Genomic DNA, 144,179 nt, shown 5'->3' on the forward strand with positions numbered 1-144,179 from the left:
TCAGAGCTCCTTTCTATTTGCTAATGGGAGGCTGCCCGATTCATGAATCATTGAATAAAGCCAAGTTGATCTTTAAATTTACTCAGTTGACTTTTGATTTTTTCACAATACCCTCTACTATCTATTTTGAAACTGCTTTTGGTTGCCTTTGTAAAGGAACCCTCTAAAGGCTAAGGTTCGTTAGGGGTAGTCTCATAATAGAAAATGATCAGATTTTCTCCAGGCAAGCAGCTCTTTTAATAAATATTCAATTGATTATGAGTACAAGCCCTGTTCCTTTTTCTTCATGAGAAGCTCCTGGTGAGATACTCTGCCATCCCCCCCTTTCCCTTTTTTGGGGGGCTGTGTTTTCCTCTTCTTCCAGGTCTCAGTTTAAATATCACCCTGGGAGATTAGAGCCCCTCCCTGCTATGCTTTATCACAGTACTGTGCTATTTCCTTTGTGGTAGGGTTTACAGTTACTAATTATTTTCATAATCATAAATTAATGTCCTCACTTCCACTCCCCACCAACACACATACTTTGTCAGTCTCCCCAGGCCCTAGGGAGGTGCCTGGAAACTGTCAGGGGTTCAACACATATTTACTGAATACTTACCTGAATGAAATACTTTCTCAATATTCTCAAAAATTTTAATGCCAATTACTTTGTAAAGCAATTTAGTAATGTGATTTGTTTGTCAATCTAGCTGTTCCTATAATTACTTTTTTCAATATGAGCGTTCTGATTTTTTATAAATGATGCCCTATTTTTTATTTTTTTGGCATTTCTGTTGAGCACCCACCGTCAGGAGATGCTTCTTTTATCTGGTGGTCATACAATGAGTTATAAGCAAATGTTGTGGGTGTGAAGTGTGGGCCATAATATAATCTCTTTCTAGAGGATTTTCAATCTGTGCTTCAATGAATCAACAAGGCATTATATCACATCTAAATCTAATTATGCATTTTAGTTAATTGGATATAATGTGTGAACATTTATAGAGATTTACTAAGTCATCGCTGTTGATTTCAGCAAAGATTTAATTGAACGCATGATTAAGATGATACTTATAAATTAAATTAAATGCATGAAAAAAGACATTCTGTATTTTTTCTAAGCACTTAGAGACAAATTCCCACAGTAAAACTCAACATCTTTTGGGGAAGAAATTCTTATTATTTTATCACGAACAATAATATGGCTAATATTTGCCCAAATGTGGGGAGTCCACTGAAATTCTTCAGAACAGACATTTATGCCATCCGTTTTTGTAACTGATCCACAACTCACCCAGTAAACTTTACATAGTAGGGATCTGAAAACAACAACAACATCACTGAATAAATACCAATCGAGAGAGTTGATTTCCTTCGTAGTTTATACATATTGTATTAGGCAGGTGATTGTTGTATCTGCCTAATTCAATAAGGAGTTTAAGATGCTACGTTTAAACAGAGAGAGAATAAGACCAACTGTGAAGTTATTTTTTTTTTCTTCTTCTTCTTTTAATCATCACACGAGAAAGACATAGAACAATAAAAGCAGTAGAGGTTGGTTTTTCAATCCACAGCGTGGTAATTCAGTGAACACAAAAATTGAAACCTGACATTGTTGACTTGTAAGATTACTGGTAGTCAGCTAGAGGGGAAAAAACAATATGTAACATGTTTCCCTACCTGACTTATGTTTCTAGCTCCTGTAAAATGTCAAATTGAAAGTGATGAGAAGCAAGCTTCCTACTTCAAAATGTAACAAGAAAAGGCTCAGCCATGTGACCTACAAAGACTTTGCAGAGAACATCATTTCTACTGACAGCAGAACAGACTTTTGTTTTGTGTTGTTTTCATAAATGCAAATCCAAATAAACCTATTGAATTTTTTTATTGCATTTATTTTCAAAAAGTCAAGCTTGCTGTTAATATCTTTTTGGGATATAGCTGTTATTCTGTATTAACATATATATGAGATATTTGCCTAGATAGAGGAACCCATCTACTACTGATTTAATAGACTGTAAGGAAACAGTCCAACTACTTCGACAAATAATTTTTTTCAAGGTGGTTTAGAACACATTCTTCCTAAACATATTTTTTTTTTACTTATTACTCCAGAAAAAAAGAGAGAAGAGTCACCTGCTATGTGTTAAGCTTTGCATAAATCTGTGGTAAAATATAATGTAATATGATGAAGTCCCTGACATTAAGAAGCTGTTTGTTTAAGGAGAAATGTTATCACAAGACAGAGTAATAAATTCTTAAACAGGGGCGATGTGAGCACTGAGGAAGGGCATTAACTTCCTCTGTGGAAGGGAAAAGCTTCCCACAGCAGGTGCTGCCAGATTCACAGAGTGACCTTGAGCTTTGCCAGCAGAGTACCCACCTAAACTTCCCCTGTGAGCTTAGACCTCCTTTTCGTTATTTTATGATTATTGAATGTGTATTAATTGTCTGCATTTGGAAACCGAATCATCTTTGCTATGAACTAGCAAAGGATTTGAAGGCCTCTGTCATACAATGATTTGAGGGATTGGCTTTTGGTTTTATTTAATTATACATATATGTATTAAATATATATTTATTAAATATATTGAAAGGTACTTTATTGGGTTGGAGAGCATATATATGTGTTTTTCCTTCTTCAAATAAATTAGACCTTTTTGACTTTACTTTTATTGAGTTGGAGAATACACACACACAATATATATATATATATATATATATATACACATATATATGTATATATAGTTTGGTATATATAGTTTGTATGCATAAATATATTATTTATAGATCACAAAATCTAATTTTACATTTAACTTATGGAATAGGGAAAGATAACCATAGAATGCATCAATTCTAAACCTATTTTTATTTTTTTAAATATTTTTTTCAGTTTATTTATTTGAGAGAGAGAGAGAGAGAGAGAGAGAGTGAGCTTGGGAGAGGCAGGGACAGAATCCCAAGACGGCTCTGCTCTATCAAGCAAGGAGCCAGGCACAGGGCTCAAACTGATGAACCGTGAGATCATGACCTGAGCCAAAATCAAGAGTTGGAGGCTTCACCAACAGAGCCCCCCCCACGCCCCCCTTATCCTACTTTTAGATGTAGAAGCAACGACTGGCATACTGGCATCCCTCCCCCTCTTGTGACACCTACAGAACCCTAGTAAACTGAATGTGAGTCACCTCCCTTCTAACAGGATCAGGTAGGATGATGATGTCATTCTGGACCTTATGTATTTCACCTTCAGGAGCCCCTTGAATGTGCACACATAGCAAAAGACACATCTCATCACATTTCCCTCTAGGACCTTGGAGTTTGCTCCTTATCCATATCCTAAACTTGATCTTTCACCTTGAGTTTTGGGGAGCTCACATTAGCACATTAATCTGAGGCATCTGTTGTCTCATTAGCATGATATCTCTTAAATTCAAGCCTGGATTCAATTTAAGAGCTGAGGGAAATTCTCAGGGTGGTCAAATTGATAGCAAGAATTTATCTAGATTTTTTGGGTTTAGTTTCTCAGTTCCAGTGGCTCCCTTTTATCACCATAGTAAACACAGTCCACGGCACTGAAAGCCTAAATACTAGTCAATGGCTAGGCACTGATGGTTTTACATTGGCATTTGTGTGACTCTGGGAAATTTTCCTGGGATGGTCAAAGTCTCGTTATAGCCCCAGGATTCATTTCAAAAACAGAAAACCAGTCTGAGACATTTTGTCGTAACTGGAGAAGAGATGGAAGGTTAGCGCCGTGGATTGCAGAAGGGGTTGGGCCATAAGGTGGCCTCATTTGCTGCCATCTTTCCCTAAGAAACGTCAAGCCTCTCTCTCATTTCTCTGTGGACTCAGCCAAAATTCTAATAATGTACTGGTTTGCCACCCGTAGAAGGTACAAGTTTCCATCCATTCTCCAAACTCAGCTATTTAACGTTTTGTTTGTTTCTGAAAGGAGTTGGCAGCTTTCTGCCTCCCAGGAAAACTCTCATTCCTGCTGTTTAAACAGGTAGACCAGGGTTCCTGGGGGGCTCAGTCGGTTAAGTGTCTGACTCTTGATTTCTGTTCAGGCCATGATCTCACAATTCCTGAGATCCAGTCCCACCTTGGGCTCCACACTGGTCGCTGGTCTTGGAACCTGCTTATGAGTCTCTCTCTCTCTCTGCCACTCTCCCCCATTCACTCTCTCACTCTATCCCCCCAAAATAAAATAAAATAGGAGGCCAGGTGACCTGTACACACAGTGGGGTGTATTACAGAGAGGGGATCCTGAATCTTTGGTAACAGGCATTAAACCTGACTGCTTTTTGTTCCAGAAAGAGACATTATATTTATGATACTGGTCAGTAAGCATGCCTACCCTTTGCTTCAGAAGATAACTACTTGTGTCTTTCATGACTGTCTCATTCCTATTAGTTCGGTATGGCATCGAGCGATGACTTTTTCTCGTTAATAATGATATAGTGCATCCCAGTATTCCCCATTTAAAGTAAACTGTCATACCTTACATTCTCTATAGAGGCTGGAGTTTTAGTTGGCCATGTTTTTTACCACTGGCCCTCATCTCTTGAAGTAACAAATTATAAGTTGATCTGGTTTCAGAATATTCGCCTAACATGGCGGTAACTATTAGCAAGTACTTCTTCTCATAAAAGGAGAAATAAGGAGAAAGTTTGAATCCATGAATAGTTAAAAAAGAAGAAGAAGAAAATACAAAAGAGTATGCAGATGAAACTGCTTAAAAATGTAAAGTTGAACAGACATCAAAATGGCTGCACTAACTTCATGGAAGACAGAGATCTTAAAGTAACCTTTTTCCTTTCTTGGGCAAAGCTCCCCTCCCGCCTTCCTTAGAGTCTTTTGTGTCAGGAACCGGCACCATCCTAAAGACATGACAAAGGAGGCTGGCAGCGAGTATAAAATTCCTGTCAAAGCTGGCTGGATCCTGTGTGTCCTCAGTGAGACACCCAAGTCCCTTCTTCCCTAGAGGCTTGCAGTTTTTGAAGGCTTCTGCCAGCTGGAGCCTCCTTTGTCTGACAAAGCAACAAAGCTATTGTTCCTCTTTATCCCAAATTCTGTCTCCAGGTTACATTGTTATATCTAGACTCCCAAACACAGAGGTGTGTTTTCAACATACATATGCTAAAGAACATATATGCCAAACAAATTTGTAAGTGCTGTGTGTGTGTGTGTGTGTGTGTGTGTGTTAGAGGGAACGAGAGGAAGGGAGGGGATAAGGGAAGGGGAAGAAAGAAGAAGAGAGGAGAGGCAAAGAGAGAAAATCTGCTGATACATGGGTGATACACAAAGATAATTCCAGAACAGTTAAGACTTTGGTTCCTGATTATCATAGATATTAGATTCTGTGAAGCTAGGTCTTTGGTGTTAGCTCATATTCCCTAACATTTTCTTTTCCTTAAATAATAAAATATTTAAATGACCTTCTATTATATGGGATTAATTAATAAATTACTATTTCGTACAGGAAAAAAAGAACCTCACATTGATAGATATCCTAGAATTACTTTGTTTTGCGTGATACTCTAGTTAAAATTGTTACTGCTGGCATTGAATGGGAATTGGGTGAATTTGTTCACATCACATACTTTATACAGCATACATGTACAAAAATCTCAGTTAAACACTAGTTTTTCCAAAGTCCCTTGTGCTCGCTTAGCCATCAAGGATTTTTTTTTTTCTTTTCCTGTTTTGTTTCCAATGTGGAGCGTTTTTTGTATATTCCTAACTCTGTCCTAGATTTTCCACTTAAATACTTCATGTTCTTATTTTTGATATTTAGGGCCACTCAGTTCTTACTCAGTTACTATCTTAATACTTGTTTAGTAGAACTCATTATGGGTACTCAGCCAGAGAAACGTGTTCCTAGATTTTTTTCAGAAGGCAGTTGTGTGGCCATTAGTATTTTATCAGTCTTGTGGCATCATACACATCCAGAGCATATTGTCACAGTATTTCTTTCAACACCATACAGTTTTCTTTCAAATAGGAATTTTTAGTATGAAGTTTTCTTTATTGCATTATTCATAAAGATACGTTTAATTTGAACTTTTAGTGAGATCATATAGTTTATATGTCAACGAATATAGCTTACATTTTATAAACCATATGGGTGATATGTTAGTTTATAGTTTATAGTTAATGTTTAAAAACAGTTTACATTTTATAGGGTTTATATTTTAATCTAAATTAAAATTGCCTATAGGTTATATTTAAAAAATCATTATATTTTAACATGTATTTTAATGAAAAATAAAATTGGAATATTTGCAGGGAGTATTTCAAAAGATAAACTCATTGTACTGAGCAGAATAAAAAATATTACCTCATCTGTTCTCTACATTTACAAGATAAAAATGAATACAGCTGAATAGCAGACCTTGGAAAATATATTGATGCTGAGACTATTTTACAAAGATGTATTTGAACTATGAGAGGAAACTAGAGAGTGGTGGGATCACTCCCCGGGGAGAAGTGTATGTTACCATGTTACAAAATAAGTATATAGGAAAAAAAAATGAATACAAAAGAAACTTATTTATTTAAATATTGTATAATCTACTTATGTCTTTCAATTGACTTAACAAATGAATACCAGATATGAAGAAGATAGGAAAACAGTCCCTTTGATTTGGGTGTGTGGACAGAAAGGAAGAGAAAGGATTATCATTACTGTCTTACCCCAATCTTTCTCCCTACATTTTACTGTAGAAAAATCTTACCATCTAGGCAAGCATACCTTCTTGGACAGAGCTTGACAGTTTGGGGCTTAATTTATTACTTGCCTGATTCTACTGAAGAGTACAGTTTGCTAAAAACAAACAAAACCAAAAATACTGGTCCTGCAAATTACTTACAGTAGCTGCCAGTTTCTTGAGTCTAGGCTAACTGCTGTGTTACTTTTGGTCTTCGGAGAAGTGGAAGCTAAGGAGGGAATAAATATAAGAGAGTTTTTTAGGGGGACTCTTGTGAAAGGTAAATTGTGGGAGGCAGAAAGTCAAAGAAGCCTCTTACCAACTGTCCCTGGACAGAGAGAGGGCAGGAAAAATTGGTTAGAAAGCTTCAGACCACAGCACGGTTCCTAGAAAGTTTTTGGCAGTTCTTTGGGGAGTACGTGAACAAGAGTTGCCTGTTGGCAGAGTCCCATGTTGGGATGGGGTGGGCCAGCTCTAGTACTCTTGCTGTCATCCATCAATGGCTGGGAAGGCCCCAGGTTTCAGCTTTTAGCTGAAGGCTCTGGATCAGTTATACTCTCAGGAGCAGGCTCCCTTGAAAGAGTTATGAGTGAATCACCTCCATGGCCATCACAACTCATGTCAAGATCTTTCTCTGCCCTGTCCTGTTTATTTTATTGGAACTAAGTCTCCATTATGTGATGTTCTGGCTTCCTCTGCTTCTTGATTTCTAAGACGTCCCTTTCTTGTCTCTATCTACAGTGATACATTATAAAGTTGATTAGTCCTTAATCAACTTCAGTATGAACTACTGTATGAACACAGCAAACATTTTGGGATTTTATAGACTTTACAGAAAGTACTTTTTAATGGTCTTGAAGAAGATTTCCCTCTCACAGCAATGCATAAGGGACCATCTGCCTGCCTGCCACATCTATTCCCTATTTCCCCCCTTTATCCTTTCCCTTCAGGTTGGAGCCATACATTCTCCTACCTTGATTACTTAGAAAACCATCTCCTCTCATTGGCACAAATCACAAAAGACTGAGTGATGTTCAAATTCAACCCAAAGCCATTATTGAATTATGCATCCCAGCAAACTTTTTTTTTTCCTTAGAGGCCTTCTGTCACAATTGCTCATATAATATACTATCATGCTCAACCAGAGACTTGTAACTTTAGAATTTTAATCACACTAATAATTTTCACTCTGTAAATTTTGTTCAATAGCATGGCTAAGTTGAATTCTTATTCAGAATTTAGGCAGTTTTGGGTCCTAGATGCACATGAAAGCAGAGATAAGCACACTTTTTGTTGCTCATTGCAGCCTTGAAATAATTATTTTACTAATTAAATTTTTATTTCCAACTGTAAGTCGTGTGACTCTGTTCCAAATCGCACACATTCTACTCCCTGATGTGGAATATCTGCTGCTCCGTTGCTGCCTGAAACGTACAACACACAGGAAATAATAAGAACAAAATTAAACAGTCCTGTTGGTGCATCATGGAGGAGAACAGCAGTTCACTCCAGCCATTGGAGATTTGTAAAAACGAAGTATCATTAGTTGCTTGGCAACCATCTTGATATTGAATGTCTGCATGTTATTCACATTGCAGTTGTCGTTTTCTCCGGAAGATCTCTTTCATGGATGGAGGTTGAAATTCCATACGTTTTAGTGCACGTGAATTAGGAAAGTCATGAAGAGAAGCAAAGCTTCTCACCTTTTCCTGTTTTTCTTCTACAGAAACTCAGGGCCATTTAGCTCCTTACCCTGCAAAGCTGAAGCCAGCAGTCAGCAGTTTACGGTTGGAATGGGAATATCACCAGCATGGCACTGTTGACGTGACTTCTCATTCTGGTGCACCGCGGTGAGTGTGAGGGCAGAACTGTGCCAGGCAGAGAAAGAGATGGTCCCGTGTTCCTTTGTTGTTCCCTGTTTCCTAGAGCCAAAGGTTCTTACTTTTAGGAGGGGAGAAAAATGTTGGATGATGGAAGAGACTTCTTCAGTCTAGAAAGAAATACAAACCTACTACACTGTCCTTGTACTATCTCAAAAGTAATAAAATAAGGAAGACAATATCTTGGAACATTTTATTCAACAATATACTTAACCTGGGGCGCATGGGTGTCTCAGTCGGTTAAATGTCCAACTGTGACACAGGTCATGATCTTGCTTCATGAGTTGGAGCCCCACATTGGGCGCTGTGCTGACAGCTCAGAGCCTGGAGCATGCCTTGGATTCTGTGTCTCCTTCTCTCTTTGCCCCTCCCCCACTCAGGCTCTGTCTCTCTCTCTCTCAAAAATAAAACATTAATAGAAATTGTTTTTAATAATATACTTAGCCAGTTAAAGGTTACGGTTAGCAGTATTTTAAAAATCCTTCTTCTATTCTAAAACTAACTATTATACAAGGGTCAATTTCTATATTCATGTTGATAACTTCCTCAAAATTCTGTTATTGTAACAGCAACTTTTCCTCCTATGGTGTCATTATTCATTTCTCATGTGAGCAATCTTACCATTTGCTTAAAAAGAAAGCTAAATATGATGAATAATTCTCTCAAAATTGAGGCCTACAAACACAGACTTGTTCTTATAGTTAATATACATCAATGCCTTCAGTATTTACTGGAGATTCACAGGTTTGAAATGGAAAATTGCTTTTAAAAACTTACTAAACATGATTGTGGCAAGTGAATTTCAGACACTGTATTATTTTCTACCTGTGACAATAAAAGATCTGGTGCCACCGTGGTTGAACCATATTTTTGTCATTTAGCTGATATTTGAATGTCTTCATACTGGAAGCAATCTTTTTCTAGATATAATTCCCCACTGGCTATGGTGTAAGGGCCAGAAAAACCATAGCCTGAAGATGTTTATTTCGTGGAGATGTGGATTTACTACGATGCATCTGACTGGATAGACTGAAATTTATAAATGTCTACTTCACAGACTATTCTTTAATTTAGAAAATGAAACAGAAAATCTTCATATATTATCCACTTGAAGAAAATGACATTTTCTAAAATCTGAGCTCACATCTTGTAAATACATTTTAAGTATACCCGTAAGACAGAGTGGAAATGTCCATGTCGGGCACTGGAGTACTGGGTTTGAGTGAGGAGGTAGATTTCAGGCAGCAAAGGAGGCATGAAATCGTGTGGGAAGCGTGATGCTCAGGACTTGAGGTGCTATGTTTGGGCAAGAATTACGTATCTCTGGATGGTATTTTCAGGCAAGAAGTAGCCTTCTAACTATCATGTGGTTCAATCATCCACTTGAGAGGTGAGGAAGTAGACACAGTCCAGAATTAAGTAATGAGTCCAAGGTCATTATAATTAGTTACTGACCAAAAAGGAATACAATCAGATTCCGTGGCTCCCACTGTAGGGCACAATTCTGAAAACAAATGTCTTTGTGCATGTGGAAAATTCATCTATGACCCGTTTTCCTGCACAATTATGATCAAAAATGGTTTAATTCTTGTCAATGCAACAGTACTCAGTGAATGACAAAATATATTATTTAGACTTCAAAAAGGGTGGACATTCTCAACATTTAGGAACTTGAAGCTGGTTTTAGAGTCACCACGTTGGAGTCTGGGTGGCAGAGCAGAGGCACAAGAGGAGGTAGAGTTTGCCATAAAGGAAACAAATGAGACAGTAGAAAAGAAGAAGGAATAGCACACCTTCCTGAAATTCCAGAATAGCAATGCCATCGAATTACGATAGATACCAGTGTAAGAGAGAGGGAAAGCATCCACAGGGATGAACTTGATGGAGGAAATAAAGACTTAAACTGAGTGCTTTTGCCAGACTATGTAACAGAATATTTAAAAAGTAATAATGGAAGCAATTACATACTGCTTTTAAGAAAACTATATAATAACTACAAAATGATAAAAGCGTTATTTCCACTAAGAACGAATGGCGTGTGTACATGTAGAAAATGCAATAAATCAGGATAACGCTGAAATACTGACGATAAATCATTGTTATTATCACATGATATAACTGTTTACTGGAAGATGAGAAATAATATAAAACTGTTAGAACTAGAGAGAGTTTAGCAATCAGTTATAAACAAGTACATAAATAAACAACCGAAAAGTCTCCCGATTCTTTAAAACTCAATAGGAAAACAAAACAAAACAAAACATTTTATTCATACAAGAAACAGCTATAAAAATCCCTAAAATAAACTTTATGGAGGCTTGAGGAAATGGGGAAAATATTTTATTGGATGATAAAATTTAATATAAAGGTACATAGGTTAGTCTCAAAATGATACATGTAGCAGTAAAGCAATTACAAGACAATTGTGAAAAATTTTAGGTAAAATGATGCCACCACACCCACTAGAATGGCCACAAACCAACAACACCAAATTCACAAGGATTTGGAGCAATAGGAATTGTCATTTCTTGGTAGTGGGAATGCAACATGGTACCGCCACTTTGGAAGACAGCTTGCGGTTTCTTGCCAACTAAATATACTCTTATCATACGATCGTCAGTCACACTTCTTGGTATTTATGCAAAAGACTTGTAAACTTATATCCACACAAAAATCTGTACACAGATGTTTATAGCAGTTTTATTCCTAGTCGCCAAAACTCGGAAGCAACCAAGATGTCCTTCAGTAGGTGACGGATAACTGGTGTTACATACAGACATAGAATACCATTCAGTTCTGAAAAGAAACAGGCTATCAACCCATGAAAAGATACAGAGGAAATTTAAATACATATTAAGAGGTCAAAGATGCCAATAGCTGCCATACAATGATAAGGGAAACATCATTAATTATAATTTATATTATGAAATATATTAATGAGGTGTGAGGAAAAGAATCAGTTCACCAGGATTATGTAAATTACTATGTCTTTTTTATAAAGTAAGATATCATGAAATACTAAACATTGTTCTGTTTGGGTAGAAATTTCACATGTGGAGTTTTCTATCATTCTGTTACTTGATCTGCGATTTTTCCCCCTTGATTCCAACAAGGGGGTTTTCTATCAGAAATTATGCATTTATAATTTAAAGTAGTTTTATTTAACTTCTTTTCTATCAGAAATTATGCATTTATAATTTAAAGGTAGTTTTATTTAACTTCTGTATTGAGAAACTTGAAGAGAAGCTTTAGGTACTCATAAGAGATCTAATATTAACCAAAAAGAAATATTCACGATCCAAACATGCATCTGGGTGTTCCAGGTGAGAAAACTTCAAAAAAATTTTTTAAAAAGTTGAATCAAGGGAGTTTGCCAAAGCAATAATATCAACAGGAAAAAAAATTCACCATTACTTCCGGTTTTAATGAGCACATCTCATCCATAAAATAGGTATATTAGGTATAACAGAATTATAAGGGACATAATATGCACAGTGAATATTATGTTACATAAGTAAGATAATAGTTGAAGAGAACTAATGGTTTGTATCTGAGCAATATCATAGATTTAGGTAAATACCATGTTAGAATATGGCCAAGAAACCAATACGTAGGTGGGAATTAAAGATATCATAAAGTGTTATTCAAGGGTACTTGGATTAGAAACAAACAAACAGCAGTGGAGTTCATGAAAATTGAGTTCTTGACACTCAAAGATAGACTTGCTACTTCATTTTATCACTGATGTTAATTAAGTGCTGATTACTCTGCTCATTCCCATTAAGCATAGGTTTCCTCAGTTACTGATTTACACCACCTGCAGCCTCAATCAAGCACTCCTCTGGCAGCTTGTTTTCTTTTTTAAATAAAATCAATTGTTTTTATACTGGAAATTGTTATTTACTATAGGGCCGGGAATAGAGCAAGACAAGTAATGCAGTCACCTTGGGCACAAAACTTTAGGGGTACCAAAAAACTGAGTACTCACCATAAAGGACATTTTAATTCAATTTTTTAAATGCTTCTTTATTTATTTTCAGAGAGAGAGAGAGAGAGCAGGAGAGGGCTAGAGGGGGAGAGAGAGAGAGAGAGAGAGAGAGAGAGAGAGAGAGAGAGAGAGAGAATCCCAAGCAGGCTCCGCACTGTCAGCGTAAAGCCTGACACGGGGCCTGATCCCAACCATGAGATCATACCTGAGCCAAAATCAAGAGTCGGACGCTTAACTGATTGAGCCAGCCAGGCACCCCTAATTCAGTTTTTTTTAAAAGATAAATCAATGCAAATTTCTATAATGAACAAAATATCAATGCTTTAAATAAACTATCAGCCATGTACATATAGTTCCGGATTTCTTCCCAGTTCCTTAAGGGAAACTGCTTTCACTCCTGTGGCTAAGGAAACATTGCCAAGAGAGGCACCCACTTATTTAGAAGAGCGTGTAGCAGAGGGTATGCGGGAACTTTAAAGTGCAAGCATATCTCCCCCGTGTGTGTACTTGGCCGTCTCTAAGGGGATTTCTGTCAGCATCACAGTTGCACAGATCTGTGTTCTATTTTTATTGCATAATCAGGCCAATGGCAGGCTTCACAATGTCCCCACCTATATGTTCTCTAGCAAACTGATAAGTATATCAAGAAAGAGAGGTCAAAGTCTACGGGCACATTTTGCCTGTTTGCATACTCATGGATTAATATTATGTCTAACAGGTTACAACAGCTTAGAAAAAATTAACAATGATCTCCTCGAAACATCAAATCCATCACATGAAGGAAGAGTAGTCATGAGAAGTGGTTTGCCATAACAAGGGTTAACTATAGCTAACCCCATGTGGTAACTCACGGGGAAAGTACCCTGAGCTTTATTATTAAAACTGACGTGACTCTAATTTTCAATCTAATTTTTACCCAATATCTAATTAATTGAAATCAATCTAATAAAATGTTTAGAAATGGGTACATTTTTTTAATATATGCATCAACATGATGCTATCAGTGGTAATTCTTAAATTACTTTCATGATCTATTATTTAAAATTAGTGATAATTCACTTTTTTGCCTTCTCTGGATGCCCAACTTGTCTAGGAGAGAGTTAAAATATTTAGTGTAACACATTCCAATGATTGAGCTTTTAAAGTATGAGAAAATACTCTGAAGACTAAGTTAAATCTCTCTTTACATTATCTGTATTTTTTTTTTAATTTTCTATTTCATGGGTGCTTCCATTATTTTGAGAAATATTTACGTGTTAAAAAAAACCTTTTGTTAAATAAGATAAATTTCAATCTTTCTCTCAATTTTTTCAATAGTCTCCAGAATCTCACTTTCAGGTTTCTGTCACTAATCGGATATAAAACAACAGTTAATTCTACCAAAAATTATTGATGGAGTAGTTGAAGATATGTTAAGTGACCTAATGGACACAGAAAAATGATATGCCTTTAAATTATTACATGATACTCAGTGGCTTTTTTCTTGGTAGAATCCCAAAGGTATTCTAAGACTTTTGAGAGGAAAACCTGTCATGAACGAAACAGGTGGGCAAATTGTATAACTTCATAATTCATGTGAAACCTAATTTTGTTAAACAAAAGTGTTATGACAAATGGTTCGGTTCAACCTGTGAGGAAATGCCAGGTAGAGCCTGTCTTGCTCTATCCCCTTAAATCATATTTTCATCTTACAAAGGTAATAGAACTGGACCTTGGTTATTTATATTTCCTACTTGTTCCTGCTTTTATATAAATCTCTATCTTGTTCTGTCTCTTGTTTGTGATTCTTCCCATAAACTGAAGGTGATACTTTTGAAATATTTCTTTCATTTCCTGGGAACTCGAGCATGAGTTCTCTTCTGGGATTCCCCAGTTTGGACAACTTCAGTGTGTGTGAACAACTCGGGTTCACACTTTGGCACAACAGTAGAAAGTCACTGAAGTAGTTATATTTGAAATCGCCTCAGTCAATGGGAGGTACAGGTCTTTTTGGTTTTGGGGTGATCCTTGCCTGTACCTATGGAACTGTATAGTTATACATATTCTTTTTGTTAATTTATTTAAAAAAAATTTTAATGCTTTGCTTTTTTTTTTTTTTTTTTTTTTGAGAGAGACACAGACAGAATGCGAGTGGGTTAGGGGCAGACAGAGAGGCAGACACAGAATCAGAAGCAGGCTCCAGACTCTGAGCTGTCAGCACAGAGCCCGATGCAGGGCTCGAACTCACGGACAGTGAGATCATGACCTGAGCCGAAGTCGGACGCTTAACCGACCGAGCCACCCAGGTGCCCCTATACGTGTTCTTTAAATGGCAATGAAAGTGTGGGAAATGTTAACTAATATTCAGTTTAAAAATCTTTACACCTCTGAAACACTAGAATCTAGGAGGGATACTCCTTCAGAAAGTTACCCTTGAGGTTTTCTTCATTGGTTTAGAAGTTGTGGAACTTTGGTAACTGTGTTGCTGGTAAGCGATTTAAGAATTCATGATCCTGGCCTAGGACTGGGAATGTTATGTCATTGTCTTCTTTCTCAGTGAAGTGGCTCTCTATAGTGTCTAAAGAAGTCTGGACACATGATGTTCCTCATGAAGTTGTAAACTTCAAGTCTATCAATCCCACTGAGTTCTGTCAGAAGACAAGTTTTCCTTCTCAGTTTCTCTGTCACACGGTGGAGACAAGAGATGGTGTCGAGGAAAATGACAACAGTTTTGGTGTCTTGGATGATGAGAAGATTGTCCAGTGGCTCCAATACTCCGGAGTGAGCACACTAGGTCAACTGGTCCGCAGTGCCCCACAGTGAAGGTAGCCTCTTTTGGGACTTTAAATTCTCCATTTTTTAGCAGAGCCACCAAGGGAAGGAGACTGTTGCAGGCTGGATGTGCCAGCAGGGCCCCACAGCTATGGAGCTCAGGTCCCAGGCTTGCCTGCTCTGGAAGGAGGCCTTGGGGCACACCATCGCAAGCTGGAGCAGCACATTCAGCATGCCTGAGCCATGGCCACCTGGGTTTGCGGACCCATTCTAGTGACAGTGTTCCCGCAGTGTGGAGAAAGGGGGTCAAGACATCGAGCTCTGAGCTGTTCATTAGCTGACCAACCCGGGCAGGATCCTGTACCAAATACTTGGCCAAAGGACTCATTGTAGCCATTGGTGAGGAAGGACAGGGACCAGCAGGTGTCCAAGAGAATGTTGCTGTCATGGTTGTGAAGGAGACGGAAGAGGACGGGCCACATTTGCTTTAGTGCATTTTCAAAAGGGTTTATGTTCTTACTTTGACACAGGGTGGACAAAACCTGTGTACTTTTCCACAGAAACATGACTGATGTGGTTGGTGAAACCAGGGTCAGCAAATGAGGGATGGCATTGCTTGAGATGATGTCTCTGAACTCTGGGTGGTTTCCTGCTGTGTAACCAAGAACCCACCCTGTGTGTTCACACACAGTCCTGTGGAAGGAAGACAGGAGCTCGATCAAAGATGAGACAGATAGGGTCCTTCCACAATGGCTCGGGTCTTCTCTGAAGTCCTTAAAGCAATGTTGGTCAGAGTCCAGATTACCTCTGCCTGCGAGCAGGGGTAAAGGGATGACTTCAGGAACTCGACCAGCCCAGGAAAGAGCTCTCCTTCAACAGTCTGTTTTAGAGGAGGTTCCTTGTCCCGGGACAGCATTTTCTTAGCTTCCTGAGTGGACTGGAAATGTAAGTCTGGATCTGAGGCATACACACAATTGATTACTTCATGCGGGATGAGGCTGACTGGCTTGGATGGCTCTTCAGAAGCTGGGTCAGGGGAGAGATTGTTGATGTTCCATCTGTTTAGAGCCTGTTCACCTTTCTCAGCCATCTTCAGGCTAACAGCCATTGGCTATTGCCATCTGATAGATGCATCTTCACTCCAGTACTTTAATTTTCTTGGCCTCTCTTCTGGAGCTTCTTTTTTAATTTTTTTATAGCTTATTTATTTTGAGAGCGAGAGAGAGAGGGCATGAGCAGGGGAAGAACAGAGATAGAGAGGGAGAGAGAGAGAGAGAGGGAATCCCAAACAGGTTCTGCATTGTCAGCATGGAGCCCGATGACTTGAACTCACAAACGGCGAGATCATGACCGAGCCTAAACCAAAATTCGATGCTTAACCAACTGAACCACCCATGCGCCTCTCTCCTGGAGCATTTAAACTCAGCGTATTGATAGGAAGAAGTAACCACCTGGCAGGAAGCCACTGTGATTGATGAAATAGAAAGAAAGCAATATTCAAAGCCCCAAACCCAAGTTCCAATTTGTGACTGAATAGAAGGTAGAATTCAATATCATCCACAGTGTTATTTAACTTTCCTAGTCAGTTCTTTCGCTGATAGATTAGTGGTATTACCTGACTCTCCCAAAGTTTAAGGCTATTTTTCAAGAAGGAAATTATTGATGCATTAAAAAACTTTAAAAATTCATAATTCCTATTAATATTCCTCAGGGAATGCAAGGCATTGTCATTGTTATGGCAGCAAAAATTCTTTCAACTAAGTATACTAAGGGTGAATCACTCTAGTTAAAAAAAGTATACTTTTATAGTGATATTTTTGAGTGTCTCAGAAGTCTGTCAAGGGCTGTACTTGGGGACTCAGTATTTACACTTGCACTTATGTATACACATTCTCTCGTCTCCCATAAAATATTGATTAAGCATTTATATTCATTGAGTAAAGTAATACATAATTCTAACACATAGTATTGATTTTCAAAAAGATCATAATTTACACATGAGATTGTATGGTCAGTCATTATGCAGCCAATGACATTTTTCTAAATTTAGTGCAACAAATATATGAATGATTGCTCAGCTACTCCAGTTAGTAATCTCTCCTCCCTGTTTTCTCCAAGAACATCCGTGTCTCATAATTCTAGAAGAGCTATGATTTTATGCTCTACTTGGTATTTGAGCATTTGATCAATACTAAGGATATTTCAGAGCATATGGGAAAAGCCAAACGGTAAAAAACATGCACAGAAAAGTCTTCTCAGCAGAAAAGTGGACAGTGAAGATAAAAAGCCAGAGGAGAATGAACAATGGCAGAAAGTTATTTAGTTTCATGTTGGGTTAAAGCTTGTTCACAAGAGAATGGACTATACGTAGATAATCAACAAAGTGGAATCTCCATAGACACAGAAAAGTGAGGGATGGATTCCTCTGCATCAGGAAAGGAAAGGAAACCGGTAGGTAAAAATGCCCATGTAAAGAATTGTTGACAGGAAAGAGAAGTCACCGTTGAGGTGATTTTCAGTGAGGTGGAGAATATCTGAAAAGAGCACACGTGTTTTAAATCCACCCAAAGGGAGAATGGGAGAGAGGCTGGCTAGAAAACATGGCAGGACTGGCAAAGCCCTAAAGGTTAACCTGAAATTGCTGCTTCTGTATGTATAGAGGGACTATGCTGTCTGGTTTGTGGTTTTTCTTCACTAAAACTCAGTGTCTACGAAGCTATTGCCTAGTGGTATTCACGCAAGGGCCATGCACACGGACATTAGGTCATGAGATTTGGTGTAGGCCATTCATTTAACCTTGGGAAGAAAGAATGGGATGTTCTGAGAGCCCCTGCTGGGAGGGCTCGAGGTGGCTGTGAAAGGTCTCTACCAGGACTGTCCTTTATGGAAAAGCAGGTTACCCTTGAAGACAACGGTACCAGAGGCAGAGGAGTCTGGAGAAGAGTGTAGAAGAAAAATTACGAAGCCTAAGCACTGCAGAGTTCAGGAATGTGCTATCACGTGAATGAACTATTTTTTTTTTTCTATTGTGCGTAAGGGGCATTTTTAATCACGTGTATGTATTCAAAGAAAAGATTAAACAGTTACCTTGAAAAAAATGACACAAACCCTAATCGTATTATTTATTAACTTTGCAAATATAGCTACTAAAGAGTTAATTAAGAAGAAAAAAGAAAACCTCACCAAGGTTACAAAGCAAGCAGTTATAATAGTAAACAGGAAATTAGTCTATTATCACTCTTTATTAACTGTAGGCTTTTATGCTGAACAGAAATTAAAAGTTTTTAAAATTATTTTTAGAGCAATTTTATCACTGGAAGTCTTTTGTTGACATTTAACTTATCCTTTCAAACCGTAAAATTATTTACAAACCCAAAGTTAAAGACATATTATGTAGTCAGAATTGTCCTTTTCCAATGTCACTCAGTTTTCACAATGAGCTGTGGAAGGAGATCTTGCTTTGTCTCAAAGGGATTTTTCTGACATTAAAAAAAAACTGGCATTTTTTATCAGTTTCAGTGTCGTTTTTCCATAACAGCTGTTTCAAGAAATATCAACTGAGTTCACATGAAGTATTTTGCCTTCTAGATTCCAAAACCACTAGGAGGCTCTTTCTCTATCAGGGTCCTTGACTGTGAAAATATGAACTGGGGCCAGTCCTCTAAGAAAATGAATGGTGCCCTAAGAATCAGAGCCAATATCTCATCCTGGTTCTATTATTGAGAAACAAACAAAGAAACAAACAACTACATCCAAGCCAGATAAAAGCATAACATTCCAAAGGCTAACAGTATTTTACCATACACACATAGCATACACAGCCTTACATAGCAATAGAAACACTATCCCCAGGTTCCTGGATTCTGATGGGGCCTGCCTTTGGGCATATGTTACCCCCTCCATTTGTTTTGAAATCCTAATCCTTGATGATCTTTTGCCAAGAAGTCTGCTTTTGAATCAACTCAAGCCGACCAGAAGAACAGTTTTCCAAAGTCCGTAAAGTACAAAGGAAGCATGTATTTACACAAGGAATGAGATTCAAAGATTCTAGTACGTCAATTGGAGAGAATTGCCCACCTCACTGAGGCACCCTGTCAATAATCAGTACAGTATAACATACCCAATTATGATCTAGATTCCCATAATCTGAGCACGGCCTTCACAGATACAAAATATTTTTTATCTGGTCAGAAACCCAAAAGCAAAACAAGTTAGGAAACTTGTTTCCAAGAATTCCAGAGCAAACATGCTTTCCAATTACAGAACTACAGTTTCTTTCTTTCTTTTTTCTTTAAAAATATAGTTGACATATTATATTAGTTTCAGGTGTACAACATAGGGTTTCGACAATTATATACATTACAAAATGCTCACCACGGTAATGTAGTTACCATTTGTTACCAGACAAAGCCATTACATTATTGTTGACTCTATGCTATACTTTTCATCCTCCCGACTTATTTATCCTATAAAAATATGACTTCTTAAGCTCTTCTTGATTACTCTTAAAGTGCGAATAAATCTAACAAGTGTTTAAAACGCTTCAGAAAATATAGCCACTCTTTTAATACCAGCAAAAACGCAAATAAAATATCTATTTTTATACAAAGGAAATAGTGACCCCAAGGTTCTCATATTGGTTGGATTTTTGTGATGTTGTCAGTTAAATGTATTAAGATGTCAGGGTAATTATAGGCCATCTAGGAGTGAGTCAATTCACTGCAATTTTATTTAGTCTTCACATTTTAAAACCCTTGAAATAAAATGCAAAATGTCTATTTTATATATGTCATCAATCAGGGAAATAAATACATAATGGACTAATTGACCTCTAATAATTTACCTTTTCTGATTACCTGATCCTCAAGATTCGGAGTGTTTGTTCTTCCAGAAGTGCATCTCCTGCTGGGACAGTAATTTACCACATTATACTCTAATTTATATAATGTCAAAAAGATTAGCTGCTACCAAATCTGTAACAATAACGCAGCAGAATTTTCGAAGCATCTCGTGGCAATGACTATTTTGGCAGAAATTTCCTACCAGTTGTGGAAGGAGAAGGCATTTGACTTTCATGGGGTCACTCTTGGTTTTCAAGGAAGATTTGCATTATTGATAAAGACACACAGAAACACATGTACACACACACTGAGCAAAATCAGTTGGAGAATGGTTGCTTCATTAGAAAACACTAAAGCCGTTTAATTTTGATTATGTTATTATTACCACTACAATTTGAGACAATCTGAGTGAACCAAACCTTCAGGCAGCATTAAGAGCCCACCTTACAGATATTAGTAACACCCACTTAAAAATGGGAAGGACACCTAACTGAAGGCTTGTGCAACATTATCTGCAGAGCTAAGAAGGGGTATGTTTAAAGTGTTTAATTCCCTCAAAGTGACCTTTTTGGAATTATCTTTCTGGAGAAGTGAGCAGTGGGTTGCCTTTTAAGTGTAAGTCGTGTAAATTGCACCAACCTTGACCACAGCTGCTTTTCAAGAATTGGAGAAATCTGCTCTGCTTACGTGCCCCTTGTCAGTCTCTGCTTAAAATAGGGTGCTGTCAGTATCGTTTCCAGAGGGAGGGGATTTTTTTTCAGGGTTTGAAATACATATAGCACATTTACATATATAGGAGTCTACATCTAGACTTTATTTTGTTTAAAAAACATTTGTTTATTTATTGAGATAGAGAGGGAGGGGGGGAGCGCCTAAGTGAGGGAGGGCCAGAGAGGAGGAGAGACAGAATCCCAAGAAGGTTTTGCACCATCAGCATGGAGCCTAGTGCAGGGCTTGAATTCACCAACCGCGAGATCATGACCTGAGCTGAGATCAAGAGTCGGACGTCCAACTGACTGAGCCACCCAGGCTCCCCTATACTATACTTTAATAAGTATTTTGACTGCCATTTCATCATACAGAAACCATAGACTTTCACATTTTCTCTAGTCTACATTCCCTGGGAGAGCTTGAGGTCTCTGCATTTCAGAGTTCAAAGGCACTGAAGGGCCTGGTGAATTCAATTCTAATGGTTTAGATCTTATTTCTACACACAAAGAGATGAGGTTTAATGTATATATTTGCTTCCATGGTATTAAGTATTACAAGACCATTGAGATTGCAAAAATCAAAATGAGAGTCTTATAAGAATGATTTTTGTCTAATCTTTCATATATATTTGAGGTCTTGAATCTTCTAAATATGCTATTAGTTCTCTGCCAATTTTCTTGCCAATACTACTTGCCTCTGGATTGCTCCACAAAGTTCTACTCATATTACTGACGTTCAATTATTACAGATGTATCCAGGAAGTCCGGTCAAAAACTGTGCAAGGGAATGTGAAATAAAATGTTGAGCCAAACAACCACCGTCCTTGCCCTCATGGAATAAACACTTCCCGTCCGTCATCCCAATTGCTTATGCTTGTCTTTCTTTTACTACATAGGTAGGCTAGTGAGTTTCTTCTTTTTTTAAAGATATACTATGTTCATATATCAGAAAAGTCAATGTTTTTAAGATGCCAATTATCCATAAATTAATCTGTGGTTTAAACACAATCTACATCAAATTCCAGGTGGATTTTTTTGCTAATAATTACAAGTTCTACCTAAGCTCCAAAAGTCTTAAAGAGTTCTAGACTCAACAAATGTGTGGGACACCTGATTTTCTCTCTCTCTCTCTCTCTCTCTCTCTCTCTCCCTCCATATATATATATTTTTTAATGAAATTTTTAATATTTAAATCCAGGTTAGTTAACATATAGTGTAATAATGATTTCAGGAATAGAATTTAGTGATTCATCACTTACATATAACCCCCAGTTCTCATCCCAACAAGTGACCTCCTTAATGCCCATCACCCATGTAGCCCATCCCTCTACCCAACATCCCACCAGCAACCCTCAATTTGTTCTCCGTACTGAAAAGTCTCTTATGGTTTGTCTCCCTCTCTGTTTTTATCTTATTTTTGCTTCCCTTCCCCTATGTTCAGCTGTTTTGTTTCTTAAATTCCACATATGAGTGAAATCATATGATATTTGTCTTTCTTTGACCGACTTATTTCACTTAGCATAACACACTCTAGTTCCATCCATGTTGTTGCAAAGGGTAAGATTTCATTCTTTTTGATCATCTAGTAATATTCCATTGTGTATGTATATGTATATACATACACAATGGAATGATTTTCTTCTTTCCTGAATCTTTCATAAGGATTCACATAATGATTTCCTTCTTCCCTGAATCTTTCATAAGGATTCTTGAGAATCGAAATATCCAAGAGTTTAGCATGAATCTTTTTTGAAGATGAATCTACAAAACTACCTACTTGTTGAACCATTCCGCCCTTCCAAATCTCAGACCTTTTCTCTGCATCTGGAAATCATATCATTTTGGCAGCCCAGCTTCCTTGTCTCCATGTACTTCAACAGGTTTGGCTATGTATGGCTTGGCTCCAAAATGGACAAAGGTTTGAGGACTTTACCAGGTCCTGTCCTAACAATCATGTAAATCAACTGAATTATATTTGCATCATTGTTATTAATGAAATAATGACAAATATACATTAATACACAGTAAGTTAATATTTCTGTTGTGATACTGTGAGTTTGCTTCTGTACCAACCAGAACGCATCTTCTAAGACTGTGAGAGCAAATGCCCAGCACTGTGTTACTGCAGATCTCTCACACTCACTGGAGAAGAGCTACATCAAAGATCATACAGCAGCTAGAAGTAAATGCCAAGAGAAGAGACAGGGAACTAGGGTTAGGATTCTCATTTACCACTCTGGCAACCAAGATGAAAGAGGAAAATGGGAGGAAGCAGGAAAACGGAAGTATTGCAGAAAAATTAAGAAAGTTAGTTATGCACACATCTTATTTTGTTCATAAGGATCGACTTTTCTTTCTCAGACCTAGAGAGACACAAAAGACAATTACACTTTTTTGTTTTGCATTTGGCTTCAGTAAACATCTTTCTAGAAGACCATCTCTGTTAACGTCTTCTGCACTGATGGATAAAACATTGCAAAAAGTGTGAATCACTTAAACTCAAGCTTGGCTAACTTTTATACTTACATTTTTTAATGGTACATGTGCTTCTCAAATAATATGCATCAAGGTGGCATGTTTCTTGTAACAATGGAAAAATCTATGGAGACAGGAAGAAAGATGGGGTAAAGAGATTAGATGTATAATTTTTTTAATTAGGCAAACTATAAAAAATCATAGTAAAATAATGACATTGAGAAATACGAAAATTGCTACAAATATGTTCTGAACACATTTCTTTGAAGGAATTGTTCTTAATACCCTAATACCAGATGATATTTGGAGTTTTTTTCTTAATAATTCTATGTCAATTACTTCTAGTACACACACATTTCAGAGGCTTCACATAGAAAGCTTCTTTACCTGTTACCCAGACTCACCCAGTAAGCAGAACTGACTCCTGAGGTTTTTTATATATGTATGTGTATATATATATATATATATATATATATATATATGCAGCACTGTGAAATCTTTGTCACAATTGAGTTAACTAACATATTCATTATCTCACATGATTAATATTTTAGCACATTTACAATATACAATATAGGATTAACTAGAGTCATATTGTCATACTTTAGATCTCTAGAAATTATTTATCCTGCATAACTGAAATACTGTAACTTTTGATGAACATCTCCCATTTCCCTCTTCCCCCAGCCTCTGGCAATGCCCTTCTACTTTCTACTACTATGAATTTGACTACTTTACAGTCCACACTTAAGTGAGATAACGCACAGTATGTGTCTTTCTTTGTCTGGCTCATTTCACTTAACATAATTTCCACTAGTTTCAACTATGCTGTTGCAAATGGTAAAATGTCTTTCTTTTTATGGCTGAGTAATATTCCATAATAATATATAATAGATCTCTCTCTCTCTCTCTCTCTATATATATATATATATAGAGAGAGAGAGAGAGAGATATGTATCTCACATTTCCTTCATCCATTCATCTGTCAGTGGATACTTAGGTTGTGTCCACGTTTTGTCTATTGTTAATAATGCTGTAATAAACATGGGGATGCATATATCTCTTCCAGATACTAATTTCACTGTCTTTGGGTATATACCCAGAAGCAGAATGGCTGGATCTTATGGTAATTCAATTCTAAACTTTTAAGGGAACCTCCGTATGGTTTTCCATAATGGCTATATCAATTCACATTACCACCAACAGTGCACCAACACTTAGCTTTTAACTTTTTGATAATAGTCATTTTAACAGGTGTGAGATGATAGCTCATTGTGGTTTTGATTTGCATTTCCCTGCTGATTAGTGATGTTGAGCACCTTTTCATGTACCAGATGGCCATTTGTGTGTCATCTTTTGAGAAATGTCTGTTCAAGTCCTTTGTACATTTTTAAAATTGGTGTTATTAGTTTTTAGCTATTGAGCTGTGTAGGTTCCTTATATATTTTGGATATTAACCCTTATAAGATGTACAACAGGCAAAGATTTCCTACTGTTCCATAGGTTACCTTTCACCCTGCTGGTTGTGTTCTTGCTGTGCAGAACCCCTTTTAATGGGATGCGATCCCATCTATCAATTTTTGTTTTGTTGCCTGTACTTTTCAGTTGCATCCTCACCAGACCAATGTCAAGAAGCTTTTGTCCTGTTTTCTTCTATAGATCTACGGTTTCAGCCTTATATTTAAGTCTTTAATTCATTTAGAACTAATTTTTGTATAGTGTGTGAGATTAAACCCATAAGTGTTTCTCCCGTGGTGATAGATTCACCTTTACTCTTCACTTTCTTTTGTCCTCATTTCCTTTTTTCCTCTCTTAAAGGCATCCATATAAGAATAAGTAAATGACTTTTTTGTTGAAATTTTTAGAGAAATGTTAGTTAACAATCATAGTTACTTGACATATAGTTATGAAAACTTGGATATTATTTTATCACTCCTGTCCAGTACTGTCCAAGATACTTACATCTTGGGGACAACGGTGGAGCTCTGATCAAACTTGGGGAATGACCTCAGGTTATGACTTATTTATTCCTCTTTTTTTTTTTTTTTTTTTTTTTTTTTTAGTAAGAATTGTTTTCCTAGTGACCCTGTGCAATCTCAGGTTTTCCTTCATTGTCTAGTATAACCTGTATAACCATCTAGTTTATAATTATGACTAATTGCTATTTCCTGAGATTTTAAAGGTTATATATATATATATATTTTTTTTTTTTAAATAGGCTCAAGACAGTTTGACCTTAATAATCACAGTATAGGTGGAATGAAATATCTACAGATTTGTTGGAAATATTTTTGGTCATTGGATAAGAGGGGTATAGCCCATAAGATATCATAAATATCCTTGTATCTTTCATGTTTTTCAAAAATAGTGGTGCAAGGCTTCCTGCTGTGAATGAGGTGGTAAGAATTAAGATAGGCACTTCAGAAATATAATAAGGTTTAGAATAATGTACTAAAAGCTGACCATAGATGAGTAAAATTGGTAAGGAAGAAGAAGTATAAGACAAAGAGTAAATAACACTCAAATAAAGAGAGGAGATGTATAAATGTTCATAGAAATTCTTTACATGCTAGTCACAAATAATATTCATATAGGAATATTTACATAAAAATATGTATTTGTTCTGTACTTTTAAAAATTGGGTTGTTTATAAAAGTTAACCATATATTAATAAAATATGTGAATTAGATATATATGATATATATGCATATACCTTTATACTATAAAGTATATTTATATAGTATATATATTATATAGTATATTTTGCATATATAGTATATATTACATTAGAGTATATAATATTTAACAAATTATATTAAATTTTCAAGTAAAAGTGAACATAATAAAGTGCATTAATATTTAGAAAGCAATTCCAAATATTTAAAAATTATTCAATTCTCACAATTGTTCTTTTATGGACACATATCCAGCTTGATGTAAGGATTATGTTTCTGGCACAAAATAAAAATACCCATCAGGTGCTAAAATACAGGATTCATGAGGTATTGCACAAATGAAAAAATCTTGAAAATCTTCAAAATGAGCTGCACATTACTAGTAAATGGTATTTTGGGGATGACTGAAACATAAAAGAGGGCCTGACCTCATAAACGTCCCAGTGCCTTGGAATTCTCCGATTCTTTAATTATCAGAATAAAACACTCTCTTTTCGTGGCCCCTTGGCTTTGCATCAATGTGTAAGTGTTAAAATCACTAATTCTATTATATGCCAGATGGTACTCAGGGGGTCATTTCCTAATTAACCTGACTCTTCCATGACATTCATTCATTTTTGGTTTTACTGACATTTTATCAGCTAAAACACACTTTATATTTAAATAGCTTATCAGCTGCCTTTTAGGCAAACTGGTACATCCGGCATAATCTTTCTAACTTATAATGAAGGACCAATACATTTTTTGTAGTTTCATTTCGACCCACATAATTGCGGCAATGGGAAGATGAACATTCTACATGTCTCAAGGTTTTATAGCCTCAAATCTAGAGGACTTAGGTCACTAGTTCTGAATATTTTATATGTAAAACAAATTAAAATTATCGAGTGTTGAAATTATAACTTTTATAATCACAAGTATAGTTTAATTCCAGAGAAATCTAACAGTGAATAAGGGATACGAATCTGTCAAAAAGAAATCAACTCCTTCCTAGAAGACAGTATGGTATATGTGATCATAGCCTTCACGTACTGTATGGCCTGGATCAAGTTACAAAGACTCCTTAAATCTTAAGGTTTTTGGTGTTGTGTTTTGTTTGGTTTGTGTTTTGTTTTGTTTTGCCTCAGCAAAAGGAAAGAGTATAATCATAGTACTTAGTACCTCATCCCACTGCTGAGAGTATTACTGAACATAATGCAGTTAAAACATTTAGTACAGTGTTGGATACAACAGCAATTACTTAATAAACATTACCTGTTAAATGTCCCAATAAAACAATATAGAATCTTGCCTTTGGTCTAGTTCTAAAGACAGGATTGTCCTCAAGTAGTGGTACGAAGCTAGATCACCCCTAAGGTGGCTTATTTGGAAATCGGCCATCAGAACCTCCCCAGTGTGTGCCATACTCTGACAGAGATGACCTTGAAAGATTGCGAGAGAGCAGAAGTGAGTGTTTCTTCATCACTAGGAGGAAGATTTGCCACCAGGCGCCTACCAGCTCTGAAGCTAGCTCCCACCTCCCTGAATATTTTCTTAGAACCACACAAGACCGCTTTGACCGTACGCAGGAATTTTTGGCATTGTCCTCTGTAATACCTACTGTCTGAAAGTATAGCTCCCCATGAGGAACATCAGGAGAATGATGTGTGGCCATTGCACGTGAATGTTTACTAAGGGGGAAGAGAAGGGATTTTGAAGTCACATCTGAAGCTCCCATTAAAGACTTAGGTACCTATTTAAGGATTGTGGACTCTGTGGGCCTAACTACAGAATTTTAGAAAAAAATATTAATTAGAGATTTATACCCATGTAGGATATCTGTTTCAAGCAAATCTCACACTGTATTTCCTTAAAAATGTCATGCTTACAGAGTGCCATTTATAACAAAGAAATGTATATTCGACTGGGAGTTTGAAATCAGTTATTAAAGGTTATAATTAACAATCTACAAAGAACTAACTCTCCTTTCTGCACTGTGAGAACAGACAGATGATGTATTAGAAATTCCCAGGCTTATAGATTCACCTGAACTCATTTATTTCAGAGTGGTGCCATTTCTCTAAATATAGTTCAGTTTCACATCTGCACGTCGACATTGTAATTTAGCAGCCATCAAAGTATTATAAATGCAAGGGTTTTTTCATTTGATTTAGAAATGATTTTAGGTTATTTTTAGGGAATGTAGACAAAGGAAAAGTGAGCCATGTACGAACCATGGAACATTCATAGGGATGTTACAGAAGCTCTGTTGAACTTTGACTAAAATATTAGCTCATTCACTGCCAAATATTGATCAATCGATTAAATTAGTTATTACTCAGTGAGAAATACAAAATAGATATTTTTTGTAAAAAAAGAAATGTTCTAGTTTATGAATGAAATTCAACACGCTTCTATGAATATGAGCTATTATGCTAGCACTGTCCGTATGAATATGAACGAGACATAGACCCATCACCGTGGTACGGTGTAGAGGGTAGAGACTTCAAAGTCAGGGAAAAAAAATTGATTAGTTACTCTATTCTGTGGTCTAGAGGTTTAATCTATTTATGTTGAATTTCTCAGTCTGTAAAACACAGAAAATTATTGTAATACACTGCAATAATAGTCCAGGTGCCCAAGATATTATGAGCTCCCTTAGTAATATGAGAGAAAGAAGAATTCGAACCTGAGCCACAGGCCCACGCGTATTGAGAATCCAGTCGGCACAATATATATGGCCCCGGAAGACAAATCCTTTGCGAACCAATGCCTTTCATTTACACGACGCCATTCATCCATACAGCTCGCTCACCTTCCCACTCCGTCTGTGTCCCTCCCGTGTGCAGGTGCACATGCGCCACTTTTTCTGACCTTTCAGAACAGCGTATCTCAAACATCACTCACGCATGCATCAATGTATAACGCGTACATCTCTTCTCAGTCTTGTCACCATCGCTCTGTCTTCTTTTGCGCTAAACTCACCATCAGACCATAAAGGCAGAAATTCTAGCAAAAGCCTTGGCACTTGCTAACCTCTTGATAGAAGGTGGAAAGGGGACAGCTGAAAAGAAGCAGGCTGAGTCACGATATGTTTCAGAGTTCAGATTTCAGGCCTTGCCGACAGATTGGCTTTAAGGAGTAAAGAAAAGAGAAAGTTTAGGAAGACTCTGGTTTTGGTTTCAGAACTGTGTGGATGGTGGCGTCATTTAACTGAGCTGGGAAGAGTAGGAGATAACAGGTCTGGACGACAGGGTAGAATTATGAATTGTAGTTTACACAGACTAAGTTTCACATGCCTCCTGGATACCAAACTGAGAGAATGTATTTGGCAGCAAGATTTACGGAAGAAGCCAACATTCTTTAGGATTCAGCCTGAAGAACGTTCCTAATGAAATATTAGTCTTAGGAAAGAAAGATATCCTGCCATTTGCAGGTGGATGAACCTGGAAGGTATTATGTTAAGTGAAAGAAGACAGAGAAAGATGAATACTGGGTGGTATCACTTAGAGGTGAAATGCAAGAAAGATAAAAGCCAAACTTATAGAAACAAGGCTAAAGGGTGACTTCCAGGGGCTGGCTAATGTGAGAAATGGGGAGACATTTGTAAAAGGTTCCAAACTTTCAGTTATAAGATCAATAAAATCTCAGGATCTCTTGTTGGGTGACTATAGTTAATACTGTAGTCTATAACTGAAATTTTCTAAGACAGTAGATTTTAAGCCTCCTTGCCCCTTCCAAAAGGTAAATGTGTGAGCTGATGAATGTGTTAATTAGCTTGATTGTGGATCACAGTGTATACTTTAAACACATTACAATTTTACTTGTCACTTATACCTCAGTAAAGCTGAAAACAATTCTGTCACCAATAATAAGTGCACCTCACATGTTTTTTGTTTTGTTTAGATTTGCACCTTTGTGAAACATTCTTAACCTTAGTTATTATGAACCTAATATTTGTGATCTTAGATGAATTCTTTTTTTTTTTCTCTACTGTCTTTGAAAAATCTGCTCAGCAAAATACATGGCTGTTGTTTACTTAAAAACAAGTTAATCAAGATTCGTTAACAGTTTGTGCTAAAGATATGATGTTCTTTTAAAATTATCGTATTAGCCAGGGGCGCGTGGGTGGCTCAGTCAGTTAAGTGTCTGACTTCGGCCCGGGTCAGGATCTCATGGTTTGTGGGTTCACACCCCGCATTGGGCTCTGTGCTGACAGCTCAGAGCCTGGAGCCTGCTTCGGATTCTGTGTCTCCCTCTCTCTCTGCCCCTCTCCTCTTCATGCTTTGTCTTTCTCTGTCTCTCAAAAAAAAAAAAAAAAAACGTTGAAAAAAAATTTTTAAATAAAATTATTGTATTAGCCAGGAAATAAAAATAATAATAATAAATAATAAAATAATAATTAAGCATTATTAGAAACTCAGTCCTAAAACAGTGCAATTGAACTTAACTATAGAGTCCATTATTTAGCAATCTTGTTTTGGACATGAATATTCCATTCAGACTTAATGGAATATTTTCCAGTCTGTACACACTGATGTAGGTAATTGTTTTCTCCATTAGAAACGGCACAATATTCAAGCATTGTTGTTCCTATCATTCTTCCTGATGTGAGTTTTAATTTAATAGTATATCATTTATTAAACAAAATCGATGGTAATGTGAAATATATAGATTTCCTTCAGTCTTACCATTTGGTTTCGTTAATGACGACAATAAGAAAGACTATAAACTAATGAGGGTGGGATAACCAGAAGAGGGTATATGAGGACAAGAATCCTAAAATCTGTGCCTGCAGGAGATTGTTTCCCAACATTTTCTCAATTGATTGACCATTAGATCAGCACACTTTTAAGTGTAGACACTGATACACAAGAGGTACTTTGGGGGAATGTTTCATGTTGCATTATGATAACTCACAAAATGTGCTTAGTACAATCAGGAAAATCAGAAGTGTGGGATGATTAAGTGGCAGACCCAAGAGTTGCTACTGATGGAAATATGTTAAAGCAAGTGTGTCAAAGCCATGAGAAAGCTTAATGGTTAAAACTACAGGCTTTTGAACCAGATGGCCTGGGTTTGGATCTTTGCTAGTAAGGTGATCTTGGACAACTTAATTAATGTCTCAGTTTACTAATCTCTAAAACAGGGGTAATAATTGTACCAATTTTGTAAAGTTGTTAAGAAGGTTAAAATGTTTCAATATATGTTTGAAAAAGTAAGAACTATGTTTAGTAAGTGCTATCATGTTTCAAGTAATCCTATCATTAACCAGAAAGTCCCTTCAGTCCATCTACTTAAAAAGCTCTATTTCTTTAATCTGAATTTTCTCAGACAGTGTCTGTGTGATGAATTCTACTTATTTTGTTGCCTCGATGAGTTTTGTTAATGAGAAGGATGATTTATTCCAGTATACTACTAGTGTGCTGAATAATTATAGTGATGGTGGATATCATAATTATTCTTGATTTTAATGGAATTTTTTCCAACCTTTCATCATTAAGTATTTTGTTTACAGCAATTTCTGGTAGATAATTTTCAGCAAGTCAAGAAAATATCTTTCCATTTATAGAAAATTAAGAGTTCTTTCCTTGTTTAATCAGAAATGAATACTCAATTTTAACAATATCCTATTAGTGGGTCCAGCTTTGAGTCTCTTAAATGAAGATGGCATTCTATTTTTATATGGCTGATTTACATATTTCAGACACTATTTACTTCTAACGTAGATACACTTTATACTTTCCTCTTCTTCTTACCACACAAATAAACAAAACAATGTCAGAACCATTCCAGCTGGGTCGACAATTGGGACTGCAATTCAGGGAGTATGGCTTAATAGGTCTGAATTTGTGTGGTAAGACCAAAAATAGCCAGGGAGATTCAAGGCAATCTCTCTGTAAGCACAGTGACAGAATTTCCTTTATAATATGCATTCAAAATTTTTATCCAACCTAAGTTGTTGAAATTGTGAATCGGGTAATTCCGCTCCTGTCCCACTTTGTCTTCTCCACGCTGCACATCAGAGCTTAACCTCCTTCTTACTGACAACACCTGCCACATCTCCTCAACTCGTCTTAAGGGACTGCACAGTTTTTAAAAAAGCAGAGGGGCACCTGGATGGCTCAGTTCGTTGAGTGTCTGACTCTTGGTTTCCGCTCAAGTCGTGGTCCCAGGGTTGTGGGATCGAGCCCCACTGAGCGTGGAGTCTGCTTGGGATTCTCTTTCCCTCTTTCTCTCCCCACCCCCCTCACGTGCTCTCTCTTTCTAAGATAAAATCAAATAAAGCGCAAAGAAATAACGAAAAACAATTCTCAATTTTACTTTTTACATCCTATCTTTATCACATTGTGATCCTGGTAGCACCACTACCCAATCTAATTATTCAGTCAAAACCTTGAAAGTCAAAACTGAACCCCTTTTACCTCAAATCTTTGCACACCTTTATCTCCGCTGTAGCACATCGAGAACCATGGTGCTATAACTCCAAAATTTGTTCTGAACCTGATCACCTACTTCTCCCTACACTATGGCTTCCCCCATACCCTCTGATACCTTCTCCCCCACCTCCACCTGGACTCCTGCGATGGACCCACGCTGCCCTCTCTGGTGCCTTTCCATCCAGTCTACAGAGCAACGAGGTCCTCAACTTGAACTATGAATCAGCCGATGTCTCTAGTCTGCTTAAGACTTTTTTCATGGTGTGCCCAGCCCAGCACAGCCTGGTCTCTACGTAAGTTTTCACCTTCATCTCTTACCTCTTTCATTCATTTTGATCACAGTTCTCATTTATAACAAATCAGACTCTTTGCTGTATGCCTGTCACCACTTAAACACTTATTATATTTTATTTTCTGTTTCTTGCCGCCATTACTTGTAGTGATTCTGTTTGACACTCCCCACACACATCCCCCTTATGTATTATACTCTGCACTGGTTTGACTTTTTTTTTTTTTACTTGACACTTTATTTTTGAAATCTGCTCATATTTTATTGGAGTATTGATTTGGTTACTTTTTAAACTCTGTAATATTTTATCATTTGTATATGGCAAATATTCTATGAAATATTCTCCTTGATCGGGTCATATTCTTTCCTGAATCAGGCCCTTTATGGTTGCCTTGTCTCTTCCTGGAATCTAGCCTGTTCAGAGAGAGTAATCTTAAGAGAAATATAGTCAAGGCAGTGAGCTCTACCATTAATTCCAATCAGAAAAACTGTCAGAGAATCATCCTAAAAAGGTTAAAAATATAGTCCTAATGCAAGTACTTAATGAACCATGCCAAAATTTCAACTTAGATATTACATTAGATGGTTCACACTAGATACTGCATTTTTAGTGGTTTCTACTATGCATATATGTATTTGTATATTTCAAAACCAAGAAAATCGTCTTCACCCAGTCTTGCTTACAGAAACTTTAATGTGGGTAACTTATTCTCTCTTGCATTTCCCCAAATCTGCTAAAGCTTCTGTTGTGCCAGAAAGTGACTTTTCTTACTTTGAATGCTTCAAGCCCCAGAAGAGATACTATATCAGTTTCCTCAAAGGGCCTGATAGGCACTGGTCCCACAAAGGATTTACAATAATATGCATCATCAGCTTTTCAAAAGAGGTGTATTTTCAAATAGAATCCTTTGTTGTATAATTGATTTGTCTAGCTATAACCTGGCCAAAAAGGGACAGATTCTTACTGAATGCATGGAAATTACTACATTACTTTGAAAAACAAAGTCACTTAGTAGAAGTATTTTTGTGGAGTCAGTGAGAACAAGATATAAATCAAGCAATGCTTCACTTCAGTTTATACAAGCAGAGTCTACTGAAGTTATAAAAAGGTCAGGAAGAATGTAAACAATGTCTTCGTATGCCTTTCAGAATATATACAGTAGCACAATAACAATAATATTCAAAAACAGATAACCACAATTATATTCTCCCTCTCTTACTATTATTACTGTCCATGTGATTATTTTTCAGTAAGATCTTGGATTCACAATCAGCTTTCATTAGGTCTTCTATTTTGAAATTGAAAACGAATCATGGAAATTCTCACTCAACCCCCTAAAGTCTTCTGACCATGTACTGAAATGATGTCAGTTCACACTGAAAAGTTTGCATCTGTGAGCCCATTCCTTGTAGTATGATAATGACAAGTACTTTGTTATAGTCCTTTATGCTGGTCTCTGAGATTGTCCTTTCTCATTTGGGAGAAAACAGATGTCATGTGTTGATGAAAAGTTAGATGTGCTAGTTAACTTATTAGAGTAATTAACAATATCTGAATGGAATATAGTAAAATTTCTGTATAAACAGGATAGAACTGAAGATGATGAAATAAATAAAGACTAGAAAACATGCTTGAGGAATTTTGCTGTGAATGAGGGTAAAAGGTCTGAAGGTAACATTGGGAAGGTGAGGGTTAAAGAAAGGGGTTTGGATGCTCTGCTGCTTTTTTTCTCCTTGGCTGCAGCAAGTTTAATAACAGGTGGGAAAGAACTACTTGAAAGGCTTAAACTATATAAGAGATAAGGGATATACTTTGGGTAAGGTCTATGAAAGAGAGAGAGATACAAGTTTCTGAGCAAAGGGATTAGTCTTTGATAGGAAGAAAAACTCCATTACTTTATCAGGTGAAAAGGAAAATAGGTTTCTATATTTGGTATCATAAAGTGAGAGCACTCCTGTCTGGGTCATCCATTTTACTCTATGCAATGAGAAATGAGGTCATGTTCTGTGAAAAATAGATGAGAAGGTTTAGAACTTTGAGGAGAGTAGGTAAGGCTCAAAATCATCGGTGTAGACGTTTGGTGAATGAACTAAAAAGCACATATTAGAGAAATAGAGGCTAGTATGGGAACTCATGTGAGTTTCAGACCTATGAAATTTCAAACGCAGATAGAATATTCACATATGCCTTTCACAAATAAAGTGTAAGCTATAAAAACAATTCTCAGTATATTTAAATACATTAATATCATTTAGAGTAAGGTCATTGACCAAATGGAATTCAATTAGAAATAAATAACAAAATGGTATGTAGAAAGTAACCAAATACTTAGATATTAAGTAATATAACATTATATAACACATGAATAAAAGGGGGATTCACTCAGTAATTTACAAATATTTTATTCGAGTGGGAATAAAAACATAATACACCCAAATCCATAGGATGCATCCAAAGCAGTGGTTGAGGACAATTGGCTTATCTGATACTTAAATAAGAAAGTAAGAATTCTCAAAATTTGTTATCTAAATTTTGACTTTAAGATGCTAGGTCAACAAGAAAAAAATAAACCCAAAGTATAAAGTAGAAAATAGTAAATAAAGGGGTAGAAATCAATAAAATAGAAAAGATGAAAAATAGACCTAATAAACTGAAAAGTTGTTTCTAGGGAAAGATCAATAAATATGATAAATAACTTGATGGAGGAATTTGTTTTTATCTAGGATAATGTTGGTATCAGGAAAGAGAAGAGAAAATCAGTAAACATTTTATAATTATTAAAGTTATAATAAAATAAAATTATGAACAGCCTTATGACAATAAATGCAACAACTTAGAGGGCAAAAGAAAATTAAAAGTCAGAAATTTTAAACTGACACAAGAAGAAATAGAAACTCTGTATATCTTTACATCTTTGTTTTTTAAGTTTATTACTTATTTTGAGAGAGAGAGAGAGCATGCGACCAGGAGAGTGAAGAAACAGAGGGAGACAGAGCAAAGCCCAAGCAGCTTCTGCACTATCAGCATGGAGTCTGACTCAGGGCTCGAACTCACAAACCGAGCCGTGAGATCATGACCTGAGCTGAAATCAAGAGTCGGATGCTTTACTGACTGAGCCACCCAGGGGCCCCTGTAGATCTTTATATCTTAAAGACATTGCATTTCTATTAAAAACCTTTTCACTGAGAAAATTACAGGGCACAATAACTTCACTAGTGAATTATGTAAAATATTTTTAAAATATACAATATGAAGCTTACATAAATGAATCAAAAATAAGAAATTGAATCTTTAAGAAACCTATTTCCAAATAAGATCACATTAGGAGGTACTATAGGTTGGGGCTTTGATATATCTTTTAGAAGGGCACAATTATTCAACCCATGACAGGAAGCTCCACTGTTAGCATGCTATAGAAAACCATTAAAATTTGAAAGATAAAATACAATGTTCCATCTTTTTAAAAGAATGCAGAGTGCTCAGACAAACTCTAACTGGAGATATAAAATGAAATATAAGCCAGCTGCTCTGGGAAGTCTCGATTGATCTTTCCTGGGCATATTCAAGTACTTGCAGTCAGTTGACAGAGTGTCTGGGACAACATAATCTAAGGTGGCCTCACTCTCCTGTGTGGTACCTGGTCACTGTCCATCATGCTGGCCAGCCTGGCTCCTTCCAATAGCAGTAAGCTTCCAAGAGAAAGCAAGATCCAAAGAGCATTGTTTCAAGCCTCTTCTTGAATCACATCTGCTGTTATTCCAATGGCCAAAGCAAGTAAACACAACGGAGGCCAGAATCAACCCAAAGGAGTAAATAAAGAGGTGAAAACAAATAAGGGGCTTGAGGCAGACACACCCTGCAGTGAAACCCAATGGATCCCACCCTAGGCAAGCCACCATTTGAAGACGTGTGGCTTCTAACCAATAGAACCTGGAAAGGGTGATAGAATGCCATTTCCTTGATACTTCACCACAGATGACAAGTTTGATGGGATATCACTGCCATGACTGACTGTCTTCTCTGACCAGAAAGGAACATCTTCCTGCTATTCTGGAAGAATCAGACAGCCGTGTTGTGAACTACCTATGAAGAAGGCCACAGAGCAGGGGACAGTAGATGACTTCGGGACCTGAAGCTGGCATCAAACTAAGAAGGCTAAGACTCCCAGACGTACAACTGGAAGGAAATGGAACATTTCTAACAACCTGAGTGAGCCTGGAAGTACATTCTTCTCTATGTAGAGACTCCAGATGGGCACACAGCCTTGCTAACACCTTGACTGCAGTCTTGTGAGAGCAGAGCAGGGTGCGGCGCAGGGGGTGGGGGAGGGTGCATAGGTAAAACATGCCTAGATTTCTAACAGAAACCTCGAGCTAATAAACTGTGTTGCTTTATGTCACTAAATGTATGGTGACTTGCTTCCCAACAGTAGAAAACTAATACAAGAAGATTAGTAAAAACTGTCTACCACAGTCAGTTATCAGCGCGAGTCCCTATCCTTCCCTGCACCTGTATTCCTACGGTAGACTTCACCGTCTCTTTCTCACTGGGGTCATCAAAACATCAGCTCACCTTACAGCATCTCCAGGGAGGGCTGTTTTCTCTCCCGCACACTCATTAGGTTCCGCACACAGAAGCCAGGGCAAAGCTACAATTCATTACTCCTCTCCTGCACATGCAGCTGGAAACACACACACACACACACACACACACACACACACACAAATCTTACTAATTGCGATCATAATTAATTCATGAACGTCAACAGCCAGAGGGCTCTGAAAGAAGCCCGGCGATGCTACGTTTCTATCGTCCATTCACGCCTCTGCTCTCTCAGGTTAACTATTTTATACCTTCTCTGTTTTTCAGATGTCCAAAACCCTTGCCCTCATCTTCCCTCTCTACTGATGACCTTGTGATCTATATCATTGAGAAAACAGAGCAAGTGAAAGTTCTCTTAAGAGAATCTGTGCATACACACCCTACTTCAGAGACACCAGTAACCCACAGTGTCTCTGTGTGATTCAGAATCTCCCTTTAAAAAAAAGTTTTTCTGGTTTTTGTTGTTAAATTAGGCATATTGTTCGTTGTGAACCAGAGCAATCACAGTAAACACAAAGTCTTTACGTTTACATTTTTTGAATTAAGTTCTTAATTAAAAACAGAAATCTAAAAATTCCACCAGCATTTTGATCTTAATGTTTGATTTGGAAATTCAAAGTCATTAGGGTCGTTGTTAATTTTTTTACAAAATGCATTTATGGATGTTGAATTGTTTATATGTTCTTAGAAAAAGGTAATAAAAGAGACCGTGGCTCAGGAACAGCAAACTAAAATTATTTTTCTTTTCTATAATTTCAGCTTATGCTAGACCTAGTAGTTACTTTTTATTGTTTGCAGCAACTTTTTCATGCTACAGTAGAGGGACATTTGCAAAGATATCAAGAGCGGTGTGAGTATTTGATATCTCGGAGGCCTGGTCTGAAACCTTTTTGGTGGAAAATTCATTAGCAGTTGCTTAGCAACCGAGGTATTTGGATGTACTATGAATCACTTGACATGTTTTCAGTGGAAAATATTGCCACAGGGAGTAAAAAATTGAGATTTGGGATTTAACTGTGAAATTTGGAAAAGCATTAATTGTTCCTTATTAGTAAAATATTGTATTTGAAAGACATTTTGGAAGGAAGATATTTAAGATTGAGTCGTATTGGATACACACACACACACACACACACACAACCAAAGAAAAAAATTGTCAAGTAAAAAGAAAAACACATATTTCCTTATGAACCCTTGAATCTATATATAATATCAGGTTATTTTTAGAGAAAATAGTGTCTTAAGATTCACCATATAATAGGGAAGAGTTACAGATTCACAGAAAATCAATGGCCACTTAAGGGGTGGAATCTCTCTGTAGATAATTACAAAGAAAGAAACCCTATTGACAGGAAATATCAGATCTTGATCGATCTATGTATCTATGTATCTATCTCACTTAGAACAAAAGCAATCACCATGGAAGATGAGTTTGAGGAGAATAGGAATGTAGAATTAAAACCCCCAACTTGGAAAAAATGCTGAAAAATAGAGAGGTTCTTAAAAATGTATCTGATTTCCTTACATAGCTGTGCTAATGAAACATAGATACTATTCTAAAGCGTGTTTGTCCTTAACTTCTAACTTGCCACAGTATTTGCAGAGTCAGAAGACAGAAAACAAGCAAGTTCAAATTGCCTGCTAGGAGAAAAAATAAGCATCCACTTCCAGCAGGGCTCTCACTTGATCTCCGACTGGAGGCTTGTGCAGAGTGTAGGGGAAACCCGGATAACCTGAACAAAAGAAGAAAAGAACAGAGGTGCTGTGATTTAACCAAAATCATCTTCAGAAAGAGAAAGTCCATCTAAGCGTGAAAATATCAGAAATAGTTGTGGTAGATCCAATCACCAACAAGAAAGCGTTTAACAGTACAGAGAATCAAAGAGGCAGTCATGCACAGGCATCAGTTGTCAGACAGTAAAGGCTAAATGGAAATATGAAAAAAGAGAGAAAAAGCAAGGAAGAAGGTACGACGTCCTTGCCACCTTTCATGAAATGGCTCTGATCAAGAAAATTAAGTATTGCTGCAGCACTAGAAGAGAATATTCTCAAATGAGGAAATCTTGTACTACCGATTCCTATCCACAGCATGCAGTCACAGAAATACGGACACACAGTCTTTACTTAGCCAAAGCTCCTATTCGACTAAAACGGAAAATGAAAATCAAAGCACTTGAGACAGTAAAATTACCTTTTCCCTGCCACCAAAAAAGAAAAAAAATAAGAAAAGTGTAACAAAACACAACAATTTGATTACATATCTTAAATAAACAGTTGGAGGTGTGAAAGAAACCCGGAACCAGAATTTCCAAATTGAAAATAGAAATGCAAAACAAAGGAGAAAAATTAAAGGAGATTAAATTATTTAAGGAACTATGAGGCAGAAAAGATCAACATAATTAAAAAATTGAAGATAATGTACAAGGTGCCCAAAGGAGAGTAGAATTAACTGCATATTTAATCAGGGATAATGAAGAAAGCCAGGAAGGGAAAACAGAAAGCAAGGATGTAAAAATGAAGAAAATAAAGAATTAAAATATTTGAGAGGAAAGTAGTTAAAATGGAAGGCAAATAAAAGGATACTCTAAATGGAGTATTCAAAGGAATTGAAATCATTTAACTATTAATATTTATAATTATAATTAATTAAATTTTCAGAGATAAAGGACATCTGAATCTACATTTTGAGAGGATTACTGGAAACCATTCTTCAGACCATCCTGTTTTTTCAAAGATATGTATATAGCATACAGTTTGGAAGCTAGATATGGTGTCTGTTTACAGAGCAAGTCAGATATGCTTACTGCTCATTATACAATATTTTCTCAGCTTCCTCTACCGTAACAGAACCCACTGAAATGTGCAGGTGCCATCTGGCCTCTGTCTGTCTCACCCCGTAGGAGCTGTGGCTGTGGGAACCAGTGTCAAAATTTTGATACTCTGTGTACTGCTATTCCTGTGAATAAGGAATTGCCCTTCTTATGTGACCAGGAATCTTGTCTTGTGCTAGCATCCAAGAAACTGGCAGGCTAATTCATTAGCAAGCAAATAGCATGATATGCCAGAACATTTAGGGTTTTTGATATAATAATGGTAAAACAATTAGACTTTAAAGAGGAGGGGTGTTATTTCTATACCTTAAAAGATGAAACGAATTCCAGATATGCAAAGTTGATTTAATTTAGGAAATCTAATATAAATTATCATATTAATAAACCTAAGAATCCACAGATTCTTAATCCGAACTATCCACAGAATCCACTTAATCCTAAGTATCCACATGAAGAATGTCCTAACACCAGCATTTTTCTTCATGGAAATACAGTAGATTTATATCCTCCAAGATGAGAAGCCTCCTACACTACAATCGAATATGTAAGGGGGAGGGTTATTAGGTGATGGAATTTGGAAAGATTAATCAATTAGTATGAAATCACCACCTTTTTTGGATTTGTTTGTTTGGAATATATTGAGCTGGCAAGATATAAATTAATGTATAAAAACTGACAGTCTTCATATACATAAATAGTAACCAATTAGAGAATATAATGATAGAAAAACCCCATTTCCAACAGCAACAAGGAATGTTAACATTGAGGAATAAATTTGAGGAGAAATGTTCACAAACCCACAGGAAGAAAGTATTAAAACACTACTGACAGATGGAAAGTAGCAATGAAAAATCAGAATGACATAACTGGTTCTTCAACAGGGTGGCTCTACATGCTAAATAGATTAATTTTCCCAAGCTTATTTAGAAATTTCATATAATCTCAATAATTTATACCAACCAGGTTTACTAGGTAGCAGGAGACAGTGAGAGAGGAATGTGAATCCCAGCCTGCTCTTGTGAGTCTGAACTCACATAGGTCCTGGTTTGTCTTTTTCCTACTTCAGAACTTTCTCAGAACCTTCTCTTTTTCACTGCCTGCCCAGCTGACCTCGTTCCCCATCACCCGATGCAGAAGTAACCATCTAAGAAATACTGTTTTATCAGTTCCCACAATTGCATAAATTCTAGTGATTTCATAAAACCCTTTTTACTTATCATATCATGATTCTGTTTCTCTGATCACACCCTGACTGATACAGCCATAGTTGTAGAACCTTGAAAATATTCTTAATCATGAAATGACCAGGTCAAAATTGCTCTCAATATTTATAAGGTATGCTGATTACTGCAGGAAGTGTTTGAGAAATCCACAAGAGTCCTCTTCTCCTTGTGAATTTCTAATTTTCAAGTATATGCATTTTATGGTGCAAGTGGTGATAATTTTTTTCCATATGACTTAATTTCATTCATATATCAAATGTAACTTTTGTCTAAGTTTCATGTGTTTATATTTTTCATTGAACCTGATAGTTTCCAGTCTTTCTTAAATAACAATTTCTGAAATAATAAAAAAATTACTTATTTCATCATTACTTAACAATTACAGATTCTAGGACAAGAGTTCTTAGAAATAAAGCTGAGCAGAAAGATAGTGCCAGAGTAGGAGGGGCTTAGGCTTGTCTAGTCCCACAAAAACAAGTAGATAATTATCAAATATTTTTAAATACCCAAGAAATCAACCTGAAGACTTTCAGAACAAACTCCACAACTAAAGGGAGAGAAGAGGCCACATCAAAGAAGGCAGGAAGTGATGAGCCATGGTTCAGGAGAGAAATGTATCATGGGTGCAGCAGAGGGGTTGGAGTTGTGGTTATAGAGAAGAGCAAAAGACAGAGGAATACACAGGGGAATGCACAAAGCCATTGGCTTGGTAAATGAGAGGGGATTTTTTTTGTGAGTACTTGCAACCAGTGGGGGCTTAAAGCCTGGAGTTTTAAAGTTCACAGACTTGGCCAGAATTGAGCCCTGAGGGCACTGCACTAGTCCTGAAAAGAAAGCTTGCAAGCAACCCTGGGGGGCAGACAACCTGTAAACAGCAATCAGAGAGCACCTGGAGCACACAATGGGGAAATTATTCGGTCTTTTTGAAGTGCGTCCCTGAGAGAAACTTCTCCAGGAACAAAGGAGCTGGCCACCACCATTTCCCTCCCCTGCCCCTCAGCATAAATACAAAGACACCTGTGGGAAGCAGCACAATGTGGACACTGGTTGCCTAACTTGCTTAAACTAAGTCCCAGTCCCCTGCAACCAGGTGAATCTGCCCTTCTTGGTCATGCTTGCCTCAGTCCCAGTGCACAAGAACCCTCCCCAGAAGACCAGCAAAAACCCCAGCCCAGACCATGTCTCCCAAACAGAGTTTTTCAGGGCCTCAGTTCTAGTGGAAGTGGTGACAGATCTCATTTCACAAGCAGACCACAGCACGCCTAGTTAAAATTCACCACATTCAGGCTAGGGACCAAACACTGCCCACAGCAGGCAAGGAGAGCTTCTGCAGATTACTGGCCTGAAGGATAGAGCAACCAGAACACAATAATAGAGCACATGCAGACACACCAGAAACACTCTCTGAAGCAGTAGGCATTGGGCACTGCATGACCTCTTCTTCATAAGGATACCAATTTCAAGAACAGGAGACATAACTGGCTTTTCTAACACAGAGAAGGAAGAGACTTAGACAAAATTCAAAAACAGAGGAACATATCCCAAATGGAAGAACAAGATAGGCCATAGCCAGAGACCTAAACAAAACAGACATAAGTAACGTGCCTGCTGGAGAATGTAAAGAAATGATCATAAGGATACTCACTGGGTTTGAGAAAAGAGTAGAAGACATCACTGAGATCCTTACCACAGAGATGAAAGAGTTAAAAAATAATCAGAGATGAACATTATGATAAGTGAGATTGGAAACTTGCTTGATGCAATCACCAGTAAACTGGAAGAAGCAGAGGAATAAATTAGTGACATAGAAGAGAAACTAATGGAAAGTAATAAAACTGAAGAAAACAGAGAAAAAATAATTATGCAAAATGAGAATACACTTAGGGAACTCAGTAACTCCATCAAAAGTAATAACATTTATACTATAGAAGTTCCAGAAGAAGAAGAGAGAGAAAAGGGAGCAGAAAATTTATTTGAAGAAATAATAGCTGAACACTTCCCTAATCTGGGAAAGGAAACAGACATTCATATCCTGGAGGCACAGAGAACTCCCATCAAAATCAACAACAATAGGCCAACAATAAAATATATTGAATTAAAGTTGCAAAGTATAGTGATAAAGAAAAAAATAGTAAAAGCAGCAAGACGAAAGAAGTCCTTAATTTACAAAGGAAAATCCATAAAGCTAGCTAGAAATTTTTCAGCAGAAACTTGGCAAGTCAGAAGGGAATAGCAAGGATATATTCGAAGTGCTGCATGGGAAAAATCTGCAGCCAGGAATACTCTATCCAACAAAAGCTATCATTCAGAATAGAAGGAGAGATAAAGAGTTTCCCAGACAAAAAAATAAAGGGATTTGTGATCACCAAACTAGTCTTGCAAGAAATATTAAAGGGGACATTTTGAGTGGAAAGGAGAGACCAAAAGTGAGTAAAAAGACAGAAACAAAAAGCTATACAAATATATATTTGCATCAAAAAGCTCACACACACACAAAGGATATAATATAGTAATTGTGGGGAGGAGAGGGGAAAAGAATGGGTTCAAACTTGATTGAACATCAATTTAATGTAGATTGCTACTTACAGGAGAGGTTATATACGAACCTAGTGGTAACCATATATCAAAAACCACTAATAAACATGCAAAGGATAAAGAGAAAGGAAAAAAAAAAATACTGTGAAAGAAAATCAGCAAACCATGAAAAAGGGGAAGACAAGAAAGAATCAGAGAAAATGTCCAGAAACAACCACAATACATGTAATAAAATGGCAATAAATACATGTCTATCAACAATTACTTTGAGTGTAAATGGACTAAATGCCCCAATGAAAAGACACAGGGTGTCAGAATAGATTAAAAGAAAAAAAGACCCATCTATACATTGCCAACAAGAGACTCATTTCAGACCTAAAAACACCTGCAGATTGAAAGTGAAGGGATGGAGAAACATTTATCATGCAAATGGATGTCAAAAGAAAGCTGGGGTAGCCATACTTGTATTGGACAAAATAGACTTCAAAACAAAGACTGTAACAAGAAACAAAGACGGGGAAATACAAGAAGATATAATAATTGTAAACATTCATATACCCAACATTGAGACATCCAAATATATAAAACAAATAATAATAAACATAAAGGAACTAGTCAATAATAATACAATATTAGGGGACTTTAACACCTCAGTCACATCAAGGGACAGATCATCTAAACAGAAAATAAGCAAGGAAACAATGGCATTGAATGGTACATTGGGCCAGATAGACTTAACAGATATATCAGAACATTCCATCCCAAAACAGCAGAATACACATTCTTTTCAAGTTCACCTGGGATATTCTGCAGAATAGACCACATATTAGATCACAAATCAGGATTCAACAAACATGAAAAGACTGAAGTCATGCCATGCACCTTCTCTGACCATGATGCTAGAAAACTAGAAATTACCTACAAGAAAAAAATCTGGAAAGACCACAAATATATGGAGGTTAAATAACAAGCTTGTAAACAATAAATGGGTCAACCAGAAAATAAAGAAGTAAAACAAACAAACAAACAAACATGAAAACAAATGAAAATCAAAACACACGAGTCCAAAACATTTGGGATGCAGCAAAAGCAGTTCTAAGAGGGAAGTATATAGCAAGACAGACTTACATCAAGAAACATGAAAAATCACAAGCACACAACCTAACCTTACACCTAAAGGTGCTAAAAGAAGAACAATAAATGAAGCCTAAGCCAGCAGAAGGAAGGAAATAATAAAGATTAGAATATAAATAAATAATATAGAAACAAAAAAAAAAAGAGTAATTGAACAGATCAATGAAACCACTACTTGGTTCTTTGAAAAAATTAATAAAATTGATAAACCTCTAAGCAGACTTATCAAAAAGAAAAGAGAAAAGACCAAAATAAATAAAATTACAAATGAGAGAGGAGACATAACAACCAACACCACAGAAGTACAATTATAAGAGAGTATTATGAAAAAATGCCAACAAATTGGACAACCAAAAAGAAATGAGTAAATTCCTAGAAACATATAAACTACCAAAACTGAAGCAAGGAAAGAAGTAGAAAACGGAGAAAGACCAATAACCAACAAATAAATTGAATTAGTAATCAAAAAACCTCCTAACAGACAAAAGCCCAGGGTCAGATGTCTTCCCAGGCAAATTCTACCAAACATTTAAAGAATAGTGTGTACCTATTCTTCTCAAACTATTCAAAAAATAGAAAAGAAGTAAAACTTCCAAATGAATTCTATGATTCTGAGGCCAGCATCACCCTGCTACCAAAATCAGATAAAGACAACATCAACAAGGAGAACTGTAGGACAATATTTCTGATGAACATAGATGCAAAAATTCTCAATAACATACTATTAAACCATCATTCACCACAATCAAATGGAATTTATTCCTAAGTTGCAAGGGTAGTTCAATATTCACAAATCAATCAATGTGATACATCGCATCAATAAAAGAAAGGATAAGAAACATATTATCGTTTCAATAGATGCAGAAAAGGATTTGACCAAGAAAAACATCCATTCATGATAAAAACAAAAACAAAAACAAAAAACCTACAGCTAATATTATCCTAAATGGGGAAAAACTGAGATCTTTTCTTCTATGGTCAGGAACAAGACAGGGATGTCCACTCTCCCCACTGTTATTCAACATAGTACTGGAAATCCTAGTCTCAGCAATCTGACAGCAAGTAGAAATACAAGCATCCAAATTGGCAAGGAAGAAGTCAAACTTCCACTATTTTTAGATGACATGATACTATATATGAAAAACCCAAAAGTACCTACCAAAAACTGCTAGAACTGATAAATTAATTCAGTAAATTGTTAGGAGACAAAATCAATGTACAGAAATCTGTTGCATTTCTGTACATTAATAATGAAACAGCAGAACAAGCAATTAAGGAATCTAGCCCGTTGAAAATTGCACCCAAACAATAAGATACCTAGGAATAAACCTTACCAAAGAAATGAAGAAGACCCACACTAAAAGACTGATGAAAGAAATTGAAGATGACACAAAGAAATGGAAAGACATTCCACGCTCATGGACTGGAAGAACGAATCCTGTTAAAATGTTTATTCTACACAAGGCAATCTACACATTTAATGCAAACTCTATAAAAATATCAACAGCGTTTGTCACCGAGCTAGAACGAACAATCCTAAAATTGGTATGGAACCAAGTCAAAGCAGCCCTGAAAAAGAAAAGCAAAGCTGGGGGATCACAATTCCCAGACTTCAAGTTATATTACAAAGCTGTTGTGATCAACACAGTATGCCACTGGCACAAAAACAGACACATCGGCCAATGGAACAAAATAGAAGACCCAGAAATAAACTCACAACTGTAATTTCAACTAATCTTTGACAAAGCAGGAAAGAATATCCAGTTGGAAAAAGAATGTCTCTTCAACAAAAGGTGTTAGGAAAACTGGACAGCAACATGAAGATAAATACAACTAGACCACGTTCTTACAACATACACAAAAATAAATTCAGTATGGATTAAAGACTCAAATGTAAGACCTGAAACCACAAAAATCCTAGAAGAGAACACAGGCAGTAACTACTTTGACATCAGCCATAGCAACTTCTTTCTAGATATGTCTCCTGAGGTAAGGGAAACAAAATCAAAAATAAACTATTGAGACTACATCACAATGAAAAGTTTCTGCACATCCAAGGAAACAATCAACAAAACTAAAAGGCAGCCTACAGAATGGGTGAAGATATTTGCAAATGACATATCTGATAAAGGGTTAGTATCCAAAATAAAGAACTTATACCAAAAAAAAACAAAGAATACCCAAAAAACAAATAATCTGATTAAAATGGGCAGAAGACACGAACAGCCCTTTTTCCAAAACAGACATACGGTTTGCCAACAAACACATGAAAAGATTCTCAACATCATTCATCATCAGGGAAACGCAAATCAAAACTACAATATCCTCTCATACCTGTCTGAGTGGCTAAAATCAACAACCAAAGTAACAAGAGGTGTTAGTGAGGACTTGGAGAAAGGGGAGCCCTCCTGCACTGTTGGAAGGAATGCAAACCAGTGCAGCCATTCTGGAAAATAGTATGAAAGTTCCTCAAAAAGTTAGAAATAGAACTACCCTAAGATCCAGCAATCACACTACTAGGTATCCAAAGAATACAAAAATACTAATTCAAAGGGATACATATCCTGATGTTTATAGCAGCATTACCCACAATAGCCAAATTTTGGAAACAGCCCAAGTGTCCATTGACTGATGAATTGATAAAGTATATGTGATGTATATGTATCACATATGTATTGTGATATTACAATGTAATATACTTAGAGGTAAAAAAAGAACGAAATCTTACCACTTGCAACAACATGGATGGAGCTAGAGAGTATTATGCTAAACGAAATAAGTCAGGGAAAGAAATATGCTAGGAATCCACTTATATGTGGAATTAAAAAAAAAAGAACCAGCAAAAGGAAAAAGAGAGAGAGAGAGAGAGAGAGAGAGAGAGGCAAATAAAGAAACAGGCTGTAACTCTAGAGAACAAACTGATGTTTACCAGAAGGGGTGGGTGTAGAGATGGGTTAAATAGGTGACGGGATTAAAGAGTGCACTTTTGATTTGTATGGAAGTGTTGAAGCACTATATTGTAGACCTGAATCTAATATTACACTGTCTGTTAACTAAATGGAATTTGAATAAAATCTTTTAAAACTTTAAAAAAAAGAATTCTTAGAAATACATAACACTTGTTTTTGTTTTTACGATTTTTTTTCTTTCCGAGGACTAATCTTTCCTCAATATTTTACAGTAGGTCATCTAATGTTTTATTTTTCATATTTTCATTAACTAATAATAACCATGGAGCTATAAATTATAAATAACGATGGGGGTTATAGATACCGGAATTCAAATAATCCCTCAATTGATGTATAATTATTAGTGCATGATCTATTAGTGAAAGAGAATAACAAGATTTCCTGCATACCAAACGCTCCTCTGACTTATCTCGGTATCTCACCTCACGTCATCCACACATCTCCTCAAGTGGACATTGTTATCAGTGCTATTCTGATTGAACTGAAGCTTGGAGAGATTAGTAAATTGCCCAAGATGAGACAGCCAGTGTGTTGTAGGTTTGACATTTGGCCCAAGGTCTATCTGACTCTAAAAGGTTATGCTCTTAGCCTCTTCAACATAAAGCCTTCCGGAAAATAGACTCCAATCCTAACACCGGTATATAATTCCTTTGAGTCTCCTTAAGTAGTTTCAGTAACGTCTCTCTCCTGGCCAACACCAATTGTTAGAAAACACTTTCACATAACGTATGCTTTGCTATAACTTCTTCCTGAGTTTCCTCTGACTGCCCTCTGAAGCATCACAGAACATCCCCTCTGCCTACGCACATGTGAGCATTCCAAAGGCTGTGGGTGAGCTCCACTGCACTTTCTCTTTTGGAAACAATTATCCTCACTTTTTCGGATGCTCCTTTCTATTCTCTACTCTCTATGATCCTTGCCATCAAAACCATAGCTTGCCATTGCACCTCCTTCTCGAAGTGGATTGAACAAGTCTTCCGACGAATTTGTCATGAAAGTGAAAATAAACAGAAACAGCACTAATTTAATGTTCACCCGTTGCCCTTTAGGATGGCAATTGCCACTGTTTAACACTGAATCAGCCTTGCTTATGGACATTACTGTCACAACTCCATGTGACTATTGGTGAGGCATGGTGCTCCCCAATGCCCAGCTGAGAACATGAATCATAGTCAACACATATTCATTAGCGTTAGATTCATGACTACACATTAAGTGAAAATAATTTTCAAAGAAAACTTTTATGAAGAGCTGTATCCAATAGAGTTTATTTCCTATAGTTTGGAAATCTCTCTTGTACGTCCCTTGTGTCTGGCCTGGAATTATTACTCAGCTTGAAAGCAGTGCTCTCTTCAGTAAAGTATGACATTGTCTTTCAATTGGCTCAGGATATTACCTCAGGCACCGTCACCCTTCCTCCATTTCAACCATTTTTAAAATATTTTTTAAAGTTTATTTATTTATTTTGAGAGAGAGGGGGAGAGACAGAGGAGCAGGAAGAGAGGGACAAAGAGAGAATCCCAAGCAGTCTTTGCACTGTCAGTGTGGAGCCAGACACGGGGCTCGAACCCACGCACTGTGAGATCGTGGCCTGAGTGGAAATCAAGAGTTGGACGCCTAACGGACTGAGCCACCCAGGTGTGCCCTCCATGTCAACCATTTTAACTCTAGTGTGCTGCATGTGGTTTTGACACAATTGTTTCGCAAGGGAGTTTCAGTATTAACTTTTTTTTTTCCTCATAACTCTAGAAATTGGACCTGATAAATGCAGCAAAGCTTAGGAGTCCTACGAACCCAACATGTGCATTTATCTCGGACATCTGGCCAGTTGAGCTCGGTCATGTGTGCGTGATTCCTATTGTCTATAAGACTGAGTCTAACATGTTACATTGTCAGGCTTCAGTGTTCTGCATGCCTCTTTCCATGCTTCCATGCTTTCCATGGTTCTCCAGGATTCACAACTTCCTGGAAGCAGTATCCTTCTCCACTTTATTTACCAGACTTGTATTATCACCTTATTCCTGAAAGAATACGGATCAGGGGAAAGAGAGTCACTCTTAGAAAGTTATCATAGTTTTTTTGTAAGAACCTCAGAACCTTCTTAGCTTAGAAATTTCCTTTCAGAGACAGACTCGGGCAGAATCATGTAATTGCTGTCATCAGAAACCTGATGCTTTTGTACTTCCCTCAATCCTGTGTCACATAGTCACTGTACTCTTCTTGGCTGCGCAAGAACCCCTACAAAAGTCTTATGCCTGGCACGTAGTTAATGTTTTAAATTCCAGACACCCTCTTGAAAATGTGTTTCTCTTCTATTCGGTTTTCTCATGACACTGTTTCCCCTGAAAAGATTTAGCTTTGCATATAGCTAATATATTGCTTTAAAATAAAATCCTTGAAATAATTATTTTACTAAAGTCATATCATCATATTATCTTAATTTAACTGATTGAAAAGTGACGTTGAAAGTGTAGGTCTCACAGGGAAAAAGTGGAGTCACCCTGGATGCCAGGGTCTTGCCACATTCCTCATGGTATTCTCTACGGCTGTTGAACATCACCTTTAGACCTACTTGATCTGTATTGATGTTGTTATCCCAAATGAGTATTGATCCCAATAGTTTAACAGTCCATAATTACTCTTTCCTACATACGCTCCATATGTCCATACACTCATGTGTCCTCTTATTTTAAAATAAAATCAATCACTTGAGTGTATTATATGTCTGTGTGTGTGTGTGTGTGTGTGTCTGTGTGTGCATACATATATTAATTTAAATATCTCTTCTATATGCCTTTCATCTTGTACAGGAGAATTTGAGGATTAAAGACTCTGCCGCCAAGTTATATCCATCCATGTGAGGAGCAGTGGTCAGATTTTATAATGATGTTCTTTGCCTCTAATTGCTTGTTGTTCCATACACTAATCACCCTCTGCCCGAGGACATTTTTCATGAACTCCCTTGGTGTACTCTCTTTTCTTAGCTTTAGCTTCAGTTCATGGCCTCTTATTTTTCAGTCCATTACCTCCTCAAATAATTTGTGGCTTACTGTTTTATATGTCCTTCAAAATTTTATTCAACTCAAATAACATTTTTCTCATTTTATATTCATTTGCTTTAAGGTTCTCTTATTTTCTCTGTGTAGTTCTTATCTATAGGTAAGGCATTAACTTTCATATTTTATTCACCCTCATGACTTATATGTTTAAGAGCCTATATAACACCACGATTATGTACTGGTTCTCTGTCTGACATGCATTCAATAGGGATGTGAACAAGAATTAAATACTGCCAATGAACGAATCTAAGTGATTTCCAGTGTAGAAAGCTATGAACCATCTATTATACTTTTGTTTTGTTTTAGGAGGTTGGAAAATAGGTTTGTGATAAAGACAAACAACCTCTAGGAAGGTAGTTAGGTGGGGGAAAAGTCTGATGAGAATATTTTGTCACGGTAAGGGATTTGGTTTTGTTTTGTTGATAATGTAGGCAGGATCTACTTTACTCATAGAATCACAGCTGCATATCAGGGTTAGGGTTTCTTTTCCTGTTAGATCTTGGCAAAACATATAGAAAGTAAAAACTAGACAAGTTCAGGAAGTCATATGATAAAATGAATTCAATTAATTAATCATCCAATGACCCAAATTATGTCTTAAGGTTAAGACAAGAAACTGGGTGTTGACATATAGGTAGTAAATACACCAGAGAAACTGCACATTTTCACCACTTAGCTTAAACAGTTTTCACTTATTTTCGTCAACAGGCAACATGGCAATTGTGAGCAAGCAAGCTAGTGAGGAGAGTGGAAGATCCAGGCTACCTTCAAGGGATTGACTAAGATCAGCCAATCTCTCACACTCACTCAGCCACCACTCGTTCTTGGCTAGCTTGCTCAATGGTCTCCACTTAAAGATGTCTTAAGGGACTGGATTCCACAGGATCACCCTGTAGTGGCCTGCAAAGCAGCTCAGCACATTCCTGAAAGATGCACAGAGTCAATACTTGATGTTATCCAGGCCAGACCTTTCTACTAATTGAAGCAACTTTAGTATTCTTGGTGTGCTTCAAATGTTGATTGGTTCACAGTTGGTTCAACCATAATCTGATGATACATTCACACGCACATGTGTATGTATGTATGTGTGTATGCAGGTATGGTGTTCATTTCACATCATTCTTTATCAATATATTCTAGAGTTTTTCAGTACTGTCCAAACTTATTGCCTACTACTTTATAGTGGTATTTTACTCTATTCGACCATGTGGTCATATGCTTAAGGGAAAAATAAAGGTTTATAGCTACACTCGAAGAAAACATGTCTAGAAGCAAAGAAACATTTTGCAGCGGGAAAACTTGGCTGCGTTCAAGTTCACATTAAAATTCACCCCTATTCAAATCCACATAATTCACTTCACAATCATAATATATATTACTTGTCGGATTTTGGTAATAAGATTTTTAAAGGGTCAATTCTAAAAATGATAAATTAACCAAACATTTTAGCATTGCCATTTCAAAACACGTCTCTCCTGTTATCTAGTGAATTAAAATATCTTTATAAAAATATTTCTTTTGAAACCCAAAGCTCTCCCACCACAAACAAAGGTCTAACTCTAACGCTTAGGCAATTTTTTTTTTCTCCTGGAAGAGAAAAAATTTTAGATCAAAACAAAAATTCTCAAAATGATTGGTATCCAAATGATTTGCATCTGAGGCCAGCAAGAGCTACTGGTTGCTTACAGTGGAGGAAGTTAGGGGAAATAAAAGCTTACAAAGCAGTATTAAGGGACTTTCAGTAAAACCGAATGGAAAGCGGTATCAAATTTCACAGAAAACCCTTCTGAAATTAGGAAATTTCTTATGGAAGTTGCAACATTCTTCTCAATAAAATACCATAATTGCATTCTGCTTTCCCCTCCCCCATCTTGTCATTATCCTCTCAGTTTAGATACTTTTCATGGTGAGCAGGAATCTCAGTTTTACATTTATGGAAAGAAAAATCAAAGGAAATTGCAATTGCCTCGTAGCCAAAAATAAAATATAAATAAAAAAAAAACGCCCTTTTTTGGGATGTGCCATAAAATGTTATTAGTAAGGATCATAAATAAAGTTTAATTTTCAGCTGCCTAAAACCATTATCAAAGGTTGGCTCATTATAAAAGAATGATTCCCTAAATCAGAAAATAATTAGGTACAGAATAAAAAATGAGAAGGTATGTATTTCTGGAGGTCATGTCCTACCCAAAATAGCCCAAAATAAAATTGGCCCTTATGCGGAATTGAGAATTATGTTTCCAAAGACCTCTAGTATATAAAAAAACTATAACTGAATTTTCTTTGTGAAGTTGAAGTAAAATAGAAATGCCTCTATGGTAATCCGTAGTTTGAAAGATGACTAAATGGAGGCAGAACAAAGGCTGAGCCAAAATAATACAAAAATCTCTGGTTAGGCTAATCACCATGCCTTCTCAAAACACTTTTGCTGTAGAATCATAAAGTTTAGAAAATGTTTTGATCTAATAGAAACTCCTGATCATTTTTGTAATGGTGAAAACTGCCTGAGAGGAGAAGTGGCCTTTTTCATGTCAAATCAACTTTGGCACTAATAAACTGCACTAAAAGTAGCTTTAAGAAGCTTCCTCTAGACGTGTCACATGCCATTAACCTGAGCAGGTCAAAATAGAAAGCCCTCCATGTGGCGAGAGGAGCATAATCCTCCTAAAGGCGAGGCAATCTGGCACGCTCTGTCTTGTTCCTTCTTGATTCCCTTCGATTTGCCACACCTAACTTCCACTGCCTTCTGATGATGCACAGAAAAGGTAATTTTTTTCAGAACTTTTGAACTTAAAAATATCTTTATTCTATTCTGACATATCAGTAGTGATTCGGGTATATAATGTGAAAGTGGATAATTTTTTATCAGAATATGAGAGAATTATTCCTATAGTCCCATGCTTCCACTGGCATTATTGACTATAACCAAATGGTGTCATTTGCAATTATTTATGATGGGCTGTATAGTCATTTAGCTTTTAAGATTTACTCTTCACTTCAGGTCTGTTGCAAGTTTAAACCAATGTATTTTCTATGGGTCCTTTTTCAATTCTTGTTTAGGGTATGGGCTTGACCAGTTCATTGGAGAATCCCAAATACCTATTACTGATAGGTCTTTTCTCTCAGGCTGCCGATTTTTCATAGACAGAATATTCCAATCTTCTATCAGGGTTTTTGGAGCTAAAGGAGGCATTGAGAGTGGAGAGGCTCATCGTTCAATGTGTTGACTTTAACTTTACATCCTTGATGTCTGTTTTTAATATTTCATCTCTATCTGGTCTTTACTGTGAATTTTGAGTCTCATGGCTTTCTCCTCTCTACAAAATAATCCTGCAATCTTTCAAGCAGGGTTAAAATAGCTGTGGTTGCATGACTCTTGTTCACTGTGTGTGTGCGTGGAGCAGGGGAGAAGTTCTAGTGGTTTTATATGTATTTGTATTTGTTTCTTATACAGACTTTCAACCAGTCCTTTGAGTTAAGCCCCATCATATTCCACAAGGTCAAAAGTTTTTATTTCGTCTGACTTCTAAATATGTGACGGTATGCAAGAAAATCCACGTTATACATTATAATTAGTATTGGAGTTGTGAAACATCAGGAATAAATAATTTAAACATGAGGATTTGGAGAAATTCAAAAGCTACCTCTTGTTCTTTAGTAGATGGGGGTAAGATACAGTCCAGTAGAAGAGATAACATCCAGGATATCAGTAAATAAAAATGGGATAATCTATGGCGGAAAAAGTATTGAGGAAATTTCAAAGATAACCACAAGGGATAATCTTCCAGTGGCTGAGAAAAGTTGTACCAGTATTGAAGAGAAAACTGTACAAACACTGTCTTCACTTATGGGAAGAATTCTACTAGTAATAGAAAATCACTGTTCATTGTCAAGAATTGAGTTTTCTCTCTCCATTTCTTTGTGTCCTCTTTGATTCCTTTTGTCTGTGTTTTATAATTCTCAAAGTGTAGGTCTTTTACCTCTTTGGTTAGGATGATTTCATTCATATCTGGAATTTAATAAATAAAACAAATGAGCAAATGGGAGAAAAAAAAAGAGACAGAGAGAATAATAAAGAAACAGATTCTTAGCTCTAGAGAACAAACTGATGGTTACCAGAGGGGTGGAGGGTGAGGGGTGGGTTAAATAGTTGACAGGGATTAAGGAGTACACTTGTGATGATGTATGGAAATGTAGAGTCACTATATTGTAAACCTGAAACTAATATTACATCATATGTTACGTAATCTAAATAAGGAAAAAAAAATTGAAGTTTCACATTGTAAATGATAGCTACAGAAAATAAGGTACCGAAACCAAAACAAAACAAGCAAAACACAAAGAAATAGTTTCTGTCCAGTAAACACTGAAACAGAATTTTCAAAACATATGAAAAAGTTTTGGGGTTCCTGGGTGGCTCAGTTGGTTGAGCATCTGACTTTGGCTCAGGTCATGATCTCACGGTTTGTGAGTTCAAATCCTGTGTCGGGCTCTGTGCTGCCGTCTCAGAGCCCGGAGCCTTCCCTTCTCTCTCTGTCCTTCCCCTGCTCATGCTCTGTCTCTGTCTTTTTCTCTCCCTCTCTCTCAAAAATAGATAAATATTTATTTATTTTTTTTAAATATGAAAAGTTTTATTGAAGACTTATTCTTCAAATTTCTTTTCAGATTATTTCTGCTGTCAGTTACCCTCATGTTAACTGATTTGGTCACATCATAACCATTATTCACTTTGAACATTGATATGTAATGTTCTGCCTTTCAGTGAAATAGAACTTTTGTTATATCATAGGTATGTTTGATTCACAGACAGGAAATACATTAGATAGCAAACTGATTTTAGAAATAGAATTCCTAACAGCAAAACTTTTATTTGTGTCAGTTATGTTCAATCTGAAGACAAGGAATTCTTTGCCACTCTTTTCTGATCTGATGTAGGAGCTTTGTCCTGTGGTTTACTTCACATTCAGCAGTATATTTCGCCTTCAGCTCCCCCTAAAACCATACTGTGTGAGTTTTCAGGGGTTTTCACGCTGTCTTCGGTTTCACATAGCTATGAGTAAGCTTCCTGTAACAAATTCTTATTCATAAGAATGGAAAGGAAAAAAAATACATTGCAAATCATCTTCAGGAGACTCATCATTCCTTTTTCCAACTTTCATGTTCTGGTCCAAGTACTTCCAAATATCCCCATCTCCTGAATTCTCGGTTTCGAAATTTATTGTCTGCTTCCTCTAAGTGGTGTCATATAAATTATATGAAATTGCCCTACTGCAGGATGGAAGAAACATTTTATCCCTCGGGAGAATAAAACCCTGACCACACTTTCATAAACACGGTGAAAGGTTTACTCTTTGAACAACTTGTTTCTGGTGATTTCTGTGCCACGGGAACCCCAACTACCACTCCAGTTTTCAGGTATAAAATATTTTTGCGCTCCACAGATGCCATGCATCACTCAGGCCATGGGCTGTGCATTCTTCTGCAAGGATTCGGAAACTCTCCAATTAACATGGTAAACGAGAATTGCATTGTGACCTAAATGAGTCAGGGTGGAATATTTCATCATTTTCCAAACCGAGTGACCTCGCCAGCTTTCAGACGGTTTCTATGACTCACGCTTTGGACAGACACACAGAGGTGGGGCTCTGCATCGGAGAGTAAGCCTGAGTGCCCAGTCAGGTCTCAATATCCAGAACTGGCTGTGGGCTTTCCCTTCCGAGATACCGTTTGTGAAGTTAAAGAGAGATTCTGTCTCTGTCTCTGTGTGTGTCTCTTTCTCTCTGCCCCTCCCCCTCTCATGCTTTTTCTCTCTCAAAAATAGATATTTAAAAATGTAAAAAAAAAAAATGATACTTAGAAAACTGATGAACAAGAACAAGAGAGTAAGCAAGTGCTTGTGTGTAACCCAAGGGTAACAATGGATAACAGCAGCAATGGCAGAATGATACATTTTTATGAAATCCACAAAACGCTTCTTCAACACATTTTAAATTGTTTTTAACGTTTATTTATTATTGAGAGACAGAGAGACACAGAGGGTGAGCAGGGGAGGGGTAGAGAGAGGGGAGACACAGAATCTGAAGCAGGCTTCAGGCTCCGAGCTGTCGGCACAGAGCCCGACGTGGGGCTCGAACCCACAAACCGTGAGATCATGACCTGAGCCGAAGTCGGTTGCCCAACCGACTGAGCCACCCAGGCGCCCCTTCAACACATTTTAATGTAACGACATAAGTCAAATATTATTTCTAAAGCATCATTCCTGGATTTATTACAGCAAAACAAACTAGATATAGAAGAAATGACAATTCCCATACTAAATACTTGTTGCTACTGGGCATGAAGAAGAGGTCTTAGGGGAACAGGACTGTATTCAGAGAAAACAATGTGTTAATAACGTTAGACTCTTTAGATTGTCTTTGAGCACAAACTCGCTACAAAGGAAAAAATCATACAGAATTAAAAAAAAATTACAATGTCTATTTATTTTTGAGACAGAGACAGAGCGTGAGCAGGAGAGGAGAAGAGAGAGAGGGGGACACAGAATCCCAACCAGGCTCCAGGCTCCAGGCTGTCAGCACAGAGCCCCATGCGGGGCTAGAACTCATGAACCATGAGATCATGACCTGAGTCGAAGTCAGACGCTTAACTGACTGAGCCACTCAGGCGCCCCCAGATTTTTTTATTTGAGTCCAGAGTAGGTGAATTTGTATTGACTGTAGTCTGACAGATGTCTGAGGAACAAAATTCCTGATTAGATCCAGTTGGTATAAGGAAATGAAAACACAGTTGGATCAAATAGATTTTTCCCTGTAACATACTACACAGACTTTATTTAGCTTAAAAAACACACATGTTACGGAGAGGTTACAGAATGCTTGAGCTCTATCTCTACTAATTTAGGAACCCTCTTTGGTAAACAAGAGAACCCTCTGCAAGATCAGGCTAAATCAATAAAGATGGACCTTCCTGCAAAAACCCTACTTGAAGTTAAAAGATCATTTGTAGCCTTGGAAGGATAGGAAACTATTCAGAAGGAAAAATGCAGTCCCGTCTAAGCGGTTTGCTCAGTTAAGGGAAAAGCTTGATTAGGTTTCTACAAAGTATAATTAACACAGATAGCAGTGAATGAGACATAGTGAATAATATCTCACAAGCAGCAGGATATTCTAATAGCAGTTATTCAGTATGCTCTCAATAACAAAATAGCCCTCCAGAAACTCATCTCATTTCTAAGTATTATTAAATGTATATCCAGAAAGATTTTAAATACTTTTTGTAACACATAAATACTGATTTTTGAAAATCTTAATTTCTGTTAGCATTTTCAACGATCTAATGAGTAGTAGTCATTAAAACATGGATGCTTTGCAATTAATATAACTAACTTTTATAAGCCTTTGGTTAGACTATCTCCATTTAGAAGAGAATGGGATAATTACACTACCCTTCTACATAAGTCTGAGAAGAATCCATACAAGATGTAAATATCATCCAAAAAGATTTCCTCAGCGTGATTACCTGGAGCTTAGAATCCCTCTTAAGCAAAATTAATATTGTATCTATATAAAATATAATATTAAATATATATAAATATAAATATTAAAATATTATATAACAGTTAATATTATATAAAACCTATACTATATCATGTATTTCTAAGACTTTTGATTAGTAAGAGTATAAAAAATAGAGTATGAGTTAATTTGTTGTTTTGCTACTTAGTAAAATAGTAACTCTAACTCAAAATTGTATTCAGTGTATAAAATTCAATATACAAAGGGAAAAATTTTGTTTTCAGTTAAATGATTTCCTGAGCTGTCTACTACAATTTCACTCCCTAAATTAACTCTGACCCAAAATTCAAAATGCAGTTAATTAAATGTCATATATGTTTAAATCCACAAACCACAAAGTTATCATGATACCTTATATCTAAAACTTTCATACATTGAGACTACTTATTAAAATATAGTAATGGTTCCCCAAATATAATGAATTTGATATTCCCTATATTTAACCTCAAAAATACCTCAGTGTATGTTCACATGTATGTATATGGATAGAGGACAGATAGATATGATAGGTAGATAGATGATAGATAGATAGATGATAGATAGGTGTCTTTTTAATAGAAGAATAATAAGTAGAAAATAATTGAAAATCAAAGACTTGCTAATATTTTGAAAATTAGAACTCTAGGTAAAGAAGCAGCACGTTCTATGTCATTCAATAAAGTAATGTAGGACTGTTCTTTCAACAAAATATAGAAGGGAATGTATAACATCCACCAGAAGACTAATATCATTCACTGAATGATTAAAAAAAAGTATGGTGTAATTCAGTTTAATTCACGAAAGAAAATAATTTCCTTCTGATTTTTAATACTGAAATCGATGTGTAAAGTTTGATTAATCTTATTTAAACATTATTCTTTTCTTTTTTAAAAACTATTTATTTATTTTGGGGCGCCTGGGTGGCTCAGTCGGTTGAGCGTCTGACTTCAGCTCAGGTCATGATCTCGCGGTCTGTGGGTTCGAGCCCCGCGTCAGGCTCTGTGCTGTCAGCACAGAGCCTGGAGCCTGTTTTGGATTCTGTGTCTCCCTCTTCCTCTGACCCTCCCCTGTTCATGCTCTCTCTCTCTCTGTCTCAAAAATAAATAAATGTTAAAAAAATTAAAAAAAAAACCTATTTATTTATTTTGAGAGAGAGAAAGAGTGTGAGCAGGGGGCGGGGAGAGAGAGGGAGAGAGAAAACTCCAAGCAGGCTCCACGCTGTCAGCACAGAGCCTGATGCGGGGCTCGAACCCACAAACTGTTGAGATCGTGCCTGAGCCGAAATCAAGAGGTGGATGCTCAGCTGACTGAGTCAGCAGGTGCCCCTAAACATTGTTCTTTTAAAAGTTATTATTTTTATAAAATCTTTCTTTTTTTAACTTTTAACATTCTCTACATTCCTTAACTTATTAAAATACGTGGTTTTTTCATTCCTGTTTGTAGTTTTAGGTTTTCATAGGATTTTAAAAGTGTTTTATTTTTTAAATGTTTACTTATTTATTTTGAAGGGGAGGGAAAGGAAGGAGCAGAGAGAGGGAGGAAGATAATCCCAAGCAGGCTCCACACAGAGCGAAGCCGAATGCAGAGATGCATCTTATGAACCGTGAGATTATGACCTGAGCTGAAATCAAGAGTTGGTCGCTTAGCCCACTAAACCACCCAAATGCCCCAGGCTTTCATAGGATTTTAAAAAGTTGATTAAAATTTAAACAAATGCCCATACATTTTTTTTATAGCTGTACTTTCAGAAAAACTAATTACTTGTGTTGGAAAATATAGACTGAACAAACTGCTACCTAATACAACAGAATATCGTGTCATCGATGTTAAATATTTTACATTAACCAGGAATTGTGATAGCTTCTACCTTTAGCCTCCACATATTAGAATAATAATGTAAGGGGATATCATGTTCCACTCCTCTTTTATATCTATTTGAGGTAGTACCTGTGCATGTGGCTAAAAGAAAAATAAAAATGTAATGAAATTACATGATAGATGTAGAATTTTGAAAAATATTCGACAAGATTACACTCCAGAATATCTTTGCCTGTATTCATCTGTCTATCGTCTTCTTCCTCCTCCTTCTCATCATCTATCATTCCATCCAGGTAAGTGTGTTTATCACACAAACACAAAATATGGGTGTGTTTATCAAGGATTACTTTGGAAGCTGGGGCACCTGCGTGGCTCAGTCGGTTAAGCATCTGACTTCGGCTCAGGTCATGATCTCATGGTTCATGGGTTTGAGCCCCGTGTTGGGCTCTGTGCTGACAGCTCAGAGCCTGGAGCCTGCTTCGGATTCTGTGTCTCCCTCTCTCTGCCCCTTCCTTGTTTGTGCTTTGTCTCTCTTTCTCTCAAAAATAAACACTAACAACAAAAACAGCAACAATTTTTTTAAAAATAATTACACTGGAAGCAAAGCAGAACATATATATTTCCCTTCATTAACCCTTATACTTTATTATCCGAATCACATCCTACTCACTAAATTTCCTGAGCAGAAGTCTTTGAAAGAAAAGCAATTCATAAGAACATAAATTTGGGCTTTGTATCTGTAAAGTGAGTAGTTGAGTTCATAACTTACGAGATAGAAATTAAGAGTTAGTAGAGGGACTGGAATCCTGTATAATGTAGAATGCATAACTGTACAATGAAGAATTTCTTTAAGATTCTATAAATCACATCAAAATGAAGATAAACCATTTAAAATAGTGACTGTTATGTGTAGTACAAACAGAGAAACTTGAACTGCATTAGCATGGAACAATTCATGGATTTTATTATATCAAAAGAGGAAAATGAATAAAATGATAAATTATAGAGAAGTTTAAACCACTTCATGAATAAAAAGTTACATAGTGAGTACATGATAGAAATTAGGGTGTTTTAAGTGTGTGTACTCATGTTCAAAGTTGATACAAACACACAACAGCATCACTAATTTTAGTAGTTCAAATTCTATCTTGTTATGAACTATCTCAGCTATGGTTCATAAAAAAATTAAAATTAGGACATGAACAGTTACACGTGTTCACATGCTAACTGCTAAATAAATGATTTCCAAGGACCAGTAGAAAAAAATGAAAAAAAAAAAAAAGATTGCTTGCCAAATAGATAAAAACATTTTTATTTTCTTTTATTATTCTATTATTTACCGTTATTTCTAGGTAGAAATACAAAAATGATTATAGTTAAGCAATAATAAATATCTGTGTAATGTTCAATTTGATGGAATACTATGTGAAAAATAGTTATATTAACATATGTATTATTTGTGGGTTAATACACTTCCATTGATAAACCATAATGGAAAAATAAATTGATAGTTATGCATGTATTGGTTGGTTTAACTTTCTTGTGTCACCCTTTTCTATGTATCTTTTAATCTTTACAATTTTAGCTTTATTTTATAGTTATGTAAAAGTAACTTAAATATAGTTACATTAGTACTCTGGGGGACTCATTTTGGAACTGCTTCAAGAAAAAAAATTACAATAATGTGACCATATTAAAGAAATTTAATGAGTATTTTTATATCACATTAATTAAATTTAAGTCTTATAAAATATTGATTTATCATTGCAATTTTTTAGAATCATCATTTTAGCTGGCATCATCAAGTAAATAACTGTTAAACAGTGTTATAATTGTTTAAGTTGATACTAATTTAAAAAAAAATCAGGGGCACCTGGGTGGCTCATTTGGTTAGACTTCAGCTCAGGTCATGATCTCTCGGTCTGTAAGTTTGAGCCCTGTGTCAGGCTCTGGGCTGACAGCTCATAGTCTGGAACGTGCTTCGGATCCTGTGTCTCCCTTTCTCTCTGCACCACCCCTACTCATGCTCTGTCTCTCTTCGTCTTTCAAAATTGGATAAATGTTAAATGTTTTTTTTTTAAATCATAAAACAGTCATCTAAGTCACAGGGTGAAAGAATTATGTGACTGCTGTTTATCTACACAGAGTGGAAAAATACTGGTCCAAGCTTTATTCTAAGTCATTATTTCATTTGATTTTCTTATGTCCAGTAACTAAACTTCAATACATATTTTTTTGCATAGGTTTTAGTTGGTTTAGTTAAAATGTAGAATATTTTTAGTGCATGAAATATTTTTGATGTATGGAATATTAAATTTTCTTCTCTCTATACATTGTTGAAAAATAAATGTGTTATAATTTTGAATTATATGCTCACATTGATTCCTGGGGACAAAACTCACTACTGTAATGATTGCTTCAATAATCAAATCTTGTTGAATAATATTTTAGACAGCAGCATACAAACAAACATTAAAAAAAAAAAAAACAAAGATAGGGGCGCCTGGGTGGCTCAGTCGGTTAAGCATCCAACTTCGGCTCAGGTCATGATCTCGCGGTCCGTGAGTTCGAGCCCCACATCAGGCTCTGTGCTGACAGCTCAGAGCCCGGAGCCTGTTTCTGATTCTGTGTCTCCCTCTCTCTCTGACCCTGCCCCGTTCATGCTGTCTCTCCCTGTCTCAAAAATAACTAAACGTTAAAAAAAAAAAAAAAAGATATTTTTATAAAAATTGTGTTTTAATGGCCAGTTCCTTAGTCATCATGTATTCTTTGAAATAATGTAGGGTTTTAACCACACAAAAAAATGTACCTACCTTAACTAAATGGAGAATACAGTCATTTTGACAATTGTATTTTCTTAAATCAGAGTGGGGTTAAAGCAATGACCTTCAAACTTTGGTATCCATCAGAGTTTACAAGGAGAGGTCTAACCATCTGCATTTTTCTACCAACAAAAATAAACCCCAGCAGACTGTGTGGTCATGCCACTGTAGACAGAAGTGGGAAAATGATATGATGGGGAGGAATTAGCTAAGAAAGCCAGTCAGAACCAACATGGCATGTGGCTGAAATGGTACCACGGCCAGACTCAGTGGATACAGAGCTGCCGAACTGTTGTGTTGGAAAGGCACAAGCCGGAGTCCATGGTATGGGTGCTGGGCTGAGTCTTTAGGGATAACTTAATACTTCAGACTGTGGAAATCTAGAAGTTACAGGGACCAGAATGCATTCTGGTTCTTTCAGTGTAGGAATTTTTATTAACAAAAAAATAAAGTATTCTGTAATCAAGTTTTAGGGTGTATTTTGTGGAGAATATATAATAAATCATGTCTTACATAATTTCGATAACTATAAAAGGATGATGGGGCTTTCAGTAAAATATAAAAACGGAAACACAAAGCGGGTAGAAAATTCTAACACATTTCCATTAGTTTGGTGTGTTTAAACATATCCTTTCAATGTTTAAGAATAAATTGTTATAACTAATAAATAAATGGATGAAAAATTCAATAAATATGAAATTACTATGATTGACATGAAAATTATAGTAATCAGTGTACCAGTGTTTTTTATTTAACAAAAAAAGAAAAAGTTCTTTAAGAAAAATCACATTTCATGCTGTCTTTGTAAATTCTTTTAATATTCCTTGAAGCTAACTTTAGGTACACAATGAGCAAATATATTTACAACAAAAGCCCATTTTCAAGTACCTTACTCTAAAGATGGATGGGGTTTCTGTTTATAAATATATCATAAAAGTAAAAACCATATAAAACTATACTAATTCTTTATTCTACACTGTGCATCATACAAAATGGACAATCGATAGTAGTTATTGATGAATTGACTTATTTGTCTTGGCCTTGTTCCTATTTTATAAATGAAAAAAGAAAATTGAGTATTTAAAACAGAGACGTTTAATATAAAACATAAATAAATGCTACATATTCTCCTAGAAGAAAATTAAATCAAGATATATTGCTTTTAGAAGTAAGGACTTCTGTAACATCAGAAGTTGTCTTGTTGGGACACCTGGGTGGTTCAATCGGTTAAGCGTTGGACTCAATTTGGCTCAGGTCATGATCTCGTGGTTTTTGAGTTTGAGCCCCACCTCAAACAATGTGCTGGCAGTGTGGAGTCTGTTGGTATCCTCTCTCTCTCCCTCTCTCTCTGCTCCTCCCCTGCTCTTTCTCTCTCAAAATAAATAAACTTAAAAAAAAAAAAAAAAAAAAAAAAAAGAAGCCATCTTGCTGTGTTTCTTTCCAGTACTTTTCCTATAGTTTTTACTGTGTTAATCCTACATCACATATATATTTACTTCATTTCATAAGCACTTTCCTACAACACTAACGTTTCCCATAAACATTATAATGTCCACATAATGTTTCTCATGGTGTGTATGGCCTGGTCTGCAGCCCATTAATTGCTGTGGTTGTTTTGATTTAGATCAAAATGTCTTTAATCCATTCTCTTACAGAGAATTTAATCCCTTTTCTTTCCAAAGCTCTTCTCCTATGTAAAGATACAATCAACATATTTAGATCACTTGTCACATGCTTTCATAGGCTATAGTGTTGCAAATGGAATTCCTGGCCACCACTTCTGAAGTTAGTGATATACACTGCCAAGTTTCTTTCCACAAGGTGGCAATCTATGATCCTCCTTTTAGAATGTCAATCCCTGAGGGCAGGAATTCCTCTCAGCGTGTTCCCAAGATCTACTATATAGAAGGAACTCAATAAGTATGTATGTCATTTATGAAAGAAGAAATGGAGTAATGCAATCTGTAATGCAATATTATCGCATCCTTGAAATTACCAAATATGAAACGTGCATTCTCTGTTATCATAGATGAAAACATACTATGTGTTTTAATTTTATCTCATACATAGATCTCTGGCCATTGGGGTTTGCTTGAGGGGTGATGTGAGCCTGTCTCTTGCAGACAAGCGTGGGTTGAGGAGCCTCTAGCACCTGGGGTACCCAAGTGTTTCTCATTCCAGGACGACCCTGTCTCCCATTGGAGAAACGAGATTTCACGAGATAGACCTTCCTCTGGAGAAAGTGATTGGCTAGTGCCTGGGCCTGATTCAGCCATTCACTGAGCCGCCCCTGACGCTCAGAGTTTTCCAGCTCAGCCTCTGCTTCCCTGTTCTACCATCAAGATCTGCACTCACTCTTCATATACCCTAAGCCTCTGATGGGCTCTAACTGTACCCCATTTACCTTCCTGGGAAACCCCACACAACACCCACCCAGACCAGGCCCTGGCCTTGGCCCACAGGCATCTCCTGTGGTGTTCAAAAGAGAAGAACATTTCCTGATGCGGGGGCTTAGGTGGATGGGCCAGCTCTCTCATCCGAGGGTGCCAGCAGTTGAGCTAGGACAGAAAGAGAGAATAGTGCCCTAGGGCTGCTCTGCAGGGAAAGGCTCCAGGACCTGGCAACATAGTCTCCCGGGAAAGTTCTAGATACCTCACAGATGCTGGAAGGAAAACTGGCCCCCTTGGATTTGCAATGAAACGTAGCACTCAGATTATTGCAGCCTTAGACCTTGACAGATGTCAGATCGGGGCCCCAGATCTCTGTGCCAAAAGTCCATATCCACTACCTAGGGGCCCCTGGAAGGCTGTAGATTTACAGCTGGTTCATGCGTATTTCATCCCATTCTGGCTTCAGTAGGTCCCACCCCTTCCGAGCCTTGGGCCAGAATCCCTTCCCTGGCACCTGGCTAGGCCCTGAGGCAAGGCGCCAAGAGCCCGTGAATCTAAGTGACTCTAAGCGACTCTAAGTTCAGGGGCCTCCAGGGCATAATCATACATCATAATTTTTCACAATGTAAATTTTGATATATAATTAGGAAGCCATCAAAGGCATTGAAGGATTGGTATTGAATATAGAACATAAAAATCTGAAAGTAAAAATTCTAGTAGAAAAGAAAGCAGTTTTGTGTGACACCTTCATGTTTTAGGGACTCTCTGTGTTCTAACAATAGATCACAACAATGATTAAGATTTTGATCAATGCTGGGGCACCTGGGTGGCTCAGTCGGTTGAGCCTCCGACTTCGGCTCAGGTCATGATCTCGCGGTTTGCGAGTTTCGGCCTGGCGTAGGGCTCTGTGCTGACAGCTCTGAGCCTGGACCCTGCTTTGGATTCTGTGTCTCCCTCTCTCTCTGCCCCTTCCCCACTTGTGCCCTGTCTCTCTCTACCTATCAAAAAAAGATAAATGTAAAAAAAATTAAAAAAAAAAGATTTTGATGACTGTTGAAGAACTACCTCACTAATGACAGTATGAAAGATTGTAGAAAAGAAAAACTTTTAATGTTGAGCACAGGCTAAACATATTCTAATATTTTATTTGTTCTTTGCTACTTTTATTTTATAACAATACACAATAACAATAGAGATATTAAGAGGAAAGGTATTGCTGACTTTCATATGAAAAAAAAATGCCCTGGGATATTGCGTTTCTGACGTATTCTAGTTTCATCTTTTCCATGGACATCCATCTTATTTAACTGTTTAAAAATGATATTATAAACTAGTGTTAAAATAACTATTGGGTTATATAAGAATAGTTGCCATAAACATATCCTTTCGTGTATTTATTTAGGAATGCATTATTTGATCACTAACCTCCATCCATAAACCAAGGTTCTGAATCACTTGCTGAGATTGCACCCTTATGAACAATAAAATAGGGGAAACTGTAGATTTTTTTAAGACATCCATACATTTAGGCAATTAGGAAAAGAAAAAAGTGTTCATGAATATCGTGAAGTGAAATTTGAGAAGACAATAGATGCTCTTACTGGAAGAACCTAACGCAGATGAAAGTGAGGGTAGGTCCCATTGAGTGAAATGTGTGATGAGACATGGAATTGAGTAGAAATGAGATAAAGAATGTAAAAAATGATTTTTAAGGAGAAGAAACTGCACGTTTAAAAACTTGGATGAAGATGAGAAAGTTCGGTTTATTTAAGACACCAAAGGGAGGTCAAGGTAGCAGATAAAACATTGGTAAGATCAGGTCACGTTCTATCGGACAAAGAAAGGAAGAGAATAAAAATAATCCTGTAGATTTGATCATGAAATGAGAGTATTTTTGTCTTTTGAAATTATTTATAAAAAACACACAATAAATATATATAATATAAATGTACATAGGATAGAAATATGTAGAAATAATATACACATATGATAAAATTAAAATATGAAATATATGTATCTTTCAAAGTTGGAACCTCGCCTCCATGTTAAGTTATTTAATTTACTCAATGTATTTGAAGACTACAGAGAGTTTATTTAATATGTGTATATCGGTCAAAAATACTACTTTTTCATATGTTTCAGGAGAATCTGGTGTGACCATCAGGGGAGACTCAGCTTCTCCTTGACAAATCCCAAATTAATTATTAGTTTTTTAATTCTATTTTTAAAGTAAGAAAAGAAAGTTTCAGAAGTCCAGGTTGCAGATATGAGCCAGAGGGATTGTTCCATAGAGCCCGTATTTTTCTACCCTTGATAATATCAGTAACAATTAGGTAATGTTAGGTACAAAAATAAACAATTGAGTAAAATGACCATCTTTTTTACTGATTGGACATCTCTTGGAACTATATAAAAGGTCTGAGAATTCCTTCTCTTCTCTCAGCTACCTCCCTCCCAACTGTTGAATAGTAACAAAAATGATTTGCCAGTTTCCAGCCTTTTGGGCAAAGCCTGGTCACCACTACTCTTCCTCTCATGGATCAGCTTCTCTTTTTATTTCTAGGAAGATTAATATTTTTAGAGGCATCTTGGTGGCTCAGTCTGTTAAGCATCTGACTTTGGTTCAGGTCCTGATCTCAAGGTTTGTGAGTTTGAGCCCTGCGTGGGGCTCTGTGCTGACAGTACAGAGCCTGCCTCTGATCTTGTGTCCCCTTCTCTCTCTGCCCCTCCCTGGCTTGAGCATGCTCTGTCTCTCAAAAACTTAGTCATCTTTTAAAAATAAATAAACATTTTAAAAAAGATTAATATTTTCCAACTTTTTCCTTCTTATTTGGGGCACTGAAAGGATGCCTTTATTATTTTATGTAGGTATTACAAAAAAGGAAGCACACAAAAATTCTCAGGAAAGAGCATTCCAGGTTTTCCTTTTTTTTTTAATAGGATGAAAAATTTCTTAAGAAATTAGGGTATCATTGGTCGTGGTGCACCCTGTTTTCCTTGTGACAATATGCCCATTCCATCTGTTCACACATGATGAAATTATTGACCTGTGGAAATGGCCAAGGGTAAACATGACATTGAACATAGTTTTCTCTCTCACTGTTTTCGCTTACAGACACTGAGGCCCTGCTTTGATAATATATCAACTTCACTTTGCCTTGGTCTTCTTAGCTATGTGTTACTTCACCAATATTTTTAAAGAATCAATAATAAAGCTTTTCCATTCAGGCTTCTGTAGCCCACATGTGTGAATGAAAACATAGAGAATATGTAAGTTATTTAAAATGTTGATGACATTTCCACTAGGCAACTTGCATTCTGTATTTTTGTCATCACCGGATGAGATTACATTTATGAGCACACACACGCAAAAGTTTTATTGTAAAGCACACACAGATTTGACTTGAAGTGAATCCATTTCAAAATTAAGTTTGACAGAGATAGCATTAAAAAGTAGAGTAGAGTAGAGTAGAGTATAAAGCAGATATCCAGAAACTTAGAAGGAAAAATATGTACCAATTCTGTTGAAAGAAAGAAAGAAAGAAAGAAAGAAAGAAAGAAAGAAAGAAAAAGAAAGGAAGGAAGGAAGGAAGGAAGGAAGGAAGGAAGGAAGAAAACGGGAGAAATCCATGGAGGCAAATTGCTGATTAAATTTCTCTTCTATAATATACAATTTTCTTTACACAAAAATAAGAAACAAAGACCTGAAACACTGGGGCAATGTGATCTGTGATCAGCATGAAAAGAAAGTTAAGACTTAGAAGGAAAGAAAGCCGTTAGAGAAGCTACAAGTAGAGAATCAGACTGGAATCTGGAAAACCAAATGAGAATTTTATAAGAAAAGTGAAAGAAACTGACAAATACCTGACAAAAAACCATAAAGAATATTTAAATAAATAGAGTTAGCATTAGGTAAAGAATAGAAGCCTCATCATCTCATGTTAGATAATAAAAATCTGGTAAAAAAAAATTGCTCTTCCTCATATAACTTAGGTATCACTCAGAGGTTTTTGAGTTCCTGCAAATACTATCAAGATGATAATGTCTTTCTCGAAAATGATGAACCATCATTTCTTAAGACCACTGATAGGGGCGCCTGGGTGGCTCCGTTGGTTGAGCAACCCAATTCGGTTCAGGTCACGATCTCGTGGTTTTTGAGTTCAAGCCCCGCGTAGGGCTCTGTACTCACAGCTCAGAGCCTGGATCCTGCTTCACATTCTGTGTCTCCCTCTCCCTCTGCCCCTCCCCTACTCATGTTCTGTCTCTCTCTCTCTCACTCTCAAAAATAAACATTAAAAAAAAACCTAAAAAAAAAGATCACTGATATAATTTAGATGTATAGTTATAAAAACTTTATATAAATATTCATTTATTTATAGTTAAGATAGGAATAGAGATATGTTTTTTTTAATTTTTTTTAACGTTTATTCAGTTTTGAGAGATGGAGAGACAGAGCATGAACGGGGGAGGCCAGAGAGAGGGGAAGACATAGAATCTGAAGCAGGCTCCAGGCGTTGAGCTGTCAGCACAGAGCCAGATGTGGGGCATGAACTCACAAACTGTGAGATCATGACCTGAGCTGAAGTCAGACGCTTAACTGACTGAGCCACCCAGGCACCCCCAAAATACAAATATATTTTCAAAGGGGGAAATATAATTATATAGATGTATATATATCATTAAATTAGTTTAAAGAAGTATATTTTTAGATACAATGCAAATTAGTAACAAAAAGTACATCTTAATAACTCTCGTCTTCGAGATAGAGTTTTTTTCCAAGTGAGTCTTACCTGGACCCCTCTATTTGTAATTTATGCCTCTTGCAATCTGACAGATGATATGTTTGAGTGTACCTCTTACCCTGCATGGTCTTAATGTTTTTACTATAAAGATGGCTCTCTGAAAAGAGATGTCAACACTGCTAAATTGAAAGCCATTTCATTTGTTTTAATTTATATGAAACTGAATTATATTTTTGGCTTCCACTTAGTGGAAGGTCATTAGAGTGTAATTGTCCCATCAGCGATAGTCAGAAAATGTAGGCATGAAGCCATAAACGATAAATTCATTTCACTGATCCTTTGGGGTTTGTTTTAATGCCTTTTTGTCTGTTAGCTTTCCAACGATGTTGGATATCGTAGACAAGATGAAAAGCAGTGATGATTGGTCATATTCATAGTAAATTCATTTTTTTTTCAGCTGGTTCCCAAATGAATATTTAATATTAACATGGTGAACAGTGTTTCATGCCTACTAATATGAAGGTGACATTGCTGTTTTTGTTTTTGTTTTTATTTTTCTTTCTCTCCAGAGTCATTACTGCCCAGAGATGGTTGTGGTAATAGTTTAGGAAATGGAATTAGAGGATGCTTAATAAAATGGTGTTTTGCTGATATCCCTGAATATTGTTTCCTTTTTCTAGCTGATTTCTCACAATGAAAATACTAAATACTATTGTAACAGTATGAGGATTTTGGGAATCTGAGCTGCTCTGTAGAACACTGCACCAAGTTTGATCTCAGATGAACCCTGATACTTGTCACGCCTACTATGTTCAGAATCCCCTCCAAAAAGAGTGGCCACCAGGGATTATTTTCACATAGGATGCTGTCCTCTGAATCATGTGACCTGGATGCTTGGGTCAAAGTAGACTGAGATTGGTCCTTAAAATAAAGGGCAGTCGTCATTAGCCTAAATCGGTGATATGAAGTCTTGCCAAAGAACATGCCCTATTTTGATGGTGACTCATTAGACCAATCTGATCTTCTTCAAGGAGTTTGGACACAAAACACACAGACACACAAATATAGGACATAAAGACAACCCATAGGGGGCACCTGGGTGCCTCAGTCCATTAAGCGGCCGAATTTGGCTCAGGTCATGATCTCATAGTTCATGGGTTTGAGCCCCACGTTGGGCTCTGCACTGTCAGCACAGACAGACCTGTCTGTGAGAAGCTCTGAGCACAAAATGTCCTGAAGTAGGGAAAGCAAAGTAAGAAGTCACTGGAAGTGTTATCAGATGTAAGCAGAGAAGAGAAACAGAAAAGCCACATGACAAAAGTAGCTAAGTGAGTAATGCAGGGCTGCTATTCGGCTGGCACACACTGGTATGGCCACTCTCTCTTTTAAGCATTGAAATACGTTGAAAATAATTGGCAGATAGCTGCTTCTCAAAGGTTCTTATGCATCCATTCCTGGCCACCAGCTACCCTGGCCACTCTCCTATATCCAGAAACTAAAGTGCAAGGAACCTTTATTCTGATGGATTGAGGATTGTGCCTTACTGATGATTAAATATTTCCATTTTTACTCCTGCACATTAAGGCGCTATGAAGGCTTGCCCCTGAGGAAATAACAGGGTCCTGATCCATATTCTGTAAGACCTCGCAGGTCTGTAGGAGGCTTGATTACAAGGTTGTGTCAAGTGCTTATTCACTTCTCTGACACGTTATCACAAAAAGTGTCTGTATTTGAAGAAATTTCTATTCTTTCCAATCAGATCAGGTGAGCCTGACCATAATACAGGTTACCAAAAATATAAAGTTGGCTTCCAAAAACAAAAACAAAACCTGTTTAAGGAGACTCAAGGTATATGGCATTACCATTCTTATGCTCTGAGTTGTACTCAAAGCATAAATGTCACGAAACCTTCCCACACTTCCAAGAGCTAGATATACATGTGAATTACTTATAGTTTCATTAGTAGTTTTGGTTAATCACATTCTAGAGCACAGTGTTCTTAAACAGATAAATCATAAGAGAAATTGAAGTACTTCCATCGTTTTCTGGTTACTTATATCAGCCATATTACATATAATGGAAATTATTCCATAAAACATAAATACAAATAGTGCATATATATATCTTTTCACGTGCATATATAAAATGTGTGTGTGTGTGTGTGTGTGTGTGTGTGTGCATGTGTCTTTATGCAATCTGTGATACAATAGAGACTCCTAGATCACAGGAATCCAAAGTCTCTTCTCTTTCCCGGATACACAGTTAGACTTCACTTTCTAGTTTCCCTTGAGGTTAGCAGTGACCATGTGACTGAGTTGTTGTCTGTCACAGCAGAAGTGTTATATGCTACTTCCCTGAATGACCCACAGAAACTCCCTCAGGGTTCCTTTATCTTTCTGGCTGGCTGGACTGAAGACAACTTCCAGAGTAAACTTGGAAGCCAGGAGTCGAAACGGAGCACACGGCCTAGGGACACCCTGTTGCTCTGTTTACTGCATAGCACTGCTGTCTCAGAAAAAAAAATATTATGTTTTAGATATTTTGTAGTTTTGGGTCTACTTGCTATAGCAATTACTCTATCCTAACTTGTTCATGGTATTAAATAGTAACCCTTAGAAGAGAAGTTTAGCTTGTAAGAGATTTAGAACGTGTTATCCGTAAAATAAAAGAATAAATTCAGTATCCTATTGAGTTTATGTATAAAAAGAATAATGTTTAAATTCTGGTGATACCGCTAGGTTTCCGGCCAAGTACTACTAAAAGCTATGACGGAAGTTACATGAGAGCAAACATCCCATTTTATTTTGGTTCGATAATGTACACCTTGCACTCAGAATGGTTCTTGACATATGGCAGTTTGTCCATAAATACTTATTAAATAAATACGCAAGAATTGCGATTTATGAAGATGATCTGTTAATTTTCTAAAATGTTTTTCTTAAAATTGAGCTCTCAACTTTATCTGATGATTTCCCAACATGAACAACATTGTTGTTCCCAACATGAACATGTTCCCAACATGAACAACAACATAAACAACATGCCATGAACAACATGGCAAAACTTAAAATTGGGTAATTTGAGGACAGTATTTAAAAATGAGGTATGAGGGGGTGTCTGGGTGTCTCAGTCATTTAAGCGTCCGACTCTTGATTTTGGTTCAGGTCATGATCTCATGTTTTGTGGGTTCGAGCTCCACATTGGGCTCTGTGCTGAAAGTGCAGACCATGCTTGGGATACTCTCTCCCTCCCTCTCTGCCCCTCCCCCAATCATGGATATGTGTGTGTGTGTGTGTGTGTCCGCGCGCGCACACACACACACACACACACATTCACTCTCTCTCTCTCTCTCTCTCTCTCTCTCTCTGTCTCAAAATAAATAAATAAACTTAAAAAAATAAGATGTGAGCACGGTGACCAAAGTGCAAACAATTCACGATGAATAAATAGCACAGTGTCCTGTAACTAGTAAGAGAAACTTACTGTCATCTTGCAGAAACTGCAATTTTCAGGCTAAAGATTTAGCTATCTCCCAACAACCCTACAGAAATGATTCAAAGAAATAAGTACTTCAACCGCACTCCCCACATACCCTCCAATTCCCGCTTGTGGTGACCAGTGGCTGACCCAAGTAGCCATTTCTGGACAAGTATTCTTATATCTGGTAGGTAATAAATAGATATGAGGAAGGGGCAACATAATGTGTGGGCTTGTTTAAGTTTATCTATTTATTTTGAGTGAGAGAGAAGCAGAGGCGGGGTCAGGGGGGAGAGAGAGAGAGAATCCCAAGCAAGCTCTGCACTATATCAGTGCGGTTGAGCTCTCAACTTTATCTGATGATTTCCCAACATGGCAAAACATGGCCAGAGGTGGGGCTCGATCTCAGGAACCATGAGATCATGACCTGAGCTGAAATCAAGAGGCAGACTCTCAACCAACTGAGCCACCCAGGTGCCCCTAATACGTAGTATTTAATCACTCTCGCCTTGACGTGTAGTTTAAATTCTAAAGCATGAGATAAAGATGAAGAAATTAAAGTGATAGGATACAAAGTAACTTCTGATAAAGTCATACAGAAAAACAAAAATTAGATGTGCCCACAATTTGCTTTCCTCTCCTGGGATTAGCATGTGGGAAAGCCTATCCTCAAGAGAAATTGGATCTTGAAACTCTCCCTTAAATATCCTGAGCCCCAAAAGTGAGGATAGAGGAAAACAGCCACTTAAACTTTCTCAAGAAGGAAGGATTGAGTCTGAACACTAAAATAGTGGAAGTGTAGGAAAATACAGCCTGCTCAGGCATGCAGACTGGAAAATGTGAATAAGAAAGTTTCAAGCCACTTACGCTCGTGCTCAGCATTTTCTCCAACAATTCCTCCTTGTCTGTTTCCAGACTTCTTCCTCTTCATTAGCTCTCTCCAATCAGCATGGTGGACACACACTTGTCTCCTCCATTCCAAAAGTAAATTTATTTCCTATGGATCCCCTTCCTCTCAACTAAAGCTTTTACTGGCCAAGTTTTACAAAGCAATTTTCTTTACACTCTGGCTCCATTTTCTGACCTCCTGCAACTCCACTTTTCAATTTGTGGGCATTTAGCTTCCACTGTTCCATTCATCAATCTATGTTTGCTAATATTAAAAAAGGGATCACAGGTCCAAAATGGAGACACTGGTGCCAAGCCCATGTCAACAAACCAAGACTTAGTAGTAACCTAAGGGCAGTTTCAGCCTCTCCCAGGAGTGTAACCTTTAACTGGTCAGTCTGGAGTTACTTGGTCAGCATCAATGAGGTAATCCACTGGATAGACCCCATCTGTCCCCCATAGGAAGGTGACCTTGTTGGCAACCCATTCTTTCCTTGTCTCTCTCACCTTTCTGACTAGAAAACCCTTCCATTTGGTACAGCTTCTTGGAGAGCCTTTTTATTTGCAGGATGTCAATTCATGAATTGTTGTATAAAACCAATTTGCTATTTAAATTTACTCAGTTGAAAATTTTGTAACACTAAGATCACATGAAAGTTCCTATTTCCAATGGCATTTTTCAGGTCTCTCTCTCTCTCTCTCTCTCTCTCTCTCTCTTTCTCTCTCTCTTTCCTCTCTTTGTCTCTCTCTTAATTTAGCTTCTCTGATGTATCAACGGACTCAACCACACCCTCTTGGAAAAATTCCTTTTCTGTGACATTTCACCCTTTTCTTCCTCCTTCTGACATTCAAGTTCTATATCTCAGTGTTTGTGGCATCTCCTCTTCTATTGGGCCATTAATCATTTGTGTTACTCAAGTTTGATCCTGAGTCTTTCATTTTTTTTTAATCTTAAAACTACACTCCAACCACAGACCATTTTATCCTCTCTCTATGGCTTCACATATATTTGTATCTTTAGATCTGTATAGTCAGGTATTTATTTGACATTTCCACTTTTAAGATCTAAATTGATATTAAAGCCATGTTCATAAGTTCTTCATAATCTAAATTAACTCCATAATCTAAACTGATTTCCAAACTTCCATCTCAATATTTCATGACTTATTCCTGCAGTTAGTTGTATCAGTAATCTGAGGTAGGAATGAACATTTCATTCTTTCCACCTCCCACAGCTGACAAGTCATAATATTTTATTGGAAATAACTAAAAATAGATATATTTTACTCAACTGCTTATGTCTTGCTTCATTGATTCAGGGAACAGGGGAAATAAAGTGATAGATAAAACTGAATACATTTCAGAGGGCTCTAAGAAAAGGTAGCACCCAAGTCATATTCCTAGTAGAGACAAAGTCATGAAACTAGATGTGGAAAGTGCTTTTGCTTGTTTGTTCCAGGCAGAGAGAGAAGAAAGAGGCAATGATCCTATGTAGTTTTGAATTTGAGATATGATGAAAGACAAAAGATTGGAACAGAATAAGGGAGAGGAAAACAGTAAGGGCAGAATGGGGAGATGTATCGAAGCCATCAAATTGGAACTTTCTTATGGGAAAATAACATATGGTTTATGGTTTTAGATGAGTATTTTTGTTTCCTTTTAAAATATTTCTTAAAGTTTGAGAACAGTTTTAGATTTACAGCAAAATTATAAAGATAATACAGAGAATTCCTGTATACCCCACATCCAAGATCTCCTATCATTACCATCTTATATTAAATAAACCAACAAATACATTATTATTAACTGAAGTCCAAACTTTATTCAAATTTGCTTAACTTATACTTAATGCACTTTTTCTCTTCTAGGACCCCACCTAGGATACCACATTACATTTAGTTGTCATGTCTCCTTAGACTCCCTTTGGCTCAGTTTTTTGTTTGTTTGGTGGGTTTTTGTTTTGGGGTGTGTGTGTGTGTGTGTGTGTATTTGACATTACTTAGTTTTGACAACTTTGAAAATTTTGAGTACTGCTCAGATATGTTGTAGATTGCATCACAAATAGAATTCTCCTGGTGTTTTCCCCCATGGTCGTATGGGTTTATGAGCTTTTAAAAGAAAGACCACAAAGGGAAAATGACTTTTATTTCCTTTTCTTATACACATGTACGAAGTAGCACAATGCTGGACAGGAGAGGTGAGAGAAGAGATTCTTGTCCTGTCTCTGATCTTAGAAAGAATGGATCCAGTTTTTCACCATTAAGTATTATGTTAGCTATAGGCATTTTGTAGATGTCCTTTCTTTTTAGTTTTTTATAAGTGCTTTAGTTTTTTTTTTTTTTAATATTTATTTTTGAGAGAGAGACAGAGCTCAAGCAGAGGAGGGGCAGAGAGAGACACACACACACAGAATCTGAAGCAGGCTCCAGGCTCCAAGCTGTCAGCACAGAGCCCAATGCAGGGCTCAAACTCACAAGCTGAGAGATCATGGCCTGAGCTGAAGTCAGAGGCTCAACCGACTGAGCCACCCAGGCGCCCCTAGATGTCCTTTAAAAAGTTAGGGAAATTCTCTTCTATCCCTAGTATGCTGAGAGTGTTTGGGGTCTTTTGTTTTCTCATCATGAACAGATGCTAAATTTTGTGAAATGCTTTTCTGTATTGATTGATCTTTAGTTTACTCTGTTGCTGTATTGGAACACACTGATTGATTTACTAATGTTGAATCTGCCTTACATCCCAGGAATAGGTTCCTATTCCTCCACAGAAACTGGGGGGTAGAGGCATTATCTTCCTTGCTGGTCACATGTCAGTCCTACTCTCCTGAAAAAGACAGTGCTGGGTTGTAAACCTGACAAGAAGCTGTTTAAAAAAAGATTTACATACATCTCAAAGGAGTAGAGTAAGAATTTGCAATTGCAGGCTTACAAAAAAAAATGTTCTAAAAAAAAAAAAAAAAAAAAGGAAAAAGGGAGGTAGGGTGTCTCTCCCATTATTTTAACAGGGAAAATCATTTTTATTTTATTTTTAATTTTTATGTGACCTTGCAGTTGGTGGTGGTGGAGGAAACATTATTAGGTTTGGCTTATGCTTTATTTTTATTTTTATTTTTGTTTATATTTCTAAAGATTTTTTAAAAAAGTTTTCATTTATTTAAGCAATCTTTATACCCAAAGAGGGGCTCAAACTCACAACCCTGAGATCAAGAGTCACATGCCCTACTAACGTAGCCAGCCAGGCACTCCCCTGGGTTTTGAAAGATTTTTATTGGGTTTGGTATATATTTTAGAGGTCAAAATGACTGAATTTGCTGATGGATTTTGATGTTGACATGACAGTTAAGAAATAAGGCAAGATAATCGAACTAAGTAATCGGTGAGTTGTAGCGCTATTCATTACAACGTGAGCACAGGGAAATGGGAACCTGGATTACTCCCTGTTATTTGTTAGGTTTCAGTGAATTATTTGATGTTGAAATGCAGCTGAATTTGGGGCAATCGGGGATTCAGAGCAGAGGTGATTGCCCCAGGCATACCATCTAGAGTCCTTGTAATGTAGATGATTCGTATAGATGGGGTGCTGAAGATCATCCAGAGAGTACAAGTATTTACCCGAAGGAATCTGATGAAAGATTAGGTCCCAAGGAACTCAAACATTTAGAAGACTAAGCACAGAGAATGAGAAGAGGGAAATTAGGAGAAAATGAGGGAAACATGGAGTCTTTGGAGGCAATTAAAGAAAGACGTTCAGGGAGAAAGGAACTGGTATGTGTCAAACCCTTCGAAGTGTTTGATTCTATCCTCACTTTACAGCACTCTTTCTGTGACCCCCTGGTGTTCAAACACACCTCACATGCACCCTATCCCTTATCTTCTAGAACCTTTGAGTCCCCTGATTTTTCTTCCCCAATACAATCTGGATTCCATCTCCTTTTCACCTGATTTTTCAGGGCTCATTTTAAGTCTCTCTCTCCTTCAGAAAGACCCCCCCCCCATCTCCTCCTAATCATTTAGATCTTTCTGGTAGGTAAGCTCATTGTGCCTCGTAGCTCTCTGTCATAGCACTTAACCACCTTTCAACTAGAAAACTTGTGTAGATTTTTTAATACCTCTTGCCTCCAATAGATTATAAGCTTTAAAAATTCAGCAACCAGATGGTCTTGTTCACTTCTATTTTCCCACCACTTGGCACAAGGAAGCATATTTGTCGTATAAATGAGACAATAAATGAAACAAATGGCAAACTATTTTGGCTTTTACCGGACTGTTTAATGCAACCACAGGAAATAATCTTTCCAATTTGCTCCCATGCAAACGAAATGTACATTTATTTAGTCAGTACTTTAAAAGTCGGTAGAGGTTGTGGAAATAAATAAAGGAAACTTCACTTAAAAGGTGATAGGGGGAGCTCTCGCCCACCTATCCTTCACAGCAGCCTGCATTACCAGCCAGAAAAAGGAAGATAAGAACTATCTTGACAAGGGAGGACATTTTTTCACAAAAGAATTTTATCTCTTGCTTCTAGGAAAAAGAAGGAAGATCTCTCCCTGCCACAACAATGCACTAAGGGCAGTTTGCAGCCAGTGAGAAACCACCGCAACCTTGAACTCTTCTTCTTCTCCAATGAACTTTTGTTTAAAACATCCCTCCCGTATTTCCTTCTAAAACCTAATAAAAACTGACCTTCCCTTTGTCTCTTTAGATTTGCCTGTGGTTCATTATAGCTTACTTGTCCTGAATTGCAATTCCTCTGCTACTCCCTAAAGTAAACTCTGGTAAAATAACTGGCTATTTTACTTCTAAGGTTGACAATGTTAAGATAATAATAAAGCCACTCCATTCAATTTTTTTAAAGGTGTTTTCGCTTAAAAGAGTCATTCTGCAAATGCGTCACATCAATATGCCAGTAAGAACAAATACCATGTGACAATTAAATTGATTTCTGCATCTCATCGATTAAAGTGAACATTGCCTTCACACGCCATTGAGTTCTCATATCGTAAACAGTAATTAAGATATTAATCACAGAGATTCTCAGATGGTTGTTTCAGTGGAGAGATTTTCTTTCTTTCTTTCTTTTCTTCCTTCTTTCTTCCTCCTTTCTTCCTCCCTCCCTCTCCCCCTCTTTTCTTCCCTCCCTCCTTCCTTCCCTCCCTCTCTTATTCCTTCCCTCCCTCCCTCCCTTTCCTCCTTCCTTCCTTCCTTCCTTCCTCCCATCCTTCCTTCCTTCCTTCCTTCCTTCCTTCCTTCTTTCCTTCTTTTTTATCAATCTCCCCTTATTACATTATAGTGATCCTACCCATTATGATCTGGAGATTAAACACACCATATAATCATTTCCATAAAGCCTGTTAACGAGGAAGTTTCTCTATTTTTATTTAGGTAATTTACTTGCATAACACTGACTTGCAGTGTAAGCCGTAATAGTTCTACTGAAACGAAATGAATTTTTTTATAGGATATTCTCATTGCACATAGTAATGTGATTGCTTCTTTAATTAAAATGATTTCTTATTTGCCAAGGAAAGACAAACAGCAGTAACACAAAAAAAGAAAACCAAAGCAAATTTAGACCTTGATAGCTTTACTTCAGATAGTATTGCATTCGAATGCAAGAGGCTCGTGGATATTATCCCATTAGAGATTCTCCGAGAACCGACTAATTCCATTAAACAATGTGTTGCTAGCACCACTATGTGTAACATGCAAAACACATGTTGTTCTTGCAAAGCAAATTGGGCATCAGTACATATGAATATGAATTTTAGCTGCTAAAATGAAGATAGTCCACTTGCCCTGGGTGGCTAAGAAGTTCTATACTTTAAATATAAAGAACATATATTGTGGGAAAAAAAAAAAAAAAAACAGCTATTTTTACAAAATCATTCCAGTCAATGAATAATGAAAGAAATGCTCAGGCAAGTATGCGCTGTGAGGTTAAAGCACTTTTGTGTCGTGGCTGTTGGTGTCCATTTCTTCAGTTTCATTTGCATCTGGATAAGCAATATCTAACTCTATTAATTTATTATAAAACTTGAAAAAAATACTTTTGTCTAGACCACTTAAAAGTGTAATATAAAATTGTTTGGCCCGTTGCATTGCACTCCATTGAGTAATAATCTGCATGTTGAATTAAATGATCTCCAGAAGTCTTTAAAAACACATTTTTTTCACATCCTAAGACTTGCAAAGCTATGACTCTGTGTTCATGGGTGAAAGAGAGCTGATGATCATCTTGGACTGAGTGTGGACTCAGCATATGTTTGGTGGGCACATCTTGCTGTCCTCTGAGGTACCTCCAAACCTGAGACACTTCAAGTGGGAAATACTGAAGTAATAAATTAAAGATTAGGATAAAACAGACACAAAATTAAAATCATATTCTAAAGACTTTGCATCAAATTAAAAGTAGAAAAATATTTCAGTAACAAAAATAACGATACTCTTCTATTATTAAACATCCTATTTCCCCCAAATTAATATTCTTCCACTTGTGGTTAATAATTTCTTGTCCTTCTCCTACTGTCTGCTTTCTGGGTCCATGGTCTCAAATAACAGTTGGCAAGTTAGACGTCAGTGAGAACACTGGGGGCAAATTTGATTTCAAAATAAAGACAAAAAAAAAAATCTCTTCAACCACACACAACGCTGAGACCTTTCGGTTTACAATGATGTAAAATCAAGCTATGTCTTTCCCAAGGGAAAAAATCAATAATAGAACTCTTAGTTTTCCTTTGATTAATAGATATATAGAATTAATGTGCTCTTAGCAATTTGCTCTGTCTGGTTGCTCTGTGTGTGCGTGTGTGCGTGTGTGTGTGTGTGTGTGTGTGTGTAAAATAATAAAATATCAAGGAGCCCTTGGGTGGCTCAGTTGGTTGAGTGTCTGACATCAGCTCAGGTCATGATCTCCCGGTTTGTGAATTCGAACCCCACATCTGCTGCCCAAAGCCGACTTAGGAACCTCTGTTCCCCTCTCTCTGCCCCTCCCCTGCTTGAGCTTTCTCAAAACTAAACATTTAAAAAAATAATAATTAAATACTAAAAAATTCATAAACATAAAGGTATATTTGCCCAATAATTATAATGTGAACACTCTTGTAATTGTCATTTAGATTTAAAATGAAAAAATTGATAACAATTTGGAATTCTTCCTCCAATATGGAACTCTTCCAATAACAATCTCCCTGTACACTGGAACTAGCTCTTATTTTCTAGAACTGCACTGTGCAATAGGTTCCACTAACCACATGTGTATGTGTTTAAACTTAATATGAATTAAAATAAATTAAAAAGTTAGTTTTTCAGTCACAATAGCCACATTCCAAGTGCTCTCATGTACCTTGTGGCTTTCGTATTGGACGGCAAAGAGAATATTTCCATCATCAAAGGAAGTTCTGTTGGACTGTTCTGGTCTAGAAACAAAATACTTCTAGGACATAGTAAACTTAAAAAATTAAATTTCATTGTAGCAGGATTCTTGTGCAGAATTATGACACCGAAGCTTTTCTTTCCAGGAAGCAACTTTATTCGTGACAGCAAAGGGTCAGTTGGGTTCATATCTAAAAAGCTGAGCCCCAGAGCTGCATGGTGTAGCCTTTTATACATTTTCTACTTCTTTGTTTCCCATATATGGGTAACATATACACATATAGTCTGATCGGGTGGTCTCATGTTACAGGGTCATGAGGGATGTCACGTATGCACACGGCCAGGTTGCCTTCCCTTGTCCTGAGGTCTTTTCTTACCACATCCCTTAGGGAGGGGACTCTACTACGTCATTCCTATAGACCTCATGAAACAAACAAACAAACAAACAAAGGCCAGATATTATTAAAATTAGAAAAGAGAGACTTCATTTCACATGAAAAATTTTGTTTCGCCATATTGGAAGTTCACGTTCACCGCCATTATACAGGTTCTAAGAAGCCTCAATAATGACATTAGGGTCTCTCGGCCTGTCTATCATCATTTCTTTCCTATATTATTACAATATTTTCTAGCTCATTGTTCTGCTTGCCCACATGTCCTACTACAATATCTCCTACAAAGCAAGAGAATGACATTTCTAAAGCAGATCACTCCTGGACTCTGTGCCCTCCACCAGCCTTCTTTTTCATTCTGAGTGAGAATCAAAGAGCCTACAGCGGTTTGTGGATCCCGCCTGCCTCTCCCCATTCACTCTCTGTGGTTGTCTCAGTCTCTCTACTGCTCCTTCAACACAGGTGGCCCGTTTCCACCTTGACATAGCACAGGTTGCTTTTTCTCTCCGTGGTACTCCTCCTGTGGATAATAGTGTGCTTCAGTGCCTTCTCTCTTCTAAATATTGTCTCACATGTCATCTTTTATGTGGGACTTAGACATGAAACTAATGTTTATTAAAATTTGTATCTTCACATAAAAATGCAATTTCCATCATGGCAGGAATTGTGCGTTTTCTTGAATGCTGTCTCACTCTGTCCTTTGTATAATATTTGGCACATAGAGGGGTGCCTGCGTGGCTCAATTGGTTAACCATTCAACTTTTGGTTTTGGCTCAGGTCATGATCTCACGGTTCATGGGATGGAGCCCTGCATGGGACCGTGGACTGACAGTGTAGAGCCTGCTTGGGATTCTTTCTCTCTTTCTCTCTTTGTCTTTCCCCTGTTCACATGTGTGAGCTCTCTCTCTCTCTCAAAATAAATGAATAAACTTAAAAAAATATTTGGCACTAAGATGGCATTGAGTAAATGTTTATTGGATGATTTTTTGAACATAAAATCATCATAATCCTAAATATGTTCATGAATTGTCCAGTGTAAGAAAAGTATACATGTGCACTAAGAAGAGAGGATTCTTGAGGATAAACTCAAAGAATATAATCTGTCAGTAGAATGTTAGAAAAATTACAATGGCCAAATAGTAATTAATAATAACACATCATATTCAGTTGAACCAGATGCTCATGATGGTGTAAACAGTATGATCACTTCCTTTAGTGTGACCACGAAAGTCACAAAAATATCAGACAAATAATTTTTGAGAATGGCATTGCAATAAGTATACTGCAATTACACGAGCAAATCATTTCTTTCTAACTCCTTCTAAGCTTTGTATTGCCACCATTCAAAAAAGAAATGATTATTTTCCAATTCTGATTTCTGTGTTTGAACTTTAGATAAACAATTTTCAGAAAGGACCAGTTAGCTAGGTTTTCTTGAAATTTAGTACAGACATTTGTTTGCCTTTACTCAATTGTGACTGTAAAAATAAATATGATATTTTTACAGAAGGGACATTTCAGAAATGCTGAAAAGCATTCCATCTGATACCACATACAACTGAAATTCAAAACCAGAGAAGAGAAAAAGAACCATGACTGTCTCCTTCATATAGTTTTAATTATTTTGTATTACTGTTTCATATATGCTTCCCCTAACCCAGAATTCTGTATGAAAGATCATAAGATTTGGAGATATGCTCAAAGAAAGCAAAGAGCTATTTGGTGCCTCTCATGATGACCTTTTAGAGCATAATTGCCCATCCATTTTGGGCTATCCGTCTACTTGAGTAAAATGATATGAGTGGGAAATGCTCTACTGTGTGTATATCCAGTTTTGCATCTCTTTGTTAAAGCTCATGGAACACTCAATCCAGAACAACCACACACGTATTTCTATGCTGAGAAATACAGAACACTCCATTTACAACATATCCCATTTGAAAATATATGCGTACATATCCTTTCTGAGAAGTAAATATGTTTTTTCCCTCTAGCAACCAGAGACGTTTTATCACTATAATTTGCCCTTCCCTTAACTCCCTGGAAGAGTCTATGCTTAGGTTCTTTCTCAGAGTAGGAGTTATTACCGGAGATAAATTTTATCTGAATGACCCATTTGTATGGAAAGAAAGACATTTAATTAACATCTCCTTTTCTTCTCATTGCCTTGTGGACTCCCTTCCTCCCCTTTGAAACCCCAGAGTCCTACCCTATTACTTAGCTCAATATGGCATATACTTCATTTTACCTTTCTGTCCTTGAACCTCTCATTATATGGGATTCCTGTATGCACAAAATTAAATTTGTTTTTCTCCTGTTACTCTGTCTCACATCAATTTAATTATACATAAAAAGAACCCGTGAAGGATAGAATAAAAAGTTTCCTCCCCAGCAATCCCCACACTCTAATGGAACTTTCAGTATTTAAATGGGGTTTGGACTTTATTATAGCTTTCTAAGTCTGATTCTAGTGTAGCTTGTACTGTAGTTAGTCACATCATTTTTTTAACTTCATACAAACTCAATAGGCATCTGAAACATTCCAGCTTGCTATTAATAGCCTGCTGGACATATTTATATATCAAGGACTCATATTAATTTAGAGTGGGTACCAGGAAATCAATGTTAATGTATCTTGTGGTGACTATTCAACTTTTAGGAGTAAATAAAGTGAACACAGTTAAATATGAATTGATATATGTCCTATAATACTAATTAAATTTACTAAAATCATTAAGAAAGAAGTTAAAAGTAAACTTATCTCAGAGTGAGCTCAGATAACTCTTCAAGGCTATGGTTAGCCTGATTGTCATTTCCAGACTGGTTACTGCTACCATAGCAAATGACATTTGGGGAATGGGTTAGTGAAATCAGTTAAGCCCATAGAATATACTATACATAGCTAATAGACGTACCATTTCTGCTTAAAGTTTAGTTGGATCTGTCAATGCACTGCATTCAGAGACTGCCAAGTACACATCTGTAGCTGAAGAAGTTGAATGTATAACTCATTGCAATGAAGGAGATCACAGTTATAGGGAACTACAGACATCACAACAAGAGGCTGTTATCAAGCACTAATTATAGGATTTAATCTCATGCCAGGTAATTTTGGGGAGACATCAAGAAGTTAGGGTTTTTCATAATATCAGATGCTATCAGGAATTGGGGACAAATCTATCTTTCTGTATCTTATAAATCTTGTCTGTATGGTGGTAGAGATGAAGAAAGGCCAAAGCTGCGATTGGTTAAGAAGTAGAAGTCATTTTGTTAGCCAGGATAAAGGGATGTTTAATGTTCATATTATGGTTCGTACACTCTTCATGTTTGTAAATTTGTTAAAACATGATTGCAGAGTGAAACTATTTTGTCTTGATCCAGCTAGGCCACAGACAGAGCTTCTGTGATATAATATTGGTTGTGTTCAAGAGAAGAATACCAAGACGTGGCTGTGAGGGCCAGAACAGCTCACAGAGGCCAGTGGCTGCTGAGGGGAGCAGGTGTAAAGTGTGCCTCTTTGGCACAAGGATTATTTTTTGCTGAAGGCCATCAGAACCCCCACAGATTCAGGAACAGCTCTTTACTTCCATCTCACGGCCTAAATTTACATTGGAAATGGGGCCTGTACCAGAAAGAGATCTATTCCTAGAGATTCTTTTTTACTGAAGAAACTTATCTACCAGGGTAATCTTTGTTTTCCAAATATCTCCTCACCCTTCCTGTGAAATGGCTCCCTTCTCTTCGTATCCCCGGATCCCTACCCCTTTCTGAAGGTCTGAATGGTATATGTCTCAAATACCTGGCTGCCCCTTTGGTCTTATATTTTTATGGCGATCCCATATGTATGAAATTTGGATTTTGTAGGTGAGATATCAATAACACTCAATTATTTAAAGTTAAGAAAACAAAATAAAGTTCATTAATGAGTTCCATGGCATATAGTTATACAGTGATGGAAACATTTATTATTTTATGTGTAATATACTAATCTACTGTAATAAATCATCGTTCAAAGAAAATGCTAAATTTTTTCAATCTTAAATATTTTCAATCTAGATATCTCATGATGACACAATCATCAAGACCTATGATATTTACGATTTCTCTAAAACCGTCTTTCTACCATGATTTCCTACAAAATATTCCATTAAACAACCTTCCAATTTATTTATTTGTTTTTTGTTTGTTTGTTTGTTGTTGTGATTTGCACTCTTTTAACTGCTGGAATTGATTTTTGGAGTATTGCCTTTAAATACGAATTACGCCACTTCTAATATATTGTGGTAATTATATAATAAAGATAATTATGGAGTAATGATAGCAGTAAAATTTTATTAAGTCATATCATGTTGTAATGACTAAGCATTTGCAATTTATTATAAATATCTTATTTTTCTATTAGCTCATATCTGGCACAAGGCAGTGACCCTTTACTAAATTTGTTTGTTTCTTTGTTTATCACATACACCAGGTCACTTAAATGAGCTTGTGATACACTTGAATTGATTAGAAAACATTTCATCTTTACAATATTTAGCTTTTCTGTTTCAAATAATAAGTAAGCTTCTTCATTTACTATTTGTCTTGTATTTAGAAAATCTAGTGAACTTTATTGTAATAATTGCTCAGTTAAGTCCCTTCAGATTTCTTGAGTATATAATCAAAATGTTTCCAAATAACAAGATACTTATTTTTTCCCCAGAAGATTCTTTTATGATTTTATGTATTGTATTAGTCAGAATCATAACAGCTTTGTAAATATGATACAAACTAATATCTTAAGATCTTTGTTAGACTGTTTCTAGTATATTTTCACTATATCTTTAACATTTAAGAATAGAATATTACTATTTATGGGCATACAAACAAAACTATATTACATAATCTCTTCAACACTCTAGAACAAACTCAATCCCTTCCTTGAATTTATCTTTATTTCTAAAATTATATCAAATAAATTTTGCAAATAGTACAACATAGTAGAAACAAGACAGAATTTCAAACCAAATATGGATGTTGTGGTAATTTTTGTGTTATTACTCTCAAAAAATTCTTATATTTAATTAACGGTAAATATATGATTTTATGGCAAACTAAATGTTTTACCTATATTTTTCTTAAATAGAAGTTAATAGTCCTTAGTTATGTTCATAAAGCGTATCATCATTGTGGGATTATCATTATATGGTTAGTAGACAAACAGCTTGAATCAAACAAAATAGAAAGAAGCAATTAATATATAATAAAAGTCATTGGGGTGTTAAAAATTTGGCTTAATGAAAAGTTGGCCCAACATATTGCTATTATCAAATTGAAAAACCAAAGCAAATACCTAATACCATTTCTTTCCCTCACTAAATGCAATTCCCTGGTTACTTTATTTCAGGTTGAGAATATACACTATAGTAACATACATTTTGTTTTCAATTATTATTGTTTGATTATGAAGAGCAGGCTGAATTCTAAATTAACTAGGGAATTTGACTTAAATTAACAGAAGACTATTAAGCAAACTATCAGTCTGATGCTAAATATGATTTTACATATCTGTTAGTCTGCTTTTTAAAAATATTCTGAACATTTTTATGAATGACAACTTGTTCATTTATTTTTTTTAAATACTAGCATATTTCAGAGATAATTTAAGTGGCAAAGTAGAAGTGGATTAATCAGACTTGGTCTCAGGCACAGACAGAACAAAAAGATCAAAATCTAAGCTTCTAATTTCATATTGAATTACTACGTTGCACACCTGGAACTAATATAATAGTGTATGTTAACTTTACTTCAATTTTAAAACAAAACTAAACAAAACTTCCAGTCAAGAAATAAGTTGAGGATCAATATCTAGTTTCTAAAATGGAGTAAAAAAAGTAAAATATAGGGGCTCCTGGGTGGCTCAGTTGGTTAAACATCTGACTTTGGATCTTGACTCAGGTCATGATCTCAGGGTTCTTGGGTTCCAGCCCAGCATCGGGCTCTGTACTGAGAGCATAGAGTCTGCTTGGGAGTCTCCCTCTCTCTCCCTCTCTCTGCCCCTCCCCTACACACTGTTTCTCTTTCTCAAAATAAATAAATAAACTTTATAAAAAGTAAAAACTTAGAATGAGACATGAAACAGATTAAGTGCATGAAAAATTTAGCCCTAGCAAAAGCAAAATAACAATAACAACAATAATAATTTTGTCTATTAAAATTTGGTCTACAAATTTTGTTTTTGTTCACTAAACTCTGGAAGAGTCAGTCAGTTGCCTTTTTTAGAAATATCAAGTGGGTATATTTTCAGTTGTGTGTAAATTTCCTGAACTCATAATACAGAAGAGAATTTTCAAATGTCCCATAATTAATATTATCATATGAAAGTCTATTTCAATAAATTTGGATGAGCAAACCATAACATTAGGCAGAACGTTAATATAAAAACATGCTCTCAATGTCTTTGTACAGTAGTGATAGATTTGAGGAAATTATTTCCTTTACTATTCAAACATAAACTAAAGCAACAAAAATATTTTGAATACATATTTATAAATGATCTTGATAATCAGAATATTTTCTTCAACAATTCTGTTGATTATTTAATAGAAACATTTCAAAATATATTTACTTTGATAATTAACAGTAGAGAGCAAAGAGGGAGTGATGTTTCTGCAGTAATTTGCATGACAAATAACATTTTTCAGGATGCTTACTTTGTTTCACAAATTATGGCATAAATTCAAAAATCTGGTGAAAATTGCCAAATGGCCTTGTTTATAGCGCTATGACAAAACCCCAATTTTCAGTAGTATCTTTTTAATTGTCAAAATAAAATTAAATGGGGAGAAATATCTTGCCAAGTTAAATGAAATCATCACCATTGAACAGCAAGTAGAGAGATATTTATGAAAGTATTGAATTGTCATTTATGCTAAAAAGTTTTTTCTCAGGCCAGCTAGTTTACTTTGCATACGAAAGACCTGAGGTAATACGTCAAGGACTCTCCCATTATTAAGAAGCAAATGATTTTTAGAAATGGAACTTGAATAAAGTTTAAAAAATTCTCTTCATTGTGAATTTGTATAGCCATTCTCATTTGGCACTCGTTTTTACCAGAGCTCCAGCGTTTAATGTCACGATTTGTACTTCCATCAGCTAGATTTATTATTTTAAACACTTGAATAGGTTTTTATCAAATATATGTGAGACCAAAAATATATTTGGGCATGTGGCTTTTGAGGCTCAAACTATAAAAATTAATTAAAAAAACAATATTTAGAGCACAATATGTTAAAATAAATGTCAAAACTCCAATCATAATCTTTTTGGCCCACTCTTGCAAACCGTTTAAATCATCATTACGAAGAACAAAGCTGGAGGTATCACAATAACAGATTTCTAGATATAACACAATGCTGTCGTAATCGAAACAGTATGGTACCACCACAAAAATAGACACACAGAACAATAGAGCAGGATAGAGATCCCAGAAATAAACCCACAATTATTTGGTCAGTTAATCTGTGAAAAAGGAGGGAGGAATATACAATGGGAAAAAAAAAAAAAGCTGTCTCTTCAACAAACAGTGTTGGAAAAACTAGACAGCTATGTGCCCAATAAAGAAACTGGATCATTTTATTACACCATATACAAAAATGAACTCAAAATAGATCAAAGATCTAAATGTGAGACCTGAAGCCATAAAATTCCTAGAAGAAAATACAGGCGGTAATCTCTTTGACATCAGTTGCAAAAATATTTTTCTAGATACGTCTCCTTTAGCAAGAGACACAAAAGCAAATTTAAACTACTGAGACTGTACTGAATAAAAAGCTTTTACACAGTGAAGGCAACCATCAATAAAACAAAAAGACAGTGCACCAAATGGGAGAAGATATTTGCAAATGATGTATCTGTTAAGGGGTTAGTATCCAAAATATATAATGAACTTAAAGTACTTAGCCCCCAAACCCAAATAATCCAATTAGAAATGGGCAGAGGTGGCTGGCTTGCTCAATTGGTAAAGCATGTGAGTCTTAATCTTGGGATCATCAGCTTGAGCCCCATGTTGGGCCTGGAGCCTACTTAAAAAAAACAAAAAGGACAGAAGACATGAACAGACATTTTTTCCAAAGAAAAGATACACATGGTCAACAAGCACGTGAAACAGTGGTCAACATCACTAAACCTCAGGGAAGTGCAAATCAAAACCACAATGAGATGTTACCTCACACCTGTCGAAATGGCTAAAATCAAATCACAAGGAACAAGTACAGGTGAGGATGTGGAGAAAAAGGAAGCTTTGTGCACTGATAGAAATGTTAACTGGCACAGCCACCGTGGAAAATAGTATGGAGACTCCTCAAAAAACTAATAGACTTGTTTTCACTACGGAGTCACTACCCAAAGAAAATGAAAACACTAATTTGAAAAGATATATGCATCCCTCTTTTTATTACAGCCCAGTTTACAATAGCCATGATTTGGAAGCAACCTAAGTGTCCACGGATAGATGAATGGATATAGAAGAATGGATATAGAATGGATATATATAGTATAGAGTATTACTCAGCCATAAAAAATAAGATAAAATCTTGCCATTTGCAACAACATGCAGGGATCTGGAGGGTATAATGTTAAGTGAAATAAGTCAGTCAGAGAAAGGCAAATACCATGTGATTTCATTCATACGTGGAATTTAAGAAGAGAAAAGAAACAGAAAAAAAGAGACAAAGAGAAAAAGAGCCTCATTTAAATATACAGAAAGGGTAAATATATGTGAAAGGGTTAGATGAATGGGGGGATGGGTGAAATAGATAAAGAGGATTGAGTGCTCTTATTATCATGAACACTGAGTTATGTATAGAGTTGTTGAGTCACCATATTATACACCTGAAACTAACATAAAATTGTATGTTACCTATACTAGAGCTAAAAAAAAAATTTAGAAAGATGTTTAAAGATGCAGGTCTCAAAAATTTCAATAAATTTATTGTCTTATAAATATTCTCATGAAGCATAACTTAATAATTCTCTTTCCACGACATCTCAAAGTAGTTTGAAATGCGAATTTGGTAAAGGATAGACACTATTTATTATTTAATACCATAAGACTGAATTCACTTTCTTTAGAGGGATCCTGTATGTATGTTACTTGTCTTTTAAAGATTTTTTAATGTTTTTATTTTATTTTTTGAGAGACAGAGCCTGAGCAGGGGAGGGGCAGAGAGAGAGGGAGACACAGAATTGAAAGCAGGCTCCAGGCTCTGAGCTGTCAGCACAGAGCCTGATGTAGGGCTTGAACCCACGAACACTAGCTCATGACCTGAACTGATGTCTGACACTCAACCAACTGAGCCACCCAGGCATCCCTGTACGTTTCTTGTCTTTATTTGTCCTTTATGGTATAAATGTTATAAACCCCTTGACAATTAATTCATGCAAAGTTGCCTTAAATTTTTTTTTGTTTAAAGTTTATTTTATTTTTGAGAGAAAGAGAGAGACAGAGCATGAGCAGGGGAGACACAGAATCTGAAGCAAGCTCGTGACTCTAAGCTGTCAGCACAGAGCCCAATGCAGGGTCGGAACTCATGAACCATGAGATCATGACCTGAGCTGAAGTCGGAGATTTAACCGACTGAGCCATCCAAGCGCCCACATATTTGTCTTTTAAAAGGCAGTAATATTATTGAAATATATGGAGTAAATTACATTATTATTTATATGATTCTTCTTGAATTGATATTTTAAGCTTTAATTAAAATAAAAAGTCATATTTAAAATAAAAAACATGTTTTGCATAATTATTTGTCTTTTTAACTCACATAATAAAAGTGGATCAGGAAAATTCTATGAAAGGAAAGGAAAATTTGCTTTCACATGATGGCAGTGAAAGATTATTCTCATTATATTGTACAAATATTCAGTTTGTTTTCTGCCCAAGCTATTTTAAATAATTACATTTTTACCATTGTTTTAGCAGATTTAAATTCCTTGCTTTATCAATTTAATGATGGGCACTATATTCAGTAACTACTACATTAATTATACTTAGAAGTGTAAATGATATAAGGTTGTCTTAGTTGTCTTTGTGCTAGGGCAAAACACCTTGGACTGGATGGCTTAAAGAAGATATTTATTTCTCACAGTTTTGGAGGATGAGAAGTCCAAGGTCAAGACACCTGTGGATCTGGAAGTGAAAGTTCAGATAAACATAGTGAAGGGAAATAAAAGAAATCTCAGAATTTAAGTTACTACAAAAATGAGAGAGAAAAAAAAAAAAAAAACAACCAAGTCTGGGGACTAGGGGCAGATCCAGCTCAAAAAGTTGTTCAGACAAATAATTTCACGTAAAAACCAGCAACAGGGAAGGATCAAGGCACAATTACATTCTCAAGTATCATCAACAATAACATCATAAATAGAAAAGCATGCCAACAGAAAGACATGTTTACAAAATAATTCAAAACCGTAGCTTACAATTTCAAAACTAGATATAATATGGTAGGGGAATTATAATATGTGAACTAGCATCAAATAAAAAGGAGTGAAATTCAGAAGTGAGAGAGTCTACCTCAAGAAAAACCATAGAAATAGAAGAAATAAAACCACGTCCAAAATGAAGCCTAAATTAGAAAGAAAATATGAGCTGAAACATAACAGATCCTGTCTTTAGAGAAAGAGACAGTGAAAGGAATTGAGAAGAAAACATTCTAAAAATAAAAAGAAATGGCGATACCCATTCTGGCCAACATGGAGTAAGTAAGACCAGATACTCTCCCACTTGAAAAGTTTTAATATGGACAAAATGTGTTGGAAAATAGTTTTCAAGACTTTGGACAAGAGAAAATGGAGAGTGATGCCAGAGCAAGAACCAATGTGTTGTGCATGCTTTTCCTATTAGGAAAACTCTTTTCTAAAATATTGCCGGCTATACAATAACCACCCTGGAAAGACAAGAGCCGATTGTTCCATATGAAATAAAGGAATGTGTTTATACCTTAAGACAGAAATTAAGAGTCACAAAAATGTCCCTAATAAAAACGGACAAAACTTTTTATTATAAGCTTGGAAAATAAATTATATTTTGGCAAATATATAATTGGACAATATAATATATGTATTGGCAAATAATTATATAAGGATCAACTTGTAGAATTTATCTAGTGCAAGCAAATCATTAGAATAATTACATGTGTTGACTAATTAGGTTTAAAATTTTAAGTCTTAATTGTCTACTCTCTGGTCACATCCAGTTTAGAATAATATAAGAACATAACACTTAATTTTTGAAGGTCTTGAGTTTTTGTTTTTAAATATTTCATGAAATGTGTGATTATTTTGAAGTTTCTATTTCTCTATATTAATTTCATGGGTCAAATGTACTGTCAGTATTTCTGTGAATAATTTAACATCACGAAAATGTTCCAGTAAGTTGAATTTTAATAACGGATGTCTTTTTAAAGCAACTGTCTTGCAAACCTCAGGAAATGCTCCACTGCATATCATTTGGACTTAAAGATGCCACCTCTGATTTGCGGGTGCCAGTTTTAAATAGCATCTCTTTGGGGCTCCTGGGTGACTCAGTGGGTTAAGTGTCTGACTCTTGATTTTGGCCCAGGTCATGCTCTCGCTGTTGGTGGGTTCCAGCCCCACATTGGGCTTTGTGCTGTCAGTGCAGAGCCTGTTTGGGATTTTCTCCCCCCCCCCCCCCACCCCCCCGCCTCTCTCTGACCCTCCCTTGCTCTCTCCCTCCGTCTTTCAAAAAGAAATGAATAAACATTAAGATTATAAATATCATCTCTTTGACTATACTGATTATGTTACTCTGTGACATAATACTACATATGATTTCCAAGATCCTTAATTGACTGTCCTTGGACAACAATAAAATCAAGTGAATTTATTAAGTCATTTTTGATTACTTGGGCATTTCTGAGGTTAAGAGGTTAAGGTAGATAGAAAAGTGCAAATACTGATCAATGTACTATACTGCCCATAGACACATTTTATTTTCTTTTTGTCAATCTCCAACTTAATGATAAATTAAACTAGCAGGTGCTCTTATGATAAAGTGATAAAATGAATACATGACATGTGAACTAAAATGGAAAATTTAAATAATGTTGTCATTTCACCATGAAATTGATGGCGTATGTGGAAGTACATAAATGTAAAAGTATTTTTACAGGTTTTAAAAATTAAGAATTAGAGCGACAAGAAAACCAATAGATCTGGAAGAAATTTCTCTCTGCTGCTTGGACGCCATGGGTCCCTTCCATCAGCAAAAACTTCACTTCCTGAATCGCTCGCTTTTTTTAGCTTCCATGCTGATTTTTGACATTTGATTCATATGTTTAAAAATGATCTTTTCTGAAAAAGTTAGAGTCCTCATAACTATTGTTATTTGATTCTGTTTGTCTTAAACATTGCCACTCTGATGAATTAAAGCTAAAACTTAAATGATTTTTTTGTCTATAGTTACATACGACCTCACAGCCATCTATTTGTGTAATTAAAAAAAAACCTCATTTGAAAGGATATTTTTGACATTACCTTCTCAATTTGAGTGTGAGGGACTTGTTTACTATTTTGACTGGTTTCACGGGTATATACACATGTCAAAATTCTTCACATAAGTATTTTAAATATATAAAGTTTATTGTATGCCAATTATACCTGAGTTAAATTTTTTAAAAGTGCCATATGCTTGCATCAGTTTACAATAACATTAAGCAGATATTAGTATTTTGAAGTCCACACATATTTTATTCCTTTGGGATATCTCTGTAGCACTTGATTGAAAGTTGTAGATTAAATATCAAGCAATTGCAGACAGTAACGATTCATATGTATTTTCTGTCTCGCATTATTTTTTTGGTACCATATGCATTTAGGTTTTTGGTTGATTTTTGCTAATGAAAAGATCAGATAAATAAAACCATTTTTATTCTTGGAAATGCTCTTCAGAGTAATATACTATGCTGCTCTGTCTTGTTTTCCCTAGAAACTGTTGAAATGAAACAGTTTCTCATGTAAGGAAAAGAAAATGAAGACATTATTTTACGCCTTAAAGAAGAAATACATGGTCTTTCATGAATATAAGTTTTAATGACAGGTTAATTTAATAAATCCTCCTAGAAAAAAGATGTTTTTAGGATTATTCTTCGGACTGTAATGTCATCAGGAGTGAGACTTTTAAACTTTTTATTAACATAGCTATTTCTTCAATCACTATCAGTTTTCTTTCATTAAAAGGTGTTGAAAACTAGATTGCTTTAATTTCTTATATAAAGAAATGACGGGTAACAGAAATAACCATAAATTTCCCTTTTCATTTGAACTGGTATTTCTTTTCTTTTTTCTTTTTAATAATGTTTGTTTATTTTTGAGAGACAGAGACAGAATGTGAGTGGGTTAGGGGCAGAGAGAGAGGGAGATGCAGAATCCGAAGCAGGCTCCAGGCTCTGAGCTGTCAGCACAGAGCCCGACGTGGGGCTCGAACTCAGGGACCGTGAGATCATGACCTGAGCTGAAGTCAGATGCTCAACCGACTGAGCCACCCAGGCACCCCTTCTTTTTTATTGAGATAAAAACACATACAGTAAAATTCACAGATGTTAAACAGTTTAATGAAATATTTCAAATGTCTCCATTCAACTTTGTCAAGATACTGAATGTTTTCATTCCCACAGAAATTTGCCTGACTCTTTACAGTCATTTTCCTCTGTGCCCCAGAGGCAATAATTTTCCTGATCCCTTTCATCAGACATGAATTTATCTTGAAAACCTTAAATTTAATAACATCTTAGTTATTTAATGCTGTGAAAATTTAATTTGCTTCTGTAAATATGAGCTTCTTCCTTGGTGAGTTCTACCCGTTCTACTAGTTTTTCATCACAGCTAAGAGTCATGAAATGACAGAAGCAATTAATCAAATGCATATATATGTATATATAAAACTATATATAAAGTTTAGATTTATAGTTGATAGTCTCATCTTCTGAATTTAAGGGTAAATAGAAAAAATCATTGGGGATAGTTTTGTTTGCTGAGAGTAAGCTAATGTTCATCAGAAACATGCTGTCTAAAAGACTCATCCTTTATGTCTGAGGAATAATGTTGTAATTCTGTAATACGATGCTAAATAAAATTTGAAATTTTATAAAAGTATAAGAAAAAGAGCTAGAAAGGGAAAGCAGAAGCTTCATTTGCAATAATGTGAAAAATTATACATATATATATATATATATATATAAACAGAAAGCTAAAGCATGAACAAATTAATTTCCCTCCTCCGTGAAAGAAATGGAATTTTTAGAACCTATTAGGCTATGTGTATATATGGTATGTATATGTTTTAATACACAGTATCAGACTAAATGGATAGCTCTGGACCGGATATTTGCCAGAAGCCAGACACCCAAACCTGAAGTCCCTATCAAACACTTGGAAATTGGGTGGGGAATTTCTATGCACTGGAGAATATCTAAAATTAAAACAAAATCCCCTTACTCCCCTTACTCGTGTGATTTTGTTTTACCTTTTTAGCACAATAGATGATGCTGCGTTATTGAATACCGAAATATGATATATTCTTGCTCTCACTCTGCTATCACAAGTGGAGAAAGCAACTCAGAAAGAAAGCTTGCACAGCACTCTGGAGGATTTTTTTTTTTTTCCTAGAGTCCACTCCGTACTCCATTTAGACATTAAAAAATATATATAATAATTTTTTTTCACAGTTGTATTTTTATATATGTAAAGGGACTTGGATAGAAATGCTTTGTCTGTGTTTTGGGCGGGGTCGCAAAGGTTGAAACTGGTGCACCCAGTGACAATATCTGTGTAACCTAAAGCAAGGAACTGGAGGTTAGCAATCGAGTTTCACCCTGCTGGTGATCACCAAGTGAAGTAAGTCCGTACTGAAGCGAGGATTTCTTTGGAAAAAGTGTTCCATGTGCCGTATGTCCCCACAGCCCTGCTGTGCTGTAGGGGGGAATAGAAGAGGCACCTTTCCCTTTGCCTTAGGCTAAGTGGATGGGTCTTCAAGGTAAACACTTATAGGATCTGACGGGTATTTCCTGGCATTTTGGCCCGAGTTGACAGAGACAAAAATTGTCAGAACTAGCCGTGGGACCAGGTGTGTGAGATTGCTTTGGGCAAAGTGCACCTGGGAGAGGAAGCCCAATCTTGAATCCTAACCAGAAAATTACCTAATGCAGTGATTTTCATGGCCTGGTGCTTTGACCAGCAGCATCGGTACCACAAGGAAGCTTGTGAAAAGTGCAAAGATTGAGACCCCCATCTCCGTGTTTGTTTTTGCTTTTGTTTTAATTGAAAGCTTGTGATTAACAGACTTTCCAGGTGATTCTTACTCTTGGTAACACCTGAGGACCACGAGGCTGCGGAAATGCCGCTGGCCTGGCGAGGGTCTGCGTGGGGAGGCCCGCCCATGGCCCGATGCACAGAGAGGAGACAGTAGGTTGCATCAAGAACATGGATGTCAGAAATCCAGCGGGAAGCGCTCTCCCAGGGAGGGACCCAGGGCAGGAAGACCCAGCAGTTGTGCGTCCACAAATTCCCGAGGAATCGGCTCGAGATTACACCGCACTGGCCTTTCCCCTAATCCTACCCCAGAGCCCAACTCAACCTTGATGATGGAGGTGGTTCTCTGACTCCTGGGTACACCTCACGACCAAAGTCCTGAGGAGCTTTACAAACACTTACACAAGGTAAATTGAAGTTGAAACTATGGGCGGAGTCCTGTTAATTCTGATGTAGTAAGTGGAAAATGCCCTGGGGGTAGCAGGAAGGTGACCTGGTAAAGACAGAGGAGAAAGAAGAAAACGACCTTATCCCATTCTCTGTCCCTTACAGTACCCCAGCCTGAGGATGGGGTTGAGGGTAGGAGGAGGAAGCTTTACTAAACAGAGCTTTTATATTACTAACTTCATTAATATTTGTATTCACTCAGCCAATACTGGTGGAGACCCTCTTGTACAGGGTTGGGGATAAGAAGTGAATGAAAAGTGGTATCGGTGTTCTCCTGGAGCTGGCATTCCTGTTGAATAAGGGAGATGATAAACTAAGAAGAAATATAAAGTGGAGCCAGGGAATAAAGACGGCATGATCTTGCTATCACTCAGACTGGTCAGGAAATACCTCTCGGACTGAGAGGACTGACATTGGAGAAGAAACCCAAATGAAGTCAGGCCTAAATAAATCAGAATGTTATGGCGACTGTAAGAGTCTGACTTTTATCATCTTTGAACACCCGGGAAATCGATGGGACTTAGCCTGTGATTTCTTTCAAGGGCATGAAGAAACTGACAAAATGATTTTAGCAGGGTGTGTTGGGAAATAGTAAAGTTATGTCCTACTTACAATTTATACAATATGGCTCATTCAATAAAACTGCTGCGTATATTTGATGCACCTGCATCGTTATAAAAGAAGCCACTCTTGTTTTAAACACAAACAATAAAAAATGCTCTGCTGAGGCTTTTTAAATATCTTTTTTATGACATTTGTGAAATAAGTATAAGATATTGAATTATACAGCTCCAGTCAAGTTTGTATTCATTTTATAAATAAATACTGTGTGCTTACAGTGTGCTCAGTACTATAACGGGCACTATGGGAAAAAATATGTTTTAGTCCATGCCTTCAGGAAACTCATTTACAACAAGGGGCACATTTAATGGAAGAAACTAGATCTTTTAATTCCTTGCATGATTATTTATTAACCGTCAAGCGTTCTAGCATAAGATGACCAAAACCAAAATCGGATAAGAAAGGAAGAACTTTATATCAGCGTGACCTTTTCTCCACCTTCCAGCAGTTAGCAGATAATATATATGTTACCAGGACTTTGGTACTTGATTGGAAAAACGAGACCAAGAGGGAATAATAGTAGAAGGTAAGGTCAGAGATTTATTAGCAGTTCTGAGTTTTTGAAAAGAGATGGCCTAAGGATTCATCAAGGAAACAGGAAAGTCAAGTCTGAGATTGGCAATCTCTTTATGTAAGGATCATGGTCTTGACACTTTATGTGACTACTGTATGAAGACCAGCTTATATATGTAGTCTCTGCCCTCATGAATCTTACCATATTAAAATTAAAAAAGAAATGCTGCACATGTAGTTCATATTATGAACATGAGGTCTAGGACCAGAGTCCCTGTAATTAAATCTCAGGGTTTTGTCCATTGGTTTTATGACTCAATTTTCTCATCTGTAAAGTGGATGTTCATAACAGTCCATAACATAACAGTTCCTACCTCTCAGTATTATGAAGATTAAATGTGTTAATACTCGGAAAGGCCTCAAGAAATGTATGGAATATTGTCACTGTCCGCTCAACATCAGCTAAGGTGCTCCTCCTCCTCTTTCTCTCTCTTTTTCTGTGTGTTCTTTTTCCTCTGCAATGACCGTCTTGCTGAGTTGCTGAGGCAATTATATGTACACCAAGTTTTGACAAATGGCATTTATTGGTGATGCTAAAAGAGTTGCTTTTATTTGAAAATATGTAAAAGAAGATTTCAATGTCAAGACAGAGAAAATAGACATAAGATGAAGATTTTTCTGAAAAATATTACTCATAGATTATGTAATTGGAGCACTTTTTTACAGTCTATTTTGAAAGTGTTTTTCTAAATCCATCTTTCTTCCTCAAACATGCTGATGACTCATGTAGCAGAGATTTAACAATGCAAATTAGTACACAAAGATTTAATCAGAAAATTCTCTAAGCATACCCATCTATTTTATATAAGAAAAGAAATGAATACATAATCTAATTAAATGTAGAGCCAAACAATTTTTTTTTGGTTTTTTGATTTTACTGACTTCTGAACAACATAGCATTAGAGTTAGAATTAATATCACATTATAACTAAGTTAATTACGAGACCAACAATAACAACAAAACATTAGTTATAATAAAAATATTAATTCTATTCGCACTGAAAATACTGTAGTTTATTTTTTGCCTTGAACAGAATTCTAAGCACTATAACTATCGGAAGCTTGTTTTGTCAAAAGTGGTATGAAATTTGTTTTCATTCCTTTCAATAAACACTTTGATTTGAATAGATTTAAAAAAAAATTTTTTTTAACGTTTATTTATATTTGAGACAGAGAGAGACAGAGCATGAATGGGGGAGGGTCAGAGAGAGGGAGACACAGAATCTGAAACAGGCTCCAGGCTCTGAGCTGTCAGCACAGAGCCCGACGCGGGGCTCGAACTCACAGACCGCGAAATCATGACCTGAGCCGAAGTCAGCCGCTTAACCGATTGAGTCACCCAGGCACCCCGATTGATTTGAATAGATTTTAAACAAGGTTTTGCATATATATTTTCAATATGTAAAAAATTGGATGAATACTCTGATAATAAAAATAGAAAAGTGTAATTTTGATGAAATCAAATGGAATGAAGTTGAAGCATAATATATATGCATTTTATTGAAAATTCCCAGTTATTATGAATTTTGAGATAATTAAGCCATATAATATAAACTGTGAAGGCAGCAGCAGAAAAAAGCAATTAAACTTACTGTTGTCTACAGTGCAAAGTGTTTGCATGATTATGGGGGTTAGAATAGAGGAAGCAGGAGAGTGTTTATGGATTTCTTTTGGCTGTAGCATCTACTCACATTTGAGAAATGAACTCTTCAGTGTGACAGTTTTCAAAGCTATTGTCTCACCATACATCTTGTCTCCTTAAGTGCCACACCACGAACAGAACTGCATTATATCCAGGGAGGATGTTATTTACTTTTACAGCAATGGTTGCTCATGGTAACACTGGCATTTGACCTCATGTGTTTTGATCCCATGTTGAGAATTATTTTCTCTACAAAATGTTAAATTTCCATAGGGCTGCCATATTTTGACTGAATGTGCTGTAGGTGAGGATCTTTTATGAGAGATTGTTGTATATTACTTTGAAGGAGAAAACAATAATCTGTTCCAAGATCAGCTGAGGTACATTAACATTTGCAAGAGTTTCTTTGAGCAGATTCCAAATCCAACTGGACATGCCAAGGGGCGCCTGGGTGGCTCTGTCGGTTGGGCGTCTGACTTCTGCTCAGGTCATGATCTCACGGTTCGTGAGCTCGAGCCCCGCATCAGGCTCTGTGCTGACAGCTCGGAGCCTGGAGCCTGCTTCGGATTTTGTGTCTCCCTCTCTCTCTGCCCCATCCCCACTCACGCTGTCTCTCTCTGTCTTAAAAATAAATAAAACACTTTTTAAAAAGTTTTTAAAAAATTATGTCCAATTTAATTACCGGGCCCACACTACTGTGTGGAAAGTGGGTAAGTATGCTTGGGACAGGAGCTGGGGAAGGCTTTTACAGGGCAGATGCAGAAATAAAGCAGCTTGGCTACAGCTCTAGTGGTTGTCGTATTTGGAAAAATCTGGTGGACTATTTGTAATTAATTATCTTCAGCTTTGCTTTCCCCAGCACAAAAGCATACAGAGGAATTGACTCTGGCTTAGGTTCCAGTTTGCTTACTTAAGCTACCAAGACATTAGAGCCATATAAGTCTAATTAATTATATATAAGTTGTCTAATTAACACATGGTGAAATTAAAAAAAAGGGTATTTTTTAATCGTTGTCTTATTTTCAGTTTGGGTAATATTTTCTTACTTCCTATTTTAAATGAAGAAACTAAACCTTATTCTCTTGGTCCGGGACTTTCTGATTTTTCTGAGAATATCCATTCAGTAGATGTTTATATGGTACTCCTAATATAGATACATGACCATTAAGATTTATATGATTAAGAAATAAAACAAGTGAAAGTTTTACTTATAACTCACCTTTCTTTTTTAGTGATATTAGCATATATCTAACTTAAAAATCTGTAAACGTAAAATGACTTTGAATTGAAATCTACAATATTCCATTTTAGGATAGATCAGAAATTGAAAGTAAAGACTGAAAACAAACAAACAACAAAACAAAACAAAACAAAAAAACAAAATCCATGCTGCCGAAGGGCTGATGTGTTAAGAAAAAAAGACCCAGTGAATTTTACAATGTACCTGCCAGATTTATAGTCTTGGAGTTCACCAGTGGTGTGTCTAAAAAATGGCAGGCAATTGGCTGTATTCTGCCTGGTTATTTTCAACCCTTGTCCATCTTGTTCAGATAGAATGCCTGCCTGGCTTCTAGGTTTATTTTAATGCCCTTGAAATACTGAAAGTGATGGCATTCTGTAATTGCTGTCTCATTTCAGTCCAGTGATACTCAAATTTCCCAGTCTTCTGATCTCTGTTCCAAGCCTAGTTTCATGACTTTTGGAAAAGAGTAAAAGGAATTCTCTTAACACAAAGGTAGCATTACTTCCCTTTTAGTGTAATGGCCATGGTACAGGTTGTGATTATCAATTTCATAGAATTTTCATTTCCTTGGTCTCCTACTTCTCAAAGTTGGAAATCATTTATGTCATGTCATTAAAAAAAAATACTGGGGCGCCTGGGTGGCTCAGTCAGTTAAGCGGCCGACTTCGGCTCAGGTCATGATCTCGGGGTCAGTGAGTTCAAGCCCCGCATCGGGCTCTGTGCTGACAGCTCAGAGCCTGGAGCCTGTTTCAGATTCTGTGTCTCCCTCTCTCTGACCCTCCCCCATTCATGCTCTGTCTCTCTCTGTCTCAAAAATAAATAAATGTTAAAAAAAAAATACTAACTTTCTGCATGTCTAGCAGTTACAGCACAGATCTGTGCAAATGTAAATTAAGTTTACAGTCCTCAGTGTGCCCTTTCTCCTTTTATTTTTTAGGAGAAAAAAATAAAAAGCTGGTTTCTATTTGTGCAGTGCTCAGCTCTTTGCTCTATTGTTCTTTCCTTCTCATCACTGTTAAGTGATGTTGGAAGTAATTACATCCCACCCTCTCTTTTGGCCAGGAAGCAGTTTTCAGATAGAGGACAGCTTGAAAAACATTCACCATTACACGGAAATCCTGTCTCAATGATACCCTCCTTGTAGTGGTATTAGATTTTCTCCCTGTGCCTGGTGAGAGCAGCTCAGACTACCTGGTTAATCATCTCATGCCTATTAATGTGTTAGCCACAAAAATGTGTCTTTATCCTACATTTTACATCCCAAAACAACCTGCCACCCCTGAAACACCTCTAGATCACATTACTCTCTCCCCGGTCTCAATTCCTATAGTGCTTATGTCTGGTGACATTCAGTTTCCCCCTGTGATATATTCACAGGTGTGGAAGATGTCTGGGCAAATGATATCCCAAGACTTCTGTAAAAAAGAGCTACTTCTTAAAGATCCATATGGCTCCTGGAGCTGAGCTATTTGTAAAGGGTTTTGTACAGAGTGTCTCCTAATACATTTTCAATTGAATTTAATTGCACTCAGGAAGCATGGTGTTTTTAATATCACTCACTGGGAACTAAACATTAGAAGTAGGTTAATAAATGAAAATGCCCAAGGCAGTGTTAATTTCCCCTTCCTTCGGGCAATGTGCAAATTCTGCCCTTAATCATATTTTATTGTGCTTGAGTATTTGTTTTGGTTTTCCCCGATGGACAGTGAATTTCTGGAGGACATCAGACTGGGGCCTGATTTCTTCTTCTCTCTCTCTGTTTTCTCTTTCTTTATTTCTACATTCATTCCGCACACTGGCACACTGCCTACATGAGTTTAGTGTTAAATGCCTCTTGAATGAATGATTAATTTAAATTTTAAGCATGAGTCTAAATATTTAAGTTCTCACTGTGCATTCCATCTGTCATGCCTTTGTTTACAACTGAGAGAAGAGCCAGTCAGCAGCACAATTATTAATAAACACAATGTCTCTTTGCTTCTGTCCTCACCTGGATAAATCTGAGTTGGAAAACCTGGCAAGTGACAAATAGAACAAGTGGTGGTCCTTGTCATTCTCCTGAGATTATGGGTTCTAGAAACTACTGGAATCTATGGGGGATTCTCTTTTTCTTTAAATCTGCTCCACTCTCCTTGGGTCTTTTTATGTCTTCCTAGGGAGGACAGATCGCCAATCACCACACTTTATTCTCTTATTCGCATAACAAAGGTTTATAGAATTTCTAGTATTGGCTAGCTGTTATATGGGTCGGGGGGTGACAGCTAGTTTATAACAAGACTATGGTGTCCTCTGCTGTCATGGTCAGTGTAGGTTAGTGACAACCCACATATTTCTGTGGCTCGGTTTATCAGGCCATTACATTACGGCAACAGATACCAGCTCTTTGAAGCAGGTAATAACATCCATATTTCACACAGGAAAAAAGTGAGTCCAAAAGAGTTTCACAGACTGGGTCGTGGCAGAATACCCGGTTGCTCTGATTTGACTTCTAACCAGTGGAAATTATGTTTTGTTTTATTTCATTACACGATGCCACTTCAGTTTCATGATTGTTTTCTTCAGAGGCTATTGTAGTCTTTTACCATTTTTACTTTCCCATTGTTGGACTAATTTTTATGAGTTGGTACTTTTCCCCCCCAAATTCCTTGTCTTTAATTGTGTTCTGAATGCCTATGTTAATAGATATTTGAGATGTATGGATGAGTGAAAACAAACAGGCAAATGACAAATACACAATCAGGTGAATACAAGGATTTAAAAGAAAAATCCACATCAATACATACTATAATAGATGCATAGAGGAGTAAAACAAACACTGACCGGATATGATGTTAATTGAAAAGTAGTAGCAACGACAGTGACTTCACCACGAAGAAATGAATGAATGTATGCCATATGCGTTCACTACTTCATTTTATCCTCACTCAATCTTGTGCTATTAGTATTGTGATTCTCACTGGCTTCATAAGAATCTTGACGATGCAGAGATCTTAGTTTACTCGTTTTAACAAAGCCTACAATATGAATAACCACAGGGGTGCCTGGTAGGCTCAGTCTGTTAAGCATCTCGATTTCACCTCAGGTCACGAACTCCTGGTTCTGAGATCAAGCCCCACGTGGAGCTCCACACTGACAGTGTGAAGCCTGCTTGGGATTCTCTCTCTCTCTTCTTCTCTCTCTGCCTCTCCCCACCTCGTTCTCTCTGTCTCTGTCTCTCTCTCAAAATCAATAATAATAAAACAAAAAGAATAACGACAACACTTCAAACCTTTGGTACAAGTAATATTTATTAAGGGATTTTAAGACTCAGGGTATGTATTTTGTTTTAATCCCATGATTTACTGTACTTTCCTTTATTTCTTAGCTAGGTGTTCTCTGCATGGCAGTCTCCTATATTCTGCTAAGGTATATTTCCATTAAACAAAAGTGGAAACCATGTAGGATATATGAATTTTTTTTTCATAAAGCTCTGATTCTGAAAAGGCAGAAATAAAACATGTGACAAAAGGGCCAAAGCATTTATATGTCCAGGCGTTGGGCAACATTAACATGATGATTGATTTTACGAGTCAACCGGATACAGGTAAGGGATGCCCAGATGTCTGGTATAAGATTATTTCTGAGTGTGTCTGTGGTGGTGTTTTCAGAAGAGATTAGCGTTTGCATTGGTAGACTGAGTAAGGAAGATCGCCTTTACCAAGGTGGGTGGGCATCACCCGATTGTCTGAGAGCCTGGATAGAACAAAGAGGCAGAGGAAAAGCAAATTTCTCTCTGCTTGAGTTGAGACATCCCTCTTCTCCAGCCCTCTGACACTGGTACTCTTGGTTCTTAGAACTTGGATGGAGACTCACACACCTGGTTCTTAGGCCTGTAGACTTATAGACTGAATTACACCACTGGCGTTCCTGGTTTTCCAGTTAATAGTTGTCAGATGCTGGGCTTCTTTGTCTCTACAATCACATGAGCAGATACCGTATAATCTCTTTCTCTCTCTATCTCTCTCTCCCCCTCTTCAGATATATGCAAGTATTGCCTCCTCTCTTCTGTGTTATTGGATAAGAAGTATTATTATTTGATTTATACAAATGGAAATAATAAAAAGGTGAAGATATTAAGCTACTATATTCTCCTTGAAGTTAAATCTACTATTTTTACTGTTCCTTTTTTTTTTTTCCAGTACAAGATCTGTTCACTATAAATCATTCTCAATCAGAATAAAATAGTTCATACTTGGGCAGATATACCTCACAATATTGGAATGAACACCCACAATTCTCTAAAAAAATTTATATATTTTTACATTTTTATTTATTTATTTTGAGAGAGAGAGAGAGAAAGAGAGAGAGAGCAGGGGAGGGGCAGAGAGAGAGGGAGACAGAGAATCCCAAGCAGGGATTATGTTATTTCTTCCAAAACAAATCTACCTCTAATTTTCACAAATTTTTCCCTACTTATTTACCACTTCTTTTGTAATGTGGATCAAAGTATAAATAACCAAGTGTTCTATTTCACATTCTATGTGAAATTTCTTTATCTGAATGGCCTGATGAGAGCAGAAAATTTTTATCTTGATAGATTTCTTTTTTTTTTTTTTTAATGTTTATTTATTTGTTTCGAGAGAGAGAGAGAGCGTGAGCGGGGCAGGGGCAGAGAGAGGGAAAGAGAGAATTCCAAGCAGGCTCCAAGTTGTCAGTGCAGAGACGGACTCCATCTCAGGAGGACCTCAGTCTCTCGAACTGTGACGTCATGACCTGAGCCCAAATCAAGAGCCGGCCACTTAACTGAGTCACCCAGGTGCCCCTTGATAGATTTCTTTATCTGAAAATCCTATAATTGGTAAAGAACCAAAAATTATTATAAAAAAATAGGTATCAAGGAATTAGCTTTGCCTATATATTTTTTTCTGGTTTCTTACTCCTTCCCTTCTCCCCCACTTTTCCTCAAGGTTGAACTTTCCTGCAACAAGGAGCTAACAAACGATACTCAGCTCAGCGGATGTGAATATGGTTCCCAACTCCTGTCAATTCTCATTCCAAAAAACCCCTTTGATCTGTCTTTTTGCATTCCAGTGTCTGCACTCTAACATTTAAGATTCCCTTAACCCCAACACACGAATATCTATTGCCTTTCAAATCAAGTCCCAGTGCCTTGAGCTTGTGCTCAAACATCTCTTTGAACTGCATCACTTGTATTTCTGGTCCAAAGGCATCTTTTACTCAAACTATACCATTCTTTTTTCTTGATATTCTGAATTTTGGCTTTTTTATTTTTTCTAAATTGAACAATCTTGCTTAATTTTCACATTTGCATCCTAATTCTTTCTTTTTTAAAGATTTTATTTTTAAGTAATTTCTACCCCCAACATGGGGCTCAAATCCATAATCCCAAGATCAAGAGTCACATTTTCAACCAACTAAGCAAGCCAAGTACCCTGCATCATATTTATTTCTTTGCATATGTTTCCCCTTCCACCTAGATTGCAAGAGTTTGGACAGATAACCTGTCTTCAACTCTCCCTGGAGGCATTTCACCTCATTCTAATAAAGATAGTTGATTGGGGTTTGATATCTGTATAAATAAAACAAAGGCTAGGAGTGCCAGGATGGCTCAGTTGGTTAAGCGTCCAACTGTTGACTTAGGCTCAGGTCACAATCTCATGGGTCATGAGATTGAGTCCCACATTGGGCTCTATGCTGATGGTGTGGAGCCTGCTTGGGATTCTCTCTCTCCCTCTCTGACCCTTCCCCACTCACACAGGTTCTTTCTCTCTTTCAACATAAATATTAAAAAAAAAAATTAAAAATAGATAGCTACCAAGATGGTCCTGCACACCCAATTTCAATGTCTGAGGAGGGGGACTTTTGTCCACGACAAACCAATGCTCTGGACACCAGCTGGTGTCCTGCAGCTACATTAAATCCTGACACTTTCTACCAGACGACAACAATAGACTCCACAGACTAAGGGCTCATTCCTATTAGGCTACCTCCCCCCAACTTCCAATGCCAATCACAAGCCTAGGTTGTCACCTCTGCTCCTGACCGTTTGGCTATAGATTGGAGATTCTTATGACCTTCCAGTTTGATTAATTTGCTAGAGACTCAGAGAAACACTTAACTTACCTGATCACTGTTTTTGTTTTTGTTTTTGTTTTTGTTTTGCAAAGGGTATTAAAAGATATAAGTCAACAGCCAGATGAAGAGACACACAGAGGAAGGTATGTGGGAAGGGGTGTGGGGCTTCCATGCCCTCTCTGAGAGTATCAGAGTATCTCCCTGTATCTCCACATGTTCACTAAACCTGGAAACTTCTGTTCTTCTGGGATTTATGGAGGCTTCATTACATAAGCATCTCTCATTAAATCATTGGTCCAGTCTCTCTTCCATGGTTAAGGGGGTAGAACTGAACATTCCAACCCAATCACTTGGCTGTTTCCCCTGGTGACAAGACTTTGGGCACATTCCCAAAAGTCACCTCATTAACGTATCAAAATACACCATCCCTCTCATCACTTAGGAAATTCCAAGAATTTCAGGAAACCTGAGCTAGAGACAGGGACGAAGACCAAATATATATTTCTTATTATAAGTCACAATACCACAGCCACTTTAATGCGGCACAAACACTTTTTTGTAGGCCAATCAACATTAAAGTTGAATAATGGAATTCCATGTTAAAAGAGAAAGAAGATGTTGTCCAGAAAGCTAAAAATCTTTACCATATTCTAATCTCCCAAGCATTTCTTCCTTAGCAGTTGGAATTGGTAAGTGGTTTTGTCAGTGGTTATTTCTAGCATTTTATACTGTTTCTATGAACAGTTGGGATTCCATTTGACTCTGAGTCACAGAAATCCTGTCAATTCCTCCAACTGATTAGAAGAATTTTGTTTTGTTTTGTTTTGTTTTGTTTTGTTTTGTTTTTCCCCCTCACTGAGCTAGAAGTCTGGAGGTGGTCAAGGGGAAGGACGCTAAGGCATTTCTGGCCTTTTCTCCAAGGTTGCCAGATGCCTGCTGTAGCCATCATGACTGGCTGTCGTGTCCACGTTTCAGCAAGAAAAACAGAGAAAAACAAGAAAAAGAGATGACATTTATGCCCCAAAAGAAAAAAAAAAAGAAAAGAAATCCTAGAGGTTCACAGCTGACTTCTTATTTCTCCTGATTAGAATATGGGGTGTGAACACTTTGGACTGCAACGAAGGTTGAGGAATGTCATTTCTCAATGTATAAATTGCTACACGGAACAAAATCAGTTTTGTTAGTAAAGGAGAAAAGGGGTCAGTGGATATTTTATAAGACATATTTTAGTAGAGTCCACCTACTCTAATTTTGAACTTTTCCTTTGTAATTAAATGTATGGTCAAATGGATTAACACCAATATGCAAAAGTCAAAGAGGGTCCTAAAGCTTATTAAAATTAAGCGATGTGATTGTATCAAACTAGACTTGTAGCATATTTTTTAAGATTTTTTTTTTTAGAGCAGTTTTAAGTTTAAAGCAAAATTGAGCAGGAAGTACAGAGTTCCCATACCTCCATCTCCATACACAGCCCCTTTCTTAGGAACAACGTCCTCCATTCTGCTCCAGAATGGTACTTTTCTTACAACTGATGAAAGCACATCGGCACATTGTTCTGAAACAACCCTATAGTTTATGTAAGTGTCACGCTTGGTGGTGTGCATTCCGTGGATTTTCATAAGTGAATAATGACATGTATCCACAATTATTATACCATACTGAGTCGTTTCACTGCCCTGATTATCTCCTGTAGACTTATTGATCACTCCTTCCTACCAAATCCCTGGGAACCTCTGATATTTTTACTGTCACCATAGTTTCCCTTTTTCAGAATGTCATGGAGTTGAAATTATACCGTAAATCGTTTTTCAGTTGGGATTCCTTCACTTAGTAAGATTTATTTAAGTTTATTCTATGTGTTCTCATGGCTTGATAGCTCATTTCTTTTTAACACTGAATTATATTCTGTTGTCTGGTTGGACCACAGTTTATTCGTCTGTCACCTGCTGAGGGGCAAACTTGGTTGCTTCCAAGTTTTGGCAATTATGAAACAAGCTGCTGTAAACACCCATGTTCAGGTTACCAAGCAGCATAATGCTGGGTCATATGGCAAGAACATAGTTAGTTTGTAAAAATTGCTACCTTGCTGTATTATATGTTAAATATAACTTTAAGGGACTCTGAGTGTTGTCATTGTCTGATATGCATGCAGGGATTAAGCTCCATATCTAATCACTGGGTGGAAATTTCTTGAGTTATGTGAAAATCCCAAATTGAATTTTTCCGGCTGATGCTACAGTCTCATGATTCAGGAAGTGTCTAGGCATTTCCACATATTTTATGTAAGGGGCTCGATGTATCATCCCAACATATCATATACAGGGAAGTCACTTTGAGATACAAGTGTGCTACAATTTGTCCCAGCTCTCATATTTAAATAATATTGCTGTAGAACATCTAATTACATATTCCTCAGTGGTATCTTAATTTCTATCTCCCTGAAGTTTTGCATCATAAAGTATTTCACTGAATTACATAAATAAAGGTAAACGGTATATCACCAAGGAATTGTATGAAATAAAATTTACACATGTAAATTTCTCACTGTTGTTAGAGTGGAGTAAAATGCATTTGATTTCAAGATGTTCAAGCATATTGTTGCAGGGGTTCAGTACATACTGATTCAAACTGTACATCAGCAAAAAACATGCTGTTCAGAAATGACCATATTCACTGATGGATTCCTATACCTGTGTAAAGATGCAAAGTAAGGACCAGTGTTGAAATATAGCAGAAATATTTATGGCTGTTTTGGTTGTATTTTCCTACCTCGTTTCAGTGCTATCGTGTAGGGAGATATGAAACTATAATGGCTTTTTTAAATAGTGAAATATTTGGTCTAGTTACAGGGTCAAAATTTTTCATGTTCTCTTTTGGAAATCAAAAGTCATGATTTCTTTCTCAGCAGTAATTTGGGATTTTTAAATTGCTTTTCACTTATTTTTCTAATTAAAAAAAAATTCTAATGTTTATTTATTTTTGAGAGAAAGGGAGAGAGACAGAGTGTGAGCAGGGGAGTTGCAGAGAGAGAGGGAGACACAGAATCCAAAGCAGGCTCCAGGCTCCGAGCTGTCAGCACAGAGCCCGAGGTGGGGCTCGAACTCATGAACTGTGAGATCATGACCTGAGCTGGAGTTGGACGCTTAACCAACTGAGCCACCCAGGTGCCCCTCTAATTTTTAATACATACTCAATTTAAACAATTAGAATGATATTTCAAACCCACCCCAGTTCAACCACAGTGGTAGAAATAAATGCTCTTAACAGCTTGTGATGAATTCTAACAGTGTTTTCTGTATAGGCACATATATGTATTCACATATGCACACACAAAGAGTTTAGGTATTTTTTACATGCTGTGACCTGAAACCTTGGATTAATAATATATTGTGGAGGTCTTTCTATTTTATGACCAAATGTTTTATGTAAACATCATTTCCACATATATGAATATCTCTTGATTTATGTGAGTATTATCTATAAATGGACATGATGTTGTCACCAATTTCTTTGACTATATATTCTTAGACTAACATTTAGTTTTAAAGGTACTTGCACTTTGTCAGAAAGATACTCAGAACTATAATCATTCATCAAAACATCTATGCGTTTTAAAATTTGATGGATAACAACAAATCAGCCTGTACATGATTACATTAAATTTTAGCCACTAAAAGAGTAAAAAATAGACCTTCCACATACCTTCTACCCACCCTAGGCTGGCTGGATATTGTCAACAGTATTATTTTTGTTAATTTCGCAGGTAGAATATTATCCGTAAATTGTATTTCGATTTTCATTTCCATAATTATGATTTATTTTTGAGCATCATTATTTTTATTTACTTTTTTAAATATTGATTTTTGAGAGAGAGACAGTGCGAGCAGGGGGAGAGGCAGAGAGAGAAGGGAAACGAGGATCTGAAGCAGGCTTGGAGCTAACAGCAGACAGCCCCATGCGGGGCTCCGACTCACAGAGAGGTCATGACCTGAGCCCAACTTAACCGACTGAGCCACCCAGGTGCTCCTATTTTTATTTGCTTTTGTTTTTCTGTGACTTGCTTACTCATTTCTTTGCTCATATAATAGTGTTTTTTGTTTGTTTGTTTGTTTGTTTGTTTTTTACTTTTTCATACTGCTACTATCATGAATATTAGCCATTATCTGATTCTGTGGTTTTGTCATATAAACTTTTACATAGCGTCTTTCCATAAGAAAAACACACTGAGGTTTATATTTCAGGTTAATAACAGTATGCTAAATTTAAGAGTAGACACGATAATGGAAAGTATATTTTCAAGCAATTCATTCATACAACAAATACTCAGAATCATTTTTATCAAAAACCCATTGGCCTATAGGTTACAGATAATACTGCAAAAGAATGCCCCTTAATTTTAAGGAGACCTACTGTCTTTCTCTGTCTCAAAAAAATAAATAAAGGTTAAAAAAATTTAAAAAAAAGGGGCGCCTGGGTGGCTCAGTCGGTTGAGCATCCGACTTCGGCTCAGGTCATGATCTCAGGGTCTGTGAGTTCAAGCCCCGCATCAGGCTCTGTGCTGACAGCTCAGAGCCTGGAGCCTATTTCGGATTCTGTGTCTCCCTCTCTCTCTCTGACCCTCCCCCATTCATGCTCTGTCTCTCTCTGTCTCGAAAAAATAAATAAAGGTTAAAAAAATTTAAAAAAATAAATAAATAAAAAGGAGACCTTGATATCATGAGGAAAACCGAGAATGAAACCAATAATGAACCTACTGACGTCAGGTAGAGGACGGAGGGATTGTAATGAGGATACATAGAGAGGACACTTACTGCACCAGAGATGAGCATGGGTCAGGATGAAGATTCAGAACAACATCCCAAAGGAGACATTTTCCCAAAAATACAATGAATATTAAATGTGATCCAGTCATATTTTCGTAATTCTGAAAGCAGTTCAGCACCTTGCCATTTCTGTAATAACTATTAAAAGGTTTTACAATTGTTTGTAAAATTATTTTTGTTATTGGAACGTCAATTTTTTTAGAAAAATAAGAAATTGCATAAATAAAGTCCATTCAAATTATAAAAAAATATTAAAGATAAGCATTACAATTGGGGAAGTTTTTGATGTTTGTTTCTTTATTTTGAGAAAAAAAGAGGGTGGGAGAGGGGCAGAGAGAGAGGATCCCAAGCAGCCTCTGTGCTATCAGTGCAGAGCCCAATGCGGGACTGGATCCCACGAATCATGAGATCATGACCTGAGCTTTAATCCAGAGTCAGATGCTTAACCAACTGAGCCACCCAGGCACCCCTGGAATATTTTTAAACAACACGAAAAGTAAGCAAAAATTACTTTGACGAAAAAGTCACAAGTTTTTTATTTCGTTTGTTTTTGTTTTTGTTTTTGTTTTTGTTTCAAAAATTGGGCATTTTCTAAGTGGGCAATTAAAATATGTATATGACTGGGCACCTGGGTGGCTCAGTTGGTTAAGCATCTAATTCTTGATTTCGGCTCAGGTCAGGATCGAGGGGTCGTGGGATCGAGCCCATCATCAGGCTTTGTGCTGAGCGTGGAGCCTGATTAGGATTCTCTCTCTCTGCCTCTACCCCTTTCCCCTGGCTCCTGTGCTCTCGTTCTAAAATCAATAAAGTGAAAAAAATTTTTAAAAGATGTATATGAGTAACTGGTAGAAGAAATTCAAAGCATAAGTGAGTTAAAAGTAAGTGTAATTTTCAGCAACTTCAACGATCTATTTCACAATTATTTTGTGATACAAAGATCTTTAGAAGGTATTATTAGAACAATACCTTTATTAGAAAAAAAAAGTCTTAGCATCACGAAGCTACATTACTACCTACCAGTATCTATATTTATAAATGCATCTCCTGAATTATTACCACTGATAAGGTGCCTAACATTGGACTCTTCTGAAGAAATATAAAATAAATTCTTAGAGAATGGGAGTGGAATCATGATATCATGTAAATTAACTGAGTGTGTGCATTCTTTAATTTGTGAATATATGCAAATAAATCTATATAAACACCGTCTCAAATCTATAACAGTTAATTGCGTGTGGAGCAGAACTGAATATTATCCATTTTGAATCTGATACAGAGAATGTGATATAGAATTATGATATTATTTCATATTCTACTGATGCTGAGTTTCAATAAACAACTAAATTCAGAAGGTGTTATTTACATTTATAGTGCTGATAAAATAAATTATTACTGAAGAAGAAAATAATTTTAGCTTTAATTAATTTAAAGACTAAGCACAAAACAAATAATAACTCCTAATATTTTCATACTCCCTAGGAAACTAAAATCTGTGGACACATGCAATACAAATAAGACAGAGTTGCATGACTAGATGGTGACATAGGCCTGGGAAGTCAATCAAATCAGATATTCAGACCTCATGTGCATTACGCATATTCCTTTTTCTGAGAAAATATGACATTTTTGGCAAGACATAGAATAATCTGTTCGCTCCTTATGGTCCCGTACTAAACTGAACAGTAAGTGATTGAAATATGGTGTCTCTGTTTATAAGTATTTTGAGGATTAAAACTAACTCAATTCAGGCAATTTATTAAGCAGGGATCATAATTCATGAAGGAGAAATAGATGTGACGTATAGATAAACTTGGACAGGCTCACTTCCTCTCCACACAACATCTTTTGGAAACAAACATTTGAAACCTATGGGGGGTTGTAATTGATGTAACAATCATAAAACTTTGACTTGGGTTCCTCTTAAAATGTCTTTGAAGATAGAGTTCTGAATTAATTAACTAGGTAAAAGCATGACTCAGATAACATTTGAATCAGCTCCTCGATCTTCCTCAAAAGTTTGATTTAACAATTTTTCTCCTTCTGTCTGAAAGATTAACTGTGCTTAATATTTCCCAGCAAATTAGTCATCACATTTTTGTTGGATTTGGGTTTTATTTTTGTCTTTCAGGTACATAAATCACACAGCTTATTAGCTGGAGAAGTCTTTGATGTCTTTAATGAACTCCAACTTTGAAAACTGAAAATGAAATCAGATCGGCAGGCCTACTTCTGAAGATTTTTAAAATATTCTCTGGTAAGGAAGGCAAGTTGAAAAGATGGTCATTTGGCAATGCTGCCTTCAGAGAAATATGTCTCGCTGAAAAATGTGTGCCTTAGTAGTTGGAAATGTGTTTGATAAATAGTCTGTTTTCATCAAAGATGTGCCTCATGTCTGTGGCCATGTCTAGAATTTGAAAACGGAAGTTGGCAGCTTGCCAAACATCCGCCATCATTAAAATATTAACATATATTTCTTAGGGTGCTGTTAAATAACCATAACTGAAATTACCTAATATACATACATAGGTACATACAAAACTGATAACCACCTTTTGTGATGTATAAGTTATTCAGATAAATATTTGAGTTAAACAAAATAAAATATAAAATATATAGTATACCTCAGTTCTTTTTAAAATTAAGAGTAGGATATTATATTAATCTTTCCCATGTTTTCTAAGCTTTTAAAAATGAAAATCACAGAGGTGTAAAACATAGAAAACATCAGGGGCACCTGGGTGGCTCAGTTGGTTGTGTTCCAACTCTTGATTTTGGCTCAGGTCTTGATCTCATAGTCATGACATTGGCCTGTGTAGGGCTCCGTGCTGAGTATGGAGCCTGCTTACGATTCTCTCCCTTCCCCTCCCTCTGCCCCTCCCTCACTTGCACTCTCTCTCTCTATCTTTCTCTCTCTCCCTGTCTCTCAAGAAAAAAATAAAGAAAAATAAAAAAAAAAAGAAATAAAACTTAGAAAACATCAGTAATAATCTAGCATCATTCCTGAACAACCTCTGTGCAGCTCTGGGAACTAGACATAAGTGCCCAATGGGCACCAAGAGTATGAATATGGCCTAGAAGACAAATAATTCAGCCTGGTTTTAGTCACAAAGTGGCTCTTTCTACATCAAGCATTTCCATAGCAAACATCAAACTAGCAAACAAAATAAAGAAACAAACGAAGCTTGAAAACCTGGAATGGATGGAGTCCAGTGATTCTCAAAGTGGCTGTACAATGGAGTCATCCTGGGAAATTTTTTAAATTACTCAGGCCTGGTTGGCACCTCCAGTGGGTTGATCTGGATCTGATCAAACTGGGTTAATCGTGGTTGTATCCCAGACATTTGTGTGCCTTTTCAGATTAGAAAATATTTGTAATTGGAGGTTGCCATTAAGTACTAATCCCATCTGAACTTTCTTATTTTTGAAATAGGACCAGAGACATTTCAGTAGACAACAAAAATAAATATACATAATACAAGAAGAAAGAAAGAAAGAAAGAAAGAAAGAAAGAAAGAAAGGGAAAGAAAGAAAGAGAAAGAAAGAAAGAAAGAAAGAAAGAGAAAGAAAGAAAGAAGAAAGAAAGAAAGAAAGAAAGAAAGAAAGAAAGGAAAGAAGAAACTGAGTTCACACACTCACCTTAATTGAAATAAAATGAGTTAAAAATAAAACTAATTCAAACTTGACAGTTTATAAGTAGGAAAATAAAATCAGATAATGTAAAGGGCTTAGCCACTAATAAATTTAACAGAAGTCGGGAAAAAAAAAGATACCTGATAATAGCCATCTGGGATCATTTCACATATTGTAATTATGGCAATCTCCTCTAAATTAGGTTTATTTTATTATCTTCCTGTCTTTTCTTTGTCTGCAGTCTTAGGACACAAGAGCTATTGAAAAATATTATATATAATTATTTCAGTGCTATCTCTAACATGAGAAGGAGGGGCTATTAAAGTAAAGACCCCAGCCCATTCTCCCAGATAAAATAAATATGTGTCCTTCTCAGGGGCAGAGAAGGATAGATGCTCAAGAACCTCTCACAGGCTTGGTGCTGTTCACAGCTGGTACTAAATGTGCTTAGTACTCACCCTCTTACACTCACACAAAGGGAACATGGGGGATTGCTCTATTTTTCCATAGAATATAACAAGTTTCAAATCCAAATTCTTAGGATATGATGGGCTGTAGCTCATGGTCCCTGGAAGGTGAGGCTGATGTTTGGACAGCAGGTCTCCTCAAACATTAATCTTAATAAGAATCACAGCGGGGGCTTGATACAATGTAAATGTTGACTCACTAGTTATGGGATGGAGGCTGAGATTCTATATTTTGAACATAGTCCCAAGTGATGCCAATGGTACCGGCACGCGGACCAGACTTTGGAAGGAAATGGTTTCTTTGTCAGCAGTCCAAAGATGTCGTGGAGTTCGGTCCACGTTCAGGTCCGTGCTTCAGCACTGTCGCCTGTGTGACAGAGCACACATCCACACCTCCTCGGGCATGCCTTATCATCACCCTCGATGGAGAGTCTTCAAACTTTCCTGCTCAATAATTAAGCAACTCCTCCCATCGTAGTCTTGTTAAGATCGTGGGACATGATGGACATTGTACAGTCTAACACTCTGGAGCATATGGCCAGTGGTTGCTGGTGATGAAGTAGGACTGGCTCATCTAAACTGTACTGAACGATCTGCTGTCAGGGGACAGATACAGAGGAAAAATGAGCAGATCAGCAACTGCTCTGATGTGGCCCCTGAAAACCAGCTAGATTTCTCTAGGGTGTCAGAGTAGAGGCTGCCCACCAGGTTGTGGGGAAAGGTGAAACCTGCTCCACGGAAGAGTGTCCCTGGCATAGGGATCCTAGGATGGACATGTGCCAGGCATGTGGCATAGGCCTCATCAGTCACGGTGACTAGATTGTGCACATGCTCTATGTCTCTCATTGGTCACCTGTTTCATCTTTCCACCATCAGAGGAAATACTGGGTATTCCTTTGAAGGGAACCTTGAGAACTACTTCTCATGTACTTGAGGGTTTTCCTCTTTCAAGACGACATCAAATTGGGCAACGAGGGAAAAACGTGCCAGTAGAAATGGAGGTTTCAGGAAGATACATATTTGAATTGCTTTGGGCCCGAGTGTGGCCAGCATCTCCAGGGATAAACTTGAGGGCCAACAAAATAAATGTGGGGGTTGCTATAGTAACCCTATGAGTTGGGGCCAGAGCTGAGACAGGGGCTGGGCCTGGAGACTGGAGGGTGAACCTATAGGGTAGGCATCAGAAAGGAACATAGAGGCAAATGGCTGAGCAAATATGCAGATGATACCTGGGACCCATTAAGGTCACTCTGTTCAATAGAGGACACAGTCTTCAAGTCAATGACACTCTCCTTCCTGAGCCATCATTGGTTGAGGCAGCTTCAGGGAATCAGTCCCTCTCTCCCCATCCAGCTTAGGTGAGGGACAACACAGAACAAAGGGGGAAATGGGAGTATCCTTCACAGAACAGCTTCCAGACTGGTCTTAGGAAGGGGGAAGTTCCATAAGGTGAAACCCAGGAGAGATGTCACCGGCTCTCTCTCTCTCCAGAACCACTGGTATGCTCTGGGATCTGGGAGATGGATGGGGGGAAACCTGGGGTCTTCTAGAGCACCAGAAAGAACAGGCATTGAGTTATTTACACAGGCTAGGATGTTCTCCATCTTCTTAATGCAATAGTTAGGACAATAATCAATATTGCTTGATGATACCCTCAAGTTACAGCCCTACCTTAAGGCAGCCTTTCCAAGGAAACAGCGCTGGGAGAAGGAAGTCCAAGGGGATCCTCTCGTGGAGAAAGAGTTTAACCCTAGTTGCCTTTCTAACTTCTAACCCACAAGGTCTTTGAAAAATATCAAGACGTTATTAGTTATATATACAGGATAGAAATACTTATTTAATGTCTTGGAGATCTGTGTGCCAAATATGGAAATTAAGAGAATGTTCTTTATGTTTAGGAACCTATGTATTTAATTTTCAGAAATTAAATACATCATGGGAAGCAGATCCTCCTTTTTACATACTGTCCTGTGCTGTAATATGTTCCCATTTCTTCTCGTAGACCACAGTCATTGATAATATCCGCAATACTTGATAATAACAACACTTTACAACAATAGTACCTGTCACTTTTACCAGGATTGAAGAATCCAAAAGAAAAGAAGATCTTTATCTGTGTAGAAAAATCGGATTGTATTTATACAATAAGTAACTAATGAGAACCAGATCATAAACAATATGCAAAAAATTGGTGCATTGCATGTTAACTGATGAAGAATAACCACATTCTTATGAGTCAGAGTTTTTAGAGGAATTTTTCCATATTTTTTGTCTTTAGTTATATGACCTTTGCTCTCTTTTTTTTCCCCTTCACTGTTTCTAATGAAAACCTTAGCTTCTACATTAAGGTTAATGAATTTTTTTTTTAATTTTTAACGTTTATTCATATTTGAGAGAGAGACAGAGCACAAGTGGCAAAGGGACAGAGAGAAGGGGAGACAGAAACTGAAGCAGGCTCCAGGCTCCAAAGCTGTCAGCACAGAGCCCAATGTGGGGCTCGAACTCACAAACTGCGAGATCATGGCCTGAGCCGAAGTCAGACGCTTAACCGACTGAGCCACCCAGGAGCCCCAGGTTAATGAATTTTTAAGTGTTACCAAAGAAAAAGGAATTTGATGGGGCGCCTGCGTGGCTCAGTAAGTTAAGCATCTAATTTCGGCTCAGGTCATGATCTTACAGTTCCCAGGTTTGAACCCTGTGGTGTCGGGCTCTGTGCTGACAGCTCAGAGCCTGGAGCCTGCTTCAGATTCTGTGTCTCTCTCTCACTCTGCCCCTCCCCCAGTCGTATTCTGTCTCTCTCTCAGAAATAAATAAAACATTAAAAAAATTAGAAACATTATTCTATACTTATACAATGTCAAACTTATAATGTAATAATTTGATTTAATTATGATATACATTACTCTCTTCAATGACAATAAAGTTTGAACCATACAAAACTGTCATCATCGTGAGCCAAAGGGTTGAATATATTAATAACTTTTGATTACTAATTCCAAAGGAAGACTTTAGGAAAATGAGATCAGTCATTTGGTTAGTAAATAAAATTGTCTCTACTTTGTAATCTATTTTACTTTAAAACATGTCCTGATACTTGTTATGCAAATTTCTCCTGTAAAAGACCTTAATGACATTCAGTTCCTGTGTTTTCCTCTGTGAGACATTAGAGGAAAATGACCTTGTTTTCCTCTATGCCAAATAAAAATGCTAACAGAATATTTTACATACCAGCTGTCAATAAACAAATGATGCATATGTCCTTTATCAATGCCTTTCTTGTTCTTTCAACAGATTCCAGGGATTTGATACCAGTCTTGGGGGATTGTAGTGAGGAAGTTTGGAGCATGACTTTGCCAGAGAGTCCTGGATGGCTGTGAGCAACAAAAGAGGTGTAAAAGGGAAAACTACTAACCAGTAACCCTCTAGAATTCGCCCCAAGGGACCTGAGAGTTTCCCTGGGTACTAACAATAAAAAGAAAATAAATATAATAAAATATTTATATATTTTATTTATAATATATACATATATTTTATTTATAAAAAATAAAATAAAATAAATAAAAATAAAAATATTTTTGTAAATCTAAATAAGGCCCCCAGATCCAGGAGCGTACTTGGCCCCTGTGTAGTTTTACTGTTATTCTTGAAAGTTTTCAACTTTCTGAATAAAATATGCTTCTTAAAACCTCTAAGGGACTTTTAACTATTATCCATGCATGGTAATATTCATTTACAATATTTTCATTTAAATGTATTACTTTCATGTTCTTTGTCATTTATGTTGATTCTTCATAACCATAGTAATTCACCTAGGGAATTTTTATGGTTTGATAATGACGAATGAACATTATTAAGGGCAGCTAATGCTACTGATATTCTTAACAACCACCTAGGTGTGTCCTTCTTATAAGGCTCTAATGCTCACACTGTTGTGTTTTGTAACCTAAGTAGTGAAGTAAAAAATTACTGCGTAACAGGATCGGACAGCTTCATTGGTTTTAGGCAGTGAATTGCTCCAAACATTGCTAAGCTCAGGAAATTCTCATTCTATTTTTAGAAAAAAAAAAATGTTCACAAAGGGACAAATACCAATTTAGTGACTAAATGGGAAGAAAATGTTCTGGAAGCAAGAATAGAGTAAATGACTTACTAGGCTCCTTATCATGTCCTAAATTGCCACATTTAGCCAGAATTGGAGATGAAAGGAAGGCCACAATGGATGAGACGAATAGATAATTCTCAGAGATAGAGATTTAAAATCCGGCAAAGCCTCCCCTCAATGCATTCAATAAATAAATACTTCTTGGGAGCTAAGTTTACAGTGGGTCAGGGCACAAGAAAAAAAGAGTTCTTTCCTAACTCAGAGAAGTTGAGCCAAGTGGTTAGTCTTGCTGAAGCCAGCCCGCTATATAATAGTCTCATTTCTATGGGGAAGGGCACACTGTGGTGTAACCACCCAAAAGTACTGAGGCTATGGACACAAAGTGGCCTTTGAGGAGAAACGGGAAAGCTGTGTAGGCATTTCTGCAGCACGCGTCGTAGTGATGTTTTTTTACAGAAGAAGCCATGTGTGCAAATACAGGAATGAGGGATGGCTGGCTGCGTGTAAACGTGTGCAGCGAGACCGGTGAGTGGTTGAAGTTGAGGCAACAACCAGAGGTATTCGCACAGGTCCCTTGCTAAATTTGCATGCATTCTCTCCTTTCATTCTAACAGTTATCCTGTGAAATAGGTACCATCCTGCCGTTCGTGTTGCAGTAAGGGAAACGGGCTGAAATGTTTAACATGATCCCAGTGGTAAAACTGTAGTTGAATTCATACCCCCAGATGTCAGAGTCCTTAAACACTAACTCGAATCATGAAAGTGCTTGTATGGCAATTAAGTAAGCAGATTTTATTTTATCCTGTCACAGAGCAGCAAACTGGCTCTGCAGAGGGCCAGGTAGTAAACATTTTAGGCTTACATACGGTCCCTCATGAGTAAATTCCACTTGTAAATTTCTCTCTTCCTCCTCCTGTTCCTTCTTCCCTTCAAGACTATAAAAAACATTCTTAGGTCGTAGGATGTACAATAAGCTATCGGCTACCTTTGGGTGGGGGCTTTCGAGGTGAGGAGAGAGAAGATACAGATTAGTTGCTAAGCATGCAACTGGCTAGAATGTGGAAGGATATATTGTATGGGGACAGGAACTGATATGAACTACACGGTAAGCAGCCTCCACAGGCTGACCCTGGGAGGACAGGAACAGTGATAACGGAGAAGAAGAGACTCAAGAGTACTTAACAGTTCCTTGTATGCAGGACTTGAATAAGAGGGAAAGCATAGCGTAAGTCATAAATAGCTGGGCTGGACACATGCACATATAAAGACAGAAAGGATCAGAATCAGCTTTCCTCCAGATATTGCAATCCTGATTTTATCCTTGCAAATTTAATAAAGGCTTCTACAGAGCAGAATTTGGTTTGTTGAGTTCTCTTTGACTCCGGAATTCGGCGTAGATTTTGAAAGACACTTGGATTTACTAAATAAAGTCTTGTGAATAATACACGAGTGAATGAGTGAGCGAGTGAATGCTTTCTTCCTTAAGTGGGGGAAGAGTAAACTATTATTCTGAAAAAGAATCACCACAAACTGCAAACTCTGGGGTTATTGCATAAATGTCTCTTATCTGACCCATGCTCTGGGTCTTTTGTGTAAAAATGAACTTAGAGATAAAAAAAGAAAAATGCACTTGAGGTTAGCTCAAAATGACAATTTTAAATTGGAGAGCTACTTAGATAGAGCACTGCACGGCAATCCTTTCTAGTCCATCTTGACATCAGCTTAAATCTGATTAAATAGCGTAGGGGAGAGCTGGCTCTGAGAGTTAGGAAAAGGAGGCAGGTTTTGGTGAAAGATTACACACCCAACCTATCACAGCCTCCTTAGTGTTGGCAGGGTGGGTGGGAAGACATCTGAATAAACGCAGGTTTAATAACCAGAGATCAGGCCACCATTTTAATTTATTCCAGAAGTATACTTGCCATTAACCTCACATATACAAAGTCTAGAAATTTATTAAAAATTCTATCAGATTTTCAGAATAAAAAAATGCATTTTTTTTAAATGAAATTCTCCCTGTTGGTGGGGTAGTGCACATTTTTATTTTTCATCATGTCCATGGATGTGGGAATCCTTGAGTATGTTTAATATTCAGATTCTCTAACAGTTGTATATGATAACTAACCATGCTTTAAATATAAAACCACTAAAAATGTGCTGGGGCTTAGTATAAACTTCTGAGACCAGTTGCTTTTAACATCCACATCTGTTGCGTTAGATGAGTTTTTCCATGATTTCAGGTTTGACATAAGATGACCCATTTCTGGGTCATGTAACAAGAATTAATTGAGATCCCGCCAACGGTCAGACACTATTCTGTTGGGTAGGGGTGTTGCAGCTGTAAATAAGATAGGTAAGAGTTCCGACCTCAGGGACTTTACATGCTGGCTCCATTCTGTCCAAGATAGTAGCTAGTGGCCGCATGTGGCTACTCACACTTAAATTTATTTACAATAAAGAAACTCAAAAATTCAGTTTCTTAGTCATGCCATGTTCGCGTGCTCAATAGCCCCCAAGGAGCAAGTGACTATCAAATTGGAGAATAAAAATTTATAAAACATTTTGTTCATCACAGAAGGTTCTGCAGGGTCATCCTGTTCTAGCGTTATCTGGAGAAGTCCATTTGAAATTATATTATTTCATTTTAAATTATGTATCATATGGGAGTTTTTTTCTCAACAGTCTGTGAATGTTGAGCAAGGATAAATTAATCAAACTGACAATGACTCGCTTTTAAATTACTGCTTTTTAAATTATTTAGTCTAAACATAAATCTTAGTTCTATCATGAACTACATTTGCTGTGCTGGGCAACCCACTTAACCTTTCCATGCTTTAGTTTATATACGGTTATAGTGAGGATGGGATAAAATTACATAGAAAGTATTTAGAACGACCATCAGTAAGTTTTTAGCTATTGTTGTTATTATTATTTATTATATACTCATCGTTCATTTTATAAAATATCTCCCAAACAGATTTACTTTACTTTTTTCCCCTATATTTTCTATCCTTCTATTTTGAGATATTTTCTAAACCTAGCCTCTGTGGCTATAATGCCTAGAAATGTCACCTCATCTATTAAAATTGAGATACAAAATATGAGCACCTTTTTTTTTGAGTGAAAAAAATTTAATAGAAATTGTATTTAAAGATACTTCTTCATTATCGTGAGGTTGGAATAAATAATATGCAGGCACGTTATATCCTTTACCCAGTTCCCCCCAGTGGTAACGTCTTGCAAAACTAGATTACAATATCACAACAGATACTGACATCAGTTCGGTCAAGTTACAGAGCATTTCTCTCCCCACAAGGATCCCTCATGTTGTCCTTCTAAATCTATCTCTATTTCCCTTCTGCCCTGTACTACCATTAATCCTTTGTAACTGCTAACCTGTTCTACATCTCTATAATTGTGTTATATCAAGAATGTTATAAAATGTCATATAAATGGAATCACACAATATGCAACATTTTGGATTGGCTTGTCAACAACACAACTCTCTAGAGGTTAATCCAAGTTTTGGGGTATAGCGATGTCCATTTCTTTTTATCACTGAGAAATATTCCATGATGGATATGCCACAACTTATTTAAACATTCATTCAGTGAAGGACATCTCAGCTGTATCAAGTTTTTGTTTATTACTAATAAAGTTGCTTTAAACATCCACGTACAAGTGTTTGTGTGAACATAAGTCTTTATTTCTCTGGGTTAAATGCCCAGAGACTCGATTAGGGTGGTATATGATAGCTGCATGATCCGTTATTTAAAAAACTGCCAAACTATAGTCCAGAGTGGCTATGTAATTTAACAATTCCATCACTAATATATAAGTGAGGTAGTTTCTCTGTGTTCTCACCAGCACTTGATGTTGTCTTCATATATTTTTAATTTTAGCCATTCTGATTATTGTGCAGAGATTTGTGTAGGGATATTTTGTAGGGATATCTAAACATGGTTTTAAAACTTGTATCCTCCCAATAGTTAATGATGATGTTCAATATCCGTTCATGTGTCTATCTGGCATCTGTATATTCCAGCTTGCTTTCTTTTTATCCTGCTTTTGCACAACCAGTGTATTAGCCTCATAATTTTACCAGTTTGAGTAAAGCAGAGAAACCTTACCTCACTTTATGGCTCTTTTTCTTCCCTCTCTTATAATATAATGTTCTTAAAGGTTTTAACAAACTTCCCAGAATTTAAATTGTAAATAAAATCTTTTCAACCAATTGAGCCTTTTTATTTGGTTTGTTACCTGGAAAGCCCTGTCCAACAAATAATGATACACCTGTATTTATTTGTGTTGCTTGAGTAATATAAGTGCTCAGGTATATAGATATAGATAGATATAGATCTAGATAGATAGATATAGATAGATACAGATATAGATATAGATATAGATATAGATATAGATATAGATATAGATAGATAAAATTCCTAAAGTTTTAATATGTTTTTGTATAAGGTTATCACCCAATATTCTGATAACCAAAGTGTTATGTGTCACAGAAATAATCGAATTTCCTTGTGAATTGTGTCGTAATGAACTCTCATATCAGATTGTTAACCATGTCCATTTTGAGTCTTTCGTCATTTACAGTTATTGTTCTGATGCTCTTACAAAAATGTGCTTCATCTTCAAGAAGTTTAATAATAAGAACTTTTTAAAAAATATACAGGTATTTAGTATCTTTAAGGTCATAAAACAAATGGGTAAAAATTTCTAGAACTAAAAAGCTGCATCCAAACTGAACAAGAATTAATAAATGGAGAAAGATTATAGATTTTGTGACTCTTGTTGGAAATATTGCTTGTTCTCTAATGTTTTCTCTATCAGATTAAGGAAATTTTCTCTTGAGATCCCCATAACATACAGACATGTGATGAAGTTTTCATTTGTGTCCAAATTGAGGCGTTTAACTTTTCTCTCTACCTGAACCTTCTGAAATTCAAAAGCTCTCAATAAGTGTTCTTTCTTCCATGGTGATTACAGTTGTTTGCAGAAGTTCAATAAGAATCTGTTCTCCTTGTAACAAGTCACCATTGGAAATCCTGGCTTTGACTGGAACGTCATATTCGAGAATGACATGCATAGACTCAGACAGGACCAAAGAGTTTTAGGGAACTAAGGTTGACTTTATGAAACATGGAGTCATAAAGCCCCTTGGAAATGTTGGCCTGATATGTTGCTTACAGAGTTCCCAGCAGCCTCACCAGGTGAGTAAAGAAGGTCACTTCCTGGCAGGTGCAGGAACCTCAGGATATCTTTGGCACCTTGTGAAAAGAAAATTGCCCAAAACTACAGGTGTTGCAGGCATGTCTGACAGCAAGTACTTGACTTGGATTCTGGCCCAGAGAGGCTACTAATAGTTCAATCTAGTGATTCCTTATAAAAAGTTTCAGCAAAGCAAATTTTAAAAGATCTGTATGACCAATCGCTGTTCTTGCTGAGCTTAGAAATACATACAAACGTATATAAATAATTAGGCCAAGTTTGTTGAAACTGGATTTGTTCTACAAACAAATTAGCCTTGATTTGGCTCTCTCTGGAAATGAGGGTTATTAGAGAGAAAAATGATGTTTCAATAGCTCACCTTTATGCAGGTTAAATTCCAGTTCTGGTTGTCTTTAAATGCGTGTTGTTTGCCTCAACTAGACAACTTATAAACTTCAGAGAAATTGTCACAAAACTCATGTTTAGACAATCTTTGTGCCTGTTGCTATGGGCCATTCAAAAAAATCACCACAGACATTTCAGTTACGAACCAGAAAAAACCCTCTGATTCCCACTGCCTTTCCCCTCCCTCTGAGCGTGCTGCAAGCCTGACATCTAGAAATCTCACTGGAAACACTTGAGACTCAGACACTCGGTTTATAATTGTGCTCTAACCATCGCCCTACATTTTTCTTGTTTCTATAAAAGCGCCTCTTACTAATTACCTGATTGCTTACTAAGCACAACAGAGTCCATATGATGGTTAACACCACCTACTATGCGATCAAGGCCTTAAATGACTCTCAAAATAACATTATATTATCAAACACTAAAATAACTCAAATGCATGAAACAGTTCTACAAAACAAAATGGCTTTAGATGTTTTAACTGCTGCACAGGGTGGAACTCGTGCTCTCTTAAAAATGGAGTGCTGTGTATACATTCCAGATTACCGCAAACACATTTCTGAGTTTCTAACTTGCAAATACTCAAATTCTCCATTTCCTTGAATAATTGGTTAAATGCCTGGACTAAAGAAAGATATTTGTCAATATCAAAGGACTCTTATTTGGGCCTCTTTTTTTTTTTTTTTTTTTTTTTTGTTATCATAATCACGTTTTGCTGTTTTCTCCCAGGTCTCTCCAACTGGTGCAAAGCCCCCTTCACTGCCACAACTTCAAGCCAACAGATGGTCGTTTCTACTCAAGAAAACTCCCATATGTTATCAACTGTAGATACAGATGCCTTAGCTTTTCCTACCTCCTATTAAATTCTCAACTGACCAACCTTGATCCATAGGTAGGGACACGTCCATGCCTCTACGAAGCAGGAAGAAGCTTCAGAAGATAAGATCGTCCACCTTCAACAACCTTAAAGATTTAAGGATCAAAGTTGTTCAGGGGAGAAAACCATGAGGGAAACAGAGGCAGGAGAAATGTAGCCCAAATTAAATCTGCTTACAGCTGCAGCCCACTGTTAGACACCTGAAATCCGTAGAGTGTGACCTTCAAGCACCTCATGGCTGCCTTACTTCCTTCATGTTTGTTTTATTAAAGACTAAAAGTAACCCGATCTTAACAGCAGCTAGCCCCTTTAGGTCCTGAAAGCCTTGCTTTAAAATTCCTTAGAGAACACTATCCCTAACCCCCACTAACTTAAAAGTATATAATCAGTCACTCCTCACAACCCCAGTGCAATTCTTTCTGCCCCTGCCCATAGGTCCTGTCCTCCTGGTTTAATACCATCACCTTTTTGCACCAAAGACCTCTCATGAATGCCTTCTTAACCATTTGCATAAGAAACCCACCAATTGCGCCCCTTGGTGTCCAGCTTGGCCAGCTCTGGGGGTGACAGCTATGAGGCAGAAAGTTCATCACTCCTCAGGTCCCAAAGCCCTGGCCAGTCCACCTTCTTCTCTGCAATTTTTAGAGTCATATGTTTGTTTTAGACACAATGCCCAGGAGTTTTAGTTACAGTTTTTGAGTGAAATAAAGAGAATTCCACATATTCCATTTTGCTGGAAGATAAAGTCTCCTCACACTCTTGATAAAGGGACTCCACTTGTCACTATGGAACTTTTTCATTATTGACCTTTTCCAATTGTTAAATATTTCTTAATTTTTTTCTAATTTCAAATTGACAAGAGAGAAGTGAATAAACTATTTCTCACATGCAAGTCTTAGCTTTATTAAATGAATGTTCAGATGAGATATCCAAAGCTGGAAATGAGCAATACAACTATACTATGGATATTTTATTTCTCAATTAGTTTCTACAGCTACAGAGGAGACATACCCCTAAAGAATATGCCAACAAATTGCCTTATTAATATTGGAAATTTTAACGTATTGGTTAATTCTTAGCCAACAAAATGTAGTTATTAGTTTAGTTATTTTTAATAGGACATAATGACAGTCAAGGGCCCCTAGGAGATGTTACAGCATAAACCTTAGGATATTTAAGACTACACATGGCTCAATTTCTAAATTTCTAGTAAAGCCTGGATTTGGGGTGGAGGTAAGTGGAGCCTAATCCAGAATTCCTGCTTTAGTTAGATTAAACGGGAATAAAAATAAGTTGTCTTCAATCTACTAGGTCAGATAAAAAATGAGTCATTCTATTTTTATAGTTATCAACATGGTGTATCATAAACAGATTAAAACTGGTTTATCAGAGTCATATTCTTCATAGTCCTAGATGTAGAAGAAATTTGTTGTGAGGTGATAGGTAAAATATTGTCTGAAATTCCTATCCTTATTCATAAAGTTTAAAAATTGAGTTTTACTGGAAAGATAGCTCTACCATGAATTTCTGTTTTAAATATGAATCATATCTAAGGATGTCAAAATACAACTGAAATCAATTTAGTGATCAATTTTATATGACCGTTTTGTTTTAGGGACTGCATGTTAAACAACTTTTTCTGTAGGTTATTTCATAATAATTTGATAGGCAAACTATGATTTTTCTCAGATCTACCATAATTCCTTATTCTTAAAATCATCTCTTTAACAAATACCATATGCTATCACTCATATGTGGAATTAAAGAGAGAGAGAGAGAGAGAGAGAGAGAGAGAGAGAGAGAGAGGCAAACCAGGAAATAGACTCTTAACTCTAGGGAACAAGTTGATGGTTACCGGTGGGGAGGTGGGCAGGGGAATGGGCTAGATGGGTGATGGGTATTGTGATGGGCACTGGGTGTTGTATGTAGGTGTTGAAACACTATATTTTACACCTGAAATTAATATTATACTGTATGTTAACTAATAGGAATATAAATAAGGGGCGTCTGAGTGGCTCAGTAAGGCATCCGACTTCAGCTCAGGTCATGATCTCACAGTCCTTGAGTTCCAGCCCCGCATCAGACTCTGTGCTGACAGCTCAGAGTCTGGAGCCTGCTTCAGATTCTATGTCTCCCTCTCCCTCTGTCCTTCCCCTGCTCACACTCTGTGTCTCTCAAAAATGAATAAATGTTAAAAAATTTAAAAAAGGAATATAAATAAAAAGCTTGTAAGAAACGATCTCTTTAAAAAGTGTCTCGCTTTTCCAGTCCGTGTCAACTACATTGTCAATGTGGTTAAAATAGGATAGTTTTACGTAGGTAATAGTTAGTTATTATAGGTAATAGTTTATACCTATCCTATTAGGTGCCCTTTTGAAAATTGACTTTAACATATCTCGTGGCAAAGACAAAACACTCAAACATTTTTTATTAAATGAATATTCATTGTTACATTCGATTGATTTTCCAATTAGTAAATCAAAGGTAAGTGTGCAAAAATATTCCTTTACTGGGGGTTTACTATATGTCACTGACATATTATCTCACTTAATAGTTTTTGCTTCAGTCAAGTTGCTTTCTTTAACTGCTACATCAGTAGATTTCATATGTCTTTCCAATGACTTTTGAATGTCTTCCTGTGTCTGTTTTCATCGCTTCCTTAAACCACACTGGTCGAAACAATTAGTCGTCTGATGTCATTAGGTTTCAAAACATCCGCATTAAGCTCTTGCAAACCTTTACAGAGTACAAATCAATGTTGAGACTTTGTCAGGATTATTTTGTCTGCTTCTTTTAAGTGAGCTATTAACTGCACCTCTAATAATTCCAGTGCGTGTGTGAAGAGAAGAAGCCAAATCAAAGCCCGAGTGTAGCGAGGTGAGGGTGATCATTAGTAAAACCAGGAGAAAGCTGGGATAAAAGGGTAAGTGATTTGAAAAGCAGACAAGCATGACGATCTGATGATAAACATTCTGAGAGTGTAAACAACGTGTTTAGAGAAAGAAAGAGGGGAAAGGCACATGCCAAGAAATTAAAAAAGCCTAGAGGCAGAGATGGATTAATTGGATTCACAGAGAAAAAGAAATCCTGCAGCTGTCATATTCAGTCAAGAGATAAAAATGTTGTTTGGATCTATGATAGGAAGAAAGGCATTAAAGCAATAGAAAGGGTCTGTTCCTGTCAGCACAATCCTTTCAAATCACATGGCTTAGACATAATCACACCAATTTGAAGCAAGTGCCAGTTACAACTTTGGAAAGTGACTATTTGGAGATCTCCATCACCCTTAGGTGACATATTCACAGCTTCTAGATAGGGCGTTATGTTGAGGGCCGCATCATAAATAACAGCGCTCCAACATGACTCCAATAATTCAACAGTGCACGCTTGCACATAAAGAAGGCGTTGTTCCCATTCAAGCAGGAACCAAATCACGGAGGCAAAGAGAATGGAAGTTAGGGAGCAATCATCTTATGGAAGTGAAATGTACCGCAATTTGTGAAAGGCAATCAAACCACACGAGTACACCCGATGAGCAATGCCAAGAACAGTTTCTCTTACCTGTTTTAAAAACCTGGGGCAAGAAGTGCTCTGAGATGCTGACACAGGCGGAAAAACACAGCCCTGGAATGTCCACACAACTCCTTTCCTTGTCCAGTCGTTAGCCTTGCTCAGCCTTCGGCACATTATTATGCTCCTATTTTCTTCCTGACCTCTCAACATTTATTAATTGCTTAGTAATATTGGCTCATCTTTTCTACCCTTCAGAAATGCTTTGGCATATTTAGCCTAAAGTGGAGGGCACAGTTAGATAAACCATCTGTCTTATCCTGGTTTTATACACTCTATGATTGTGAGTTTGCATTTTCCAACCCGAAAACCCTGTTTTTCCCTCCTTCCATCACAAAACTTGTTCTGCACATTATGAAGAACCCCAGTGATGGATGAAATTTATCCATACACCCTCATTCATGCAAAATAGTACTTTCCCTGTAGTCCTCTCCAATGAGAGTTGCTCATTATCCCCCTGTGCTAGTCAGAACACAGCCTTCAAAATAGGTCACATCTTAATCACCAGAATCTGCTAATATGTTACGAGATAAAAAGAGGGACTTTGCAGATATAGTTAATGTTAGGGGTTTTAACACCGATTATTTTAGGCTGTTGAATTGGTGCTGGTCTAATCACAAGAAGAAGCAGAAAAAGCTGGAATCAGGGGGTTGCAGCAGAAAGGGGAGATCTGAAGCACACGTTTACTCTAGCCACTGTTTCTGGAGAGGAGCCCATGCATAACAGCAGAAGGAATGTGGGCCGCTTCTGGGAACCAAGGCTGCCCCCCACCGACAACTAGCAAAGGAATCCAGATCTTAGTCCTATAAGGACCTTAGTTCAACAAGTGCAAGAAGGTGAAACATCCTGAATAAGTTTGGGGGCACACAGTGACACCAACCCCTTGATTTAGCCTTGTGGGGATTACTGCCGAGAACCCGGTTGAGCTAGGCTACACTCGGGCCTCTCATTTACGGAACAGTGAGATAATAAATGGTTATTGCTGATGGTGATTTGTTAGGGCAGCAGTAGAAAGCCAACACACCCTGTTCACCTACTGATGTAGAATGGGGGTGGATATTCTCACCCTACACTGTTGCTTCCAGATCATTCCAGGAACATCCAGAAACGCCAATCTTCCTTCCCTCTTGGTGTTGTAGTTATGTTTTTCATTTTGCTATGAATTCTCTTTATTAATTGCAGGCTTTGGCCTCAACTCTTAGTCAATAACATCACTCTGCCAACAGCAAGAAAGCTCTCAAAGGCCACAGGCGTGGCATGCTTAATACCCCGTATTTTCATTTTTTTTTTTTGATTTTCTTGTCTCCAACTATCATCACTCCAGTCCATTTCAGCCACTAGTTCTATATGCCATGACCCGGAATTCATCATCGTAGAGAGTTGCTTCACTTTGACAACATTTTAATAGAGAATGCTCTCTAGCCATATTGTCACATCTTTCTCGTAGGATAACAATTCTTCATGGGTCTCTCATATTTCTTCGTGTGTTTGACAACTTTTATCCCAGATGATTTTTATTAGGATGTTCCTATAACAGCACTGAGGGATAGAATAGTCTCTCTTTGGGGGGCAGAAGGCAGATTTTGTGCACATCAAAATAGTAAAAATAATGTTTCTCCCAGTTTCTTTCTGTCTCTTTTTTACCGTTGGAGGTTTGCCAAACTTGGGGTCCTTAGCCATCATACAGGTCCACTTTCTTCAGTGGTTACCCAGAATCCTCGCTATCACCCCAGAAGACTGGGGGGAGAAAGGAAATAATACAGCCATGAAGTTCATGCTATTATCTGTGCAATAAATAATGGGTAGTCAGTCCTTTGTCTTTGTCTGTGTCTCCTGTCAGCTTCCACGAGACACGCTTACTTGTTAGCTTGTAAGTAGAGCAAAATCTCAGCCCTTTCTCCATTTTTGACATCTCCTTCTCTTGCCATCTTTAGACTCTTAAACTTTCTCCCTTCTACTAACCTCCTCATATTGTAGATTATTTCCTTATCCAGTTGTATAAGAAGAAGGTTAACTCATAGATAAATGTATATGTTATAAGTTATATATATATATATATATATATATATATATATATACATATATATAATGTACACATACATAAATATACATGTACACAGACACATAGAATTTAAATGTCAGCCTTTGAATATGTTTACTCTGTCGATTTATAATGTTATTCTATTGCTTGTTCTTGGCTGCCGGGCATTGACTTAATCACACTTTGCAATTCATAGCACTTTGTCATCTTGGATGCTTGCAGGAGGCAAGAAACCTCTTCTAACTGATCTATTCATCTATTCATTCTCATTTATCGCCATTTTGCATTAACCATTCATCGTTCTGCTTCAAATCCTCCCAAAGTAAGCTAAGTTTTCCTCAAAGCTGACCCTAAAACAAGGATTTGCGTACAAGTGGCTTATTTTGGCAAGGATCTAAGGAAGCAAAGTTGGGGAGTATGGGAGGGAGTGAGACAGGGAGGTTCAGTCAGGTAAGCATCCGGCTTTTTGATTTTGGCTCAAGTCATGATCTCACAGTTTGTAAGATCGAGTACTGGCTCCTCACTGACAGCGTGAAGCCTGCTTGGGATTCTCTCCCTCCCTCTCTGTCTGCCCCTACCCAGCTCATGCTCCCCCACCCCTCTCCAAATAAATAAATGAACTTAAAAATAAAACACTAAGCATCTTTTCATAAGTTTACTGACCATTCGGGATTCCTTTTTGGGATGTGGCTGTTTAAGATACTAGCCATTTTGTGTTTCTATTTTCTTACTAATTTGTAGAGATTTTTTTCATATGAGAGGGAGATTATGAAGGTATAGTGAAAAGTTCATCTTTCATGTTATGCCTCAGATTATTTCTTACAAATAATAGAAAGGCACTTTCAGAATTGAGGGCAGATTTGAGAATAAAAACATATTTGCATAACCAGCAAAAAAATAAGTGAGCATGAACTAAGATCAAATTACTGAAAATAAAAGATCTTGAAATAATTCACTGAATACAAAGGAAAATGACAAAATTTAAACTATTAATGAATACACACACACACACACACATATTTAATAGAACATAAACATATATTTTTTGGAATATAAAGATATTTATGGGGGTGCCCGAGTGGCTCAGTTGGTTAAGCATCCAACTCTTGATTTCAGTTCAGGTCATGATCTCCCCGTTCATGAGATGAAGCCCCATGTGTGGCTCTGCACTGACAGTGAGGAACCTGCATGGAATTCTCTCTCTCTCTCTGCCCCTCTTCTGCTCATACTCTCTATTTATCTCTGTCTCTTTCAAAATACATAAATAAATATTTATTTTAAAACAGGTATTTTATGACCCCTATTTGCAGAATTCAATGAATGGAAGAGAAAAGGTATGCAAAGATTTACTGCATGAAAAATTTCCTGGAGTGTAGAAATAATTTAGAGAAAATGTGTGCATTTCATATTGCAGAAAATTTGATATAGAACAATTAAATAAACTATATTTTACAGTTATCTACCCTCTAAGAAAGAGAAACAAATCTTCAGGGATTCACATAGCAAAAGTGAGTCACCCACAAGAGGAAGAAATTAGGCTGGACTCAAGCTCACTGCAGTCATCAGCCACAGTAATCGCAGTGCGAAAAGAGAGCAGAGAAATACCAAGTTCAAAGGAATGAATGTGTGATCCAATAATGGTACTATAGCAAGACCCCCCCTTAAATGCAAAAGCAATCAGCTATTATTGTCAATTGCCTGAGAATTTTAAAATGTGATGCTTATGATTTCTTCTTTTAAAAATTAATAATTGATAACAAATTCAGCTCATCAAGAAATAAATAAAATTAAATAATTCTTTAATAGAGAAGATATGTGCATAGAAGATGTAATGGGCATTATATATTATTAGAGAAACAAGAAAAAAAACAACTAAGGGGGTTATTGTGACAGATTGTAAATTTTATAAAGCTGGACGAACTCTGAGTAATGATATACTTACCCAGCCAGTGAGTGAATGTGAGATTTTGTGTAGGAGTGCACACTTTATCATGCATGGCAAGAGATCTAGTTAGAGTACTCCTAAAATTAAAGTAACCATTTACAAATCCATGTTATTAGAGCCCCTTAATATTCTTGCACACTCTATACAGTGGGAAACCTTAGAAAGAAAAATTTCTTGTATCAATAAAATGTCTGGAATTAGCTTTAAAGGAACCATTTCATTTTTAATTTTCTCTAAATAAAAGTATTGTAAATTCCAGTCTTGTAACTTTGTGTATACAGATATATAATTATACTATACTAAATTATATAAAATTATATAGATTTATAGTATATATTATACACACACACAGATAGAATTTGTATCTATATCAAAGTTTGGCCTTGGATAATTTACTTAGGAATTTTGAGTGATGTGGCTTTACCATGGTACCAGGAAGCAGGAATCAGAGGATGAGAAGAGGGAAATATGACTTAGAAGTTACGTAGCTGCAAAAAGTTGAGGTACATGAAGTAAAGTGAATAAAATGATCAACACACAATGTCTAAATGCCTCCTCATATGAAACCAGAATATGTACACATTTTCCTTTTATTTACTCCATACAAGAAATGATGTGTTTCTATAAATTATATTTAGGCATTTCAATATATGTTCTAGTACAAACGACTATCATAAATGCCTGCACTTCTTCTTTGTATTAAAATAATTCTCCTTTGTAAACAAAGTTGTTAAACTTCCACCTGACCCTGGAAACTGAGTTTCACTTCCTATCGGGCAACGCTGATAAATGTTGCTCGAGAAATTTGCCAGTGGGAGGTACATTAAGTGGAAGATATCTGTGACAAAGTCCTAGCAGCATCAGCAAAAGATTAATGCTGAAGCTGTGGAATAAAAGAGATATGAAGCCAGACCTGGGGAGGAGCAGTGGGCAGGAAGCTGCGTGTTGGACGGTAAAGTGAACAGAACCGCAGAGTAATAAGAATAAATGCCCGAGTGTCAGGAAACAGTTACAAAGTGAGAATATGGTTTTGGCATTTGAGTGGGTAAATTATTAGTGTCGTAATAAATTATGACAAACTTGGTGGCTTCAAAGAACACAAAGTTATTACTTTATGATTGTGGAGGTCACAAATCTGTCATGGGGCTCCCTGGGTTAAAACCAAGGTGATTACAGAACTATCTTTCTTTTTCTGAGGCTCTGGGGGAGAATCTGCTTCTTGCCTTTTCCAGCTTTAAGCCACTTGTATTTCTTGTCTCATTTCTCCTGATTCCATCTTCAAAGTCAGGACTCTGGCCTCTTGAAATTTCTGTCAATGATCTCCTTTTCGGCCTCCCTCCTCCACTTTAAAATACCTTTTTGAGTACATTGAGCCCACACAGATAGTCTAGAATAATTTATTTTTAGGTCAGCTGATTAGCACCATAATTCCATCAGCAACCATAATTCCCCCTTATCATGTAACATAAAACACTCAAAGATTCTGGGGGTTTGGGGGTGGCCATCTTTGGAAGGCCATTAGTCTCTCTACCACAACGGGTTGGGACTGAAAATTAAAATTTGATGTCCATACCTGATCTATCTCAAATTTTATGGTTGCATTTTGTAGGAGGAATTCTGGGTTCTTTCCCCAACACTCCTAATTAGACTTTTTAAAACTCAACTTTTACAACTGAGCACATGTGTGAATCTGTGAGACCAGATGAGAACATCAAAAATGTGAGTGTAGATCGCAATGAGTACAGCCTGAAGAATTGAGTTCTGGCACAGGAAAATAGTAAGAGGTCAGGTGGAAAGGGTTACATCAACAAGTGAGGCTTCAAGAAAAAAAAATAAAAAAGCTACCAGAGAGAGAGGAGGAAAGTCGACAGACGTTAGCATTCTGCATGCAGGGAGAAGATAGTGTCAGTGAGGAGGGAGACATCCCTGATGGCAAATATCGCTCATTAACCAACCCAAATGAAGTCTCATAATTAAAGCTGGATTTATCACTGACCATTGAGTAGTCAATGCAATTGACTCTGGGGACTTGTGAAAAATGTTTCCTGTTATCAAATAGCACTCAGAAAGAGTGTTGCTTCAGTAAGTGACCTCTCCTCCAGCAGTCTCAAACTTTCATGCTTGAAACACGTGGATATGCTAGAGACTATAACTGGCTACCACAGCCTCCTTTGCTACCAGCCTGATGGGGTATTTAATAAGAATTTAATTGGTTTTTATCAGATTAATAAATGAAATGAAGCAGATCTGATAACTCCCTAGTGACCACGAGCACCTAACGCCCCTTCACTGATCTTGATGTAGCAGGTCCGGGGCCAGCAAGTGGGGCTAGTCACTGACTTCTTTTCTAGATTGACACACTCTTTGCCCTTGACCTTCTCACGTGACACTGAGTGTTGGACCTATAATCTCCCAAACAGGACACGATACAGTATGATGTCCATCTGACTTTTAAGTATTACTTGCCTTGTTATTGTGTTCAGCCTCAGAGGTAGGCTACCTAGTGACTTGGAACCTTCAGAACAAAGCTGACTGAGCCAGGATGAGGTCTTTGCATCTTTTCAAACCTGTGCCTGTCTGCCTTGCAGTGGTAGCTGGACCCACAGGATACTCCTTTGAAATCAGTAAGTATGTCCCCAAGTTTTCTAAATGCAATGAAACCTTGGCTAGCTTGCTCTGTGAATGTTCCTCAAGACAAGCAAACATTTCTAATGAATTTTAACTTGATAAACGGGCCATGTCTTGCAATACAAGTAGTACGTGACTATCACACCTGAGCCAATGGTTCTCAAAATTGGCTTTGATATACAAGTGCTTTGGATTATAAGCATGTTTCCAGAACAAATTATGCTCTCAAACCAAGGTTTTACTCTATATACTCCTGCCCTTTCTCTCTTTCTCTTTTTGCCTAGTTTCTGGCACCACAAGAAACTCCAATGGTTCGTTTTTCACTTCCATGTCTATACATATAAATATGTTTATGAGATGTTAAAAATATCTCCACAAACACTCATTTGCTCCCATGTGGACACATCACTGGAGAGCTAAAATGAAGTGGCGTTTCTTACTCTCTTCCTTGTGTTATTGTGGTAGGAGAGACTATTAAGGCATCACCTGAATTTGTTTTTCCTCACTTCTGCTCACTGGTGTATTCTCAACAAAATATTCCATTATGCCGACATTTCTTGCTTTCAAGTAGCTACTTGACTGTAGGTAACAGTGATCAGAGTGATATAACCATGAAGGAGTTGATTCTGAAAATACCTGGCTATACACTATTAGCACTAAAATGAATTGGACAGATCCTAAGCCAAACCTTCACTTTACAAAGCAAGTAACTGAGTCCTGTAGAGGTGTTTCTCTTTTAAGATTCTTCTCTTTTAAGATTCTATCAGGCTATAGAGGAGACTTGGCACAGACTGTTGTTTATAGTGTTGCATGTACAGGGCATGCAGGCTAACTTAAAAGCTTGGGAAGTGTGGTACTCGACAGATTTTAAGCATCGTATGCAGCCCGTGGGGTGAAGCATAATGTCTTGGGCTCTTTTTGTCATTGATGGCATTGCTTGATGACTTTAAAATAAATTTTAGCTGCGTGAATTGTGTTCAACAACATCTTACATTGAATTTTTCTCTTCCTGTCAATTCACAATGCAGTACCTGGTACCTCGTGGGGACTTAATAAATGTCAAGTAAATGACAGATGACTAGGTTTATGAAATCAGGAATACAATATACACAGGATGTTGAATAAGTTCCTGAATTACAGAACATTTTTTATAAATGGTGATTTTCATATAAAAGTCAAAATTTAATGCCCACAATGATTAAGAATAGTGACAATTAGGGACACCTGGGTGGTCCAGTCCATTAAGCATCTGACTTTGGCTCCGGTTATGACCTCACAGTTCATGGGTTCAAGCCCTGCATAGGGATCTGTGCGGTCAGTGCAGAGTCTGCTTGGGATCCTCTGTCTCCCTCTCTCTCTGCTCTCTTGTTCTCTCTCTCTCTCTCTCTCTATCTGTCTCTCTCTCTCTCTTTCTCAAAAATAATAAAGTAAACATTCACAAAATAATAGTGACAGTTATATACATATCGATAGCTTTAATATCAAGTTACTTTATACAGGGTAACACTGATAATGCAACTAAGAGTCTAATTGCACTTCCAAATCCTAGTTGTTGTGTGCTCATGTGTGGTAATGACACGTCTGGCTACGTCGTATTTATCCACTGCTTTATAATCAGCACTGCTAATGGGAAAATAAGCAAGCTTTATAATACTGCAAAAATCATGATTGGTGCAACATCTCCTCTGTATTTACTTAGCTCCAGACTTTACTTAAAGGCATTACTCACATGCGGAAATGACCTTCATGTATCTTCACACTATGCAAAACAAGTAAAAATCCCTTAATTGATTAGCCAATTAGCACAAAGCACTGGTGCTTATTTATCTGCATATTTAAAAGTCTGTTAATTAGACCATGGTAGAAATAAATAAATCAAAGGTAAAATACGTCCAAATATTTTCTGGAGTAACCATGTTACACAGGATAAAAGTGATAATAGAGATACAATCACTGTAGGGGACTTTAAAGCAAACTATATTTAGGCATCAGTAGACTCCCACGGGGCCAGTGATTTAAATGCTCCCTTATTGGGCAAACAGGGGTTAAAGCAATAGACTGCCGAGAGCTTATGCCAGGCATTTTCTTTGGAATGGTAAGTCCCGGTGGCTTTCATAGACTTTGCTCTTCTACTCTATTCCAGCTGCTATCATTCCATCAGTCTCACTATCAGATTCTGTCTACATTGGGTTATTTAATTAATTTTCCTTAATACGGAATAAAACATAGGAGAATGAATTATTCACAATTCCTACCCCTAGAATCTTCATTCATTCATTCAATCAACTTCCCACTTGGTTGGCTTGAGGAAGTTCTTTAACCACCTAATTCCCGGTTTCTGTGTCTACAAATCTTGACATATTTGCCTCTTGATTTCTTTCCCAGAGAATACATGTGATAATTAAGGGAAATCCTTCTTTAAAGGCAAAATCCTTCAGGTAAATCACTCAATACTATGTCTAGTATGAAGTAATCATTATATCAATATAATTCTTCTTTTTTATTGAGATATAATCGACATACAACATACTGTTAGTTTCAGGATGTCTGAGGCTTGCCGTTAGAAAAAGATGCCTATAGGGGCACCTGGGTGTCTCAGTTGGTTAAGTGACCGACTTCAGCTCAGGTCATGATCTTGAGGTTGGTGAATTTGAGCCCTGTGTCGGGCTCTGTGCTGACAGCTCAGAGCCTGGAACCCATTTCAGATGCTGTGTCTCCCTCTCTCTCGGCCCCTCCCCCGCTCACATTCTGTCTCTCTCTCCTTCAAAATAAATAAACATTAAAAAAAATTTAAAACGAAAAAGATGCCTACAAATGTGTCTATGAATATATACTCTAAAAATGTTATAAGCACGAAAGACACATATACTAAAGGATTTGACAAAGGAAGCTTACATATGGCTTATACTGTGCACTGATCATCACATCCCAAGTTACTCCTAATGCCAATTCGAGTCCTGGAAAAATGCCGTTACTGCATTTAAGCTTTACCTGGATTTATCCATGGCCTTCATTGCAGTTGGCCACAGTTAGCCTTCCCTCCTTATTTTCTTACCTTTGCTTTTCTTCATTTAAAAAAATAATAATAAAGCTGAATTATAATAAGGCCATTATCTCCTCTCCTTCATGCCTACTCCCACCTCATGTGACAGCTAAAGTCGCTCACTCGCTGTCTCTGGGAAAAGTGAGGGATGGGATGACTGTGTTGACTGATCAGTGCTGGAATTGAACTTCCAAAATGTTACCCTGTATACACTATGATCCTGGCTATACCAATTTCTCCTCTGTGAATTGGTTGTTACTTAATCATCCTTCAGTGTTTTCATCTATAAAATGGGAATTATCTTATATACCTCCTAAAGTCATGCGCCTTGAATGAATTAAAGCAAGTAACACATTCAGATCAGTGCCTGGCAGAAAAGATGCCTTCAAAAACTATCATTTTATTAATAATATTGTCATCATCTCCATCATCCTCTACACTTTTATTTGTATTTCCATCTAACACATTTAAAACTTATATAAATAACCTGTTCTTCTTTTCTCAGACTGATTAAAAATATATATCACATGAGCATGAGAAGTATTGTTTTCATTGTCCACTACTGTAGTCTCTCTAATGGAAACATGCCTGATAATCAATAAATATTCGTGAATGACCACAATTTATAATGTTGTAAGTACATATTACTTCTTATTCTTAATCTTTTACATAAACTTTTTTTTTCATGGAACTCAGAGCTGATTCACTCTTAACTCTCAGTTCCCATCCTGATTCTGAGTTTCATGTCTGTAATCTACAACACAATCCTCACTGTTTTCAGAACAAAACACACACAGAAGTCATCAGTTGGATCCAGGCGCAAGAAAAAGAGAGAGAGAGAGAGATGACCTCTCTCATCCGGGGAGAGAGAGAGAGAGAGAGAGGAAGAGGAAGGCTTCAGTTTACTCAGTTTACAAAATTAGGCGATTTACCTACTTGACCATTACATGATTCACAAATACATTCAGTGTATACATATTTGTACATAGAATATACCGTAATTGTTGTTATTAATGTATTCTGTCCTACCGTAATTATACTATCTATTAGTATACTAATAGACATCAGAGAACTAAATAAGCACTAGGAAAGACCACTGGGATTGGAAAAGTTGTCTTGACTTCCTGCCAAAAGTAACTCTGGTATCATGGGCAGAAGAGAGTACTAATACCATGGAGACAAAAATCTCAAAAGAAAGAGTTGATATAACATTCATTTGTTTTTCATCCCCTAGATGATAATTTATAGGTAAGATTTATTTTCAAATATTTACTGAAGACTTGGGACAAAGATTTAAGCATTCAAAGAAACTTGCTTGGTCTCTGAGTAAGTATTTGATCTACTTTAGTGTAGCTGTTAGATATTGAACTGGGACAAATAATCATTTTAATGACTATGCAGCAAAGCTATAAGGCCAGGAAGCAGCAGGACTGAATTTTCAGGATAACAAACATGATAGGTCAGCATGCAAAAGGATGAACACTGGCTGTAAACTCAGGGCTTTGCCACTTACCAGTTACTTAGCCTTTCTGGTGCTCCGGGGCTGCGGTCTACCTGGGGGCCTACTCACATGCATTGCAAAAGGACAAGCAAACAAATGCGAAGGAGCCTTCCAAAGACAATTTTGATGTTATAAAGATATGTGGTCCTAACGGGAAATAAGGCTTAATTAGCATTGCCTACACTGATTTTATGGTTTAGTATTTCCTTGTAACTGCATATGGAAGTATACAAAAAGTCTTCTCAGCCCGTCAAGCTTCTAAACATCTTAATCCTTTTCTGTGACCTTCAGTGACCTCATACATAAAATGGGAAAAATACCATCTACCTTTCATATTTGCAATAATAACCACGTGAGCCAAATCACTTGCGCTGTGGTTACCCTCCAGCAGATACTTAACAATTTGTACTTTCCCAAATATCTTGGGCTCTAGAAGATCATGTAGAATATTTAACAAAAACGATACGAGTGCGCTTTAACGTGTAGTTTAGGGAAGTGTTGGGGCTGTTAAGGTTTAATAGCAACATCCATCCTTCCCACTGAATTCAGAATTGATTGGGAAACAGAGATGGCAATCAGCCCTATGAGTATTAATTTTAAGTTTATTCATAAAAAGTATGGGTTCCAGGATGTGATTAGGTATATGGCCATTTTGGGTCTTACTGTCGGTAAGACTGTCTTACTGGTCTTATTGTCGGTAAGGCCATTTGGGTCTTACTGACACTTACAGTCGGTTAAGTGTTGGACTTCAGCTCAGGTCACGATCTTCCGGTCCATGAATTCGAGCCCCGCATCAGGCTCTGGGATGACAGTTCAGAGCCTGGAGACTGCTTCAGGTTCTTTGTCTCCTTTTTGCTCTGCCCCTCCTTGCTCAAAATCTCTCTCTCTCTCTCTCTCAAAAATAAGGAAACATTAAAAAGGAATTTAAAAAGAAGCTATCATCAGTCTTGTTGGATTTCACAATCAACTGAAAAATAAGCTTGTTTTTGGAAGTGTGTGAATCTATGCTTAAAACATTAGAAAATGTTGTATGCTCTCGTCTAATAATTTCCTTATATAGTTTTTTTTACCAACAGTTGACATCATTTGAGTTTTTTTTACGCCAATTTCTGTCATTATAATTTGATTGAATACAATATGAAATGGAAAGCAGTAGGACATAATCAAAAGTAATAATCCTTGCTGCTTGGGTGAATCATAGGGCTTGGTGACATTTAGATTGCTTTGGAATTTGTGAGTTGTAATCTTCTGAAATTTATTCTAGAAACTGCTTCAAGAGTTTTGCTCAAATGACAACTTTTAAAATTTGATTTGATTACAAGAGGCAAATGTCCTTTATTATAAATGACTTATTTTAGCTTATAAATGCAGTAAGATGTCTTGTTTAAATCTAATATTAGTTTTGATGTCTTGTTAGACATCATTTCTAAAGAGTATCATTTGTTGCATGTTAAATCTGAAAGCAGGGTTCACAATACCATACAGGGCAACCAATCT

General features: G+C 36.8%; 1 pseudogene; it reads right to left on the bottom strand.

Annotated features, from left to right (window-relative positions):
- Window positions 1–15,089: 15,089 nt before the first annotated feature.
- On the bottom strand, window positions 15,090–97,955 carry LOC125914284 (importin subunit alpha-8-like; annotated as a pseudogene).
- Between the last annotated feature and the right edge of the window lie 46,224 nt (window positions 97,956–144,179).

This window comes from Panthera uncia (assembly GCF_023721935.1).
Source record: "Panthera uncia isolate 11264 chromosome D3 unlocalized genomic scaffold, Puncia_PCG_1.0 HiC_scaffold_8, whole genome shotgun sequence".
Lineage (NCBI taxonomy): Eukaryota > Metazoa > Chordata > Mammalia > Carnivora > Felidae > Panthera > Panthera uncia.